This window comes from Dermacentor albipictus, chromosome 8 (genome assembly GCF_038994185.2).
Source record: "Dermacentor albipictus isolate Rhodes 1998 colony chromosome 8, USDA_Dalb.pri_finalv2, whole genome shotgun sequence".
Taxonomy (NCBI): domain Eukaryota; kingdom Metazoa; phylum Arthropoda; class Arachnida; order Ixodida; family Ixodidae; genus Dermacentor; species Dermacentor albipictus.
Window position 1 is genome coordinate 117,391,915 of NC_091828.1, and position 138,086 is coordinate 117,530,000.

At 44.7% G+C, this 138,086-nt stretch overlaps 1 protein-coding gene and 1 long non-coding RNA gene across 2 annotated transcripts; both read right to left on the reverse strand.

Annotated features, from left to right (window-relative positions):
* Positions 1–17,755: 17,755 nt before the first annotated feature.
* LOC135910295 (uncharacterized) lies at positions 17,756–25,941 on the reverse strand. Its single transcript, XR_010567002.2, has 3 exons — positions 25,680–25,941; positions 24,046–24,182; positions 17,756–19,075 (listed from the first exon to the last, which is right to left on the reverse strand). It is a non-coding gene; the product is annotated as an uncharacterized lncRNA (long non-coding RNA).
* An 8,998-nt stretch (positions 25,942–34,939) lies between these two features.
* On the reverse strand, positions 34,940–120,547 carry LOC139049307 (oxygen-dependent choline dehydrogenase-like). The gene is made up of 9 exons (XM_070524685.1): positions 120,424–120,547; positions 113,048–113,250; positions 97,290–97,517; positions 92,256–92,451; positions 86,774–86,919; positions 71,994–72,161; positions 65,457–65,559; positions 43,110–43,281; positions 34,940–35,096 (listed from the first exon to the last, which is right to left on the reverse strand). The coding sequence occupies exons 1-9, from the start codon at positions 120,545–120,547 to the stop codon at positions 34,940–34,942; spliced, it is 1,497 nt and encodes a 498-aa protein (XP_070380786.1).
* Positions 120,548–138,086: the final 17,539 nt, after the last annotated feature.

Below are 138,086 nucleotides of genomic sequence, written 5' to 3' on the forward strand. Positions count from 1 at the left end.
GTGAGTGCGCACAACACTGGTGTCGCATTCTTCACATTGGCAAACGCAGGTTGGCCCTGCTTTAGCGTCAGCGGTAGCGCTACGAGTTTGGCTTCGACCCGTTCACCAAATGCTGCACGGAGGTTTACGCTACCGTGCGACTGTGCCACTTCCTGTGGTACAGCACTTTCGCGAACTACCGTTATCTCTGCGCCCGTGTCCACTATTGCCTTGATTGTTCGGTCCCTACAATTGAGAGCTACAGACAACAAGCGGTCACCCGCGGATCGGTTCTCTAGCGAGACCCGAGCGGCGAGCCTCTCTGGCTGTTCTTGCTGGGCGGCCGTCTGGGCTAGCCTTTCACGGATGCGCGGACAATTTGGCCTAATGTGCCCGGCCGACCCGCACTCAAAGCAAATTGTTGGCCTCTGCTGACCTGCGGGCGGACACGGGGATTTTGGTTTTGTCCTCTGTCCTTGGTGCGAAACCAAACCACTGCTGCTGTGATTCTCAGTTGTAAATCCTGGGCCCTTACTGCTGGCGCCGCGGGGTTGCCCCTTAGGTATGTCTACGCGGCCGTGAGCGTCCTCAAACGTTTGCAAAAGTCTAGCAATTTCGGAGGCCTTGTACCACCCTGCACCTTCTCGCAGCCTGACGTACCTGAGCGCCTCTTCCGACAACACTGCTTTCAGCTGGTCAGCGACCAAGAGTTCTAGCAGCTCCGCGAAATTGGACACGTCCCTTGATGCCACATAAAAATTTAGGTAGCTGGCAAGACGAGTCGTGAAACTCTTCCACGTCTCGGTCTTCCGCTTCCGTACACCGAAAAACCTTTTTTGATATTCAAGGGGAGACAACTGCAGCTCATCAAGGACGACCTCCTTTAAAGCTTCATAATCCCGGTGCTGTGCGGGAGTCAGACGTGTTGACAGGTACTCAATGCGCTCCGCTAGGAGCGGAAAAACTATCTGACCCCAACAGCTTCGCGGCACCTCGTAGGCATCTAAGGTGTGCTCTACAGATTCGAACCAAATGGGGACCTCGGCGTCTGTGGGAAATTTGGGGAAAGCACCAACTAATAATTTTGAATATTTACGCCATTCCAGGTTTCTATCATTCTCAAGTGCTCTGCCACTGCCGTCGCGACCACTCGATGGCGACGCTGTTCGTGCCCTGACGATCTCCAGTTCAAGGGCTAGGCTCTGGCGACGTTCCTGAGCCATCTTTAGTCTAAACTCCATCTCCCGCTCAGACAGAAAGGGCTCGCTTTCACCATCGCTGCTACCCCTCTCCCTCTGACCATCCTCATCGTCCCTGTGATTCTGCATCATGATTAGCTTCGAAGCCCCGCAGTGACTGAACAGTAAGAGGAAAGGAAACTCACGTTTCAGACGCGGATCTCAGGTGGACGAAGGTCGAGGTTTTTCTGCGTGGCTCTCGCTCGGGCTGCTTCCCTGCTGGGGTTGAGTCGGCGCCTCGACGTCTTACTCGCTGAGGTACGTCGCCTAGCGATGATTTGCTGTTGGGCTTCCTCCTCCAAGGCTTGAGCCAATTGCCGACACCGGAGATGCTGCTGGCTCTTGGGATGCCACTCTGGCAGATGTACCGCTGTCTTCTTGACGTTTAGCTTGCCTTCCGAACCTATCCTGCCGACTGCGCCAGTAAGAATTCGATGCCAAAACGATGGATCGATTGGTTCGTTAAAATTCACCCCCACCGTCGGCGTCCGAGACGCACCGTCAGAGACGGTCTGCACAGGTGGCTCAATGGGTGACTTAGGTTCGAAAAGACAAAGCTGCTGCAGTAACGAACGAACAACAACTTGTATTTACAGATAAAATTACAAAGTTCGGTTACGAGATTGCATAGTTTCAACAGTACAAAGGTTACAAATAGCTACACTGGTTTGGACCACATAGGGCGACCCTATTTCGGCAGAGCCGATGGTGCTTAGCACCGAAGCCAGAACTCCCCTTCGGAGCTCTGCGGCCGCATTTTGTAGACGCAACGCTCCGCCCACCATCTTTACTGGCGAATTGCCGCCGGGTTGCGTCTCAACTGGACAATCCATTCACCAATCACTGCGTTCAGCAGAACTTGCGTGCGGGATTGGCCAGTCGAACGACCAAAAGTCAAACAACATCTTTTTTTAGTACAGTTCACGGTGTAGAATCCTCACCCGAAATACACAATATACAACAACAAAGGGGTGAGGGTCATGCCAGCTGTACACATCGCAAGTTCCGAGCAACGGCTCTCGAGCACAGCCGGCGCAACAAGCACTGACTAACAAAATACATTCACAAATCCCTAAAGCCTGGGAACGTCGGGACCATGTTTTCCAGTGCTCGAACATGTGCGCGACGCGATCGGATTCCAAGAACCCGCAGGCCATGCGGCGCCTTAAACAAGCAATTGTTTGCAAGCCAAACTGTCACAGAGGAGCCCGGGATAATTGCCCACCCGCCGAGGTCGGCCTCGTGTCCGGGCCGTAAGCCGAAGCAGACGTTCCGACGGCGCCTCGGAACCGAGACAAAACCGCAGGGTCCTTTGCGGCTCAAAGAATCCCTACGCCGGTCAGCGCGCGGTGCAAAGCCGTCAAAGTCAATGAGGCTGGCGCGCCTGCTTGGGGCCGCGCTATCTCCATTGCCCGCGGCTAGACCCGAACCAAGCACTCTTCAAGGGCGCCGATGAGAGCACCGCGGAAGTCAGACGGGCCCACCTGTTACGGCGTTTGACGCCCAGTCGGGGAGATCCCAGCTGGGAAGGAGTTTACCCCCGCCAGCCGGCCGCGCGCAAGGGAAACGCCTGTGGGGATCCTCAGGAAGCACAATGCGACGGGGGTCCGAAGCACCCTTTTTTACTGTGAGGCGCGACCGCAAACGTGGCGCTGATGGCCTTCTGCGCTCCCCGAGCTGTGCGGCAGCCCTGGGTGCCGACGGCGTGGTTACTCTGCTTGCTTGCACGGCCCCGCTCTGGGTCAACCGTTAACAGCCATTACTCAAGTGTGGAAACAATCTCGTCGAGACGCATGTCCCCTGCCCAGATGGCCCGCGCCGTCCGTATGGGTTTGTTTTGCAGCCGCCCGTAGCGGGGCTTACAGCACGTTTCTGCTATTTCTCAAAGATATACACCATGCAAATTTATAAAGCCGCCCCCCGGACGCAGGGCCTGCAGGCGCAAAGCCACATTGAATCACCGGAAGGTGTAGGCGACCCCACGGAAACGGTCGCATGTCAAATCAGAACTTCGGTGCCCGCCGCAACAGGTGCGTGGCTATAGCAATGCTCCACGTGGCGGGTTCGGTCCCGACCTCGTCAGCCAAATTTAAACTGGAGCGAAATAGAAGAACGCTCGGACACTTAGATTTAGTAGCGTGTTGAAGAAGAGCAGGGTGGCAAAAATAATTTGGAGCCTGCGACTGCGACAGGCTTCATGATTCCATTGTGGCTTTACACTTGAAACCTCATAACTAATTAGAGAGAATTCTGGCCCTTTATATTAATTCTACTGGTCACACATTCACTATTGACTTGTAGGTGCAGAGACAGTCCAAAGGCGTCAACAAATATGACCATTTCCTTTTAGGATGGTATAGAAAGAAAAAAAGAAATTTTAAACCGTCTGCCACGATGCGATGTGCCATGTGAGGCAATGACAATGCTCAACCCTCTTAGAGATTATCAACAACACCCCAGAACAACGTATCACGCGAACGCGTGCCCCTGTGTGTTCTCTGCATTAGGCTGACAAACAGCAGTGGTGCAGGCAATGTAACGTTTATGAACAACTGACCCACACCTTTCGATATGAAATAAAAAATTTAACTCAAAGAAAAAGACAGACATTTAACATTCACCGTCGACATTCACGGTGATTATCAATAAAAAAAAACGCACAGAAAGTTTGCTTAAATCTATTCTTACAGTTTGTGGGATCCGCATAGTTTTTTCAACATAAGCATTACGTAAGAAACCTTCTAGAGAAAGACTCCTGTGTTCAACAGAAATCGGCCCTGATGTCGGCAGAGTTCTTCTTTTATGCAAGAAAGCTCGCTGTACTCGGCGTAGCAGATGTGAAAAAAATGTTTTTTCTTTGTTCACTGAAATTTGATTCAGAAATGAGGCTTCTTCCTACCACATAACTAATATGGACACACTTAGGTATCTTGCGTGATTTGATTTGAAAGCATAATGACTTCCCTAATTAATTGGTTCCCTCCATGATACGTGGTCATACACTGTCATGTTTCCTTCCCAACTCTACCTTAACTCACCTTAATTAACCTTGCTCTAATCTCTACCAACTATAAACCGCATTTAATACACTGAACCAATGTTTAGAGGAAGCATTAGCTAGGGCCCAACTCTGACGCGGCCTATTCATGTACATGTAAAACCCAAAAGCGTTTTTCTGAGATGACCCCTGGACCGCTTTTAATGAAATTTGTTGGATTTGAGAGAGAACGGTACATTGTAGTGACTGGTGGAAGCGGAGTTTCGATTAAGGAACTGAACTTTGTTAAAGAAATTTTTAGAAATTCCATATTCGAAAAAGTAGAACCACTAAGTTTATAAATGAATAGTTATGCATCAAGAAGAGATATCACGGCGTGTAAACTTAACCTGCTGGATCACTGAAAGCGGGCAAATTAGATTTTTCAATTTATATCTTACGTGAACTTGTTAGGCTGTGTACAATGGTTCGGCAAAAGTTGTATTTCCATATAAATAATTTTTTTCAGATTCACATGTCACATAATAATCTACTATTATTTAATTATTTACATGTAACATAATAATGTACTATTATTAGATACCATTCACATATTTGTGCCACCATTTATCATTGCTGAGTTACGGTGTTCTAAACGTGATAGTATCGTTTTCCGAAAATGTTTCCATTTTTGCCACTTAAAAAAAAAGGAACTCACGACCACAATCAAAAATTTGAAACCAACTGTCACTAGATGTTCTGTTTTTTGTTTTATATGCGACAAACCTTGCCTAATTTGGTGCAGTGGTTGGCGAGTAAAACGCATTCTCATTTTACGTGCATTTAGATAGGAGCACCCGAGCCAAAGCATCCTCTTAAATACCCGTTATTCCACCGTGCTCCAATTTGCACCAAACATAATCGACCGTAATAATTGTTTACACATTAATCAATTTTAATACACCGTAGTCCACTTTTAACCGCTTTAATCCACCTTCATTCAATTTACTTCAATTTAACTCACCTTAATGCCCGTAATTACAACTAATTATATGTTATTATAAGATTTACTATTTTCTGTGTCACTACTGACGTCATACAAGACACTTATGATGTCACATGGATATTTAGTACAACTCGTTGCGGACAATGGCGACTTTTCTGCACCATGGGACACATATCGCTTTTGTATTGAAATTCCATATCTTTCACCCTTTCGAAACTTATACAGCAATATGTATTCGGCTGGATCATTGCGATCTTCTGACGCAGAACGATGATCTCATTGTTAAAAAAACATACATGCTCTCGAAATTTGCAACGTGTCCAAAGGCTACCGTTTCGTAAATGTAGGACGCAGCTCGAGCCTGCGTTCTCATATGATATTGTAGACTCATTGTTTGAGTTCAACAGCGTTACTGCATAGAAGTATTGCGTCACGAGCTTGAATGAGGCTCAATACAACACAGGCTCTCTCTCTCTCACACACACACACACACACACACACACACACACACACACACACACACACACACACACACACACACACACACACACACACACACACACACACACACACACACACACACACACACACACACACACACACACACACACACACACACACACACACACACACACACACACACACACACACACACACACACACACACACACACACACACTACTGCCGCGAAACAGTGCCATCTTGTGCTGCTTCAAGGAACCTAGTGGCGTGCGTGTTCTTGGATGGATGAATAGAATAACTTTAATGAAAGGTCCTACGAGCTACGGGGCGCAAGGCTGGACGGCGCAGAGCTGCTCCGCCAGGTCCGTGCTGCGTAATGCTTCTTGTAGCCTGACGGAGTCTTGATTATTGTTTGCGCAGGTCCGACCACACGGCCAGAGCATGTGGTATACGTCTAGTGTGTTAGACGTATACTTATTACTATATATACTATACTATACTATACTATATATGTATATATAGTATATATATATATATACATATATATATATACTATATATGTATATATATATACATATATGTATATGTATGTATATATACTATATATGTATACTATATTGCAAAATTATACTACGTATAATTTTTGCAATATGATGCTTTGTATAGGTCAGGCATGTAGTCATGTAGTCTGTTCTCCGTGGGGTACGTGTTTGTTTGAAGCATTCTGAACGTGAGGGCTTGAGGCCCGGCAAGCTTATCGTGACGTGTGCTGTATATTCTGCGGTCTAGATAAAAGTGCTATGTGATCTCGTTATATGTGGAGGGAGGGTCCCGATTCTCGCTGGGATGGTCACGACGAGAATAGGTGACGTCGTGGAGGATTAGGCCTCGCACGCTCCTGTGAGCGATCTCATTGAGATTGGGAGGGGCGTCCTCAATCTTTCCGAGGTGTGCCGGGAACCAGCAGATGGCGTGATGCTGCAGCGGTGCGGATCTATTGATTATTTGTAGTGCTTGGCTTGCAACGGCTCTTTTCTGAAATGCTTTGACGGCCGAGCGTGAATCGCTGTTGATGTGAGTGGTGGTCGGGTCTGTGAACGCGAGTGCGATGGCGACCTGTTGTGCCAACTTGGACTTGTGGGTCTTGACTGTGAGAGCGTTTGTGACTTGACCTTGCTTATTGACCGTTGTGGTAAGGAAGGCCTTCCTGGACGGGTACTGTGCCGCGTCTAAGAAACAGGCTAGGATCTTGTTCTCATGTATTTCGCGCAGGACGAACGATCCGCGTGCCAGTCTTCTGGTTTGATGGTGCGCGGGGTTCATGTTCCGCGGGAGTGGGCGAACCGTGTAGGAGTTGCGTGTGTCCATCGGAACGCTTTGATATAGATTCTCGATTACTCTGGTGTCATGACCAAGTTTGGTTAGGATTTCGCTACCCCGTTTGGCTCTAGAGAGTCTTGTCCGTTGAGCCCGTTCTTGAGCTGTTAACACTTACAGAATCACACCTAATGAGCAAAGGTGACCATAAACAGCTAGCAACATAAAACCTCATAGCAGAAGTCTGGGCAGCAGAAACCTATCGCTTTGTAATATTCCGTAACAGTCATTTCCTATTCTGTCGATGTTGACCTGATCAGCATTGAAGCAATGTCACTAACGGACACAACATATTCATGCAGATTCCTTCATTACCAACCTGTTGTGGTCATTTGGAGAATGTCATTGCTTCAGGTGAGGGTCAACCACCATGCCGTACCAACAGCACACGTGAGGGTTCCGTTTTTTCACCTCGGCAGCTCATAAGACATTCTCAGCTATCTTGTTCCAACTGCAAAGTGCTCTCTGGGAGACTTTCTTGTGAAGTCATGATAGACATAATAGAAGTGGCAACACCGATCTATTGTATGTGGTGTTGGTTAGCCACGCACCTTTAGACGCCAAAAGAAAAGCTTCACGAAACTGCGCCTCCCACCCACAAGCAGTGTCGTCCAGCAGGCTCAGTAGAATTGGAGCCCTGCATCGTTAACTTCGAATAAACTACGGCACGATTGCACAGCGTACTTTTCCAGCCGGAAAAGAGTAATTGTTTGCGAGAATAAAACGCGCGTATTCTCGCGTTTAGAAGTAAATTGCTTCAATGTGACGCGACTCACGTTTCATCAGTCTCAGATAGGTAGCTTGCATGACTGAAGCAGCTAATGTGGTTATGCCGGATATCTAGCCGTGGGTCTATGATCTGATGCGTGATAAGGGAGAAAGTCATACAGCCTATCGGGAATAAAACAGGACTGCTGTCGTGAGGGACGCTCGTTCGGAACGGAAATAATCGTCAGGTAGATATTGTTAAGAATGATGCTAAAGTCCCTAGGTAGCGGTTACCATACTATAGCAGTGTTGTATACGGTAGGATAAGACTAATTGCGGAGTTACGGTAGGATAAAGCTAGTCGTATGCAAAACCAAATCTATTTCTCAGCAAACGGATTATTTGCTTACATGCGTGACAGCCGTACTTTCTTTTACAAGACTGGTGGGTACTTATTTCCAATACAATAATATGTGCCCACTGCTCAAAGAGTGTTCAATATGCGTGTTATCTTATCGTTGTATAGAAAATACATCGTGTCGTTATTGCCTCCCGTTACTCCTATGTGTGATATTTTTTCACCTATATTAGGAGCTGGCGAAACATGAGTAACAATATAGTAGAGCTCTACAACATCCCCAGCGTAATTTCTGTCACAAATGTTCTGCACATCATTTAATAAATCAGTGTAAAGAGAGGCCTATGAGCTTTGGAAATCTGTGGCGACGAAAGTCTGCAAGTGGGGTAAGGTAAATATTCAGAGTAGGAAACAATCGTAGCAACTCTATGATAAACTAACAGGCATTTATACTCTGAGGTATCGCTGTGACCTTTAAGTTGTGATGCATAATTGCATTTTAGAACAACTTTTTTTCCGTTTTGTATGGTCATTAATGATAGGTGTACATAGTGTACGAATTATATGCGCAGGAGGAAAGCATGAGCTACAAGTTTTCCACTGTGGTTCTTTCTTTGGGCAACCTCTGTACCGACATTTGTGGTTAGTTTAACTGAACAGTAATAAGGTGACCAAGCTCCTTGCAAGGAATCTTGCAGTATTTTCTAACTTTAAGTTAGAAAGTAAATTGGGAGCATGCTAACTTCGTCAACGCGGGTGACACGCAAACGTATAGGTGCTATAGCTCACACGGTGATATTGGCACTCGGCGCGCTCAGACGCATACACTGTCCGCATTGCAGATCGTATTCAACACGGCTCGCGCGGCCACGCCATACACAGCAGCCGTCGGAGTAGAGCGCCCCCTTGAAGATATTCGCTCACTACCTAATTAGCCTAGCATTGTGTCAGTGCACACAGGCAAACATGAACATATCAAACTGGATGACCGCGGAGTGTGGCTGTCAAAACGCTGGCGTGGGGAATCGCGCCAGCAGCAGCGGGTGAAGTGACCTTCGTGCTGTCTTTCACTTCAACGCAACGTGAGCGGTGAAAACACAGTGTACGCGAAGCTATGAGCTATAGGCCCATGATTTTGACTTTTAGCGCGAAGTGAAACACGGACAAAGAAAGGAGCACACAGGACGAGCGCTCGTCCTGTCTGCTCCTTTCTGTGTCCGTGTTTCACTTCGCGCTAGAAGCCAAAATCATGTTACCGTACCAACTCGCCCAACTGTCTATCCTTTAGCTATAGGCCCCCCTAGATTATGCCCCCAAAGCGATCGCTTTGGGGGCATAGACAAAGCAGACGCATACGCACCGTGGGATAGTAGGGTGGTACTGCTGGCAAGGCACTACCTTTCAGTACTGTATGGTGGCATGGTGGTATAGGGAGCATTCTCGCATTCTTCCATCGAGACAGCTAGCGCTTGGAGAGTCTGTCCGATAGACGCTGGTCTTCGGATCGCAGCGTCTGCGATCCGAAGCCGTGGAAGACACGGCAAGGGCTACCGAAAGCGTTTATTGAGGATGTGGCGCCGAAAGTACCGGTTGGCTTCCGCGTATAGGAAAGGCATGGTGGTCCCATAACAGACTGCAATATGCTGCTGGAAAAAACCACTTCCCTATGCATTTTAATCCTATTCTTGAAGAGTAAGTACGTTTTGATTTTTCATTATTTCTTTCGTGATCCATTAATAGTACCATTTCAGCAGCGCGATTTCACGCTATGTGTTTCAGACTTTGTGTTAAAAGTGTTAGCTTAAAGAGTACAAAGGCAGCTTAACAATCGTTTTCCTCAAATTTGGCTTTGCCATTTCCCTTAGTGCTAATTATATCTGGAGACGAAATATGCAAACAAATTGGAGTCAGCCATAAGGCCCAGGCACCTTCCACGTTCGCGTGCTTTTACGGCTTCAAACACCATGGATTTAACGATTTAGGAAGTTAGGCTTCTGCGCAAAATTAATGAAGTTTAGAACTTCTTCCACGATGCGATGCGCCATGCGGTGCAATGACAATGGTCAACCTTCTTAGAGATTATAAACAACGCCTCACGCAAACACGTTGCACTGTGTGTTCTGTGCAGTACGAAGACAAACAGCAGTGGTCCAAGCAAGGTAGCTTTCACCATCAACTTACTGTCTTCGTAAAGTAGTAAACATTGAAGAAATTAAACATACGCCGTCAACATCACCGGTAATTATTGTCAATCAAAGCCAACAGCACAAAACGCTTTACTTACATCTATTCCCACAGTGTTTCGGACGCGCCAAATTTTTTCCACAAACGCAGTAGAGTATAACTTTTGTCATGCAACAAAGATTGTTCAATTAGGTGCAGTGGATGCGAAGAAATCTTTTGGCCCATGACCATAGATATTTGCTTCAGAGTAAGGCTTCTTCTTAACGCATAAAATAACAAAGACTGACAGACACTTAGGCAACCTTACGTGATTTGAATGCAAAAACATAATGACTTCTCTAATTAACTGGTCACGCACGTGTCGTTCACAACTCTTACCTTAATCCACCTTGCTCTAATCTGCAGCAACTATAAACCACCTTAATTTACTTGAACCAATCTTAATCTACGTTAATCCTCCTAGCCTCAATTTGTACCAACCTTAGTGCACCGCAATAAAATTTAATACACTGTAACATTTTCATCCGCTAGTATCCGCTTTAATCCGCTTTAACCCACCTTCATTCCCTGTACATCACCTTAATTTACAATAATTACATCTAACAAATATTAATTAACATTATTATAGCATTTACTATCTTCTGTATTACTACTGACGTTGTAGAATGTGCTTATGACGCCACATTGAATTTTGGGACCACTCATTGCGGAGGACGCAGGCTTTTCTGTAACATGGGACATATAACGCTTTCATAATAAAATTCTGCTTCTTTCCCACTTGCGGAGCTTATGAAGACAAGAAACACCTGGACGGTTCACTGCCATATTGCGACGCAGAAACGATGATCACATTGTTAAAAGAACGTGAGCACTCTAAAGGTTTCCAATGTGTCCGAGAACAATCCGTTGCTAAGTGTATGGCACAGCTTAAGCCTGCGTTCCAGGTTAATATTGCAATATCGTCGAGTTCAAATAAAAGCCTTGCGTCACTGCATTCATTAGGGCGCTATACAATGAAGTCCACATGCGTCAAGACTAGGCTTCATAGCACTATGCTGCAGAGCCAATCCAGCTTTAACGAAAAATTCTATTTGCTTTGCGCCGAAAAGTAGTTTATTTCTTAACATTTGTACATGACGACAGGTATTTTGGGAACACATGTCCACACGCACATCTGAATAATTTCGGGAGCTCAAATCTATCGCTTTGCCAGGACCATACATATTCTAGAGATATTGAACCACTGACATACACGCGTTTTTTATGCCTTATGCATAAGAAAAGACGAAACTTGCATTGACACCGTCTTCGAAAGCAGCGGCAAAACATTCCCAGCACTTCCAATGAATTGGAAGCAACAACCATCGAAGCTTTGCGTGAGAGCATAAAAAGTCGAAACGGGAGTACAAATAAACGAAAACGAACACACACACAAACACACATTATCGCCCAAGCGCACACAAATTATACCCAGCCCTTTGTTAAGCGGAATCGCTGACTACTAGAGACTACGACGGAACGCCTTGAACATAACCCTCTTTCCGAGGCAGTATGCGCGTACATACGTAGTGCAATTCGAGTTCATTCTATCAGGAAGAAGGCTTTACTTCCTAATTACTCAGCACCCACGCATGCGCTAAGGCAATTTTTGTGGTTCGTTTTTTTTTCTCTGTCCCGCACAGCCAGCGCCCCACTGGTGCGAATGGATGGATGGATGTTATGAGTGTCCCCTTTGGAACGGGGCGGTGAGTAGCGCCACCAAGCTGGCATGCGTGGTTGCACAGATGCGAGCGCCATCTGGTGGTGCTGCCAAGGAACCCAGCACCTCGCTGGCGTGCGTGCTCTTACCACTTACGAAATAACGCCTAGGGAGCAAAGGCAGCCGTAAATGGCAAGAAACATGAAACAGGGTAGTGGAAGCTATGGGCAAAAAAACGTTATCAACAAAAAAACAGGCAAAGGCTTTTGCTAACATGTCGACATTGACCTGATTAGCATTGGAGCAATGTAGTGACACACCTCATTGATGCAGATCCCTTCATTAAGAACCTGTTGTGGCCATTCTGAGAATTACATTGCTTCAGGTGACGGCGAACGTTCATGCGTACCGATAGCACTTGTGAGGGTTCTGTCTTTCCGCCTCAGCAACACATAGGACCATCTCAGTTCTCTTGTCCTAACTCCAAAGGAATCTCTAGAGTCTCTTTCATATGAAGTTGTGATTGACTTTATGGCAGGGGCAACATGGAGCTACTGGAGCTCCACTAAACTTCGACTCCCACCCACGGGCTGTGTCCTGCCGAATGCTCAGTATAATTGGAACAGAGCATCGTGAACTTTGAATGAGCCATGGCGCGAAGGCAGAACACTCTATTTCAGCCGAAAATTTGTATTCTTTTTTTGCCAGATTAAAAGCGCGTATTGTCGCTTTTGTAAGTAAATTCTTTCAAGGTGAGGTCACTCACGTTTCATCTGTCCCACAGAGTTCGCTTGCACTAATAAAGCAGCTGATCGGGTTATGCGGAATGCCTAGGCGTGCGTCTAAGCCTGTCATGAATCGCCGGCAAGGCCTGTATGTTAATGTGAAAAATACGATGACGCTGGTCGACGAAAGAGAGAAGGGACCCGCAGGCGAGAAGCACGTGAAACGCGTGAAACCGAGAGAAAAGAAGAATGAAGAAAAAGGAGACACAGGTGGATATGAGTGGGCATTGCTTACGTGGTCTAGAAGCAAGTCAGTGACATCTCCAGCTGTGCTCTCAAGACGGGAGGCCGGAACTTCGAGGACCACGGACTCTCCGGTTGGCCAGCGACAACTCCAGCTCCTGAGCGCCGACTGCGTCGCCATGGCTGTGCTCCGAGGCCGGGGTCCAACCCCACGCTGCCGTAACCAGTTGCTGTCCCGTGACGCGAAGGCAATTGCCAGGCCACGTCAGCAGCACAATGGCCGACTGGTCGAGATCGCGTCCTGTGCCACGTGCCTCTCTGCGGAAGACCACAGCATCACCGCTCTCGTCGGAGGTGACGCCCACGCTGCGTCGGAACCACGCAGGCCGACGTCCTGTGCCACGCTCGGCAGACGTCCGACACGACTGGCAACGGTCACAACGTTTTGTTTTGCTCGTGACGTCGTGTCGGTTAGTCGAGCGGAGGAACAAAATGTAGTTGGGGGCTTGTGCTTTTTTTTATGTGTATGGCTAGTTTTTGCAGTGCATCGTGTTTGTATAGTGTTTATAGTGTGTCACGATAGTTTGCTGTTGTTGTTTTCTTTCGCTATTTTTTAAAATAAATGTTCTTAAGTATATAAAAGTCCCTCTCTGCCAATTTATGGGGCGCTGCAATTAGGGAAAATGATTTAATTGGTAACAAGAGAGAAATGAGTATAGTATACTTGGTAGAAAACGGGACTGCTGTCCTAAGATAAGCGGGCACGAAACTGATTTAATCATCAGGTATCGTATTTTTAAGATTCATGTGAAAGTCTCCAGGCAGCGATTACCACACAATCGTGGCGCTACGTAGCTTAATAAGGTTAACTGCATAAAAATCGATTCTGTATCTCAGGAAATCAATTCCTTCCTTACTTGAGTAAAAGCTGTAATTTGCTTTAGAAGACTGGCGCGCATTTATCAGTAATATTATCGTTGCAGAGATTATACTATACTTAGTTACAGCCTGCCATTACTCCTAGTTGTTAAACATTTTTTCAACTATATTTCGAGCTGTCAAACTCTAAATAAGAAAATAGTAGAGCACTGCAAAATCCCCAGAGTCATTTTTGTAGCAAATGTTCTACACATCGTTTCGTTAATCACTAAAAAGAAAGCCCTACGAGGTTTATAAATCTGCGCGAAATAATGCCTGCAACTGCAGCAGGTAAATCGCAGCAGGGCCTCTCCCGTACTTCTCCAACTACTCCGGTCATGTACTAACTGGGGCCATGTTGTCCCTGCAAACTTCTTAATCTCATCCGCCCAGCTAACTTTCTGCCGTCCCCTGCTACGCTTCCCTTCGCTTGGAATTCCGTCCGTAACCCTTAATGACCATCGGTTATCTTCCCTTCTCTCTACATGTCTTGCCCGTGCCCATTTCTTTTTATTGATTTCAAAAAGAAGTCATTAACTCCCGTTTGTTCCCCCAGCCAATTTGCTCTTTTCTTATCCCTTAACGTTACGCCCATCATTCTTCTTTCCATAGCTCGCTTCCTCGTCCTAAATTTAAGTAGAACCCTTTTCGTAAAAAAAGGGTTCTACTTAAATCGATATACCACATTAATATGCCTTAATCAATATTCGTTCACCATAATTCGCTTTAACCCACCTTCATTCATTTTACTTTACCTTAATACACAGTATTTACACGTGATCACTACTAATTATTGTTATTTATTTATTTATTCGTACTGTCGATCCCATCAGGGATCATAGCATTTACTAGATGATAGCATTTACTCTCTTCTGTATTACTACTGACGTCGTAATAGACGCATATGACGTCACATTGATTTTTGGGACCATTCGTTGCGGACAACGCCGGCTTTTCTGTACCATACGACACATAACGCTTTCGTATTAAAATTCTGCTTCTTTCACTCTTGAGAAGCTTATCATGAAATGAAGAAACAGTTGGCTGGTTCATTGCCATATTGCCACGCAGAAACGATGATCTCATTGTGAAAAACACCTACCCACTTTCCAAGTTTGCAATGTGTACGAAAACTAGCCGTTCGTAAGTGTATCGCGCAGCTTAAGCCTGCATTCCATGTTCATAGTGCGCGGACATTGAGTTCAACAGCTTTACTCAACAAGATCTTTGCATCACTGCATTCATTATGGCGCTATACAACGAAGTTCGCATGTGTCAAAGCTAGGCTTCGTAGCATCATTCTGCAGGGCTGATTCTGCTTTAACGAAAAATTTTCTTTGCTTTGGGTCGAGAAATAATTATTTCACAGCATTTGCACATGATGGCAAGTATTTTGGGCACACATGTCCACTCGCACATCCGAATAACTTGGGGAGCCCAAATCTGTCGCTTTACGAGGACCATACGTATTTCTGGAGACTTTGAACCACTGACATATATGCGTTTTTTAGGCCTCATGCAATAAAAAAAAAAACGAGACGTGCAGTGGCACCGCAACGCAAGACCTTGTGGCGACACACTCTGCGCATATTTCTGCGCACCTTTCATCTTATCATTTGGCCAAGCATAACACAGCTGCACGCTGGATTGCATGGTCGATAAAGCATAGCGCCACCGCCATGTCACCCGAGGTATGCGTCACCGATGGTGGCTATAAAAACAGGCTGCCTGGCTGAGAAAAGCCGCCTTCTACCTTCCGCTAGTAGGACGAACGTAGCGTTGGTATACCCGTCCACTGCCATCGTTAGTCGAATAAAGAAGCGTTACGTTTTGATGTTGGGATTGGTCCTTCGGCAGACACGACATCCCCACAACCTTCTCAGTTCTCTTGCCCTAACTGTAACGGAATCTGTTGGACACTTTCATACGAAGCCATGATTTACTTTATAGGAGGGGCAACATGGAGCTAGTGTTGGTGGAGCACGAACCCATAGACGCGAAAACGAAAGCTCCACTAAACTGCTGCTTACGCCCACTGGCTGCTATTTCCTGCAGGCTCAGTAGAATTGGAACTGAGCATCGTTAACTGTGAATGAACTACGGCGCGATTGCATAGCGCGCTTTTTGAGCCGTAAATGCGTACCTTTCTTGCCACCTTAAAGTCGCGTATTTTCGCTTTTATAAGTAAATTGTTTCAATTTGACGCGACTCACGTTTAATCTGTCTCATATCGGTGGCTTGCGCGAATAAAGCATGTAATGGTGTAAGGCGGGATGTCTACGGGTGCGCCCATGATTCAATGGGTAATAACGGAGAAAATCATACAGTCTATTGGCTAGAAAACTGGGCTGCTGTGATGAGGGAAGCGGGTTGGTAACTAACCGTATGGTATCTGTTTTTTAAGATCTTTGAGGTAGTAGCTAAGTAACGGGTACCATGCAATCGGGCAGTTAAAGTAGGATAAGAAGGTTGATCGTATCCGAAATGAAATTTATATCTCACAACATCGGCTTCCTTGCTTAAATGCGCGGTCACTAATTTGTTTTACAATTATGGTACGCATTTATTAATAATATACCTATATCAATGCGCCCACTGCACAAAGAGTACTGATTATTCTTGCTATATATATCGTTCCATAGCAAAGGCTATATATTGTGACGTGGTGGTGACGTTAAAGAACACAGTAGCAATACTGTGAAAGACAAAACTGGGCCCACAAAAACAGGCTACACTTATAGCACAACGATACACTCTAAAAATTTTAACACCCTTAAGGGTGTAAATGGCTTGTCCCATGGGTGACACCCTTTTTGGGTGTATTGCTACACCCCAAGCAAAGGGTGCACATTAACACCCCACAAAAGAAGGGGTGTTAATATGACGTCACCTCACCTATGGGTGTAAAGCAAACAACACCCTTTCTATATGGGGTGTAACACAGACAACCACCCTTTCAATATGGGTGTAGCATGTGACAACACCCTTCCAAAAGGGTGTTATCCCTGCAAGTATTTTAGCGTTCACTACAGCCATGTAGTTAATGGGCAGACTAGCTGTTGTGAATGCTGCCTAGCCTTAACTATGGTACTACCTTGTTCAGTATGAGCCAGAATCTGTGAGGCGTCGTCATATTGCGCTTCTGGTCCGTCATGTGGTAGCATAACGTGCGGCCCTTTCAGGAAAACAATTTAAGGTTTCGCCATTGCAGCAAGGCACACACGCCATGCATTCGTAATCGTCCTCTGCAGTGATAGTACACTGCCGGCAGGATGCAGAGCGCAATAACAATGCGCGCTACACTAAGGACACAGGATCTCCCGCACCTTGGTGCACCAGTACTTATAACTCCGTGGAAACAGCACACAGCCAAAAGCATAGTTACATGTATTTCAGAAATGATTAAAAACCTCCTTTTCTTGGTCAAAAATTTTCGCAACACCAGCTCGACCAGGAGGGAAAGACACCACAGCTCGCTGCTGTAGCTCATATTGAATGCAATAGAGCGCAAGCAATGCATGTATTGGCGACGGTAACAAGTGCAGTACTACAGAAGCATACGTTTGCCTGTCAAGCAGTTTTTTGCCGTTTTAAGCACATATTTTATACCTCTATTCATCAAAGTTGTCATTTATCTCCACGGGATGCTTCTACTAGTACCTTCACATATATGACTTAAAGGTAGCACTGAAAGCCCAAGAACAAAGTGCTTCCACGTCGAATAATCTTTCAGCATTTACGAACAAAACAGCATGTGTAGTTGTGCATGCTGTTCAATATGTATGCATGCACTATTTTCTGAAATATACGTATGCTCCATTTACTGACAGTGACCTGCTTATACCCAATAACTTAGTGTATTTTTCACCATGTGCTTGCATTGAATATTCTACAGGCATTGTAAGTTAAGCTACCAGAATAACAATCAGCTAGTCTAAGGTTACCTAATTGAACAAAATCATTGTAAAATTTGTGACGAAATGTCAGAAATATTTATTTCATTCAAGAGAAATGGTTACATAATAATGTTTGCACATTTTAAAAGTAAAAAGGAAGATGAGTAAAACCATACCAATACAAAGACATAAGCACCGTATAATGGCACAGGCTTGCTCAATTAAATTTTAAGCAGAACAGTTTTTTTAAATAACCTCACTACGAACTATCACATGTTTTCATTTGAAAAGCACTGCATCTTATTATAAAGCACAAAAACAACCGGTCACATAAGTAAGAACAAGTCTGAGTGTGTCTTTAACACAAGGATAAAAAGTTGGGCAAGTTGGTACAGCAACCTGATCTTGGATTGTAGTGCGAAGTGACACGGACACAGACTAGAAGCAGACATGATGAGCGCTAACTCTCAACTAAATTTTTATTGAAACGAAGAATATATATATGTGTGTGTGTGTGTGTGTGTGTGACTGCAAAAAACCGCAGCACATGTAAATGAATATTGAATACATAGTAGTAACATGAAGACGACAAACAAAAGCTATCAGCCATCAACTGCGTGGCAAATCTGAGTGCGAGCTATTGTCTTATCAAGTATACCTGTAGGCATTGCGACCAATGTGCTCCCAAGATGTATGAGGCATTAGTCATTGCAGAGTTGTAAGGACATGACAATCCTAGGATGATTATGTTCTTGAGGCTTTTTTCCCCACTTTCCATCTTTTGAAACATGTAACTTTAGTCTTGAAAACAAAAATGCTACAACTGGCGTGTGATAAGTTTTGCATCTTATTTCCTAGCAGCTCACTGAAAAGAGCCACGATGACAAGTTTAAATGCTGTTACATCATCAGACATTCAAATTTCTTAAACACAAACAAAACCAGATAGGCATTAGAGTGAGCATCACTTAAATACATTCCACTGGTTTAAAGTTATTGCACCACTTTGGGCCAGGTAAAAACGTAAGAAACATCAAAAATGTTAAGATTCTACGGCCAACCATGAAAACTAAATAAAAAAAATCATTAAGCTGTCTTAAACGGTTACAGGAGCTTTACAAGTGACCATCTTGGTGATGGACACACAGATAGATGAGCAGCCATTCCACTGAGACGAGAATGTTGAGGGCTTCGCATGGAAGTCTTTGAGACACTGCAGAGTACTTCTTGGTCCACATGAAGGAGGTTGCTTGCATACACGTCTGGGCCACCATACTGAATGCAGTGTTACCGGAACCTTTCCCCCCTGCATTGTGGTAAAAAAGCATGGTTAAGTTTATACGATATTTAATATGCAAAAAAAGAGGTGAGGCATGCAGACAGGACACGAGAGTAGAGAAGTGAACACGAACGCGAAAAACATGAAAATTTTCATTAAATTGTTTTATTAGATAAAATTTTTATACTGTAAGTCATTCATTATGAGGGTTCATAACCGCAACACATTTATTATATAAGCAGGTAGAATTATCAGCTTGGTCAGTTTGTACAAGCTCGTTTGAGGCAAGAAATCGAGTTTCACAAACACAACCTCAACATTCTTGATTGAAAAAGGAACACCTTAGATGACATGCAGTCCTGTGAGTGCGAATTGCACAGTTCAAGAAAAACAAATTAGAACTCACAGACCGATCCTGAAAAAGGAATAAGCACGTGCTACTGCAAAAAGCGAATTAATTGGTAGGTTTTAGTAGCACAAGGGCATCTTTGGCCAATGAGCGCCAAGTCTATAGACTTGGCGCTCATTGGAACTCTGGAACTCTGGAAGTCAAGTCAACTCTGGAAGGCAAGTTAAGTAATTTTCTTATTAGCAGCCTTTAAATAGCATTCGAGCATATGACACATGCACCTCAGATATGCAGATAATGTTTCCTTGACTCTTCCTGCCCGACGTTATGCTGCTCTAGTTGTCAAAGATGAGTTACAGTCGGCATTGAGGGAAAGCTGCCCTCAAGAGCAGCTCTTATTTTTGTGTTATTTCTAACCAGAGACCAATGAAGTAATATATTTTTAGAAAGAGAATGACACCGAAAATTGAGTACGTAAAACATTTGGTACATTTTCCGGAATTAACTTGGGGGTTAACAGCTAAAGCGGCAATCCAGACACTAGAACATGTTTTGACATGTTTGCTACCAGTGAATGCTGGAAAATATGTTGGCATTCTGTAGTTTTGTCCAACAATGCAAAAGGGATTCTTAATAACTGAGGAAATAAATGGAAAAGTATCATGAAGTATATTTCGTGAATGTAATGCAGAATCACTCAACTTCTGTTGCTATATAATCTCCACTTGATTAACCTGCACTTTCTGAACTAGTTCAGGAGGTACTGCATTTCACTACTCATTCCACCAGTTCAACGTGGTAGCAACTGCACATTGTGATTTGTTTTACTTAGTGCAGGCTATGTACATGGCGAGTTCACAGCATTCCCTGCACTCGGCCGAAAGGTAGTGCATGTTTATGCAGCAGATGTGGTGCCGCTTCTGCACGAGCGAGGCGCAGAAATCAGAGTTTCATACAATAATTACTAGAGGGAACTCTGACGTTAGTGTCCACAGGAGATCAAACAAGAACGGCTGTACCAGCATGGAAATTATATGAAGTACATGGATTTGCCTAAACTTCGTCTGTTTGGCTTCAAACGGCTTTGTGACTTTGTATTCTAGTCATTTTCAACAATATACTGTGTAATAAATAAACATTAAAATCGTCCGACGACAGGATTCAAACACAGGAACTCTAGAACAGAAGTTTGATATTGAAACCATTAAGCGACGGAGGCATGTAACGACAAGCGAGTGCAACGCCCTGATGAATTTATCGCGGGCATACTAGTGCCTTGAGACGCTTGGTGCCCTTCGATTTGGCTACCTGGACAAGCTCAATCGTTGCAATTAATAGCAATTGTGCGTGTTGGCGGCGTCTTCTGCACTTCGAAGAGTATAGACTGCGCTTAAATTTACGACAATAAGATTTATATAGCGTATAATATACGAAGCCACAAGAACGTCTGAATTCACAAGCACGAATATCAGACAAATCCATGTGCTTTCCATCATTGTGGTACGACTCCAGCACCAGAGTTCCCTCTAGTAATTACTGTAAGAAACTATGGCAGAAACAGGAGTCATAAACTAAGTTTTGCTGTCCCATAAATCTTACTGGTCATTAATTCCAAGTTTTAGTGCAGTCACAAGTCTAGTAGGCAATTGTGGTATTTTGCATAAACATTGCAAAGCCAACTGCGATGAATATTCACTATGGTAAATTGTTTATGATCGAGTAGCATAGACTACTGAAGCAATCTCTGGAAGGCAAGTTAAGTAATTTTCTTATTAGCAGCCTTTAAATAGCATTCGAGCATATGACACATGCACCTCAGATATGCAGATAATGTTTCCTTGACTCAGCAAGAAGCGATGCTTCATGTTCCACGAGGCTACTTCTATCAAAGCAGTATTGGTGCTCTCTAAAAACAATGTCAATGCAGATGATCCAAATATTTTTCAGGAGCAACAGTTATGCCTGAAATCATGCTAGATTAGTTTTTTTAAACACATGCTCAGACCATGTTAGAAGTGCTTCTTAAAGTCCTCCTATTTATTAGACTAGTCATATATCTGTACACAAAGGCTACTAATTAGGTCCCATGCTATATCATCAACTTCAATTAGTAATACACATGCTGTGATAAGATTTGAGACCACATTGAGGTGCTGAACAAGGTGAATTCATTATTTTTTAAATGAAGCTCCTGTTCTTCCAAACGAGAAGAAAGGATACTGAGGGTCAAAATTTTTCTGAATCACAGCTGGAAGATGCTAGGGTAGGCACGTGGAAACTTATTTGCAATTTTCTATTTAAATGTGCGAATGATAAAGGTAAAGGAAAATGGTAAAAAAAAACAACCAGGCATGGGAGGAGAACGAACCTACAGCCTTTGCATTAGGCATGCGATGCACTAAGCACTGTACCACCGAGGCAGCATTCAACCGTCCACAATGGCCCCTCAGATTGTCGACGCTCGAACACGGCCGTAGTACCACAGTGGTTAGTATATCACATGCGTAATGTGAAGGTTATGGGTCCGTTCCCCACCCACAGGTGGATATCTTTTAATCCACTTTCACTTACCTAGAATTTATCATTTCTATACTTCATATAAAAAACTTAAAACATGTTCCTGTATGCTTTCCTTGGCCTCATTATCTGCTGGCTTCTTCCAGTTCTGTTACTTCCAACACTTATACATATTCTAATCTGGTAAGTAAACAGTTTTGCATGATGCTGGAATGCAATATAAAACATTATTGCAGGGCCGTGTTATGTAGGATGCCTTACATTGCCCAGGCAAGGTGTATTAATGTCCATATGAAAAAAAAACAATTCCCACTCTAGGCAGAAATGCTGTGTACTGCTGTGTGCAACAGGGCTTAACGAAAACAACTTGTTCATAAATAAAGCCACCAAACAACGAGGAAATATGAAAACTAGATGAAAATTTGTGCAGTTGCATGTTACAAAATTAGCACAGCAACAGATGAAGACATAATGAAGGAAGCACGAAGATGGTTTATTTTGGAAAACACGAGGCAATATACTTGAAAGATGCATATTAGCTTACACGTGGAGAAATATTGTTTATGTAGCAGCTAAACTACGCACAGGCCTAGAGCACACTGATACAAAGTGTCGAGCATGTAAATCTTATCATGCCCTTAAGTCAAAGAAACATGGCTGTTTCTCATGATTCGCTAGACATGGCTGGCTCACACAACTTAGCCACTTCTATATATGCCTTGTAATTACCAGGTGGTCTGTATGACATGCGCAAGCTTTAAATATGTATAAGTGCCACGTAGCTAGACAGCACCAAGGTAATGTTGTTTGCCATCGTTTTGAGGAAGTGAAACCAATTCTTGCATTTTTCGTAATTAGGTAATTAGTTATTAACAATTATTTAACTGATCAAATATTTTATTCAAAGCAAAAGTGTCAGTGCGAAAATTGTAGAGCATCCTGAAAAATTCCCAATCCAGCTTTCTACTGCTCAGTAGGTGCAACAAATTTTTTTTTCAAGCTTGAAAGAAGCCAGTGAACACATGCATGAAGTACCGTGCAACTAACCGCTTGTGCACCTGAACACCATTTGGCTCTTCCTTTCATGCTTGAAAAAAACTTTTTGAAAAGAATATTTTAGGAATTGATTATTTATTATTGACTATGTATTAGGCAAAATGCATCAAATAGTGTGACTGCCACTTCCATTTTCGGCGACATGAATTGACTCCATTTGCATGTCCAAATCCAGCTATACATGGTGTGTGTTTTGAGCTGGTTCTGTAATTTAAACTGGTTTTGACTAATTGAAGCTTCGCACCCTAATAATGGAATCAGCCTAAAAAGAAATTGGTACATAAACAGTCGCTGTCAGTACTGCATACTCCTTTAACTTAGTGCAAAGTGCTTGTGAGCCAAGAAGTCTGTAGTTCTAAGCAGTATTTTTCATTTTGACCTGGTGTTATAGCCCACTTACTATGATGCCATGCTGCTCAGTCATGCTGGTCCCAGCTCCAATCTAGGCCATGGCAGCTGCCCTTCAATTAGGGTAAAATGCAATAACGCTTATGCACTTAGATTCAGGTGTACATAAAAGAAGCCAGGTTCTCAAAACTTTAGGTTTCGGAATGTAAAAGCCCATAATTTTATTTTAAAATCTAAAGGTGCTTTATTAGGAGCAGGGGCATCATTTTGAGCTTTTACTGCACTGCCATGGCACCAAGAAGCTCCAAGTAAATAAAAACAATTTCTTAGACAATGTACATATCTTGCAAACATTTACAAACACTTCTCTGCATGCACCTCTGTTGCTGTTATATTTAGATCCGTATGCCAAGGCGGGTTATGATGTTGGAACATGTTTCAAACTTTTTTTTTACCGCTTTAAAGTTGTTGGTTATTTTGCATCTCACTGTGTATCGAACGCACATTTCAGTGCATCAATTTCTTCAGAAAGTGCACTCCTCTTTATCTATTTGTGCATGCAAAAATGGTTCAGAAGAACTGCTTTCTGAAGGTCTGTATAACAAGCAAAAAACAATTCTATGTAGGCTGCACAAAGAGAAAGGATTGGTTTGTAAATATGTTATTTAGTTCTTAAAAAAAGGAGGCAGCTGTCAGTGTTCTGTTCCAAAGTAAAAATTGCCCCTACCTGGCTCTGCTTCATTTTCCGATGTTGATGGTCCATTCGGGAGCACTCAACTGATAGGCTGCACTTTGGCGATGTCGGGTGTGCTGTCACCAGGCCCAAGGTCGATCGACATCCTCACCAAAAGTCGAGTCCAAACGCTATAAAAGAAATATCTAATCATTTTGCTGTCAGTTTTGTCATCTTGCGTGTTTCACACACTGCCGTCAGTGAAATATTTCGTCACTTGGATACTGAAAGAAATTCAAGCATTTTCTGGCAGCCAAGCTGATGATGATGATGTGTGGTAGTTTATGGCGCAAGGGCCAGGTTTGGCCAAAGAGCACCATGACAAGTGGTAATGTTGATGTATTATGGAAGATGTGACTTGGCTGTAAACTGGCCTAAAATTGGCGCTGTAAAGTGCGTAAAATCTACGTGCTATAAAATTATGGCGATGACTAATGACGAATAATATGAACATTAAAATCCATCGTGGAAGAATGATGCAAAATAGAAAATATATAGGATGGTAAAATTACTTGGAGCACTGCTGCCTCGCCAGAGCCCTTGAAACACAAGGGCCTAGAGGCATGTGCTATACGAAAGAGCTATCACAGCGGCATCCTCTGAAGAGAGGGCGGCAGCCAAGCTCAATACACAGTCAATGGAGAACATTAAAAAACAAATGCAGTTGTCACATTAGATTGATCAAGTACAGCAGAAATGGAAAATAAATCAGTGATACTGTGCCTGTTGGCTTTGAATGCAAGAAACGTAAAAACAGGAACTTGCAGCCACGCCACTTTGAATTTCCCGCGTTTGCTACACCTCACAAGTTTGGCATCGTCCGGTACTCGGGGATAGTACCCGCTTAAAAGCAAGATGAACGAGCATCGGCATAAATTAACAGGATACTTAACCGGGCAATATTGGCGCATAAAACAACTCACGTAGCGAAGCTACTGTCAATTACCCGATGACGCATCTGCGGGTGGTGCGGTGTGGGCGAACAATTCAATAAGGAATGAGAGTTTCACTTGTTTCACGCCTACTTAGCTAAGACAGAATGTGAGTTTCTTACTAAACTATACTGGATATTTACGCTCCAAATAAAACGCTGGAAATTTTGTTACGTCACATTGCATACATATAAGTGAGGAAATTGCTTTTAGTGTGTTCTGGCCAGAGGGCATGTAGCAGCAACCACTCTCATGCAACAAAAAGCATTAAACTGGTACTCGCGGTACGGAAAACAAACACATCCAGCGCCAACGTTACGCCTCTTCGAGTCAGAACTAAGCACGATCAAGCCAGTTTTCTAGCCTTCACAACGCCATGAACACGACCAACATCGAGCGAAACAACTCTCTGCGCTCGAAAATTATTACCGCCTCCATTTACATACCTATCGCAGCCACAAGCAAAAGTCGATGGGCTAGCTGTCCACAAGCCGCAGGTTAGACTGAAAGCAACACATTGCGGTAACGAAAAACAATTTCCACGCTGACTTAGCAGCCGCGGTGTGCTCTAAGTGCCAAAGTTCTCGTTTGCCGCTCGAAATTCACACCATGATGACGGGCACTGCATCTTTCACATGAAATATTTCACGCTTTGCTCCGGAGCTCAATAGGAGGGCGAAACGCATTTGCACGTACCTGAAATCCGCATGCCGGAAACCCGTCGACGCTTCCGAGAACGGGGCGCACAGCCATGCACCCGTACGGCGGCTTGACTTGGACGTGAGGCACTTCTATCAAACATTTCACATGCGACATGTTTCACACCGATTGCGCGAGCACCAGAAAATGACGCAGGCCGCATTGCGACGCCGAGCAGACGTGCAGCCACCGATGCGCTGTGTGCGCGGATTGCAGAGAACAAAACCATACGAAACGTTAGGCGCGAGAAGATGGCGGCTCTTGTTGCGGAGACAAAGCGAAGCAATGACGCGCGAATGAATGTTGCCAACTGTTGGTTCCTCGTTACGCCGGCGGTGGCGGCTTTAGTGGCGTGTGTTGCGGCTGTCTAATTTTGTATTTCCTTTCCCCAAACAGTATAGCTAAGATCAGTTCTTTGTTTGAATTTTAGCTGTGTCGTTTGGCATTGTCTTTGTCTTTTTATGCTATTAGGCGGCCAATTATGGCCTCTCAAGTTCGCGCGCGCCAGCTTCGCGCGCAAATCTCAGAGGCCATAAGACAACTCGTTAGGAGATGCCGTTATTGTCGTTGTTAACGTTTCGTCATCCTTTCTTCAACTGAGATAGAAAGGTAGTGTCCCTTTTCCCGGGGTTGGGAGGGGGTGATCAAGACGGCATCGCTCAGCGGGGGAGTAGGTTGGTGTTGGTTCTTATCGCGAAATTCTCGAACCCTGCAATTTTTTTATAACGTAAGCATTTCTGTATTTCCCCAACAAGAAAAACCATCCGTCCGTCAGTCCGTACAGCACGATATCTTTCAACATAGAATTCGCAGCAGCGAGTGAATTCACCTTCGTGCTAGCTCTCGCTTCAACGCGACCGAAGCGGCGAGAACACTGCGCTCACGAAGCTTTCAGCTTATGCCGCACTATGCGCTTTTCGCAGATCACTTTCAAGATAGGTGTCCGCGCGTCTGTTTTCAAAGCGAAGTAGACGGTGAGAACACAGCGCGTGAAGTTTTCAGCAGTGGGAACACTCTGTCCACAATGCAGTTCGCTTTCAAGATACCGTTCGCGCGGCCTTGCCACAAGCAGCCGCCGCCGGAGAACGGTTGATAATGGTTCGTCGCGGATGCGGAGGGCTAAAGAGCGATAACGGCTCAAAACGAACGGAACGTCACCAGCGCGCCTGGCCCCGCCACCTGCAGTACTTCGCTTGCGCCGCCGGCCAGAGCAGCTCGTGTCGCCGCAGCGCTGTCGCTTATACTTGTCGGATCAAGTCTCAAAACATTGATAACGACATGGATTGCGTGTAGATGAGGAAGAGTCACAATGCTTACGCACACGTAGACAAATCCGAGAGGAGTTGCTGTGTGATTTTTTTACTGGAAATCTACAGTCAGCGGTGGAACCCAGAGTTGACAATGCCTGTAAGAGGGGTGCCAAGCTTTTTCTTGTGTGTGTGTGAGAGTCTTGCCCAGCTCCCAAAGATCTGCTCAAGATAAGACTTGCTGATGGCTGTATGTGTTTTTTTTTATTGTCGCATGCCCTCGAACCGCCACGAATCCTACAGTGTAATGGCATTAGAGCAGTATTCACGTCCAAAGGGAAATGCAGCCGGTAATAAGCATCATTCTGCAGCTCCAGTAGACCAGCAGTTCTCTCCCTTGCGCATTGCAATGTCTGCCCAGCACGGCTTCTTCCTCTTAATGTCAACCAGAATATCAGCTATCCCCGTTCGCTTTCTAATCCACATCGCTGTCTTCCAGTCTATTATCATCATGCCTAATAATTTTCATTCCATCGCTCGTTGCACGGTCCTCAACGTCTTCCCAAGCTTCTTTGGTAACTTCCAAGTTTCGGCCCCATACGTTAGTAACGGTAGAAAGCAATGGTTAGCACTAAGCTCCCTGGTCATGATTTAGTAATGCCTGCCGTAAGCTCTCCAGCTAATGCTTTATTTTTGTTAATTTCCTTGATCAGAGGCCCCTGCGAGTAATTAACCTCAATAAACGTATTTCTGCGCAGGTTCTAGAGGCTGACTGCCGACCATGACATTCGTTCTCTCGCCAGGCTGCGGAACACTACTTTTCTCTTCTGCATACTAACTCTCAATCCGACTTACACTTTCTTCGACAAGTTCTTCAAACGTTTGTTGCAAATAGTCTGCAGCGTTGCTGAGTATGCCAATGTCATCTACAAACCGTAAGTTAGGGAGCTATTTACCGTTAGCCCTCACTCCTAACCATTCCCAGTCTAACTGGTTGCACACCTTTAAGTATTCAGTGATAGCATTGTAAATATTTTGCCATTGATCATGTGAAGCCTTTTGCAATATCTGGCTATGCAAAGTCTGCGCGTTAGTGTCATCCGTTCGATATCAACATTCATGGGAAACTTCATTTTTGACCACTGTTCGGAGCCAGTGCGCTGCTGCCTAGGTGCCCCGATCTAATCATTCCAGCTATCTGATTCAAGCGCAGGTAGCGCGCGTTTCATGTATAGCCAATATAACGCCTTAACTGGCAATGTTTATTTATCACATACTGTAAGCTTGTTCACTTACTCCCTTATAATTAGGGTGTAAATTAGAAAGACTGGGGTGTTTCAAGGGTGGTTTCTTGTTGAACACCCTTTTTGTTAAAGAAGGGTGTTTCAAGGGTGTTTACAAGGGTGAAAAGGATGAATACACCCGCATTACACCCATAAGGGTGTGAAAATTTTAAGAGTGTAGCGGCGAACACGGTCGGCGATCGTTGAAAATCTGATCAGCGGGTCAAGCGCGTCGGCTTTTATACAGCAGTCGTCGAATGTTCCAGACTAATCGTTGGGACCTGCGTGCCTTCCACATAGTTCTACACCATTCGCGTCATGCGATGAAATCAGATAACACAAGGTTCGGCGACAACAGACAGCCGGGTAGAAGCATCGATAACTTTCCAGAAACTTCGGATACATGCAGGCGCGTCCCGCGCTGTGTGATTACATTTGTTAGGCGACGAAACGTGGTCGCCCGATAAAGTACACGTGTCTATATAAAGGCTGTTCAAGCTAACTTTAGCCACATTTAAAAAAATATCCAAATGCCACATAGTTGAACAGAACAAAGGTGATGTTGTTGGCCATTGCTTGGAGATATTCAATGTAATTTTTCATTGCGCATGGTTTGATAATTAGTCTCGAAAAATTAATCGAGTTCTTGAATATTAAAATTTGATGATAAGCTTCAATGAGAAAATTGTAAAGCGACATAAAATATTCGCGATACAGCTTTCTGTTGCTCAATACGTGCTACATAAAAGTTTTTCCGAGCGTGAAGCAAGCCCGAAAAATGCACGCAAAAGTTTCGCGCGACTGGCCGCTAGAGGCACTTTGCGCGTACTTGCATGCTTTTACGTTGCGATGCAGAACTGCATTGTAGAATTTGCTTTCTTTTGTTGGGGGGAAGGCGATGCATAATCTGTAATGATATGGCATTTGTGTGCATTATATGTGCGCAGGCGAAAAGCATACGCTACAAGCTTTCAGAAATGGTTCTTTCTTTGTGCAAATCTGTGCCGACAGTTGTAGTTCGTTTAGCGGACGTTACCGGCAATAAGGTTACCAAGCACTTCGCGAGAAATCTTACAGTATTTTCTAGTTTAGCTTAGAAAGTAAAGTGCCGGCATGTTATCGCAATATTTGTGTTTCGGAAATTGACAGCGCAAAATATTAAATCAAATTATTGGGTTTTAGGTGCCGAAATCACCATCTGATTATGAGGCACACCGTAGTGGGGGACCCCGGAAATTTAGCCCACCTGGCGTTCTTTACCGTGCACCTAATCAGAGTACACGGGTGTTTTCGCATTTCGCCCCCATCGAAATGCGGCCGCCGTAGGTGGGATTCGATCCCGTGACCTGGTGCTGAGCAGCCCAACACCATAGCCTCTGAGCAACCACGGCCGGTTAACAGCGCAAAATCGACAAAGACGACGGAAAAGATGAACACGAGACTGGCGCTGGGCCTGGTGTTCTTCTTTTCCTTCGTCTTTGAGCGTTTTCCGCTGTTGATTTCCGAAACATGAATCACCACCAACTCGCCCACCTTTCTCTCCTATTACCGCAATATGGTAGTGAGGTTTCACTTTGTGAACTTGTGATCGTAATAGAAGATGCCGCCAAATTGGGCATACTCGTACCATTTCTATATATTTGAATGCAGCAATGATGCAGCATATATATCTGGCACAACATCATTTCCAGCGAGCCTGAACAAGTCCCGTTATTATTAATGCTTCGACTGACAGTACGACATTTCGCGCCACAAGTATTGACGGAAAAAATGCGAAATCTCGGTATGCAGTGCTACCGCGTATGCGCTGGCATTATGTGAAACGGCCCTAAAGGAAAAAAAAGAAACTGATTGCACTTTCCCATTACCTTGACAGAATTCCGAAATGAAACACCAATAAATGATAGGTCGTTTGAATAGCAAGACAGACGAAAAGCAGAAGGGGTGTGTGGACGCTGCCTTTGTGTTTGCGCGTCAGGCAGCCATGACATCCTAAATTTAGGCAGCCTGTATTTGCGTCTAGTTATCTTTTCTATATATTGTAATATAGAATATGTTGTATTGTAGGGAGCCAAAATCAGAAATCAGCGTGTTTTGAGAACTTACATGGAACGGTCAGCGACCTATGTAGACAAAATATACAAGATTTCCTCGACTTCCCACTGATGTACTGAAGCAGGGCTTGCCGTATAATTTCAAAGCATACAGGTTTGTTTTTGCGATATCTTGAACCATTTTTAGCAAAGCAACAAAAATGCAATTTCGAAAGGATATATGATTTCTTCTATTTAGTTCAGCTTTCTTTACTTTTATTACTAAAATATAGTTGTATACCCTGTGAGATGTAATTTTACTTCATCACAACAAATTAAACACAACGGAATGGGTTTAGCGTTATGCAGCATGGCAAAACACATTCCTGCAAAATTTAATTTTTTGAACGTAATTGTTTGAACAAGGTTTCTCAATTTTTCTTCTTGCTCGGAACTACAATTTTTAGAGCCGCAAGTAAAGAATCGGAAAGTGGGTCCCAGCTGAACATTATCAAAATTTTAGGGCTATCATTTAATCCGCAAATATAACCTACATTCTAACGACGAAGCGATGACGCCAACCGACGCGAATACTTTCCCCGCAAATATCCTCATTCTCAGAACACACTCATTTATAAAACACTGACGTCGTTGTTTTGCGTCCCTGATCCGGCGTGGACGCTGTGCCACCATGGTTTAAACGGATGAGTCCTCCGACAAACGTATGAACATAAAAAAACGTTTAAGTGACGTTAGTGCCCGCTACAATCTTGAAACTGAAAATAGAATGTTTTAACAGTGTATGTAGCATTCGAAGAATAGAAAGAAACCTCTTTCGGCATATAGTAAACCATGAAGATAAAACGTTATCTTAGCCACCTGGACGTGGCAATTTGACCCGGTGTTTTCACTCATATGCTTGCGTATCTTCTTTCGCCATAGCGCCCCGAAGTTTCTTCTCCATCCCGTCTTATTCATTTATTTCACCTTTAGATGTGCCAGCTTGAGCAGTACATAAAAGGGGAGCATAAAGAAACAAATATACAAGCGAGGACTTCCTTTCGTACATGAATAAGCAGTTAGAAAGGTAGAGCCATAAGGATACTTCGTACTACTATCTACTAATTTGCTATTGCAATCGGTGCTTCGAATTTCGGGCGAAATTGCGAATCCTTTTCCTCACTGCGGCTATATTGGTTATAGGAATGCAGACGTAGGCTTCATGTCTGCAAAACGCCATAAACATAGGCTTTGTGAAATTCTTAAAACCACTTTCATTATACACTGTGCTGGGAACGTAGAAGCCACATGACGGAAACTTTGGTAAGTATCGTTTCAGCAAAAATGTGGATTTAAATGGTGGATCTGATTGCGGTTCTCCCTCCACGCTCGTTCATTGCAAAGGCGTATTGTCTTGCCCAATTGAAAACATGCGGTGTAAATGCAGCTTCCTCCATGAGCCTGTCTAAATAGGCACAATAATCGACATTTCGATAAGGTGACATTCCCGCAGAACATTCCCTCCCCCAATCAATTTCATCCAAGTAAAAAGAAACATATGCAGCAAGTACGTGTGATTGTATTAGCCGTATGCATCTAGCTTCCGTTGTTAGTCTGAGACACAAACTTTGATATGTCAATTGCAGTGACTCAGTTTGTTTGACGCATGATGCTCGAAAGAGAACCGGCCACGTAACTATCAAACGAATCCTTCATATTCCTGCACAGCAACTGTTGAGGAAAAGCTATAAATGTTGCCAGAAGCAGTTATCATAACAGCTAATTATACACACATGTGACACCGTTGCATAAAGGTGCAATTGGGCGAACCTGTGCACGCTATTAAGGGATAAGCGAGCTGGGCAGATAAAGGAATGCAATTCAACATGACCCGGTAACTCACACCAATTGTTATTCGAAAGTTCCTAATAAAGCACGAGTTGCGTAGGCACTACGCAGCTGTTTTGTTATGAGTATAAGAGAAAGAAATATAATGGCAATATCGCGTGACCAGCAAAATGATTCGAACCACAAGTTTGTCACACAAGCGAAGCAGCTATAAATACCCATTTTGAAACAATGTCACGTAGTGTAAGCTGTCGCACTTCTGGCATCTTTTCCTATCTGGGCACTTCTAGCGACTTATGGGTCACTTTCAGCGAGAAAACATAGAAGCCTGATTTGTTGAAGCACATAGAAGGCCGTTTAATTACCCCATTTCTCGACATGACTATGGTTGTGAATGCCAGTTCACTCGACAGTTCTGTACGCCAGCAATTATCCGACAAAGAGCCTCTCAGTATTTTATATGTGTAAGTTGAAGCGTGCTGCGGAATCACGTAAACTGTTTATGACAGCACGAAATGTTTTAAAGTGTTGCATCGCAGCTCAACATAATGGGCGCGTGAAAATGTTTTAATGAAAATACAAAGCTCATTTAGGGCGATTGAGCATCATTTGAGGAGTATTCTTACAGAGAATAATTTGAAACGTGCTTCCTATCAGCGCAATTAGCGAAAAGAAAAAGAAGCTCGTCGTACTTGGAAATGACCCAGTTGAGCACTTTCGATAACCCATATGTCGGACAAGTGGGCTGCTATGTGGAGCAAAATGGCAGATAAGCAGACCATGAAGTTTCTGCGGATATACTACATCACTAAATTTGAAAACAGGTCGTCGTCCGCCTGTCGCGTGGCAGTCAAAAATGACTGTACGTCAAAGCTTCATAGAAGTGAACGATCATCAAGCTATGGATTCTAACGCAACAAGACGGAACGTTTCTTAACTATGCATACTATATTATCCTCAATGCCGACAAAAAAACCTTTAGAGCGTTACCTTTACGCACACAACATAGGATACCAGCTGCAAGTGGCTCATGGTTGATGCCATGCTATATATAATTTTTACGGCAAAACTGCTATTTGTCTCAAATATGTGTTAAGTAAGAGTCAGCACATAAGTTATCCTGGAATATGTGACGACATACCCCAAGATGTTTCAGAACTCAAGCACATGGCAGTGTCATAGACCAGTGTACAAATTAGTGCTTGATACCATTGACAAAGCAGCGATATGGACATGGGGCATTGCACTGTGGCAACACTAACGCAGGCAAGAGTCATTTATGGAAGACAATAACAATATAAGAAGTTCACATTGTCTGGATGTGACAATACAGATAATGTGGTCCAGTACCAGAATTATCAACGCTAATTTATCCAAGTCCACTACAAAATGAAAGCTTTCAGGATACCTCTAATAATATTTGTTGTTTCGCCACTGCCACCAACCTCATAATTTCAGTAGTTTATTTAATGCGCTTGCGCCGTTCTACTTGCCAGCGGTTCTGTTACCATTGTAGACAATCAGTCACATTTTATGTGCATCAAGTGACCTGCTAAGTTGATGTTTCTCTCTACTTCTCATTTTTGTCACAGAGCTGTTATATAAAGTGTTAACAAATAAACAAAGTGCGCAATGTGCAAGTCACAGAGAGCCAGTGCAGCTTACTGACAAACGGTTGTTGAAATATAATTACACCTTATCTTTTGTTCCTGGAAAGCAGATGGTGGTGGCAGGCATGCTTTCCCGGGCACCTGCTCTTCAAGATGGCACACCCTCGCCCACAAGTGACGTCGAAGTTCACGGAGTCACCGTAGTATCGGCACTCGTAAGTGAAAGAACCGCTTCAAGGCTTGCAAGTGAGACCGAGCGTGACACATATCTCCACCAGGTACTACAAAAGCTTGGGCAGGGGTGTGCTGTGGAAGGTCCGCTAAGGCCTATTGCTTCTGAGCTCTCTGTAGTAAAAGGGATCCTTTTGAAAGGATCGAAGGTGGTAGTGTCAAGATAGCTTGTGCTCCTTGAACTGATACGATACAGCATTGTTCTCGCAATGCAAAGATTAATCAATGGACTCAAGACATGAAGACACCGGCCCACCGCCAATCTCTCTGAGATATAGAGCAATAAAGCTTTTTGCATTCGATTCCATTCCATGTACTCCACTGCTGCGATAACCTTCTTTGCATTTCAATAAGTATAAATAACTAAATATTTGTTAAGTATACGAAATTGTGTTTTTTTCACCAACCAGAGGGGTGGTCCAGGGCCCCCTTGAGAAAGTAGCGGTACAACATGAAGTTGAAGTGTTCTTTTTTGCGCTCCTGGTAAACTAATTGCGAATTGCTGGGCAGTTGAAATGTGACGGTGTGAAAGGCCTGGGAACTTCGGCATATTTTGGGAGGTAAAACATCTTGGTACGTTTACTCCCTAAAATTAAAAATTAAATTATGGGGTTTTAGGTGCCAAAACCGCATTCTGATTATGAGGCACGCCGTAGTTGAGGACTCTGGAAATTTCGACCACCTGGGGTTCTTTAACGTGCACCTAAATCTAAGTACACGGGTGTTTTCGCATTTCGCTCTCATCGAAATGCGGTCGCCGTGGCCAGGATTCCATCCCGCGACCTTGTGCTCAGCAGCCTAACACCATAGCCGCTGAGCAACCACGGCGGGTGACGTTTGCTTCTTACAGAACGATTGTCATATAAGATCATTGGTATTAGCAGCACCATTCTCCATTCTCACGATCATGAAAAATATTTTATTTGTAGCAGCAACATTTGCAGAAATACGTGTATTTTCCTGAAAAGATATGCGCTTGCGATATGTATTCATTGAGCAGGCGCTTTAACGTTTTGTTTGCTTGGTTTGTGTCTTTACGTCCTGCAGTATCATATCCGAACCTTTTGCTGCGATCATCATGACGGCGGCATGTGTATTTCCAGCGACGATGGCGGGCATCACGGATGCGTCTACGACGCGTACTCCACTCACATTTCTCACTCTGAAAAACACGCAAACGCAACTGCTATGAATATGTTATGCACAAATCACCTGCAACGCGATTCACATTGTTCAATATATGACAATCAGAACTAGCTGCTCTGTTAGATTACTGAATGGAATGAGATGCATGCCATTACTTTCGTTAGGTACAAAATTTGTGCTCTAATAAAAGGACACTAGTCAAACATTTGCTGTTGTTGCTTTCTATTATAATCCCCTTTGCATTCTTTGCCCTAAGTGTTTCAAACGTCAAGGGTGAATAAATTTTATTTCGTTTTCTTCCCTTTACTTGTACATGCGAGAGGTGAAAATAAATAATAAAGAAAACGCAGGGAGACAAAGCCGTCACAAATCTGGGTTCCTGTTCTGCAATGGCGTAAGGCAAAAAAAAGTGAATTAAAGCAAATGAGCGGGTAATCGAGGAAGAATTCGAGCGAGTCATGGCGTCGTTCTGCTGTGGCACGACAAGACATACTCATGTGTCATATCCGAGAGGGGATTAGCCACATTTTAAATGTTTGTAGTGCTTTCTTTCGGCTCACTTTTATGAATAAAGAGGTGCTAAACACGTCATGGATAAATAGTCAGCTAAATTTGCCTAAAACGGCACAACTTGGTCATCATCATCGTCATAATCATCATTATCAGCCTGTTTTATGTACACTACAGGACGAAGGCCTCTCTTTGCTATCTACAGTCGCCCCTGTCCTGGGCCATTCGATTTCAACTTGCGCCCCAAATTTCCTAATTTCATCGCTCCACCTACACTACTGCCCTCCTCGACTGCGTTTCCTTTGTCTTGGTACTCATTGCATAACCCTAGTGGTCCAACGGTTATCCAACCGGCACTTTACATGTTCTGCCCAGCTCCATTCTTTTTCACTTAATGTCAATTAAAATATCGGCTACACGCGTTTGCTTTCTGATCCAAACCGCTCTCTTTCTTTCTCTTAACGACGTTATGCCTAGAAATCTTCGTTCCATCGCTCTTTGCGTGGTGCATAACTTGTTCTCAAGCTTCTTTGTCAGTTTCCATCTCTCTGCCCCATATGCCAGCACTGGTAAAATGCAGGGATTGTACACCTTCCTTTTCAATGATAAAGGTAAGCTTGCAGTCGGGAGCTGACAATGTCGGCCGTAAAAATCCAACCCATTTTTATTCTTGGTCCGCCTTGGTCATTGAAAACGCCAAAATAAAAAAAAACGCGCAAAAGCAGTCTAGTTATGTGGAAGACCATGGTTATTAACAAAAATACTGCAGTGTACCAAGTTAGGGGTTTTAGCTTGAATGGCTGAGCGCGAGAACTGCTAAATGCTACTTTTTTCTCGTGTTTTCTTCATTGATATAATAGTGCTTTTCAGCTGGTGAGTTATAGCTTGTCGGGTGCGACAAAAACCTTGTTCAATAATTTTGTCTGGCAAGATTAGAGCAAGCAGTACGTTCTCACTGCTGCCAAAGAGCCACATCCTTACAACCTTCAGGTTATGTGTTTAAGTACATTTATTCTTCTGCTTGCTGTTTTTACACTTGCTATCTGGTTGATGGGATGCTGTGTGTGTATAATGAACAATTCTGAAAAATGATCGCTTGTTTGGTGATCTCAACAATTAGCAGTGTTTTGTTACGGTAAAAATGGTTGTGCCCCCTTTGTGTAACTTTTAATTCTGCGACACGATCATCGTTAGAGCTTGGTGTTGCTTATCGCACTAAGAACGACGGGTCTTAGCTGTATTATTAAGATTTTAGTGGCCGCACAAGTGAGCTTACTCAAGGATGTGGCGCATCATTCTGGGGGGAATATAATTATTTCATTGCTTAAGTAACGCCCTACTTTTTGTGATGCTGCAGGGCTGAAATCTTTATCCTCATTGATTTATTGTATCTCTACTAAGATCCACTGCAAAAATGCGTCGGACATACTCCGAAGAAAATATATAAAAGGAGCCCGTCGACGTACACTTCATAAATGTTGGCGATATTGTCTGGCGTACTTTCAGGCACTTCGTTGAAAATAAAGCTTAGCACATGAGTAAAACTGCGCTACAGCAGAGTCACCGTATGTATTTTGTGTGTAATACCATGCAAACATACTGTTATTGAGTCAGTATCGCCTTTCCCTTTCGGATAAGCATTACCGCTTTCGACTTGTGCGATTATTTCGTCCTCTCTTCATCACTTATAAAGGCCACAAGAGGAGCGTATGCGCAGCGGTTCTCGAAACCGGCTTTGCCGGTAAATTTTACTGATTTCATGCGCCTTGCTTAGTCTAGCTGCAAGAATATTCCTGTAAAACTGTAGCACGTCGTCAAACGTAAGTAAGCACTAGCTCTAGCAATGCATAATTACTTTTAGGACTACACCGTAGTTCGGCACAGTGAGCTTCGTCTGTGGAACACACTTCCCAATAATAGTGCTGATGTTTGCTTTCTGCTGCTCACGAAGATCGTAGGTACTCTTAGCCTCATATATATATATATGCCTTTTAGTTCCCAGGCCAGCAGTTCTCAAGAACGTCTTGCAGTTCACGAGGCCATAGAACCCACAGCAGAAGAGCACGTGGAAAGCCATGACGATCGCGTCGTCTGCTACAAGTCACGACAAGTTTCACAACTTCACCGCAGTGGCGCTGTTTGCAAGCGCGACGGTGGCGCCGTACAACGGCCGCCCGGTGCCGATACATTTGCTCATTTCTTTACTGCGTCCTCCAAGTAAAGGAAACTGGTGCTCGTGCATGTGCTCTGGACGCAACTTTGCTACGCATTATGAAATATATTGTATTGCCGTGTGTTCAGTTTTTCCTGTTTATTTTGTATTTTCTTCCGCTTCTTGACCGATGAACCGCTGCAGGTATGCAGCATACCATAAAGATCATCATCATCAAAACGCTTTGTTTATCTGAAAGAGTTAATTAGCGTTGGCACGATATGCACCGCTCACTTTTTGGTTAAGCTCCCCATTCTAATCACCATCATAATTATAGCGCGGCAACGATCTGAAAACGCTAGATGACGGTGGCACGATAGAGTTACCCCTGCAATTGTGGCCTGATGCCATACAAGTAAATATTTCTTTCATGAGAGCTCTAAAATGTTTCAAGTGGACGAGGTCATCCACCAACTTTACCCACGTGCCCTCTGCGGCTTCGGGCTGTGCCCTGTATATATTCCAGCAAAACTTTTTGTTGGGCTAGTTGGTGCACGTCACATTCACAATCGTTCTATCGCCTTTTGCCCATTTACCATGTGATGTTTTGACAATGCGCGAGTTGCGCCGCCAAATTTGTGTATATATATTGTGTGTTTCCGTCATTAAAGCATCAGTTGTTAGTAAGCGCTCGTCCGTGTCTCTTCTTCCTGTGTCTTCTGTTTGGCGCTATAGTACCTCAGCCCTGTATATATCACGCAAGGACGGCAGACTGTCAATGAACTTTTCTCGAACACTACGTATGCTAAAGCTATGAGGTCTAACAACCATAAAAAAATCCCATGGCATGTGTCTTTGTTCAAAAGTAAAAGGAGAATTTCATATGAAGTTATGAAATTCGTTGTTTTCCTTTGTTCCCGCCCCTAGTAGAACACTGCATCCAAACAATATATAGTAACGTGTTCTAATATTTCCGGCTTCTTTTGCAGATAATGCAGTAGGTTTTACATCAAACGAAGAAACCCTTTTTGTTTAAGAACATTATGCATGGTCATTTGCTGCCATGCAACAAAAAAGGACCGACTTGAAAACTCATTTTACTGGGATAATTTTAACGCTCTTAAAAACGTATTTTTCCTCGACCTTAAGAGTATATAGTCCTGCACATTGGGATTCACATAATAATATCTATTAGGTATTTCTAACATCTCTTTCAAGTAGTCCAGACGAAAACGAAGTTCAAATATGCGGAAAACAGGTACTTGACAGGTCTGCACTTCCATGACTTGAAGACACGACAAATTGTTGCAAGATACGTCCTATACGCACCTGTAATATAGTGCACAAAAAACGAATCTTTGCATTCCTGAGAAATAGAAGCGCAGATAGCAGCTGTCGTAATACCAGATTTGCTAATCGCAACTGTGCACATTTTACTGGTATAAGGACATTTCCACGACCGCTACTTTCCTATTCGAAATCCCAAATAATTATTAGAAGATGCGATGAATTTCTAATAGATTTATTTGCAACTTACACAAGGGCTTGAAGAGTGTACTATAACGTTTACATATCTATCACAATCAGCATCTCTATATTTTTTTCATAGATTACGAAAAGGCATTCGATTACGTAGAGATATCAGCAGTCATAGAGGCACTGCGAAATCCAGGAGCACAGACCGCTCGCGTGAATACCTTTGAAAATATCTACAAAGATTCCACAGCCACCTTAATTCTACACACGAAAAATAGGAAGATAACTATAAAGAAAGGGGTCAGACAAGGAGAGACAATCTCTCCAATGCTATGCACTGCTTGCTTGGAAGAATTATTCAAGCTATTAAACTTGGAAGGCTTAGGAGCAAGGATTGACGACGACTACCTCAGCAAGCTTTGGTTTGTCGATTACATTGTTCTATTCAACAAAACTGCAGACGAGTTACAACAAATGCTTGGGGATCTTAACAGGGAGAGTTTAAGAGTGGGGTTGACGATTATGATTGAGAAGACAAAGATAATGATGACTAACCGGGCAAGAGAACAAGAGTTCAGGATCGCCAGTCAGCCTTTCGAGTATGTGAAGGAGTACGTCTACCTAGATCAATTATTCACAGGGAACCTTGATCATGAGAAGGACATTAACAGAAGAATAAAAATGGGTTAGATCGGATAGGGCACACATCGTGAGCTCCTGACTGGAAGCTTGCCGTTATCATTGAAAAGGAAGGTATACAATCAGTGCATTTTACCGGTGCTGACATATGGGGCTGAGACTTGGAGACTGACAAAGACGCTTGAGAAAAATTTAGGACCGTGCAAAGGACCGTGCAAAGATCGATGGAACGAAGAATGGAGGCTACCTTTATAATACAGAGGGATAGCATGTGTGGATATTGCATGTGTGCGTACTTCCAGTGAATGCAAAAAAATATATCACACCCACGCATCAGCACTCTCATTGCGACTCGAAATTCAAGAAAGGGTAATTTGTCCTAAAACTTCTTTTCTAATATTCAACCTATTGCTGCGAATTGACACAAGAAGAAGAAGAAGAAACTTTAATAAAGAATAGTCCGGCAGTGCTTGCTGTGGTGGCCTCAGGTGACGGCTCGAAGTCCTTGGACTCGAGCGGCATCTTCGGCTTGCCGGACGGCCCAGAGCTGGTCTGCCAGCTCTGAACTTCTGATAGCCGCCTCCCAGCGGCGGCGACGCCTACGGAGAAGGTCCCCGGCGGCTCCCGCATCCGGGGCGGCGTCGGGAAGAAGCGAGCTCGAGCCTTCTCCCACCCTGGCAACGGCCGCGATTATGGACGCGTCGCTAACGGAGCTGGTCTGATTACCGTTGTTGCCGGCACACTCCCAGACCATGTGTCGCAGCGTTGCTCTCTGTCCGCATGTTTTACACGCGTCTGTTGAATATAAACGCGGATAGCAGTGGTGTAAGATAGCGGGGCTAGGGTAGGTGTGTGTTTGGAGCAAGCGTAACGTTACGGCCTCGTTCCTGTTCAATTTGTCGTGCGGTGGCGGGAATGTGCGTCTTTCGAGTCTGTAGTGTTGGGTGAGGTCTCTGAACGTGGTTAGGCGATCGCCCCAGTGTGCTTCTTGTTGTGTTTCTGTTGTAGTGTCCCGATCCGGCAGATCCGATGCCCCGCTCTCGGGGGCGGAGGCGGCCACATAATCAGCGGCGGCTCGGCGTGTGAGACCTCGAGCCGTGGCGTGGGCCGCCTCGTTGCCTGCGAGCGGAACATCGGTATGTGCCGGGGTCCAGAGGAGGAAGACCGTAGAATTTTGGCGTTGCGAGGGCGATGACGAGTCGCCGTCGTCAGAAATTTGGAGTATGCGGGCCGCTTCCCGCGAGACACGACCGCGCGCGAAGCCGCGGATTGCCGCCTGCGAGTCGCTGATCACGATCGCAGCGTTCGGCACCGCGACGAGTGCTAGGGCTATCGCGGCTTCTTCGACCGCCTCCGTGTGTCCCGTGGTCACCGTGGCGCTCGCGAGGCACCTACCCGAGCGGTCTACAACCGCTATCGCGTGTGCGCTTCTCCCTTCTCCATATGGAGCCGCGTCTACGTATACCGCCTCGTTGCTGTTACCAAACTTCTTCTGTAGGTCGCTTGCTCGTTTGTTGCGTCTCCCGGTGTGGTGCGTAGGGTGCATGTTCTTGGGAAGCGGCGGGATGATCAGGCGTTCGCGAACAGAGGCAGAGAATTGACACAAAGTAAATTTTGTAAGAACAACAACACGTGTCGGAGATAGGATTATTATTAACACGACTTTAGCTTTAAATCTAACAAGCCTTATTTCACTCTACTCAATCACACAACTAGCCGTTGTCATTTCTCTTTGTCTCCACACCTAAGAGCAGTGTGGACTGCATCGTTATAAACATTGTAGCGCTCTCATCGAGCTTGCCTTCTTTGTCATCTGGGTCAAGATCCGAAACAGACTTAAGATGGCGAGAATACAGCGAATAGCGAAGGTTGCTGTCTATTCGCAACTTCAAGTAAATGGTCGCCACCTATCGGACGCACCGAGAAGCAGCCTATCCAGGTTCCGGCTTGAAGCGAAGAGGGCGCCCTACCGCGGCATGCGCTGAATGCCAAGTGGTTCTCAAATCGCCCTGATGCACCGTACACAAGACCGAAAATCAAAAATTACGATGTCGAAGCACTTGTTCTGTGTACTATCATGCGTGTTATTACCGTTGGAAAACAGCCGTGTAAGATTTCATCGTTCATGGAAGAAGCAGACGTCACGCATCTGAGAGCGACTTGCTTAAGAAACTTCAGGATTGGGAAAAACCAAGTGACTGTTTATTCAAAACTCTTCCCTCAGGGTGGATTTTTCCCAGCGAGTAGACCCTAGTTGCTTTTTATTTCATTTAAATATATTAATGCAGTTTCAAATCATGCAGTGTATTTTGAGTAGTCAGGCATTTTGATAAATAGGAGTGATGTACGCTTAGGCTTCTTTCTGTTTTTTTTTTCGCGTGAAGTTTTCTGCCCTAGCATTAGTAACACTAATGCTAGGGCAGAAAACTTCACGCGAAAAAAAAAATGCGGTTCAATGCGGTTTTACGTCTGCACGCCCTGCAGTTGTCTGCGCAGACAAACTTGACTTCCCCGTGACTTCTACTTTTCATAAATAGTACAAACGTACTGTACGGTGCCATGAAATAACATTTATACAGCTTAACCGCAACTGTTATTACTTCTACAAGTAGACTTTCCCGTATTGAATACCTGAAACAGATGGATAGTTTCTAGCTACGCCTTTCCCTTTTTTCCGCACTTCTCTCATCTATGCGTGCTGCCCCGTGCAAAGAGGGGCTCGAAGCCGCTGGTTCTGTGACTGCATTTGCTTTAGCTTCTCTCCCTGTTTTCTCTACCGTTGCAGGTACCTCCTATCTAGACTGATGCAAGTGAATACAAAGGTAAGCCCTGCGACTTCTGAAATATTTTTGGGATAAAGAGGCAAGTGCCTCCGTAATTACGGACGCCTAGATGCCATTACAGCGATGTTAGGGGTTTCCAGAGGAGGATTCCCATAAAACCCTCGTAAGAGGAGTGCTTTCTGATGGCACCTCAACCCTATATGCGCTCCTGCCATCTACATATACCCGTTCTCAATCACTTACCATGTCGGCGTGCAAGACAGCAACAGCAGTAGCGAACAAGTCGAAGGACGAAGCAAAGAAAGCTTCAGTTCAAAACTTTTCTTGGGATATACCGGCATGCCACTGGCTACTAATAAATAGCTAGTACATTCCGACAAGATTACCCCCTACTTCACGGTTGCTATTAGGTGTGACGACTGGATTTGAAAGATGGCTAGTAAAACAAGAAAATAAAACGTCCACTCACCTCAGCCTCTCATCAACGACTGAGCGTTCATGTTTGCCCATAGGGCACGTACAGCAGACGTGCTGGCCAGGAAACGCAGCCTCTTGGATGAAACACTTCGCATAATCTGCGGTCCAAGGTGTGAACTGCTCACACTTTGGGAACCTTTCCGGCCACAATTCCGCGCCGATCTCTTTCATGGCATCAGTCTCGAAAAGTTCCTTAACCTTCATGGTACCTGGGAACATGAATTTAGCATATATATATATATATATATATATATATATATATATATATATATATATATATATATATATATATATATATATATATATATATGGTAGAGCAGCGCTAACAGTGTTCGCTGCGGCTGCCCACTACTGACGTGGCAATTGTGTGCCACATGGCATACAGCATCATGCAAGTAACTCCAGAAGGAGAAGCACGCAGTTATTGTATCCTCAGACTTTTTCTTGTACAACTCTGTTAAAAAAGACACAGAAAATCCTCTCCCCCATCAGTGACACATAAATCGATCCCATATGAGAAACGTGCGTTTTCACACAAAAATCCGTTTTTCCGATATATCATATGATGTTATTGTATGTGGAAATTATGAGGAATACCAAAATTTTTCAGTCGGCAATTTAATTGTAAAATCACTTTTCGTATTGTTAAGGATGACAGAGCAGGCACAACGCAAAAATATGTAAACATAGCTGCCCCGAACGTACGTTTGCACAGCCCAAGCAAATGAACGGGCAAAAGTTTCTCGAAAAATACTTGGAGCCATCAGTACCATTTGTCATTTCCTATTCATCATTATGTTTAGTCTATATCAGTACCATTAATAATTACCTATTCATCATTATGTTTAGTCTATTGGTAGTGTGTATCGATTGAAATCATGAGGTTCCGCTTCTGTCAATAGGTGGAAGTGATCAGTGAGCATAACCCTCATTGTCCAGACGTATGGTGATAATGAGGCAGCAAGGCGATTTTTGTGAAATTTTAGATTATTTCTCAACATAATAGGTGCCTCTTTTGTATCTAATTATTAATTATGATATCTTTGTGTTTTATAGATACCTATATGTCGCCATTAAAGCTTTATGGTTTATGTCGCGATATGCGATTATTAATTATCTGAACACATCCGATCTCCATCCGAATTAGAATAATAGCCTTGCATTCATGTCATTGCGATAGAAACTATATGGAGACTGCAGGCGCATTTTTGCTGTCGCGTCGGCGTAACCGTGATGCTCCGCTTAAATTGTAAAGCTTCGCTTCGTGTGGTGACTGTGGGAGTGAACGCATGGGAGGGTGAGCAGACCATTGTGGCCCAATCTCAAGCGCGCTAGGCAGCAAAGCGGTGATTAAGCTCGCTGCCTTCCGTCCGACTCAAGGCACCGGAGGTAGGCAGGCAGGTTCAACTCCGGCAGCAGCTGCGTATTGCGCGGCCGCCCGTGGTAGCGCGGTTTCTATCTCGAAAGCGATCTGCACTGGGGCTGAGTTTAGGTAAGCCGACGACTCAACCCTTCATGTATGCTGTGTTCTCGCCACTGAGTTTCCGTAAAACCGAGAGACCGCACGAAGGTCACTTCACTCGCTGCTGCTGCCACGCTTCAACAGGCCTGCGTTATGACTTCGAGTGTCCGCGGTCATCGAATGTGATGCTTTCATGCTTGCTTCTGCGTGCTGACATCATGGTTGTAAACTTATATAGTAAGCGAATCTTTACAAGTTTATGCGACCGACAAAACTGCTATCCCTACTTCGTATAGCTGTCTACTGCCACTAAAACTCGCAGCATCGCCTTTCTGGCGATGCTACGAGTTTTACTTAGTACTTGTGTCTGTAATCCCAATTTTCTATTATATCAGAGCATTACCTATATCTGATGCCAACCTACATATACTCAAAGAAGCTTCTATTTCCTGTTTTTTTTTGTTTGGGGGGGGGGAGGAGATGCATAACGTAACTCTTTTTTAAAACAATGATATATTAGTTTTAGGACTTGAAATTACTGGCGTGTTATGAATAAATCAGTTATAACTAGTTTGGAACAAATTTATCTTCTTTACACCAAGTCGTGCATTTAAAAAAATGAAAGGTTGGACGCGTACGTCCCATTAACCCTCTAGATTCTTCTTGCAAATTATTTCTGACCACTTATCTCAGGAAACGTAACTAAGCAAACTTTTGAATTCATATAAGTGATGAGGTGATTATATGTAGTTTGTCATTGATTACCCTTCGGTGCAACGAGTTCTGTAGCTTTAAAAAGTGGGATGTATTTGTCCCGTTGCCATCTAATGGAATTTGCGATAAAAGGAACTAATTTGTTCCACTGACCTTCGAGGGTCTGAATGAAAATTTATATGTCACCAGTTTCCCCCTAAAACAGACCGAAGCACGTTGGACAAAGTGGGACCCCGGAGGCCTTAAACAAAATGCTGGCGCACACATTTCCCGATGTATTGAGCATTTTTACCTATTTTTAAGGAGCCAAAAAATAACATACAGCAAACAAGAGAGGACAAGAAGCCAGAGCACCACTCACAACTAGTTTATTCTCACCGAAGACACCTACGTGTTCAGCAACAATGGTATAAGCACCTTGTTGCGCGTACATTCACATGAACGAAATTTGCAAGAAAATATAATCTCAAAATACAAATATAGGTGCTGATTGTGAGCTAAAAGTGTAAATTTCAATGGGGGAAAGAGGTACTTATTGGGCACACTTGAGAACATTTCTCCCGCGAGCGAACGTGGGCCAAATTCTGGAATAATTGTAAAAATGAAAAGGAAATTCTAGATTTGGCACGCTTATTGCCGGATAAAACCCACTGCTAACGCTATGCTCGCTTCAAGGTTTGAAAGCTTTAGATAGGTTACGATTAACCAAATTAGACAAATTCACGCTTTTGATTCTGAGTAGCGTTTCAAATCACTTTATTTCTAAGAAAGAAAATATTCTGGAGAGGTTCATTGGCTAAAAGCTGTTATGGACATCTTGAATAAACCAATTAACATTTTCGCTCACAGATCAAAGTGTAACTTTCATTTCCCATTATCCTATAAAGGACAAATAATCCTGTTTGTTACACAATAATTTATGCCACCTACTGTTATATTCTTGCGTGTATAGTGGTAAAGCGTCCTGAAGGCCTCCTGCACAGCTTTTATCATGTTTTTTTGTTTCCACTTTATTGTAAAAATATGGAAGGTTTCTGAACTGAAATGATATATTCTTTCATGAGGCAGAACATAAGGGGTGTGCTGAGAACCAGTACTTATTCTGTTTAACCAGGTTCTCTAGCCGAGTGCCATCCGTGCGGTATAGCCCACCTCAGATTGGTCCACCTCGACTGATCAAATAAGGCACCACTGTAGGTTAAATGAGGTGTACAACTCCTGCGGGACCCGCCGTGGTTGCTCAGTGGCTATGGTGCTAGACTGCTGAGCACGAGGTCGCGGGATCGAATCCCAGCCACGGCGGCCGCATTTTGATGGGGGCGAAATGCGAAAACACCCGTGTACTTAGATTTAGGTGCACGTTAAAGAACCACAGGTGGTCTAAATTTCCGGAGCCCTTTACTACGGTGTGCCTTATAATCAGAAAGTGGTTTCGGCACGTAAAACCCCATAATTTAATTTTTAATTTAACTGCTGCGGAGCGGTAGAGTATCCGCCTGGCGTGCAAGAGGACCGTGGTTCAAATCCCGGTGCCGCGCAATTATCCACCGGAAAATACCAAAAAGAATACATGTGTTGAAAAAATTGCACAAACAGGCGTGGAGTGCGGCCTGATCCCGGTGACCAGAACCGGTAACGCACTCTCTCACCAGAACAGCATTGGCCACCCTGGTGCAGTACTTGGCCACAACCTCCTATATGAATACAACAATCAAAACTCGGCCCTCAGTCTCCAGCAGCCGCGAAGCAACTGACCATGGTGGCGGTCAGATCTGTGACGTAGCAGAGGGTGCTAAGAATCCCTTGCTCCGGACAGACCGCCATTGGAATCTGAAGCTGGCAACGTTTGACGTTAGAACGTTATCTAGTGAGGCGAGTCTAGCAGTGTTATTGGAGCAATTAGAGGGCAGTAAATGGGATATTATAGAGCTCAGTGAGGTTAGGAGGACAAAAGAAGCATATACAGTGCTAAAAAGCGGGCACGTACTGTGCTACCGGGGCTTAGCGGAGAGACCAGAACTACGAGTCAGATTCCTGATTAATAAGGAAATAGCTGGTAACATACAGCAATTCTATAGCATTAACGAGAGGGTGGTAGGTCTTGTGAAACTTAATAAGAGGTAAAAATTGAAGGTAGTACAAGTCTACGCCCCCACATCCAGTCATGATGACCAGGAAGTCGAAAGCTTTTATGAAGACGTGGAATCGGCGATGGCTAAAGTCAAAGCAAAATACACTATACTGACGGGCGACTTCAAATCCAGGGTAGGCAAGAAGCAGGCTGGAGACAAGTCAGTGGGTGAATATGGCATAGGCTCTAGGAATAGCAGAGGAGATTTATTAGAAGAGTTTGCACAACAGAATACTATGCGGATAATGAATACCTTTTTCAGCAAGCGGGTTAGCCGAAAGTGGACGTGGAGGAGCCTGAATGGTGAGACTAGAAATGAAATCGACTTCATACTCTGCGCGAACCCTGACATCATACAAGATGTAGACGTGCTCGGCAAGGTGCGCTGCAGTGACCATAGGATGGTAAGAACTCGAATTAGCCTTGACTTGAGGAGGGAAGGGAAGAAAGTGGTCCATAAGAAGCCAATCAATGAGTTAGCGGTAAGAGGGAAACTAGAGGAATTCCGCATCAAGCTACAGAACAGGTATTCGGCTTTAACTCAAGAACAGGACCTTAGTGTTAAAGCAATGAAAGACAATTTTATGGGCATCATCAAGGCGTGCGCAATACAAGTCGGTGGTAACGCCGTTAGACAGGAAACCAGTAAGCTATTGCAGGAGACGAAAGATCTAATCAAGAAACGCCAGTGCATGAAAGCCTCTAACCCTACAGCTAGAATAGAACTGGCAGAACTTTCTAAGTTAATCAACAAGCATAAGACAGCTGACATAAGGAACTATAATATGGATAGAACTGAACAGGCTCTCAGGAACGGAGGAAGCCTAAAAGCAGTGAAGAAGAAACTAGGAATAGGCAAGAATCAAATGTATGCGTTAAGAGATAAAGCCGGCAATATCGTTACTAATTTGGATGAGATAGTTCAAGTGGCTGAGGAGTTCTATAGAGATTTATACAGTACCAGTAACACCCACGACGATAAGGTGAGAGAGAATAGTCAAGGGAAACGTGAAATCCCACAAGTAATACCGCAAGAGGTGAAGAACGCCTTGGGAGCTATGCAAAGGGGGAAGGCAGCTGGGGAGGTTCAGGTAACAGCAGATCTGTTGAAGGATGGTGGGAACACTGTCCTAAAAAGACTGGCCACCCTATATACACAATGCCTCATGACCTCGAACGTACCGGAATCTTGGAAGAACGCTAACATAATCCTAATCCATAAAAAAGGAGACGCCAAAGACTTGAAAAATTATAGACCGATCAGCTTACTGTCCGTTGCCTACAATGGATTTCTAAGGTAATCGCAAATAGAATCAGGAATACCTTAGACTTCTGTCAACCAAATGACCAGGCAGGATTCCGTAAAGGCTACTCAGCAATAGACCATATTCACACTATCAATCAGGTGATAAAGAAATGTGCGGAATATAAGCAACCCTTATATAGCGTTCATTGATTACGAAAAAGCGTTTGATTCAGTCGAAACCTCAGCAGTGATGAAGGCATTACGGAATCAGGGTGTAGATGAGCCACATGTAAAAATACTGGAAGATATCTATAGCGGCTCCACAACCACCATAGTCCTCCACAAAGAAAGCAACAAAATCCCAATAAAGAAAGGCGTCAGACAGGGAGATACGATCTCTCCAATGCTATTCACAGCATGTTTACAGGAGGTATTCAGAGACCTGGAGTGGGAAGAATTGGGGATAAAAGTTGAGGGAGAACACCTTAGCAACTTGCGATTCGCTGATGATATTGCCTTGCTTAGTAACTCAAGAGACCAATTGGAATGCATGCTCACTGACCTGGAGAGGCAAAGCAGAAGGGTGGGTTTGCAAATTAATCTGCAGAGAACTAAATGTTTGACAGTCTCGGAAGAGAACAGCAGTTTACGATAGGTAACGAGGCACTAGAAGTGGCAAGGGAATACATCTACTTAGGGCAGGTAGTGACCATGGATCCGGATCGTGAGACTGAAATAACCAGAAGAATAAGAATGGGCTGGTGTGCGTTTGGCAGGCATTCTCAAATCATGAACAGCAGGTTGCCACTATCCCTCAAGAGGAAAGTGTATAACAGCTGTCTGTTACCAGTACTCACCTACGGTGTAGAAACCTGGAGGCTTACGAAAAGGGTTCTACTTAAATTGAGGACGACGCGACGAGCTATGGAAAGAAGAATGAGGGGTGTAACGTTAAGGGATAAGAAAAGAGCAGATTGGGTGAGGGAAAAAACGCGAGCTAATTACTACTTAGTTGAAATCAAGGAAACGAAACGGGCATGGGCAGGACATGTAATGAGGAGGGAAGATAACCGATGGTCATTAAGGGTTAGGGACTGGATTCCAAGGGAAGGGAAACGTAGCAGGAGGCGGCAGAAAGTTAGGTGGGTGGATGAGATTAAGAAGTTTGCAGGGACGGCATGGCCACAATTAGTACATGACCGGGGTTGTTGGAGAAATATGGGAGAGGCCTTTGCCCCGCAGTGGGCCTAACCAGGCTGATGACGATGATGATGATGATGATAATATATATATATATATGTATACATACATACATATATATATATATATATATATATATATATATATATATATATATATATATATATATATAGAAAACGCTGCGTCTTTTCCCCATCAAAGCATTGCCGACGAACGAAATAACAAGATCGTCGAATGCCTTGTCAATACCAGAATTTAGGGTTAAACCATGTCTTATGTGGTTATGAACCTAGAGTACAATTCGTTTTACATTTTCAGTGATTCGTTTTAACAAAAAATAATTTGTTACAGGAAGAAAGGAGGCCCACGACTGTAAAATAATGTATGATTACAACTGAGGTTAATGGCGTTCAGGCAACTGCCAGACTACGTCTTCCTCTAGTTTAATCCAACTTCTTCCTTCCCTTCACCGTAACGTCACCCTCCCGGTGGAGTAGCTCCGTCCCGGTGCAAGTTATAGACCCTCACTTAATGGGGGGACATAGGGCTTCAGCCTGGCGACGTGAACAACATCGCTGGTGACGTTGGGAGGCACTGCAGGATGACCGACTGGGGCAATCTCGTATGTCACGTCGGACAGTTGGCGTAACATCTAGTGCGGATGAGAATGCCGGAAAGTAGTTTTTTCGACAAGCCGACGCGACGTGAAGGCATCCAGAGTAGGACAAGGGAACCGGGTGAAAAATGAGAGTCTTGGTGCCGAAGGTCATAGCGTCGCTTTTGAGAAGCTTGCGAGACTGTGAGGCGATGACGGGCGACTTCTCGGGCCTGGGCGGCTTAGTCAATAGCATCGCGAGTGTAACCAGTGCTGGGTGATTGTACTGCGGAAGGTAGCAACGTGTCAAAGGGCAAGGTGGGGTCGCGGCCATACAACAGGTAAAATTGTGAAAATCCGGCATAGTCATGACGGGACGAGTTGTATGCGAAAGTGATGTATGGTGAAGCGACGTCTCAGTCACGGTGATCGTCGGAAACATACATGGCCAGCATTTCTGTTAGCGTGCGGTTGAGCCGCTCGGTGAGGCTGTTCGTTTGAGGGTGGTACGCGGTAGCAATCTGGTGTTCTGTAGAACACGAGCGGAGCAGATCATCGACGACCTTCGATAGAAAGTAGCGGCCGCGATGCGTCAGCAAGTGGTGAGGGGCGCCGTGGTGCAGGATGATGTCGTATAGTAAGAAGTCGGTGACATCTGTAGCGCAGCTGGTTGGCAGCGCTCGTGCGATGGCATACTTCGTGGCATAATCGGTTGCTACAGCAATCCATTTGTTTCCTTTGATGGAAATTGGAAAAGGGCCAAGGAGGTAGAGGCCCACACGGAAGAAGGGCTCTGTAGGGATTTCAACTGGTTGCAGCAAACTAGCGGGAGGCATAGCAGGCGTCGTGTGGCGCTGACACAGGTCGCAAGAAGCGACATAACGGCGCACTGAGTGATAAATGCCGGGCCAGACGAAGCGTCACCACAGGCGGTCGTATGTATGAGTGATGCCCAGATGTCCAGCAGTAGGAGCATCGTGAAGTTGCTGGAGCATGGCTAGTCGAAGGTGCTTGTGAACGACTAGGAGGAGCTCCGAGCCGTCAGGACGAACGCTACGGCGGTATAAAGTTCTATCGCGCAAGGTGAACATCCGGAGGGACGGGTCATTGGGCGAGGAGCTTAGGCGCTCCATAAGTGTGCGAAGAATAGGATCTTTGCGCTGCTCGTCGCCAATATGGAGGAAGCCAGAGATGGATAGAACACTGATGTCTGAGTCTGCATCGGTATCGTCCGGTTGATCGACGGGATTGCAGGACAGGCAGTCAGCGTCTTTGTGTAGGCGCCCTGACTTATAAATAATAGAAAATGCATATTCTTGTAGACGCAAGGCCCAACGTGCAAGTCGTCCAGTTGGGTTCTTCAAAGAGGAGAGCCAGCAGAGGGCGTGATGATCGGTTACGACGCAGAAGCTCCGACTGAAAAGGTACGGCGAAATTTCGCTACTGCCCATATGAGTGCGAGGCATTCTCTCTCAGTAATGGAGTAATTTCGCTCGGGCGTGGAAAGAAGGCGGCTAGCGTAAGCGATGACACTGTCTTCGCCCTGTTGACGCTGAGCGAGGACAGCGCCGATGCCATGACCACTCGCGTCAGTTCGTACTTCAGTGGGCGCAGAAGGGTCAAAGTGTGACAGAATTGGGGAGGTTGTGAGCCGCTCAACCAGGGTAGAGAACGCTTTCTCATGCAGTGGTCCCCAAGAGAAAGAGACGTCTTTCTTAAGAAGCTCAGTGAGAGGGTGAGCGATGTCGGCAAATTTTTCACAAATCGTCGGAAATAAGAGCATAAGCGCAGAAAACTATGGACATCGTTGGTTGAACAAGTTACAGGAAAATTTTGCATGGCGTGAACTTTCTGTGTATCAGGTTGCTTTCCGGCGGCGTTTACAAGATGGCCGAGCATGTTAATTTCACGGCGACCGAGATGGCACTTGGATGAGTTTAGCTGAAGGCCAGCCCTGCGAAACACAGAGAGTACGGTTGTGAGGCACCACAGATGACTCTCAAAGTTCGCCGAAAACACAATCATATCGTCGAGGTAACATAGGCATGTACACCAGGTCAAGCCGCGCAAGAGAGAGTAAATCATGCGCTCGAATGTAGCTGGCGCATTGCATAATCCAAAGGGCATGGCTTTATATTGGTACAGACCACCCACTGTGACGAAGGCGGGTTTCTCGCGGTCCATCTCATCGACGCCAATCTGCCAATAATCGGAGCGGAGGTCAATTGATCAAAAGTATCGGGATCCGTGAAGGCAGTCAAGAGCGTCATATATGCCAGGCAGGGGATGAAAATCCTTCTTTGTTATCCTGTTCAGGTGTCAACGCAGAAGCGCCACGAGTTGTCCTTTTTCTTTACTAAGACAACCGGTGATGCCCACGGGCTACTGGAAGGTTCAATGATGTCCTTGTCCATCATCCTGTCTACCTCTTTCTGTATGATGGCCCTTTCCGTTGCGGGGACACTATATGGCCGCCTATGAATGGAGCTGGCGTCCCCGGTGTTGATGCGATGCTTGACAACAGATGTCTGGCCAAGTGGACGGTTGTCCAAATTAAAGATGTCCAGATAAGATGACAGGAGGTGACGAAGAGCTGCTGTTTGCTCGAAAGGAAGGTCAGGAGCGATCATTTTAGAAATATCGTCCGCAGGCATCGAGTACAAAGGAGTGGGTGGGAAAGGTCCGTTGGTACTGAGGAAGGATTCAGAGATCAAAGAAGAAACCTCAAATTCTTCCAAAGGAGTGATATGCGCTATGGCGATACCGTGTGGTAGCACATGCGATGAAAATCCAAAATTGAGGATTGCACGCGAGTGCAGTTTTCGCGGATCCGGATTAAAGTGCTCGGCAGGGCAGTAGTGCGCTACAAAACCACGTCAGTAAGAGGCGACACGACGTACTCGCTATCAAGTACGGCAGGACAGGGCGTCAGGAGGACATCTGTAGCCGCCTGTGGAGACAGCCTTGCAAACTCAGCAGAGCATAAGTGGTGTGAAGCACAAGTTGTTGCGCTGGCAGGAAGCGGCAGATCCATCTGTACAACACCTGCGGAGCAGTCAATTTGGGCAGAGTGTATCGAAAGGAAGTCGAGGCCGAGAATTTGGTCGTGCGGACAGTGTTGAAGGACGATAAAAAGAACAACGGTTTAATGGCCCCCAATGTTCTCACGTGCTGTGCGCATTCCAAGGACAGGTGAAGTACTCCCATCGGCGACACGCACAGAGCCCGGTATGGCGGGTGTCAGAACCTTTTTTGAGCCTTCGGCGGAGAGCAGCGCTCATAACTGAAAGCTGCGCTCCTGTATCGACGAGAGATCTAAGAGCAACGGCATGAACTTCAATGTCCAGTAGGTTTCCACATGTAGGCAGGGTCAACAGAGGATTTGTGGGCCGGGTCGGAGTTGCAGCTTCACCTCCGGGAGCTGCACCGCCTAGTTTCCCGAAGCGAAGCGACCGGTTGCAGAAGGAGACGAAGAGCGGTTACCGAGAGGCGAACGGGACCTGGATCTTGGTGGAGCGGCTGGATCTTGGTGGAGCACTGTAGGCGTTGGTGCTCCTAGTCGGCATCTAGGGCGAGAAAGTACGATTGTCTGGTACTTGGCGGTAGTGACTCAGAGACGACCACCGAGGAGGGGACGATCAGTGGTTGCGACAATGACGGGCCATGTCTCCAGTACCGGAACAATTAAAGCAGATGGGTTTATCATCCGCTGTGCGCCAGTCAGCTGGGTTGCGACGGGGTGGCGGAAAGCTTTGCGTCTGGGAGCGAGCGGCCGGAGAAATCTGGTAGGTGTTTGTATGGCGGACCGAGCAGAAAGATGAAATGCCCAAACTTGCTATTTCCTCCCGAACCACAGCTTCTATAAGGGAGATAGCGGGTACGCTTTCCCGACAGTCGGGACGAACTAGAGCCGGAGCCATGGCCTCAAGCTCACGGCGAACGATGCGCGTGAATCAGCCGCTCCTGCGAGCTGAACGAACCACGGCGGGTCTTCACAAGAAAATGTCGCGGTGGTATTGCGCAATCGGTCGAAAGTTTGAGCGACGCGGCGACCCTTCGCTTGTTCGAAGCGCCACTACTCCTTTACAATTGCATCCACAGTGGCACAATTCTTACACATCAGCAGATTGAAGGCATCGTCTGCAATACCTTTCAGTATGTGACCAATCTTGTCTGCTTCGGTCATGTTGTCATCAGCTTTGCGACAGAGGGCCGGCACATCCTGTATGTACATGACATAGGATTCTGTAGACGTCTGAGCGCGACACGCAAGTTTTTTTTGCTGCCAGCTGGCGACCGACAGGTCTGCCAAACAGGTCTCGCATTTTATGCGAAGCATATTACGAGAGCACAACCCAGCTCCTCAGGCGCGGCGGTGTTGCCTTCAATGACCTTTGACCCCATGCCATACCAGGTGACACCGTGACGTCACGACAGAGGAGAAACGGGGCTCCAACTCGCGCCGTCGCTCGCGGCGGTATATAAGCAGCTGCGCTTGCTTCTGCTAGACATTTTCTAGGTGGCTTTGATCGGACGCGGTGAGCGTCGAGCAACGCAGCGTTCGGCGCGACAACGAAATTTCTAGGTGGCTTTGGCTCAACTCTTGCAAGATGGGCTGGGTGGGATCGAGCCAGGGTCTCCGGAGTGTGAGACGGAGACGCTACCACTGAGCCACGAGTACGATGCTTCAAAGCGGTACAAAAGCGCCTCTAGTGAATGCGGTGTTGCCTTAGAAACGAGCTGTTCTCGTGCGTCGCTAGCTCAGGCGCACATTTCGTTGCCGCGCCGAACGCTGCGTTGCTCGTCCCTAACCGCGTCCAATGCGGGGCGCATAGTCGCTGCGCCGTAGCCCATTGTCTTACACCCCTTGGCGGGTCGACGGGAACGCTGTCGCGTTCCACTCTTGAAGGCGAAGCAGAGTAACGCATGAGTTGTTTCTTCGTCTAGCTGAACCAAATATAGCCAAGCAACAGCCGTTCACCAGGCTAAATTGTGGTTGAACAACTAAAATAAAGGCTAGTATGCTTCGCATCCTGGGCTTAACCTTAGCTAAGCCACAGCCATTTTTTTGCTTTGCAGACATCCGAGCTCGTTAGGTCAGCTTTGTGTGTGTCGTACCATTGCTTCGCAGTTCCTCTTAGATAAAATATTACGTTTGCTAGCATCATTGTTCGATCCCACCTGTTGTTGTCGCACACTCGCTCGTACATCATAAGCCAGTCCTCGACGTCGGCATTGTCCGTGCCACAAAATGTCCCTGGGTCCAGCGGATGAGTGAGGATGACCGTTGGCACAGGCTGCTGAGGCGTCGTCGCTCGTGTCGGTTGATTTGCCATGTGGCAGCAAGTAGATGACGTGCGCTGCGAAGCTCCGTGATTGTACGCTGCACCTTCCACCAAAATGTTGCAGGAAGAAAGCAGGCCCAGAGTGTAAAATAATGTATAATCACAACTGAGGTTAATGGCGCTCAGGCAACTGCAAGACTTCGTCTTCCTCTAGTCCAATCCAACTTCTTCCTTCCCTTCACCGTAACAATATCATCAGCCTTTGCGCTCTGTTAAGGAGGAGGAGCAGTCGCCTAGGTGACTGTGATGTGGAACTGATGGATGGCTGCTATGAGCGTCCCCTTTGGAACGGGGCGATGGGTTGCGCCGCGAAGCTCTTGCTATTATACTGCCTAATATCCTACCTAGGTTAAACAATGAAAAAATAAAAAAAACACTATGAACTACCACGGCCAAATTTTGTTATCCCCAATTGCGGACTGTGTTTGTGTACGTCTCCGTATTTTGTCGTTTCCCTACTTTTCTTCCAGCAATCCTCCAATCGCCTCTTACTAATGCCTAATGCGGACATGTTTGCTTTACCACTGCTCCCGCTGAATCCAAGGGCTTCAAGGAAGCCAGTGGTGCCTAAATTGACCACTGGGTAGACGTCTTCACATTCTAAAACAAAAAACATGCTCCATCGTTTCGCTAGCTTTACCGGTACAAGCACATGCTTCTTCTTCCTTCGATATCTCCCTTTATAGGTGCGTGTTCTAAGGCATCCCGATCTCGCTTCAAAAAGTAATGAGATTCCCTGTGAGTTAGCACAAATGGTTTCTTTCCTGATTTCATTTTTTCCTCTTTAATAGTTACACGTGGCAGGTTTCTTTTCCATTGCCGCCACCCATGAGATTATTTCAGCTTCTCTGACTTTGCGCTTGACCTTCTGTGTTGCTGTGTTGCCCACCCTACAGGCCGCATACTTGCTGGTGAGCTTCCTAGTTCTTTTCCTCCACTGTCAATCAATGTTTTTCCTGTACAGATACCTGAACACTCTCCCAGGCCATTTACTTTCTTCCATATTCCTCAGCCATTCTTCATACTCAATTTTACTGCGAGTTTCCCTCACTTCAAAACTATTCCAGCCCATATCATCCCGCACAGCTTCATTTGTAGTCTTCCCGTGAGCACCCAATGCGAGGCGACCCACTGACCTTTGGTTCCCATCGAGTCCTGATTGTACCCCTGATTTAAAGCCAACGACCGCATTTCCAAAAGTAAGTCCTGAAACCATTACACCTTTCCACATACCTCGGAGGACCTCGTACCTATTGTATCCCCATAGCGCTCTGTGCTTCATTATGGCTGCATTTCTCTTCCCGTTTACTGTTATGGTTTTACCTGTGTTTCCATATATCTATTGGTGGTGGTGGTAACAACTTTATTAAGATTCTGCTCAGTTATGTTCTGGCAGGCCCGAGTCCTAGGATGGCCCCTCACGAGGAGCGACCCTTTCGGCCCAGGAAACTATTGCCTTCGTTTATCCATATACCAAGGTATTTATATTCTGTTACCCGAGGTATTTTTTGACCCTGTATCTCCAGTGTCTGTTCACGGTTTTCATTGAATACCATAACACCTGATTTACTAACACTAAATTCAAAACCTAAATTGTTGCCTGCCTGTGTGCAGATATTAGCCAGACGTTGCGAATCACTTTGCTTGTTAGCTATCCACACAATGTGGTCCGCATAAGATAAACCTAGGATTTGCTGCTTTACTACTGTACCCGCCTGTTTGCGTGAGAGATTAAACCCGATATTACTTCCTTCTGGCGCTCTCTCCATCCTCACCATGTGCATCATAAAAAGCAGCGGGGATAAAGGACACCCCTGCCTCAGTGCATTGTTGATATGAACTTTCTCCTTGCTCCTCATTCCTTCCCATTCAATACAGACGGTATTTTCTAGGTAAATCGCTCTCTAAAGCTGCAGACAATCGTCACCTAAGCCTTACTCTTCCAGAATTGCCCACAAAATGTTGCTGTCTACGTTGTCATAGGCTCCTTAAATGTCTAAAAAGGACACATACAACTGTCTGCTTTCTGCTTTTGATATTTCAATACCCTGAGTCAGAACAAACAAGTTATCATCCACACGCCTACCTATTCTGAAGCCCATCTGAAGCTCTCCCAAAATGCATTATTCTGTCATCATCATCATCATCGTCGTAATCATCATCATCATCATCATCAGTCTGATTACGCCCACCGCAGGGCAAAGGCCTCTCCCATATTTCTCCAACAACCCCGGTCATGACTAATAGTGGCCATGCCGTCCCTGGAAACTTCCTAATCTCATCCGTCCACCTAACTTTCTGCCGCCCCCTCCTACGCTTTCCTTCCCTTGGAATCCTTAACCCTTAATGACCATCGGTTATCTTCCCTCTCTATTACATGTCTTGCCCCTGCCCATTTCTTTTTCTTGATTTCAACTAAGATGTCATTAACTCGCATTTGTTCCCTCACCCAATCTGCTGTTTTCTTATCCCTTAACGTTACACCGATCATTCTTCTTTCCATAGCTCGTTGCATCGTCCTCAATTTGAGTAGAACCCTTTCGTAAGCCTCCAGGTTTCTGACCCGTAGGTGAGTACTGGTAAGACACAGCTATTATACACTTTTCTCTTGAGGGATAATGGCAACCTGCTGTTCATGATCTGAGAATGCCTGCCAAACGCACCCCAGCCCATTCTTATCCTTCTGATTATTTTCGTCTCATGATCCGTATCCGCCGTCACTACCTGTCCTAAGTAGATGTATTCCCTTACCATTTCCAGTGCCTCGCTACCTATTGTAAATTGCTGTTCTCTTCGAGACTGTTAAACATTAGTTTTCTGCAGATTAATTTTTAGACCCACTGTTCTGCTTTCCCTCTCCAGGTCAGTGAGCATGCATTGCAATTGGTCTCCTGAGTTACTAAGCAAGGCAATATCATCAGCGAATCGCAAGTTACTAAGGTATTCTCCATTACCTTTTATCTCCAGTTCTCCCAATCCAGGTCTCTGAATACCTCCTATAAACAGGCTGTGAATAGCATTGGAGAGATAGTATCTCCCTGCCTGACGCCTTTCTTTATTGGGATTTTGTTGCTTCCTTTATGGAGGACTACGGTGGCTGTGTAGCCGCTATAGATATCTTTCAGTATTTTTACATACGGCTCGTCTACACCCTGATTCCGCAATGCCTCCATGACTGCTGATGTTTCGACAGAATCAAACGCTTTCTCGTAATCAATGAAAGCTATATATAAGGGTTGGTTATATTCCGCACATTTCTCTATCACTTGAATGATAGTGTGAATATGGTCTATGGTTGAGTAGCCTTTACGGAATCCTGCCTGGTCCTTTGCTTGACAGAAGTCTAAGGTGTTCCTGATTCTATTTGCGATTACCTTAATAAATAGTTTGTAGGCAACGGACAGTAAGCTGATCGGTCTATAATTTTTCAAGTCTTTGGCGTCCCATTTTTTATGGATTAAGATTATGTTAGCGTTCTTCCAAGATTCCGGTACGCTCGAGGTCATGAGGCATTGCGTATACAGGGTGGCCAGTTTCTCTAGAACAATCTGCCCACCATCCTTCAACAAATCTGCTGTTACCTGATCCTCCCCAACTGCCTTCCCCTTTGCATTATTCTCTGCCCATGCTTGAAGCTTTAATTTGATTGCCTGCATTGCCAGCCTGTATATCACCGATGTAAGGGGCAACGGTCTATACGAGTGCATTCTGTCTTTCTCCCCCTTACCTTTATAAATTAAATTAATTCTACTGTGCCGCCAACTGTCTGGTATTCGCCTATCTTTTAAAGTTTTTCCACTGCTTTCACCAGAGCTTTCTTACTTTTTGGTCCTAGTTCATTTATCAGCCTAACGGGAACCTGGTCTAGCCCTGTGGCTGCGCGCTTAAGAATTTTCTCTTCCGCTTTCTTCCAGTTTAACTTTGTCAGCACCAGCTCCTTTTCCACTTGGGTCTGTTTCATGCTCTTTTTTTCTTCCAATACAACCTCGTCATTGCCTTGCAGCGATTCGGCTGTTACTTTTCGGATGTAATTTATTGCCGCTTCTCCTTCGAGTCTGTTTTCATCTTCGTCTAAGATGTGTTGTTGTATTGTTGTTGACTTCCTGGCTAATAAATTTATGTGGTTCCAAAATATTATAGGTGCGGCCTTCTTTTTTTCACGTATTTCTGACAACCAACGTTCACTTTCACATTTTAATTTTGCTTGCACCAGTATTTGAACCATACACTTTTTCTCCCGGTATATTTCCCATTTACTGGTTACTTCATCTTGCGGCAACTGCGCCTTCTTTTCCTACCTTTCCTCTCGAGATGCCTTCTGTCGTTCGGCGATCGCTTTTCGTATCTGCTTGTTCCACCAGCTTTTCGGTTTCTTTTTTCCTTTCCAACGAACATGTTGGTTCTCTTTCTGTATTTCTGTCATTATCACACTTAGAAGCTCGTCGTATTACCACTCTTGGCCGTTTGCTAAGCTCTTCCTCAACTCTAGTGACTATATCCGATATTTCTTCAGGGTTCAAATTTGGACTGACAATGTTGCTCTATTTCCCAACTACATATCCCATTTTCAAAATGATGTGTTTGTGGTCACTCCCTATGCTGCTATACCCTTCCTCATCAATGACCATTTCTCTCAAGTTATCATGAATTCCTTCGGTCGTCAGACAGTAATCAATGGTCGATTGCCGGTTTGCCACTTCTGACGTGATCTGCCCTTCACACTTAGGCCCTGGATTCACGATAACGAGGTTATGTTGCTCACAAAGGTCTGTCTAGCATTGACTTCCCGTTGTTGTCGGTATAGCCATCTAAATCCTGTGTGTGGGCATTCATGTCACCTAATAGGACAATTTCAGCACCATTCCCGAAACCCTGAATATCAGTGCTTATGTATTCCACTAACTCTTTATTCTTCTCTGTGCAATTATTTCCAGTCAACAAATACGTAACGTCCAGTCAAGTTTCTTTCCCACTCCTTGTACCTGATAACCAAAGATGTTCTTGACATTGTGAATTTACTCGTTTCCATTTGGCTCCCTCATGGATGAGCATTCCGACTCCCCTTCCTTTTCTTTCCGACTTAGTTTTGTTGCCCCTTTCCCAAAGATAATTCTCAATAACTGGCGGCTCTTCTGAGTCTCTAAGGTGTGTTTCTGTAACCGCATACACCACTACTTGTTCTCTATGTAACTGCTCATCAATCTCTGCTCACTTTTCCTTTCTTCTGCCACCCTGCATGTTTATTTAGCCTATTGCATGGCGAGGTCTTTGTATTGCTTTCCCACTTTTTCTGTTATCGATCGCGATGCTCATCTGATGTTCCCCTAGGGGACCTTCTTCATTACTATCTACTCTCACCTCCTGAGCGTCCGTGAGCCCCCTAAAAAAGCGACAGCACGACCATCAAGTCGCCAGCCCACTTCTCATGCCAGCCTGTAATTGAAGTTGATCCCGTCTCGTTTAAAACCAGCACAACTTCTCACTTCCCTGTTTACTTCGACAACCTCGAAGCATTTTTCTCGGCTCATTTTGCATATTGCCTCATTAGCAGCCACTACGGCTCTTTGTACGTGACTGTCACATACAGGCACCTCCAGTACCATGCACACCACTATCGGCACCTGAGGGGATAGCTCGCGTAAGTCGTCCACCCCCTTCGCGAAGCGCTGGGCTAGTCCTGGCCCTTTCGTGTTTAACACGTCATTTAGCCCACCTGTTACTATGACAAGGTTGCGCACGTGGGCATTTTCTGCGAGCTTTTCTTTTGTTCGTTCCATGACAGAACCCAGTGTCCGCCTTGGAAATGTCCCTACCGCCACTCTTTTGTCGCCTTTCACCCTCTCCACAATCGCTTTTCAGCACCCAACCATTTTTCAGTCACCAGCGATAATCACGCTTTCACTCTCTCCTACCTCGCCCAGCTTCCCTTCGTCGTTTTCCGCGTGATTCAGACTCGACAAGGGGCATTGTCCCCTGGGCTCCTCCTTTTTCCGGGTGGCGGCCTCAAGGTAGGTGCCGCTCTTTCCAGCTAACGCTTCACCACGCTGCGTGGCTTCCACGTATTTCGCTGACCCTCCCTCGCCCGTTGCGTCTGGGGTCTTTGTTCCATTGTCACCCACATTCTCGTTCACAATGGCGGCGCTGTTCAGCTTTTCATCGGCTGCTTCAAATCTCTTTTAAACTACCTTCCGTGCATCACGCTCCCTGTTTAGCTCATTTTTGAGCTCTTGCAGCTGTTTGAGAAGCCCTTTCTGGAAAGCCTCCATTTTCTGCAGCCTAGTATCGACATCACATTGTGTGTCGGTTGATTCGATGCCCTCTCCATTCTCATCTGTTTCCTCATCTGCATTGAGTGACCCCCGCGCACTGCTTGCTTTCTCGCCATGTATTGAATGGCTTTTTGCAAATATTACAATACTATAATAATGCTACTGCTGATGCAAATACCATCATACTACAATACTATATCAATGCAGAGCGCGTGCCTTTTAGCAAAGGCCGATACGCACAAAAACAATCAATGCCGCGGAGACCGAAGGTATGACAAGCTCTCGCACGCGCTCAACCACGCTGCCACGCTCTCACTTTCCTACCAAAACGCGCACAGCAAAACAACTAATACCGATTTGTCTTGGCACTTCCAAGATACCACTTAAAGACTTCAAACACTCAACGTCCCACCCGGCTGCACGTGTTATAGCACGTGGCACGAAAGGACGCTCGAACCATCCTGCAAAACAAATGTACACAAAGCATGCCAACGCACCCGAAATACGAACGACAAAAAACGGAAAGAAAAAGAAAACCATCCAATTACTATTTAAAGGCAAAAAATCTGCAAATCAAAAGCGGAAGCAAGCTCAAAGCATGCACAAGAACTTATGATTTCGTTGCCGTCACGGAGCGCCGAGAAGCACATGCATTTGCCACATAATCCAAACAAAACCTAACACGCAACGCCTACTGGTAGTGACAGTGTGTACTGGACACCGGTGGCCGTTAAACCGAGCCTCGACGCGAGCGAAGATATGCGTTGACCGGTATGCGTGAACTCCAAAGCAGTGTACAAAACAAAGCGCGTGTGTCTATAATTTGTGATTGAGCATACTTTCTAGTTAATTAGCTGAATGAAACTAGGAAGGACTAGAGTTTTATTCTAGCGGACAGACGTGCATGGGGCTGTCCGTTTCCCTCCCATAGAAGCCGATGCATTGACAGCAGACGCGAATTCCAAAATATTTACAGCTTCACTGTGAACTAGCTAATTAAGACAAGTAGACATCGCTTAGACCCTATGCTGCTCGGTCATCCCCTTTGCTACGGAAGATATTCGCCTTATCAGTGGAAAGAGTGGTGTTGCCTATACTGACTGGTTGTGAGCTAAAGTTATACTTATCCATAAAAGTGGTAACAAACAGCTGATACACACTTGCAGACCCATATATTTAACACGCACATGTTGTAAGTTATTGCAACATATCGTAAATGAAGTGCTCATGAATCACTTGAAGGACAACAGCTTGCTTTACCCAACCAACACGGTTTTCGAAGGGCGCTTTCGACCACTTCGCAGCTCCTAGAAATTACTCATGGCTTTGCTACAGCTAATAATTTTCGACAGCAAACGGATGCAATGTTTATTAATTTTCGCAGGGCATTGGACAGCGTTCTACACTTATTATACAAAAACTAGAATCATGTGGTGTTAATTCAAAAATTGTCTTTTGAATTGCCACTTAACTCGCCAACCGCATGCAGTTTGTCAGCTTTAATAATGCTGAATCTGACAGTGGTAAATTTTTTTCTGGTGTACCACAGGGATCTGTGCTAGGACCGACACTATTCCTCATTTACGTTGGCGACACTTATACTTGTATGGAACCTGGTGTTATAATAAGGCTCTTGGCAGACGACCGTGTAATATACACTCCGGCTAATAAAGCGAAAGATCAAGTAAAACTTAACAAATCCGTACAGAATATTGGCAACTGGTGTAAATGGCATGCAAACTAACACAGATAAAACAATGTGCATCATGATTACTCATACAAAGGCACCTCTCCATTTTGAATACACGCTTTCGGCACAGACATCAAGCGGGCGAATACTTTTAAGTACTTGGGGGTCACATTAACACAGTTCTTAAAGTGGGATGTACACATCGATTATCTCTAGACGAGCATTGAAACAGCTAGGTTTTTTAAGGCGCAAACTATTTAATACGTCCCCCACAGGTGAAACTATGGAGTGGACGTCCTTCCGCGGTGACACAAGCAAGAACGGACGCCAGATAGACCGACGCAGCCAAATACCCACAAAGGAACGCTTACGCCCTGAATGTCGTAGATACTCAGGGTAGAGCTAACATCTGCCACAGTCCGCGCTCTATATTTTGAGACTGCATAACAGACGGCGATCGCCCTAGCAACTACCACGCGAATGGACGCAGCTGTCTTTTCCGATTCTCAAGCACATGTCACGAACTACGCTAAGGTTCGCGCGTCGGCAGAAGCACTAAAGATATTGAAGCACCGCCGCACTGTGATCTCCTACACCTGCGTAGCATGGCTTCCTGGGCACGAGGGGCTGGAGGGAAGCGAAGCGGCACACGCCTCTGTCCTAGGTCACACCTGCTGGTCTAAGCCTTCCTACTCTCGAGATGCCCGGTCTGCGTCAGTGGGGGCAGAGACCATACCCATCACCTACTCAGCAATATTTCGCCGTCACAAGGAACGCAGGGTGTACCAACCACCCCACCCGAAGCTCAACAAAGAAGTACCACACTCAGAATGCTACAGTGTAACACTTACACCAACGGCATACTCATGCACAGACTCTACCCAACGCTACAAAGTTACCACGGCCAAATGTGCGGCGTACCAGACAACTTGGCGCACCTGATCCTCGAATGTCCATGGCATCCAGACACAGATGCATCACTTTCACCGAAAGAGTGTAACGCCAGACAAGAAAGCAAACACCTCATCGAAAGATGGGAGGCCAAGCTCCTCTCCGAGGACCTGGAACAACAACGACGCCTCGTCGCCAGGGCCAAGGAAACAGTGAAGGCCAAAGGGTTCGTACATTGAGGAATCCTTCCACCTAGAGTAAACCGGGGCTTACCCCGGGTTCTGGTTCGAAAATAAACTTTGTTAGTCCTCCACCTCCTCCTATTATACTGCATGCTATAGCTGTTTTGCTTCCTGGGTGGCACGGCCAGGTAAGGCATTTCCTCAGCCTTCAGCCATGTCTCCCAAGGCCATGTTGTACGAATTTGTCTTGAATAAACCGAAGAAATAAAAAAAGAAAGGTTTATATGATTTTAAGATGGATACATCTCATGTGTTAATACTGTGCGTCATCGCGAGACAAGCTAGAAACAAACCGCGAAGTTAAACTATTACTCCTTTCCACCTTGTACGTTTGTTTTAAGACGTTATTTGGCAAAGTGGCTCTTTAAATAGCTTCGTACGATGAAAGAAACGTTTCACGAGAATTCCCTCAAAAGAACTCATCCTTATTCCTTTGCCTGTATCTGTAGCCCGTGAAATACAGACATCAAGTTGGACGTTTAACATCGCGGACTGCGTGCTAGTCACTTTCTTATATGGTGTGGCAAAATTTGAGTAAGGACCAGCTATCTCACCTTCAACTAAGCGATTCAGGTCAGGGTTTTCCCTGAACATGTTTGTGTTAATAGATGGCGGACCATTCGGGTCTGTTTCGTTGAGATAGACGGCCCCTCGAGACTGTGGTTGTAGCATGGCCAATGCGCACATAAAGCCAGATTATCCAATCATCGGAGCGTAATATCTTGTGTAGATCTAGAAAAGAAACATATAAAATAAACTGGCACAGTCAACTAGTCACGCACTGGGTCGCACTACCTGAACGGTTCCTGTATAGTGCATAATATATTTCAATTGAAGAAGAGAATTTAATAAAAATTTTTGAGTGTAAATTGATTATCAGGCACACCATAGTGGAGGACGGCAGAATAATTTTACCCACGTGCAATTCTTTCACTTGCAGCCACTGCACAGCGCAAGAGCTTTTAAGCCTTCCATTCCCATCTCGATGTGGCCCCTGTGGCCAGTGCTGGTTCTGAGACATTGTGCTCAGAAGCGCGACTCCATGTTTACTGATCTACCGCTACAGGTATTAAACTTCTCGGCTCAAATATATCGCATTCTTCTTGGGGAAAGAACCAAAGATTTGATGAAATTTGGGGTCCCGAGTGCACAGATGATAATATAAAAATGAATAACTTGCCTGTAGAGCAAGCGAGTACTTCTGTTAGTGCAAACAAATAGCTAATATTACAATCTCTGTTCTGTAGAACAACTACCAAAGTCGCAAATTTGTAGTTATCACATGAAACGCTGTGGGCAGAAGTCCGTAGAAACATAAATTTATATGCGATAAAAATGTGTTTTTTATTAGAAATCATTCAAAATGTACATAGTATTGCTAATCTCGTAAATTCTGAAGGAATTTTACGATGCCAAGAAAGAGGTACGTCTGAAGAAATTGTACTTACGTCTGGAGACACGTACCGAGACTTCGCAATTTCCTCGCTAGGAAACACTGCCGCAAGCTCGAGTTCTAAGTCAGGGTAGTCTGGTTTTGTCTCTCCGACACCACTATGAGTGAAAAGTAGAGCTTCAAAGGCTCCAGGTATGGTAAAAAGCCCTGCGGTGGAAGGAAATCTTTAGCCTCGCATAATTCCTGTGTTAGCTTAAAAATATGGTGTTACTGACCGGTGTGGTTTGTTAAGTACTCAATGTAGCTTTGATTAATGTTCTTTAGGCCAATCAGATCATCCTTTGTTTATACGACGAGGCCCACAAATACCACGTGGTCTTGGAGGCTTTGTCCCACGTATAGATTAGCCAGAACTTTAATCTGCAAGCCAAAGGTACGCATATCATGTAGAGCTTATACGGGTTACAAATGAGTATACTACTCTATTTCACGCCAAACGCAAGATAGTATTGTAGCAAGCGAATTATTTCAACTTTTACATCCGTAAATTTGCCATAAGGCACAAATTAGCTCGAAGCTTTCTCGTGTGTAGGACACTGCGCTGTGATTGCTTCCTTTACACTGGTTACCGATGTTCCCACATATTACTTTTATCCACTCGCCCCTATTTACTGGTCCTGCAGAATTATACTACGATACCACTTAAACTAAAGTGGGTTTGGCGTATGTCCACCCATCTTTTCCGTTCAGCCGTCGTGATCATAAGTCGTTAATGGTATCTGAGTTATCCTTGGTTTCACCTTCGTTATAGGGCGATAAAAAATATGAGGATATATATATATAAATTTCATGTATCTGGTGGCCCAGCATCCATTTGAAGGTTCTTCGAAAACTTTTCAGACAAATCAATGTCTCCGTGTAAAGCAAGAAATTGTTTCTATTCCCTGATCTCTTATACAAGGTAAATATACCTGGTTGCCAAGCTTCCTAGAAGCTCATACGTTCAAAACATGTTGTTCATTAGTGGTTCTTTCGGCTCAGCTCATGGGGCTTAGAAAACAAAATGTGAGGCTACATCCGTTAAGCACAAAATTGACGTCATTTTCTCCTTAAAGGCCCGTTTTCTTTGTCTGCACTCGTGTTGGTGTCGGCAAACGCCGATCCGATGCTCGGTGCAGGAACGGGTGCCTAAAAAAGGTGTGCTTTAAAAGAAATTTTCCAGCTTGTTCTAAAAAAACCTGGACCTATGAAGAAGGTATTCTTGTTAAATAACGTGCGACAAGGAAAAGATTGCGCGACGCGGGCTAATACTGAAGGGAGCAGAGTCTAACACAGCGTCTCAAAAGCTTAGTAGACCGTTTCGGATTAACATACGCAAGCGTCTTCCGTACCCGAGATGTAGGAGCTGTCGCACGGCCACGTGCAGTGAGGACTGGGCAAAAATAGGTTGCAATTGTATCATGATACGGTACAAAATACTCGGGCAAGAAGTATTTGAGACATAGATTCCAGATGCTACCCCACTTATTGTTTCCAGTACGACACTTTCCACTTGTATCTGAAAATACTTCGATACTGTCCCAAGCTTTTTGATATATATATATATATATATATATATATATATATATATATATATATATATATATATATATATATATATATATATATATATATATATATATATATATATATATATATATATATATATATATATAATGCAGCAACAAACTCGTACGCACACACATGTAACATGTTTGCTTCGAAATTTATTATCTACAACCAACCTCATTTCGTTTGAATGAAATGTCCGTTAGTGTATCTAAAATGTTTGTCGTTTTTGTTCAAAGTATATAACCTGCTCAAGATAAGCTGTCCTGTCCCTATGCGCTATACGCTACGCTGTCAGCGTTTTTCGCCTCTCGCTTTTGTAATTGATAGGAGTCGGTGTTCTTCTTGCGGATCCTGCTAGCGCGTCGTGATCTAATGTCAAGAACGTCAATACAAAGCCTCTGCATGTTGGCTAAACTACCGCTGAGGAGTTTTAACCTTCTTTTTTTACTCCCGAGCAACAGCAGGTGTCGAAAGGAAAAGTGCTGTCTATAAACCGGAATGCATTGCGCATGTTTCTATGGAGATGATTGTGACTGTGCAAATAAAATATTCTTTGTAGGAAACTTTCACATTTTGTGACTTTGCAAGCAACATCGTAGTAATTGCTATTTCTCACGTGGAAGAAGCTACTCTAGCCTCTGACAATAAGTGAAACTCCAGTCCCACAATGTGCCTGATATGTTGGGGAGACATGCGGACATGCTTAGAAGAATGATAAATTTGATGATAGAAAAACTGTATGAGCTGCTACTTTATTTGTCACACTCTTTCGAAGCTCGAAATTATTTCTCTAGAGACTGGCTATCCAGCACTGGCCGCTGTGCTTGCCTTGCGGAAAGGTGTGCACCCCATAACGGTCGCAAACACGGGCACTGTGCAGCTGATCGGGATGAAGCTCGAACACGTTCTCCTCCCACACTCTGAAGTCTCAGTCGCAGCTCTTGCAACTTCTGACAGAGCACGCCTTCCCTCTGCTCTTCCACATTTTGCACGAGTCGTACTAAGCGATGCCTGGCATCTAGGCAGAACGATGCTGTAGTGGTCGACAGCGGCTGATACCTGGTTACTCCCGATTTAGGAGGCGTTCAACTGTGGCACTCTTGTAGTGGACCCTGGTGCGCTGTGCCCCCACTGCTAGCTGTAGAATTTCTATATGGCATCTCTGTGTGAATTTATTAAATGCAATATAGATATAAAAACATCGTGGTCTGGTGGTTACAGCATTGGACGGCTGTGCTCGAATGCAGTCTCCATTTTCATTCTAACACACGTCCGAAGTGTAGCGAGACGGGTACCCACCTACTGCAAAGTTCTTGGAATAAGATTAGGAATGCTTCGCATCAAAAAGTTACCGTGGGTCGACAGAGGACAGCGCTGCTGCACTGTGGTCGAATCGGTGGGACAGAATAACATTGAGGCGTGTGGCGACGAACAGCATATCAAGAAAGAAGCCCTACGAGTGAGGAAATTGTCGGCCTCGTCAGCCGGGGTAAAACAGCCTGTATGACCACCGCCACCGCCGCCACCACTGCTGTTGGTGGTTCGGTCCCTTCATCGAACACCTAATTTGTTATTATTGAGGCATTGAACAAGGTAAGACAGGGATCTAGCTACCACACAGTGGTCTGAATTAGCCAACGAATTATCGTTAGAATTAAGCCATTGCCAATCGCCGACGTTCGAATTCGTACTCAGTGCAGTGCAACAATGCGCAACCACAGTGCTCTTGTGCACTTCTGCGCTCCGTGATTTCTGCTGGATTCTGCCCCTACATAGACTCAGACCTGTCCGCGCCTTCTCCGGGCTCAGAGCGGCCATTACTTTGGCCGACGAGGACTATATTATGTCGAATGGAAAATAATGCAGAATAAAACTTCATGTTGTAATTTTAAAAGCGAAACTTTCGTGAAGCATTTAAAGAACTGTTGTACAACTATTGTATTCTGCATCGCGCTTTACTTCATAGCAATTACCTGCCTATCGACGAAAAGGGCCAGATGCAGAGACCCCCCACCGCGTGACCCACAAGACCGCGCATTATAACGTCGCCAGGATTCACTTTTTGTTTTATGACGCTGTAACTAGAGCAGTCACGCCGGCTATAGATGCTGGGATGGAAGCACTGGGAGTGCTGCAGATGGTGCCATAGTAAATTACACTTTTACGACGAAAAAACTACGCAGAAGATGTGCCAAATCACAAAGCCCTCGAAAGAAGACATGGAAAGGAATGCCTAATAAAGGAAATTTGCTCTCGGTGACGTATACTTGTTGCGATGAGGATATGGAGGTTTAATTTTTTACGACTGCGTAATCGCGTAGAAAACAACATCAGAAGATAGGAAACCTGCAAATGTGGTAAATTTGTTAATGGCGTCCTCCCTGTAAGCATATCCGCAACAGAGCACCACCCATCTACCACGGTAAGAAAAGTCTGGGAGGGTTCGCGAAGAAAGCTTCGCTTTAAAATTGATTGTTCTAGAATATAAGGTTAGTGTCGTTTGCTGTGAGAACCATCCGCTGCAGCAGAAACAAGCTCAGAGCAGGAGCAAGCCCTGAACTCTGCTGATTGTTATTACGGTTCTCGTGCAGTGCCTTCTCAAAACCGTGGTATAAGAAAGAAGCCAATTAAAAGGAATGAGCCTTCCTTTCTAATCTCGCCGCAAAACAAGCTTCCTCATTTTCGCTCAACGTGATTGATCTTCTACAGTTCCTTCTGCAATAAAGTTGTGCACTTACGCTACTACTGACGGCTTTTACGAATACAATATGCGACTTTAGCCCTCCGTATTACAGAGGTACTAACTCTTACGAGCTATTTTCCTTTTATGTACGAAGGATGTAAAATTAGGTGCTGGGGGCGAAGTTAAAAAAACGCCCTCAGAAATTTAAAAAGTTCATAATGCTGACGGTGCCATTTGCCCCTTACAATTATACAATCTTGGGTGCCAGAAAGTAAATCTATTCCAAACTTTATTCTATGTCTGCAATCGGCCCTTCGAGATTGGTCAAAAACTTTTTTGGACCACCCCCACTTCACCTGTATATCACGAGACGTCACGAGAACCGCGATAGCTCCCCATCTGATATACTGTGTGCACATTGATTATGCATGATTTGACTAGACAAAAGAAAAATAGTTATTTTTGTTTTGACGCCTTTTCGCCATTAGCCCTCGGCTCTTCGCCAAAAGTTTTCGGGCTGCAGCCACTTCACTTGCCTCTCACGTGACGTCACAAAACCGCGAAAACTTACCGCGTCAAAGTGACGCGTACGCGTTAAAGATGCATTAATATGCCGAACAAAACTGAATTTTCTGCTGTATTGCTGCAGGCTGCACCGTTCCAACAGGAATAAGAGATGGCTGCTGCCGATCGCTCCGGCACTGCCTACTCGCCCCTGCCGGAGAGCAAGGGTTTATTTGCGTCTAATAAAACATTTTGCATGGCCGTGTAACGTTTTCGAGAACTTTCGGCACGGTTACTACATCGTTCTGCCAACTCTTCGTTGCTGAAGATCCCTTTTAGCGTCATTTTTTAGCTTCCGTTGCATGCCGCCGCGATAGTCTACGAGCCACCACAAGCTAAGTAAGAGAAAGCGGATCAATGGCAGACGCCAGCACCGCCCTCTTTATCCGGATATCGATATTCAGTGCAGTGGTTCGGCCCAATCGAATCCCTCTCCACTTGAGCATGCTCCTCGCCTCTTTTGAGCCAATTAGATAAGACAAACGGCTACGTGCAGGCAATGTTATTCGTTTTTTAAGCAAACAAAAGCGACCTCCTATGAACGAGGGGAGCATTTGATTGGTTTGTTCAGACAACCCTGCTGGTGACCGCCCGATGCTTGTGTCGGCGGTTACGCAAAGTTGACGTCAGGAGATTGGAATAAAAACGTATCGGAATAGTTTTACGTTATAGGGAGCCTTATCTTTGAAAAGTAGTTCTTATTTCGCCTATGTTTGATGGGTTCAGATTTCACTATACCCGATCAGGCGCATGCTGTATATGGAAGATAGTCTCGCACAGTAAACTCATAATCTACAAATGTGGAAAACATTACTGTAGCACATAGAACAATAAACTTACGCCATGTTTTTTCAAATCCCTCTCAAGACCTATTCCCGACAGCATGAGCAGCTTCGGTGAACCGATGGCACCAGCACATACAATCACTTCATGCTTGACCTTCACTTCATATTCGGTGCCATTCCTTGTAAAGTTGACACCAGTTGCTTTCTTGTTCTCGAACAAGATCTAAATACAATGAAAACTACAAATGAAGAACGTGACACTTTTTCCCATGACAATTCATCAATTTTTAACTAAGTTTTACTTCACGCAGGTTGCTTTCTGCTTTTAAACATCTCAAAACAATAACTACGAAAGAGGAAGGCGTGCAAATCATGACTACGAAAGCATGTTCATGAAAATATTATTTGGCTTAAAATAATATTTTTGGTGTACTTGACGTGAGTCGAAAAGAGGCTGTTAGATGAATCATTGAGAGGTAATTTAACCGCTTCGCAAATATTTGACTAAGCACAATTTAAACGTTTTGGTTACCTTATTTCCAATATATATTTGTGAGAATTATGCGCAAATTGTGAGACGCTGCGAACTGACAGAACCGTACAAACATCATGATGTAAACGTCGAACCGTACAAGAAAAAACATTACTTTGCTTTGGTATACGCTAACTATTCAACTGTATTTCGAAGCAGAAAGCCGGATAAGGACTCCTTATTGCCAGGGAGGGGGATGTTGGTCGGAGAAATGAATTGTACTGTGCTACTCTAAGGAAAGTTAGAAGAAAACGTGGCGTAATCAAATGCCACAATGAGACTTAGATATATGCCACAACTTAGACATATGTCACAACTTAGATATATGTGTGCCGCCTCGTTGGCCGCTGCGGTGGCTTTGTGGCTATGGGGTTGCGGTGCAAGCCCGAGGTCATGGGATCTAATCCCGGCTGCAGCGGCCGCATTTTGACGGTGGCTAAATGCAAAAATGCCCGCGTCCCGCGCATTGGAGGCAAGTTAAAGAGCCTCTGGTGGTCAACATTAATCCGGAGTCCCACACTACACAGCCTCATAATCAAATCGCGCTTTTCCACGCAAAACCACGGAATTCAATTCAATTGAAACTGAATATATACCGTTGCATTGTTTCTCAAGGCAATCAACATAACTTGTTCGTGGGCTAGGTGGTTAACAATTGACAAAACTATTGTAGCGCAGTCAGGACAAGGACAGCGAATAGAGATACAGATATCGCGGAGAAGGAGCAGAGCGAAGAAGGAGCAGAAGAAAAGTATGTAAAAGGGCCCACTGTTCGAGAAAGGTAGCTGAGTATAACTTGTTCCTCGGTCAGTTAGTTAACATATCAAGCAGCACTTGTAGTGCGATTAGGACCAGGACAAAGAAAAAGGAACAAGGCACCATGGGCGCTACACTAATAGATACCGACAGATAAAGTAGGGAAGAAAGTGGGTTAATCGAGTGGTCCGATTTTTATTTATCATATCGTGAGAAGCCAACAAACGAAGACACCAAGGAAAACATACGGGAAATTTAGTTATTTATTTATTTCGAAGTACCCTACTGGCCCCGAGGGGAGCATTGAGTAAGTAGGGCATCGTTGAACAAATGACATTAGAAAACTGATACATGAGAGCTAAAAATGGGAGGGCTAAAAATGTTTGCAATGATAACGTGCTTGCAAAACCGTGTTACAAATAAAAACGCTAAAGCAATACAAAAGGTTGTCAGGAAAGGAATGAAAAGTACAGTTAACGGTAACATAAAAAGCGGCGTATCACTCGCGTTAAATAACGCACATAGCGCGAGCACATAAAAGCAACAAAACTGAAACAACAAATTTAATAAAGAAGGAAAAGATACATGACGCATACGTGACACGTAATATATGACATGATATATGTACAGTTGAATATCTTTGTTATGAAAACTGCGGGTTCAGTAGTTGTCTGAATTTATCATTGCTCAATTGCGCGACAGTGCTGTTTGGAAGCGAATTCCATAACCGAATTTCTCGTAGTAGAGGCTAGAATTTAAATGCGTTAGTGTTGCCATATATGCGAGTGAGGCTTAAATCTTCATAACGTCGTCGTGATGTGCAAGACGCGAGTTCCAGTGGCAAGTTTGGTGGCTTCATTTGGTGAACATATCTATGAATCAAGAACTGGAGTGTTATGTCACGTCGGCTACTCAGTTATTGAAGGGAAATGTCGAGTTTTATTTGAGTAATGCTTGACTGGTAGTTATAATTGCAGTAAGTGAATTTACCAGCTCGGTTTTGGATGGTTTCTGACATGCGGATTAAGTATTCATGGTAGGAAGACCATATAGGGGACGTGAACTCAACCTGGGGGCGTACAAGTGATACGAATGCTAATTTGCGGATGTTAGACGGGCAGTTACGCAAGTTGCGGTGAATATACCCAAGAGATTTGGAAGCGTTTGGAGAAACTCGGTGTAAGATTAACGCCTACATATTATTTATATACGGATGCCTGAGATACACGATTTCTATATATAATAGGAAAAGCTATGATTAGAAGTTTTTCGCATGAATGTCAATACTTTCCATATATATGAGTTAAGTTTCATTTGCCAGTCTTCAGACCATTTGGTAACGATACGAAGGACCTCTTGAAGAATGTGATTTTCATCAAGGCTGCGAATTGGCCGATATAATGTACAATCATCAGCAAAAACACGCATGTAGGGTGAGGCGTTATTGGACATATTATTGATATAAATAAGAAAAAAGCAAGGGTACGAGTACGCTGCCCTGCGGTGCACTGGAACTGACATATGCATGGGTTGACGTTAAATTAATAACGACTGTAAATTGCTGACGATTTCTTAATAAGGTACAAACCCAGGAGAGCGTTAAGTAGCCTAATTTGAGCCGGCCTCCAAACAAAGACACAAAGTGTTTCTTTGTTGGCTTCTCATGATACGACAGATAAAATACACACCCACAGATATAATAAGACATACAAATATAACACTCAACGATCCCTGTGGACGAAAGAGGCTATAAGTAATCAAAATAGCACAACATTTGGCACCCAATGCGTAGAATATGATTCGCCAAGAGTAACCTATCTACTTAAAGGTAAGGGTGCAGCGGCGTGACTATTGCCTCCAGAGCCAATGATTAAGACGGCTCACGTGCAGGTAACAAAACTAGAACCCGCTTGTGTTCGACCTGAGTGGCCGCGGTATCGGTCGTTCCATATATCCGGTGCACCATGGCTTATCTACCTAAATAAAGTGTGGCTATGGCGGCTACGTCTTCGCGTCCCCTCCCACAAATTCGTGACACCGGATGACCGAGCCCAGCCACGCTAGCGTCAAGGCAGTGACTCTACCAAGGAGAGAGTGACGTGGCCTCACGATGTCCGGCAGACGTTCAGTGGTTGTAGGGTGTCAGGGCATTCTACATCGACATGCCGAACATCTGGGGCCGAATTCATAAAGATTTTCGTTCGTAATTGCTGTTTTTCATTAGCTGATCACTTTCGCTCATAATGTTTCCTACATCACTATTGGCTTGCATGAACGCTTTTAGCGAAATAACGTTTTGTGTTACGGACTATGGTTCTTCCAAGCTGACAGTTACTTCCGTATCTACAGGTTTCAAGGCTGCGACTGCGTTCCAGGCTACGAGTGGCACCACCCGCCCTATTTCTAAGAGTACCAGCGGGCAGCCGTCCTGGCTCCCTATGCAACCTCTAGCGCTCATTTACAACAGCTCTCGCAATTTGAACCATCACGTCCATCCATGTCTTCTCGTTCCACAGTGCCTGCGACCACCCGCGCCGATCGTCAGCACGCACCGGCCCCAGCATCAACGCTCTACTCCATCCGTGAGTCTCCTCCCCATCTAAAAGGCAGCTGCGCGACGATTCTTTCGAAGGAATTCAATGGGCTAAACTCAAGCGCTTTCGGCTGCTCTACGACTCGCCGCGCTCCTTCCTTGGACATCCCCACAAGCTATCCGCTCTGCTTTGGGGGTACCCCACCCATCCCCGATTGAGAGGCTCTTCTACCAGCTCCACTAAGCGCAAATTTCTCTCACGCAGGCACGGACACGATCATACCCACTTTTTCAAGTTCATCAAGTACCAACTGGCCCAAGAGCTTGTGCTTATAAGGCAAACACAGCCTTCGCGATGCCTTCGGCGATCACCGCAACCCTGAAACTATCACTAGGGTTGAGGATTGGGCGAGTTGGCATTGCGTCTTAAAGCTGGTACAGCGAAACTCATACAAAGGAAGAAACGAGCCGAGCCGGCCAGATAAAGGAACAGAGCGCTTATTTGCAGCTGGTTTATTGGCAAGTTGCACGAAATATATACCTACAAGAAAGCATGAGGACATGTAGTCACAACACTTCACAAAACGTCACACCGATAGACGGCTACACCTTCATGAGTCACAGAAAACGCAATTCTGTCATGCAAGGTTAAATTGATCAAGAATTCTTGCTTCCTGGGAAGATAGGCACAAAGATGGCGCGCTAACGCACGTGCTGCCAGCCCTTGCTATGAGATCAACTTCCAATAAAGCACTTGGAAATCACCGCTCGGTTCTTTATCTGGCCGGCTAGGCTCGTTTCTTTCTTTGTATGTTGCGCTGTGCCAGTTTTAGACTGAAACTATCGGCATTTGAGATTTCGCTGCAAGCATCAGCAGGCGAGCCTTCCAATGTTTTGTGCTCACAACTTCCGCGTACGCATGGCCTACCGAAGTTTTGCAGGAGACCCCCCCCCCCCCCCCCGCTCTTTCATCTGGTTTCTTCAGCTCGAGAATCACGTCTAACGACGTGAGTGACCAACACTTGCGCTATCTCCAGGCAAGTAGGGAGCTGTCCGACGGTCTTCTTTCGGAGCTTTCAACGGCATCGTAGTCTTCGCTGCTCCACTCCAACGGCCTGAACTCTCGACACGCGTCAAGAACCGGCCAATGCGCTTCCACTCTGCTTGCCGAGTTGCACCGCACTGTGCGTGCAGATGTCGCCGCCAACACACGACGACGTCCTCAACGCACAAGAGAATGCGACCTGTTTCCAGACACTGTCAGCCACGATCGAGAGAGCTATATGGGTCATTCGCCGCAACACAGACTTCATAATCATTATCGTCAGCTTATTTTTATCTCTCCTGGAAGACGAAGGCCTCTTCTGGCGATCACAAATTACCCCTGTCGTGCTCTAATTGATTCCAACTTGCGCCTGCAAATCTGCGCAGACTTTACCAGGGCTTATGAATGGACGATACGAATTTCCACACATGTATACATAGGATTACAGTCTCCCTTCTATACGCGCCTTTCGCATATATTTCAATCGTGCTTCCCACTTGGAGAAGGGCCCTGCAGCGGCGCGACCATGCTTCTAGAGCCGGTGAAGAAGACCGCTCACACTCAGGTAGCTCGAGAAGAGAACATGCTGACGCTCGACCTGAGCGCCCGTGGTATAGGCCGCTTCCGAAATCCCATGGCACCATGGCTGATCCGCCTAAATAAACCGTCATTGCGGCGGCTACTTCTTCGCGCCGCCTCCCACAATAGCATATTGTCGAATAATGCTTTGCACGGATACTTGCTTACTTAACTCTACAATAACTTTTGTCTGTTTATCGTATGAATGAAACTTATATTAGTGGAGGCCCCCAAAAGGCAGTGCGACTGGCAGAACGAACAGTTCATCATGCTATTCAGGTAGTCAGGACCTGCAGTGATGATGGGTGGTGGTGGTGGTGGTGATGTTGAAGCAGGCGGGGTTAGCCTGGCATAAATAGCCGGCAATTGTTCCGCCTGATCCTCCTTCGAGTTGAGATCAGTGGTGTGTCACCAGGTGTCGATGAGCCCCGTGTCTCGCAGGAAGGCTATCAGCAGTCATTGCGCCCTCTTCCTGAATGCCGCGGGCCCTCAGGGGAAAAGAACGTCTTCAAAGGTCCTGTGCGTGAGACCGCTTTTTTGTAGGTTGTTGACCATCGCTTTTCTTTCTGTGTCAAACTGCGGGCATAGCCAAATGAAATGTTCGATGTCGCCAATGTCACCACAGAAAACACAGAGTGGGGAAGCGCGAAGACCAGTCTTGAATAACCAAGCTGGGGTGTACGCGGAGTCGGTCCTGGTGCGGTATAAAAGCGTCGCTTGTTCGCGTGTAAATCCATGAGTCACACAGGATTCGTGTGGATTCTTGTACATCTCTCTAAAGTGAAGGCGGATTGCACCCTTAGGGTTTCGAAAAGCTTTTGGAGCTTTCACTTTTGGGACACATGTCAGCTCTAGGCGTTCAAGGTCGTCAGCTTCCTCGTTTCCATCAATTCCTACTTGTGATGGAATCCACTGAAACCTTATGTTAAATCCTTTGCTCGTTAGGTCGTCGATCCGTGCCAGAGACTGCCTTGTAAATTTTTCTAGAGGTAGGCCCCGTTGTAATCTCTGGAAAGCTGACTTGGAATCCGTCAGCACCATGACATCTCGTGCAGAAAAGGCCTGTAGTTTCCGCAAAGCCGCGGTGATCGCGGCGCTTTCTACTGTTGTAGAGGAAACTACACGATCCAGTCGGCCAGACCATGACACATCAAGGGATGGTATGCAGAATGCCGCTGCACAGCTATCTCTTTCTGCGTACACCGAACCGTCTGTGTACACTTGTAGATGGCTTTGAAACACAGTGCTCAAGTGGTCCAGCACAATGAACTTGGCTTCGGCAGTTGAAATGGTGCGTTTCGTCAGTAGGTGGGGTATATTGAGGCTACAGGTAACGTCCGGAAAAGACCACGGCGGGTCAAGGCGACTTCGTTTAGGCCATTCCCATCCTCAAGATCGGAAGGTGTTCAGCGCCGCACGGAAATGTGAGCGAGTTCTTGCTCTTAGCCGCCGGAGAAGCGCCGTGTCTGCGCGTGACTCACCCAGCCTTAATAGCTGCGTCAGCAAGGCCTGAGATGCCAAGAGGCGGAGTGGAAGAGACTGCCTCATTAGTGACTTTCTTGTTTGAAGCCGCCGTTGGAACTCCCATCGCCAAGCGAAGTCCCTTTCTGTGCACTGCCTCCAAGCGCTCGAATTGACTCGATGACGGTGATATCAGAGGGAGCTGATAGAGATTGCGGCTTGTTATCAGTGCAGCGTTCAGTTTAAGCATGGATATAGGATTGTTTCCCCAATGTATACCTGCCAATCGACGAAGTGCGTTGATTCTTTGCACTGATGCAGCCACAACACTTTCCACCACACCACGCCATGGTAGCTTGTTGTCGATGGTGGCGCCCAGGAATCGAACATGAGTTGCACGAAGAATTGAATACCCTCTGATATTCAGCGTGAGACGTGTTGACTTGCGTCTCACTCCCGGGAAAAGCACGAAGGCCGATTTTTCTGCTGATAAAGATAGGCCAAGCGTCGATAAGTGGCGATCGATAGTGGAGATTGCGGCCTGGGCTATTCGGGCCAAACGTTTGTGTTGGTACCCCGAGATCCAAATGCAGATGTCATCTGCGTAGATGGCCATTTTAACTGCCGTCCGACCTTCTTTCAGGGCATCTGGAAGGCTGGCCATGGCAACGTTAATAAGCAAGGAGGATAGGACACTTCCTTGTGGGACGCCGAGGGAAATTCGTCGCTTGTCACTCATTATACTTCGGAGCTTAACTTGGACACATCGATCACTGAGAAATTCATGGACGAATCGAAGAGCATTTCCCGAGACGCCCGTGGCTCGGAGTCCGTTGATGATGCCTGTATGAAGCACACAGTCGAATGCCTTGGCAACGTCCATAAAGATGGTGGGTGTGGAAAGGCCGTCTACGCGATGGTGCTCGATATGACTTAGTAGATCCAAGACACTGTCCTGGGCACTCAACCGTGGACGAAATGCGGTCATACATGATGGCATTCTGTTTCCTTGCTCGAGATACCATATTAACCTCGTACATATTAGTCTTTCCATCAACTTTGATGCGCATGATGTTAGCGATACTGGCCGGTATGAGGTGAGGTTTGCAGGATCCTTCCCCGACTTGAGCACTGGTACCACCCATGCTGTCTTCCACGCTTCTGGGATCTCTCCTGTGCTCCAGACGTGATGAAATATGTCCAGAAGTGCTCGTTTTCGTTCATATGGCAGATTTGTCAGCATCTGATTGCTGATCGAATCGGGACCCACAGCACAGCGTCTTCTTAATTTGCTAAGCGCCAAATCCAACTCACGAAAGGTGAACGGCGTATCCATGGTATGTGATGCTTCAGACAACAGAGGGTTCGATACTCCTGCTGATCTGGCAGATGTGTATACATCTGCAAAGTCTTCTGCAAGGGTTTGCAAATATTTTCCTTGCTTTAAAGCAAGTGCTTCGAATGGCCTGTGCAGGCAAATCTTTCCGGATAGGCTATTCATTACTCCCCATATCCTTGTCATGGGAGTAAACGCCGATAAACTCTCACAGAAAGCAGCCCATTGAACTCGTCTTAACCTTTTTGTGTGACGACGGATGACAGCGTTTATCCTGTTGTATTCAGTTTTCGCAGATGGATTTCCCGTTTTTCTCATTAGCTTGCGCTCTGCTCTCCGACGGGCTGCGCAGAGGTTCTTTAGTTTCAAATCAGGAGTAGGGAAATGATCTGGCAGTTTCAACATTGAGGTAGCCACTCTTTTGCTCCGCAGCATATCTGCGAACAGCTCACCAGGGGATTCGTCCAACGCTTCTCTGTATGTGTCCCAGCGAGTCACAGCACAGAATTGTCGGCCAGCAGTGTGAAATCTGGTGATGTTCGTGAAGATCGGAAAGTGGTCACTGCCCATCCTGTCTGGGGCCGTTTATACGTTATGAGTTTATACGTGTTTTAGGCAGTTTCCACAGGTACGCATTGATGTGCGAGAGTTTGCATTTCAACTAAAGGTGTTGTGCTCGAAAACCACAGATGATGTCATAAACCTGTCGTTTGTACCCGTTAAGTCTCGTATACTATCTCTCCAAGCCATTGTCGCAATTATTTCTGTGCCTTTCAACACTGTATTGACAGTCATTGCCACAGTATCAACTATGCCACTCAAAGTGTGTAATGCTTACCTTTGTGGCTGTACTGTGGGTAAAAATGTGCAGATTTTCATGACTTTTACGGAATTCATCAGAAAGAAAGCAAGTGCTAGCACTCATTCGGCTTCCGCCCGCTGTATTCGATTGTACCCTTGAGCAACCTGCAACAAAAAGAGTACTCAGCTTGGATGGGGTCTTCAACAAAAGGGACTTATAAATTATCGTAACCCTTTCAATGCTCCTCTGCGTACAAACATGGCCGATGCTATTGATTTTGAAGTTGTAGAAGGCCCTATAGGCGAATATATAATTTAACGTTAATGTTCTCATTCCTGGCGGCCCACGCTGAAATAAGATTGCGCAATTTTCCTTTGCAGTACACTCGGGCTGCTGAATAAAATGCCGCGAGTTCGATGTTCCACAGAGGCAGCCGCGCTCTTGCATCAAATTCAAACATACTAACGCGTTGAACATGGGATGAAATATAAAAGGAGCACATGCGTTTAAATAGCGTAAATACGGCAGCTCTTGTGTTGGTGCTTTGGAACGTGAAACCTCATATGAGGCCGACAAGGCTTGATAAGTCTTAACGTACGTGCTTGCTGAAAAGTCCCTTTCTAAAGTACGCGGCCTTTTGTAGCGTTAGTAGCAGAGGCGTTGTTGGGAAATAATTCCTCTATGAAATATCTTTGTGAGAAATACTTCTGCTTCTGGGCCAGTAGAAATAGCAGACCAAAATAAAATAAATAAAGCAGATCTAACGCACAACTTGTAATCTGCAATACGAAGTGCGTATTTTAATTCCTACTTCTGTAATTGTTTTGGCCTGTGTTTGATTGCCAAGACAAGTTTGTTAAGTTCCAGGTTCAGGAGCTTCGGGTGCCTGAAGAAATTAAATGGATCGATGGTCATAGTTAAGCTTGATGATAACCATTACAAATACTAATTTCATGGTAATAACCTGCCAAGCTTTTCCAAGTTGTGCAAAACTATACTTATCTTAACCACGTAGTCACACGCGACGCAGGTCACGAGAAGAAAATGCCGAGACGGAGAAAATGCGATTCTAGCACATATAGAAGACGCGGTTATCAAACAAAATGTATAATAATTGCAATCTAGGAATGGAAGTGTATTGGAAGAGAACTTCCAATATTGAGAAAAAAGCTAAGGACCAGGCAATGAACAAAACTTCCAGGAGAGTCAGCCCTCGATGACCGGTTATGTAATAAAAGTTCATTTGCATAGAGATGCCTGAAAACTTCATTGCAATTTGTGTAGGTATATACGGATTTATTTTATATTAGTTGATTTCGTTTGTTTCCGTGATACCATCGATTTATTGCCCATGAGAGATAGCAAAAGACTGGATATCGCGAATTATTTACCTGAAAAATTAAAGCCTTTGTATGCCGCTCCGAAAGGCACGCTCACTTAAGTCCCTACTTTCAGTGGATATTATGTCTTAGCTAACCGAATACCTTAGATGTGAATATTGCAGCAACTATGAAAACCAATTAATAACGAGGTAAGCTTCCCCAATATTAAGCATATTTTTGCTATAATGAAACTTAAATCTTACTGCGGCCAAAAAGGGCCCCTAAGTAGATTTCCAAGTACTCAATCAGCGTAGGAGGAGCCATGTGCGTCATACGTAGGACGTGGTACGTGGGATATTTTGGACTGGGGCAGGCTTAGGTGACGATTGTCTACAGCTTTTGAGAGAGATTTGCCTAGAAAATACAGTTTGCGTTGAATGGGAAAGGATGAGAGCGAGGATAAAGCTCATATCAACAAGGGACTGAGGCAGCTGTGATGCCCTCTATCTCCACTGCTGTTTATGACGTATATGATGAGGATGGAGAGGGCGCTAGAAGGAAGTAATATCAGCTTCATTCTCTCATACAAACAGGTGCGTACAGTACCCGCCCTGGTTGCTCAGTGGCTATCGTGTTGGGCTGCTGAGCACGAGGTCGCGGGATCGAATCCCGGCCACGGCGGCCGCATTTCGATGGGGGCGAAATGCGAAAACACCCGTGTACTTAGATTTAGGTGCACGTTAAAGAACCCCAGATGGTCAAAATTTTCGGAGTCCTCCACTATGGCGTGCCTCATAATCAGAAAGTGGTTTTGGCACGTAAAACCCCATAATCTAATTTTTTTAGGTGCGTGCAGTAGTAGAGCAGCTGCTTCCGGGTTTATTTTATGCGGACGACATCGTGTTGCTAGCTGACAAGCAAAGTGATTTTAAGCGTCTGGCTAATATATTTGGACAGGAAGGCAACAATTTAGGTTTGAGATTTTGTGTTAGAAAATCAGGCGTTATGGCATTCAATGAAAATAGTGAACAGACAGTGGCGATACAGAGCCAGGAAATACCTCGGGTAACAGAATATAAGTACCTTGGCATACGGATAAACGAAGACAATTGATATATGGAAACACAGGAAAAAACAATAACAGTGAAGGGGAAGAGAAGTGCAGCAATAATGAAGCACAGAGCGCTATGGGGATACAATAGGTATGAGGTCCTCCGAGGTATGTGGAAAGGTGTATTGCTCCACGACTTACTTTTTGAAATGCGGTTGTTTGCTTTAAGTCAGGGGTACAATCAGGACTCGATGGGAACCAAAGGTAAGTGGGTCGCCTCGCATTGGGCGCTCACGGGAAGACTACAAATGAAACTGTGCAGGGTGATATGGGCTGGGCTAGTTTTGAAGTGAGGGAAGCTCGCAGTAAAATTGAGTATAAAGAATGACTGAGGAGTAAGGAAGAATGTAAATGGGCTGCGAGAGTGTTTAGATATCTGCACAGGAAAAACATTGATTCACAGGGGATGAAAAGAACTAGGAAGCTTACAAGCAAGTATGCGGCCTGTAGGGTGGGCAACACCGCAACAAAGAACATCAAGGGGAAAGTCAGAGAGGCTGAAATAATCTCATGGGTGGCGGCAATGGAAAAGAAACCTGCAATGATAACTACTTAAGAGGAAAAATGAAATCAGGAAAGAAACAATTTATGTTACCTCAGTGGAAAGCTCATTACTTTTCGAAGCCAGATCGGGATGCCTTAGAACACGCACCAATAAACCGAGATATAAGAAGGATGAAGCATGTATTTGCTGCGGTAAAGCTAGGGAAACTATGGAGCATGTTTTATTAGAATCTGAAGACGTCTACCCAGCCGACGATTCAGGCACCTCTGGCCTCCTTGAAGCCCTTGGGTTCAGCGGGAACAATGAAAAAGTAAACACGTCTGCAATAGGGATTAGTACCAGACGATTGGAGGATTGGAGACATACAAAAGCACAGTTCCCAATAGGGAATCAGAAAATTTGGTTGTGAGAGTCCATAGTGTTTATTTTTCTTTTTTGTTCTTTAACCTAAGTAGGACATTAGGCAGTATAATAGCAAGAGCTTGGTGGCGCTACCCACCGTCTCATTCCAAAGGGGACGCTCATTACATGCATCCATCCACCGATCCATCGTACGGAGTATGTAAAAATATAAAGAAACATAATTTTTGGCTTCTTGGCATGTGTGGCTAAGATACATGTTCTGGCTTACAGAGCGGTAATTGTTGTTGAAAGTACTACGAGATTTCAGTCAAAATGACGGAAAATCAGAGACGAAGAGTATGGCCAGTGATAAATCACTGAGTGTCGATAAATACATGTGGCTCTCGAATCCCATAGGTTCCAGGTGTCCTCTGTTAAACTCTTACCTGTGTGTTTTGCACCGTTGTAGTCTACGGAGGTATAATTAGACTGCCGGCAGGCTTCAAGGAAGACATAGCTTAGATTTGTGTAATACTTGGGATAGTTGATTGGTGTTTCTCCACTTTTGCCGTGATACTTCTCCACTGCATGGTGCACCAAAAAACCAAGTTAACATTGTTGTTGCTGTACCAAAAGCGACAAAATTAGAAGCTGGCCGACTATGAATCCACTATCCGAAAATCGTAATAACACAGAAGAGTTTAAGCATTTGTATTAGCATACACACAAAACATGTGCGAACGCGTTAGCGCTAGATAAAATTCTGGCTCTCTGTCCGGCATAATGAAGTGCTCCAGCTCTATTCTTTTGGATACAGAAATCATGCATATATTTGTGGTGTCAACCACTAGCTTGGATCCTATGGTGCACAATACTTATTTTCTTCTTTCTCTTCGGGCACATTTTTGTAAACAAGGTCAACAGAACTTATTTGAATCAGGTCACCATACAACAAATATGTGCCCAGGCAGACATCATTTTCAAGAAAAAAAACCAGGAACCATTCAGTAATTCAACTAATTTCATCGAATAAATGAGCTGCCGTGGTGGCGTAGGGGCTATGGTGTTGTGGTGCTAAGCCTGTGGTTGCGGGCTAGAATAACGGCTGTGGCGGCCACATATTGAATGGGGGCGAAATGCAAAACCACACGTGTACTTTCATTGGGGTGCACGTTAAAGAACCCCAGGTGGTCAAAATTATGTCGCGCCTCACAATCTAACCGTTGTTTTAAGAGGTAAAACAGATGAATTTATATGAAACTCCATCAATTTATCTGAAAACGCATGCAACCCTGTAAAGTGCAGGTTGCTGTGACGTAGCAGGGTGACGTAGCAGGTGACGTGGGACGTAGCAGAGTGGCGTAAAATGAAGATACTATTACGCATCGCTGTACCCGCGATCTTATTCCGATTGGCGCTGTGCGATTCTCCCGATAAGATGCATAGTCACCACAGCAACTGAGGCGAGATGGGCCGGCTTACAGCATCGTTAGCGCACCTTAACCTTTCGCCACCCTTCTACGTCACGGGAAAGTTTCGCCACGAGCCGCGCTTCACACTGCAGAGTGCGTGGTCTGGTACATTCAGCAAATGATTCGAGGCCAATTATTTCGGTTAACATGAACGTTTGAAATGTTGAGACACGAAACTAAACTTTTATAACCATTTCCTTCGACATTCCAATGCAAATATGTGGCGTAAAATTTCAAGGAAGTTATTTGTCGTAGTTAGTTTATTTAAATAATTGATTTATGTGGGTGTTCTAGCAAATAACGTACCCTTAGTCTTATAAATATAGTGTAGGGACGTGATTCTACTAATCTTTTTGTGTTTATTTAAAATCATCTTTGAAAGTAAAAAAAGCACTCTATTAGCATCTGATGTGTGGTGTTGGTGGTGTTGGTCAAGAACAAGAATTGGTCAAGAACAAACAGTCACCTAGACGCAGTAAGGGCAAAAGCAGACCAGTTCAGCTTGGCACTTGCAACTAAAAGCTCAGGCTTAGAACAGAGAGATGAAGGTCACATAGAGGCAATGAATGAAACCGTAACTAGGCTGGCTTGAGAAGCAGAAACTGAAGTTGGAGGTAAGGCACCAAGGCAACCAGTACGTAAGCTCTCCCATGTAGCGAAGGACCTAATAAAGAAACGACAAAGAATGAAATCAACAAGGACGAAATAAGGAATATTCAGAATTATAAATTGAGAAAGACTCAGGAAGCAGTAAAAATTGGACGCAGCCTGAAATCAGTCAGAAGAAAGCCTGGCAACGGACAAACCCAGATGTATGCACTGAAAGATAAGCCTGGTGCCGAGAAATGTGCTCGATCCGATGGCAGTGAAAACAAATGGGCTTGTCGTCAGCAGTGCGCCATTCAGACGGGTCGCGGAAACGTGGTGGGTAAGAAGGTGCGGGAAGGAGCGGAATCGAAGAAGCCGGGTGGGTATCAGGGCGATGGGCCGAGCGGATGGTGTGAAGACCCATGTTTTCGAACTCCTGGCGGACAACTACCTTGATCATGGAAACCGTGACTGCAGGTGCGTTGGTGGGGCTGGAGTCGAAGGCAGCGGGATAGGCGGCCTCGATCTCATGCTGGACGATCCTCGTAACATCGCTAGTGTTGTTGGCATGAGGAGTGTCGGCACAGGAAGATGTCGCTGGGGTGTTGGGCAGACGGGCAAACTGCTGGTGAATGCGTCGGCTTTTAGCGATTTCCAGTCGGCGGCACTCTTTTATAACTGCATCCACCGTCGCCGCGTTGTTGAAAACGAGCAAGTTGAAGGCGTCATCGGCAATGCCTTTGAGGATGTGGAAACCTTGTCTGACTCAGTAATGTGTGCGTCAACTTTGCGCCATAGAGCCAAGACATCCTGAATGTACGTGATATAGAGCTCTGTTGACGTCTGCACATGGCCGGAAAGCCCCTTCTGCGCGGCAAGTTTGTGACCGTAGGGGCTGCCGAACAACTCTCGGAACTTTTGTTTATGCGAATCCCAACTGGTGAGCTCATCTTCATGCGTCCGAAACTAAACTCGAGGTGTGCCACCGATGTAAAAGACTACGTTTGCGAGCATGATTGTAGGGTCCCACCGGTTATTGCGGCTGACGTGTTCGTACAGGCTGATCCACTCCTCGACGCCTTCCCCATCTTTCCCCGAGAATACGCAAGATTCACGGGGAGCGGGGAGATTGATGCAGGTCGTCGAAGTGGCAGCAGGTGTCGGAGCCGATGGAGTCGAGTTGTCGTCGCCGGGAGCCATGAAGGAAAGGTTGACGTACCGTCCACTGCGAATCTCCGTGACGAGGTACAGAGAAGGTTCACCTCACAAGATATGTTACGTAAGAAGACGCAGACAAAAAGCTATATACAAGTATATTTACAGGCAAATACGCCGCACTTGGCCAAGAGGCAACAGCCCGCGCTAGCTTTTCATTGCCGTCGTCGTCTTCACACTGCTCGCGTCTTCTTGATCGCAAATACTGTTACGTAGCAATATGATCAGCATTCTCGAAGGCACAGTAAAAGCAGCGGAAGAATTCTATACTGACCAGTACAGTAGTCAAAGCAGCCACGATACCTCAATTCCAATTAGCAATGAACCGGTTCCAGAGACTCCTTCGATAATTAGCGATGAAGTTAGAAGGGCCTCGCAATACATGAAACGGGGAAAAGCGACTGCAGAACGTGGACTATCAGTTGATTTAATCAAAAGTGGAGGAGACGTAATGCTTGAAGAAGTAACGGCTCTTTGCACGAAAAGGCTATCGACTTTATTAGTCTGAGAGAACTGGAAGAATGCCAACATTATACTAATCCACAAAAAGGCACACGTTAAAGAATTAAAAAAATTATAGGCCCATTAGCTTACTTCCAGTATTATACAAAATATTCACCAAGATAATCTCCAATAGAATAAGGGAAACATGGGACTTTATTGAACCAAGGGAATAAGCAGGCTTCAGGAAGGGATAGTCTACACGAGATCCCATCCAAGTCATCAGTGAGGTAATCGAGAAATCCGCAGAGTACAACCAGCCCCTCTATATGACTTTCATAAAGAAAAGGCATTTGACCAACTAGACATACCTGCAGTCATGGAGGAATTACGGAATCAAGGAGTACAGGATGCTTACGTAAGTATCTTAGAAAGTATCTACAGAGATTCTGCAGCTACCTCAATTCTGCACAGGAAAAGTTGAAAGATGCGTATACAGAAACGGATCAGAGAAGGAGACCGGATCGGATCGGAAAACATTTATTGGGCTGTAGAGAAGAGATCTTCGCGGCTTCAGACGGGTCTTCCATCTTCTGATGGATTCTTCTGTCTGCAATCACAGGGTTGGTGCCCTAGTCCAAGGCTCCACTGAGTATGGCCAACCCGCGAGCTCGCTCTACTAGGCGCTTTTGGCCGTTCAAGCTTACGCTGGAAAGCATACTCTCCCACTGTTCCGCACTCGGGTTTTTAATTTTATAGATTGTTCGGGACTCAATATTTTGACAGGCCCATGATATGTGGTACAGATCTGGTTTCTCTCCGCACCATGGGCACTTAGCCTCATATTGTGTAGGGAAAATTTTATTCAGAAGGTTTAGATTCGGGAAAGTACCCGTCTGCAGTTGTCGCCATGCAAAAGCATCCTCCAGAGAAGGAGACAAAATTTTTCCAATGCTGTTCACTGCGTGCTTGGAAGAAGTGATCAAGGTATTAAAGTGGGCAGACTTAAGAGTATGGATCAACGGCGAATATCTCAGAAACCTTCGATTTGCAGACGACATTGTCCTGTTCAACAACACTAGAGACGAATTACAGCAAATGATTGACCACCTTAACGCCGAGAGTAGAGTGGAAGAGTGGGGTTAAAGATTAATATGCAGAAAACGAATATAATGATAAATAACCTGTCAAGGGAACAAGGGTTCAAGACCACCAGTCAGCCTCTAGATCATGTGAAGGAGTACGTTTACCTAGGTCAGTTACAGTAATCTCGGACCATGAGGAGGAAATTCATAGAAACATAAAAATTGGTTGGAGGGCTTACGACAGAGACTGTGAGCTCCTCACTTGAAGCTTAGCATTATTATTGAAAAGTAAGAAGTACAATTACTGCACTTTACCGGCGCTGACATATGGGGTAGAAACTTGGAGACAGACAAAGACGCTTGAAACCTAGTTAAGGACAGCGCAAACAGCGACGGAAAGAAGAATGATAGGCGGAACGTTAAAGGGACAGGAAGAGAGCGGTGTGGATCAGAGAGCAAACAGGCATAGCCGATATTCTAATTGACATTAACAGAAAGAAATGGAGCTGGGCAGGTCATGTAATGCATAGGTTAGGTAACCGGTGGACCATTAGGGTTACACAATGGGTGCCAAGAGAAGGGTAGCACCGCGGAAGACGACAGAAGAGTAGGTTGGGCGATTAAATTAAGAAATTTGCAGGCGCTAGCCGGAATCGCTCGGCGCAGGACCGGGGTATTTAGAGATCGCAGGGAGAAACCTTCGTCCTGCAGTGGACATAAAATAGGGGGATAATGGTGGTGTGTTATTTGACAACACCATTTTATACCTTAATTATCTGCACGTTGTAACATCTGTAGCAGCTTAAGCTGGCAAAATAACACAACAGATTATTCATGTAGAGGAGGTGTTCATATTTCCTTGGTATTCTACTTGATTGGAATTTGAAATATCGCAATCATATTGCTCACATAAAAAGGAAAATAATTAATGGTGTACGCATCTTAATTTAAACACGCCCTTACTTCACAGGCACCACATTACTCTCACTTTACCACTGTTTTGTGCACTTTCACATTACTTATGGCATAATGTGTTGGACAAACACCTATACTACTCACACTGCGTCACTTCAGTAAGTTCAGACCCGAGTCATAAAAATAATTGCTTGGAGTGCACGCTTTTCAAATGCGAATTCCCTACTACACGAGAATAACATCCTTGCCATTTCTGGACTCACTAAATACATCCTGGGTAGTTTTTTGTAGAGATTTGCGAATAATGAGCTACCATCGATCACATTTTCACCACGTCACCTGGTGATTCAGAGTACCTCCAGATTTCCATTGAATATTAATTTTCTTTTACCAAGAATCCGCACTAACTAGGGTAAACAGGTTGTAGAATTGACTTCCATATCAATATGGAACACCCTTCCTTTCATATTGAGAAACGCAAGATCTTTATCACAATTTAAAGGACAACTAAAAATGCATTTATTATTGACAAATTAACGATAAGGATTACTGTATTCCGTCTTTGTTCGCTTTTTTTTCTCTTTTTTCTTTTGCTGTAAATAAACTGTTGGTATTTCCTTCCCGCACAATTTTTCTGCTTCCATGAAATATGCTAAACCTTGTAATTATTTGTAATCAACTCTGTATTTTGTTATGTAACCGTTCTTTTCTTGTTGCTTGTATACTTCCTTATTTTTGCTATTGTTGCTTTGAGATAACTATAATAACTGTTCTTCTACAGGAAGTCCAGATACAATCTTTGACGATGGGATCTCCTTCTGTATACTAAGTACTTGTAATGTGACCCAACTTCTAATAATAAATACTGATTCTGATTTTGATACGCAACGATATGGTATTCGTGTTACCATGTATTCACGGTGATGACATAACATGGTATCGATGGCTTTTTTATGGAAGGTTACCCTGATGGCAACTCCACGCGTGCTCAAAGTGCTTACTGCCAAAGCAGTGGTGCTTATGGAACTCAGTGTCGATCACCAATTACCGCTTCACATTCGGGCAAATATCTATGCATAGCCGCGCAAATACTATTATTGTGTGTGTGTGCGTGCGTGCGTGTGTGTGTGTATGTGAGCGTGTGTGTGCGTGTGCGTGCGTGTGTCTGCGCGCGCGCGCGCGCGCGCGCGCGTGTGTGTGTGTGTGTGTGTGTGTGTGTGTGTGTGTGTGGGTGTGTGTGTGTGTGTGTGTGTGTGTGTGTGTGTGTGTGTGTACGTGTCGAAACGTGGCGCGATCACAGTAAACAGCTGCTCTCTGTATCGCGCGCTTGGGCCGCCTCGCGTCGGCGCGCCCGGCTACGCAGCTACGGCGTGGTACATTCAACCCTCAGCGAAGATGACTTATATCATGCGAGAAAGTGCTTGACCTTTCTTTTTGTGCTGATCTGAGAGCTATAAAAATATAAAAATAACGTTTATGAATATCGAAGCATTTTGAAACAGTGTCGATAACAAAGTAGGAAGCCCTTCTTCCCTCGCAAAGCGCGGCAGGCGCAGGGCGCGTAGACGCGACTTGCGTACCTGTAGTCAGAGGTCTGCAGTTTGTTATCGACACACGAGTTAAAAATGCTTGTCCTACTTGAGCCATAGCGACATGGCTGCTGCGCATATATTAGAGTGCTGCAGCTCTCACCTTCTTCGTTGTTTCTCCTTCATTTCTTATTACTTTCCATGAGCAGGCAATGAGTGAACGCTTGTGATGGTTTTTTTTCTTCTCTTTCTCATCCTCTCAGAGAGAGACTCACTGCATGTTTTTAAAGCTCTTGAGACCGCAGGTTGTTGGCATTTGAAATTCAGTTATTCATACGGTTCCGGACCCCCCCCCCCCCCGATGAAAAAAAAATACACAGCGTATAGGGCTATGCGACACGAAGACTCGGTCTCCAACTAAATCTGAACCTTGCTCCTGTGCATTATTTTAGACCACGTTCAAATGTGAAATTGCGTATGCCTAGCGCCCGTCCGGTCTGTATTGTTTTCTTCTCTGCATCCCTGCCGTTTCCAGTTTGGTACTCCAAACCAAATCGCAGGCTCTTGCAACCAATTAGCTCGCCTTAACGCTTTGATAGTCCTGTTACGTTCGCTGTCGAGTTGGTGCACTTCCCCAGGAAAGGTTCTTACGTTCCTAATTCATTAAGCACACTCCCCTTTGTATCAAGTGTATTTCTAGCAATACTTGAAACGGACAGTTTTTATTATTAGAACAATATCAACTTACCTTCCTCTTCCGGAAAGCCAGTAACTTGAAAGTTCTCGATCTGTTTAAAGTAATCAAGGACATCTTCAAATTTCCAACCAGTGGCACCGTACTCGGTTTCCCACTTATTAAAGTCATGTGGGTTTCCCCGTACATAGTTCATGGAGTTGAGAGAACTTGTACCTCCCATAATTTTTCCTTGAGTCATAGGACCAATCTGAGGGGAAGAGGGTGAGCTAGGATAAGTTGTACTTCAATTACAAGTGTATGTGTACAAGTGAATTATAATTTTCAATGAGTTCTTAATACTGTTTCTTTTTGTGTTTTCCATAATGTACAAGAGGAGATAAAAGTAGTGGAAGCATTTACACGAAAAATAAAGGAAATGCACGACATTATTCTTGCATTTCGTGCCTACAACGATAGCATCAGTGAATGTTGTTTAGACTTTATTTTTATACAGAAGGGTTAGCACTATAAGTGCGCAGCCAATCTTACCTTGATAACTTGGACCCATATTCATGAAAACATTGTGACGCTAGCTTTGCTTGTAAGGGCACGTGTCAGCCATTTGTGATAGGTTCATATTACTTGTATATATGGCCGACTAATTAATTATGGTACGTAATCTGAAATTTTTTCCAGTCTGTTTTTTAAGTGTGTTTTTTCTGACCAATCAATGCCAACGGACGCTTGTCTTCTAAAGATATCGTCATGTTGTAGAGACATGAAGAAACGGTCAAAACGATTAGTTAGAAACATATATATTGCTTGGAGAAGTTTCGCCCAAAAAATATGCAACACTTAAAGGACAACGACAAGGGCGTGTTCACTCATCGGTCATCGAAACTTGAAATAATGGTTGAAATCCATCTGCTATATATGCAGGTACCAGCACACATTCTTGACTGATCGCTCGCTAACGTATTCTCCTAGGAATGTAAAAAAAGATACGATTTGGTAAAGTGCCTGTATAAGTGTACGTCTTTGTCAAAACATGTGGATACTGGTAGTAAGTGCAGAAATTGTTTAAGCTCTTGGATTGCTTCCAACTTCCGCGTTTCCTTCTTGAAGTCGACATTTCACTTGTTTAAATACATCCGTAGTTTGGCAATACGACAGAAGGTTCTTACGAAGCGCCTGTATCATGCGCGCAAGCCGAAATGAATAACATATTACTTGCTTATCCGTGGGACGTGGCAATTTAGGGACAGCGGTGGGCTTCAGTGAGTGAAGGTGGTATGCAGACGTGCTGATGACGTGGTCGAAGAATAGAAGTCCTTTTCAGGAGAAATGGCGCTTTTCTTCTACAGGGAGAAGCCTTGTAACTTGACGGTCTCGAGTACGGTCAGAAACTACCTACCTGATCGTAGAAGTTTATGGTGAAGCCGGTAATGTGCTCTCTGTAGATAGGACAGGAATGATTCCCGCTGTCAAAGCCACGTGGCGAGCAAAAGTCAGAATTTCAATCAATATTTGGAAGGGCTCTGTAATGCCTTTTTATTGATACCTATCAGAAAGGATGTAAACTACCTGCACTAGAGTACAGAAAAACCAGAGCGTCACTTCGAGAAAGGGTGCGTGGTCAAAAGAAGCAGCTTTATTGGCTTTTACATTACTGGCTATGCGGCAATGACAGGGCAATAACTGCTGCTAAAGAGCTAATCTACTAGCTGCTGGGTTGTTTACATACATACGTTATGTGAATAACAAATTCTTTCGGCTGATGATTTTCCCGAGAACTAAAGCACATTAAACAAGGAGAAAAACGCATTAAGCAGAGCAACACCATGATGTACCAACGCTGGCCTGAATATCTACTGTTTTCGTCTTCTCGACATAGTTAACTTGAGGGTCCGGTCACTAGTTTGTCTTGCGTACGCTGGGATTAGATATGTGGTATATCTTCCTACTACTAGTTAGTAAAATCGTCCACGTTGCTGTCATGTTTCCCAAGATGTTGGTGAAAGCCTTCGCAGTGAAGTCAATTCAAAATCATTTGCACAAGCATTGTGACAAAGCCTCTCTTCGGTTATGGTATTACTTGATGGAATGACAGAGAACTCAGATTTTCCGAATTCATTGGTTGAGACGTCACAGCAGACTGAACTTCCACATGTAGTCATAAGTACAACAACAGAAAGTTTGTACAGGAGTTCTAGCTTATCTCTTTACTAGAGTTCGTCATTGTGACCTACAGCGTAACACATTTTCAAGAAGACAACAAATAGTCGAAACTTACTTAGTAGTCAGGAGGAAGCAGTTCAATTGCTTGAAACGCACACTATTATGGAGTGGATGATTGCCTTGTCCGAACAGGCCACCATTGGAATCTGAACCTGGCAACGTTCAATGCTAGAACGTTATGTAGTGAGGCGAGTCTAGCAATGCTATTGGAGGAACTAGAGGGCCGTAAATAGGATGTCATATGGCTCAGTGAAGTTAGTAGGATAAAAGTAGCATATACAGCGCTAAAAAGTGGGTACGTCCTGTACTACCGGGGCTTAGAGGAGAGACGAGAACTAGGAGTCGGATTTATGATTAATTAGGATATTGGTGATAGCATACAGGATTTCTATATCATTAACGAGAGGGTGGCAGGTATTGCTGGGGAACTTATGTAACAGATACAAATTGAAGGTCGTACAGGCCTACGCCCCTACATCCCGTCACGATGACCAGGAAATCGAAACCTTCTATGAAGACGTGAAATCGGCGATGCGTAAAGTCAAAAGAAAATACACTATACTGATGGGCGACATGAATGCATGGGTAGGCAAGAAGCAGGCTGGAGACAAGTCAGTGGTGGAATATGGCATAGGCTCTAGGAATAGCAGGCGATAGTTATTAGTAGATTTTGCAGAACAGAATAATATGCGGATAATGAATACCTATTTTCGGCAAGCGGCATAACCGAAATAAACGTGAAGGAACCCGAATGACGAGACTAGAAATGAAATAGACTTTATACTCTGCGCTAACCTTGGCATCATACAAGACGTGAACGTGCTAGGCAAAGTGCGCTGCAGTGACTATAGGATGGTAAGAAATCGAATTAGCCTTAGCTTGAGGAGGGAACGGCAGACACTGGTGCATAAGAAGCCGATCAATGAGTTAGCGGTAAGAGGAAAAATAGAAATTTCGGCTCAACCTACAGAACAGGTATTTGGCTTTAACTCAGGAAGAGGGCCTCAGTGTTGAACCAATGGACGATAATGTAAGGGAAATCATGGAGGAGTGTGCAACAGAAGTCGGTGGTAACTCCGTAAGACAGGACACCAGTAAGCTATCGCCGGAGACGAAAGATTTGATCAAGAAACACCAATGTATGAAAGCCTCTAACCCTACAGCTAGAATATAACTGGCAGAACTTTCGGAGTTAATCAGCAAGCGTAAGACAGCTGACACAAGGAAGTAGGATATGGATAGAATTGAACATGCTCTCAGGAAAGGAGGAAGCCCAAAAGTAGTGAAAAGGAAACTAGGAAAGGCAAGAATCAGATGTATGCGTTAAGAGACAAAGCCGGCGACATCATTACTAATATGGGTGAGATTGTTCAAGTGGCTGAAGAGTTCTATAGAGATTTATACAGTACCAGTGGCACCCACGGCGATAATGGAAGAAAGAATAGTTTAGAGGAAATTGAAATCCCACAAGTAACGCTGGAAGAAGTAAAGAAAGCCTTGGGAGCTATCCAAAGGGGGAAGGCAGCTGGGGAGCATCAGCTAACAGCAGATTTGTTGAAGGATAGTGGGCAGATTGTTCTAGAAAAACTGGCCACCCTGCATACGCAATACCTCATGATTTCAAGCGTATCGGAATCATAGAAGAACGCTAGCATAATCCTAATATATAAGGAATGGGACGCAAAAGACTTGCCAAATTATAGACCGATCAGCTTACTGTCCGTACCCTACAAAGTATTTACTAAGGTAATAGCAAATAGAGTCAGGAACACCTTAGACTTCTGTCAACCAAACGACCAGGCAGGATTCTGTAAACGCTACTCAACAAAGGACCATATTCACACTACAAATGAAGTGATAGACATGTGTGGAATATATCCAAGCCTTGTATATAGCTTTCATTGATTACGAGAAAACGTTTCATTCAGTCAAAACCTCAGCTGTCATGGAGGCATTGCAGGATCAGGGTGTAGACTTGCCGTATGTAAAAATACTCAAAGATTTCTATAGCGGCTACACAGCCACCGTAGTTTTCTAAAAGAAAGCAAAAAAATTTTCTATAGACAAAGGCGTCAGGCAGGGAAATACGATCTGTCCAATGCTATTCACAGCGCGTTTACAGGAGGTATTCGGAGACCTGGATTGGGAAGAATTGGGGATAAGATTTAACGGAGGGTACCTTAGTAACTTGCTATTTGCTGGTGATATTGCGTTGCTTAGTAACTCAGGGGACCAATTGCAGTGCATGCTCACTGACCTGGAGAGGCAAAGCAGAAGGATGGGTTTAAAAAGAAATCTGCCAAAAACTAAAGTAATGTCTAACAGTCTCGGTAGAGAACTGCAGTTTACGATAGGTATCGCGGCACTGGAAGTTGTAAGAGAATACATATACTAAGGCAAGCTAGTGACCGCGGATCCGGATCATGAGACTGAAATAATCAGAAGAATAAAAATGTGCAGGGGTGAGTTTGGCAGGAATTCTCAAATCATGAACAGCAGGTTGCCATTATCCGTCAAGAGAAGATTGTACAACAGCTGTGTCTTACCAGTACTCACCTACGGGGCAGAAATCTGGAGGCTTACGAAAAGGGTTCGATTAAAATTGAGGACGACGCAACGAGCTATGGAAAGAAGAATGATAGGTGTAACGTTAAAGGAAAAGAAAAAAAGCAGATTGGGTTAGGGAACAAACACGTGTTGAAGACATCTTAGTTGAAAGCAAGAAAAAGAAATGGGCATGGGCAGTACATGTAATGAGGAAGGAAGATAACCGATGGCCATTAAGGGTTACGGAATGGATTCCAAGGTAAGGGAAGCGTAGCAGGGGGCGGCAGAAAGTTAGGAGGGCGGATGAGGTTAAGAAGTTACCAGGGACAACATGGCCACAATTAGTACATGACTTGGGTTGTAGACAAGTATGGCAGGGCCCATTGCCCTGTAGTGGGCGTAACCGGGCTGCTGCTGCTGCTGCTGCTGCTGCTGCTGATGATGATGATGATTGCATTCTCTCGCGACGTATTGCATCTTAGAGGGAAGGGAGTCCTGCTTATGTAGCACTCTAAGTTGTATCCACTCGCTACCTGGCACGGTTCCAACCTGTGACCGGATTTTTGTAGAGGTCACGCGACATTCTAAGTTCTCGTGTTTTTATTCTTTCCAGAGAACATTTGCGGCAGATGCCTTGGAGTGCAGAACACGAGTATTGTCGTAGATCATCACAAAGAGCAGCAAAGTGCGAGAAAAGGGTCCCTGAGACCCCAGCAACATTGTTTAAAATGTGCGCAAAACGTGGGCAGACGGGGTAATATTCTACTTGATATTTCAGACTTGTGGCGACCATGCCATTAATTCGTCATATAGAACGGCCAAGAATACCTATCTTGCTAGTAGTAAGCTAAAACGCTTGCAGACATATATATATAATTCGAGATGTCACCCTTTGTAAAGAAAATTGCGTGTACGCTATTAAGTTGGCAATTCAAGGTATCGTACACACGGAAATATCTTAAGTAAGATTGAAAGGTATCTGCAGGCTAGTTAAACGAAATGTCTTTTCTGCCCTGTGTACGTCAGTCAATGTCACCCATGCAAGGAAGACGTCCCACAAATGTTGAGCGTACAAGTCAACACCAGTCCAATAGAAACTATTCAGTTTACAACTTCACCTACAGCAGCCCCTCAAAGTCATGTGCGCGAAATATTAGCTTCATTTGTTGCGATTTCAGCAGATTCACCCATGAAGCGCTAGTACAATGTCTAGTGCTTATGCAGACTCTAATCCATGTAAATCTTTAGACCATCTAAATAGTTGTGCTTGAGACAATGTAAAAGGCTCCTGTCATGTTTGGAAACCTAATGATAGTGGTAGCGTGTACAACCGTGTATCACCTAATACTAATACAGTCTAGAAAAAAACAATGCAGGATAAGCGCAGTGTGGAAATAATCGTTATATAGCATTTAATAGAGACCGGCTATCAGCCTCTGTTAGGGTTTCATAAAGAAGTCCCGTTTCACCTGGAAGGGGAAGCATCGGTTGCACTAGCAGATCAGTAGACAGCCATACGAATGAAGGATAGTATAAGGATAGTTACTGGCTCTGTATAATTGTAAACACTCGCTGATTAACAAAATTACCATGCATGGTTTCAGCGTGCACAGGCAAGCACATTACACTCTATGACCGCGGTCACTCGCTCTCGAAACTCGGGCCTGAGGAAGCGATGCAGCCGCATTGAGCAAAGTGACCTTTGCGCTGTCTACCGCTTCAACGCAAATTGAACGGCGATACCAAGGCACACGCAAAACTACGAGCTGTCGGCCCACCTAGACTGCCCCCAAAGGACATGCCTTTTCAAGATAAAGCCTACCGGGTGCGCCATACGAAGTTGCTGCGGAAGTGCAGCGTCCCCTCCCTCCCCTACGACCAGAGTCATGCACGCGACGGAAGACGGCGCGCTTCCTCCACCCTTTCCTTGCACGCGCGAGATTGAGCTGCAATCTTCAATCACCTTCAGTCGCTTTCACTCGCACACACAGCATACGACGCATGGAGGCACTGTTATTGCCCTTAGACGTTATACGAAATATCACGGGCACGGCGACGGCGAAGGCAACGGCAAAAATGCGCCTGGAGGGTCCATGTAATTGCTATCTTACTAATACTGCAGCACGACGCAACAAGGTCATTTAAAGCTAGTGTGTAATGTGAAGGTGTTTAACTGTGGTGTCAATGTATAGCTTCAGACATCAAACCAATCGTGGCAATGTGTTGTATGTGATCATTACAACTTGTGGTGTCAAAAGCCGCGTCCATGAATTATGTATGTCACCGTCAAAACTAGGCATGCGACAACACAGCGCGCATGAAGCCACTAGCAACCTCGCTTTGCCAATTATCGTTGGTACTCGCCTCCGGTGTCATTCAACATACGGCGATAGAAGTGCATACGCGCTTACCCGGCCTCTAGTCCTGGCTCACGAAGAGCATTGATAAACCTGCACTTGTGTACACTACAATCCTGTCTCGTTACATCTACGATTACAATAATCTCAAGAACGATTGTACTGATCATCATAACATCTAAACCTTATCAACAAATATACACCGCCCTAAGAAATATAGCTTGTGAAATTATTAATCTCCAATCAATCATCTCCAAAAAAGATGCGCTGCCAAGTGTTATTTCAGCATAACGCTAAATTCAATAAAAGCTACACAAATACAGTTTGTAACTGCCCTAGCGAGAAACAAACCTTCGTCACAGACTTGTGCTAATGGAGTCACAGACGGCGGATTTTTTTATGCAATTTTAGTAACATTTATGTTTTCTGCGGCCACTTGTTGTATGCCAAATGTATCTGCTGATGGCCCTCGAGATGCGAATTTTATTCACTACCACGTGTGTTTTGCATGTTTGTTACCGGAAATACCTAAATTCGTCTGGGCACGAAATCATACCCGGTGCTTTCCTTCAACAATGTGCTATGCTTCTTTCAGAACAACCAATTAGCACATATCGTGCTTCGTTCTGGCGTGGAAAAGGACTGAGTGAGTGGAGAAAAATCCGTCTGGTGCGCATGTTTAAGAAGGCTCAAAGTCTGCCATTAGGAAACTGCTGTAATCTTTCATTAACACAAGCCATAACCGTAAAGTTGGCATCAATTAGCTGAACATAGTATTCCAAATTGCAATATTGAATTTGTTGATAAAAAAGCTGGGTTTTAACTCGCTTTCAACACGGTTTAAATAAACGAGTTTTCAATCATGAGCATTGATACTAATTCTCGCAATCTATTTACAGTGCAGTGAAAGCAATGGCACGAGCGAATTAAGGTACCGCACAGTTCACAGCAGGATGTAGATCCGCCCTTCGTCATTGCTTCTAAAGCACATATGTCATATTGTAGGTGAAATGGTTGGAAGCATGTATTCAGGCATGAACATACTTGTCTAGGTGGCGAGTGTTGTACTTTTGTATCATCCCTTAACCTCTTTTCCTACTATGAGGAAAGTAAGTTACGCCACATATTTTTTTCTGAAGGAACTAGCACTCAATATTTTATATAATAGTTAAACAAAAGGCAGAATTAATGCATTTTTCACACTTAAAATGTTTAATAATGAGCTGTATGTCGTAAAAAACATAAATGGACAAAATCAAGATTGTGAATTGAACAAAGTTTGTGAAAACACGCTTGTATCTACTAAAAATGTAACAAATATTATAAGATATGCAAAATGTACTACCGTATAATTTGCACTATCACCCAAAAAATAAAAAAGAATTCACTGAACAAGTATTCCACTACAAAAAACTAAGTGCAAGGGCTACAGTTTGGCATGCCGGGATACGACCATCGATGTTCCGGGCTGGCTTACGTCGTCGTGGGTCTCAGAATCAAACTCCGACAAAAAGGTAGCATCGCCAGACTCACTGGTGCTTGATACGTGGTACAGTCAGCCAGAAATGCAGTGGAATTGCGAGATCTGCGATCTTTCGAAGCGCGCGCGTCGCTCCCAGAGGCGGCCATTTTTGCATTCTGCTTTGACGATCGCCCAACTACGGAGTGCGTAAAAAAATTAACGCCTGGTGGGGGAAAAGCAATCTGCTTAGAAAACAAAAATATAGTTCTCCTTCTTCACGTCCTATGGCACAGAATGTCCGTGAACGGCGCAGAAAGTCTCGATAGCAGCGTTTCAAATCATGGATAGCGGGCCACCATTTTTTCTTTCTACCCTGACGAGCGCTAAAACTTTGGAGCGCGTTCAAAATCACCGCCTTGGGGAGAAAAGAAGACTTCTTAGGAAACAAAAAAACAGTTCCCCTCCTACATGTCCGATAGCGCAGTGTGCCCATGAGCGGCGCGGAAAGTCTCGAAACCGGCGTTTCAAACCATAGTTAGCGGGCTAACGATGCCCAATAGGCGTGGTTTGGAAAGAGTTAATACAAAAGCCAAGAGGGCGAGAACAAACAGTACTTGGACGAGACGAAGTGAGGACGACAAAGAAGGCGCTCAACTAGCAACCACTGGTCCGCGCAGTAAAAATTGCTTAAAAGAAGCGTTGCTGTATCCAGCCTCCGAGCAGCTCTAACCTGTTGGTGCCACGGCCGGGTGGCTAGATAGCTTCATGCACGAAGTGCACTGGCTCACTCAGGTTAGGTATCCTATAGCCCTGCTCGCGGCTGTTTCAGAAAGTCTTTTCGTGATCCTCACCAGGGGAAGGGCAGGACGCGACGCACTGGACAAAGGATCTCATGCGAACACAGCCGTGATACCCTGTGCCCATGAGGTCTTGCACAGATTGAAAAAGGTCGCAGGCAAAATAAGCGTACGCGTTTCCTTCAGCGCAATGGACCGAGAGAGAGAAAGCAAGAAACTTTATGAAATGTCCTTGCTGGGGAAAGGGGGGCGGGGGCCGGAAGACTTGCCCCACCAATGCTCCCCTACCTCAGGAAGCAGCAAGAGCTTGTGTCTTGTCGGTGGCATCAGCCAGCTGGACTGTCCATAGTTGGTTTACCGGGCACGCCCTGAGCAGCACAGACTCTCAGTGCTCGGGCGGGGTGATATTAAATGTAGGGTTGGTGCTGTGTTTAATAGTGTGTGCCGCTGAGGGACATGCCCAGAATACGTGGTCGAGGTCGGTCCGAGTCACACCGCACGCTTTGCATTGTGGTGCCTAATCTGCGTAAATTTAACTGTACAGCGAGGGTGTGGGGAATTTGCGTGTCTTTAATAATCGCCATACTGTCGACTGGTACTTATTGAGTTACTCGTCAGGGGGCAGATACTTATGCTTGCATTACGGAAATGCGTGAGTATTTCACCACAGGTAACCATTCTGTCTTTCGCATGGCCGCGCCAGGAGACAACTGCCTCGTCTTCAGCGTGCTGGGCAACGGGTCGCGAGGGCGAGGGTTAGTCACTGCTCCGATGACGAGTGACGCGCCAGGCGGGCTGTGGGGTCAACGAAGGGGGGGGGGGATGTTGCGGCTCCGATGACGGGTGACGTGCTAGCAGTCGACTGCCTCCTCTTCATGGTGTTGGGCTGCGGGGTCACCGGGGGGGGGGGGGGAGTCGCGGTTTCGATGATGGGTGGCGCGCCTGGTTGACAATTTCTTGGGCAGCGTCATGAGCGGCTTCGTTCTTGGCAAGGCCCGAATAGCCAGAGGCCTAGATTAAGTGAACGCGGCGGCGACGGGATGGGGATATGCTTGAGAGTATGCGCTTTGCTTGCGGTGAGATGACGCCTCTGCTTAAGTTGCGGGTAGCCGTCTTGGAGACGCTAATAATGTAAGAGGCCGTAGCCGTTGCCTATGCTAAAGCGATGGAAGCTCGTTCGCGTTCTTCGGATTGTGTGCTGCTTATGGAACTGGTGGTGTTAGCGCTATGGTTCGGCCCTGTGACCACAGCTAGGGCCATGACCGGTAGTTGCGGGTACTCCGCTGCATCGACGTAAGCCACATGTGTCGCACCCTGGTAATGCTTGTTGAGTTGTCTCGTGTGGTTGGCGCGCTGTTCTGCATTGTAGGCAGGGTGCATATTGTGTAGAATGGGAGAGATGAGAAACGTGTCTCGTATGTCCGCGAAATGGGCACATTGGCTCCTGTCTGCGTGAGGTTTTGTGTGTTCACAGTGTGGAGGATATGCCGCCCTGTCTCTATTTGTGAAAGCAACTGGTAGTCTGCAATGAGCTGGGCTTCAATTAACTCATCCGTGGTGTAATGTAGATCGAATTCGGTCAACTTCTGATTCGCAGTCGATTGTGGGACGTGCAGGGCCTTCTTGTACGCCTTCTTTGTAATGATGGTAACCTTGTGCTTTTCAGCTTTGGAGAGCCATAGGAAGGGTGTGACGTACACTAAGCGGCTGCTAATCAAAGCTTGCACCAATCGTATCAGTGTGTGTACTTTCATTCCCGTGTTTTGTCGGCAGTGCCAGAGATGAGCTTTCCTTTTTGACCAAGCTACTGAAATAGGAAGGCTCAGCTCTCGCAATGGACAAGCTATCGGTGTTATGCAGCAAGGGAAACAAGGAAGGCCCCGAAAAAGTAATCTGTGAGAAGGAACACACAGCAGCTTTCATTCACTGCGCACACGCAATTGCTAATAAGATTCCGTTCAAGTGCAAATGCTGCTACATCGGCCGAACAGGCCGATGTTTGAATGACTGCCTCAGATAGCATGCGTGCTCACTGAAAGAGTCTCTACCTAGTCATTTAGCGAAATGCTGCAATGAATGCTGCTGCAAGCCTATCTTCGAAAAATGAACAATATTTTGTAGGTATACAGAGGAAAGAGCTAGACAGATTTGCGAAGCGGTTTTTTAGCCAGTCGCATGGAAACTCTTGTGTCAGTGTAGCCTCTGTGTCTCTGCATAGCTGGGACATTAACTGTTCGTTCAAAATTCAGTGCCATTTCACTCCGTCAAGGTGGGTGACCAGCGAAGCCGTACATATGGGCCCCTAATGGCGAAGGGTTCGTTTCCATGCGTCAAACTACGTACGCACATAAATTGAAGGCAAGGCGTCACTAGCCGCTCCTCTGCGATGTTGCACCTTGGAAGATGATAAGACACGGGGGGTATACGTATTCGCGTATTTTTGCAATGCGCGGTACGACACCTTTTACTAAAGAATACCGGCGCGTAGAACAGTTCAGAGACAAAATTTTCGGCTGTACATAGGCAGTTACATATATTAAACTGTGCCCCTGAGGTATGGTAATCGACTAACATTCCGTTCCTTGAATGGCTAGAAGGAAGAAAACTATGGTTCAATTTTTTCTCAACTATTTACTAAATGATAGAACTCGACCCTCTGCCAAATAAAGCATCACTAATGACTATGCACATCCAACACAGCCTGCAGATGCTCTACTTGTGAACTTTCATCATAGGTATTTGAATTCTCTTTCTTTTGCACAGGATTGCGAACTGCCATTATTTGAGTCAGCCACTGTATTGCATCTCTCACAAATTGTACTACTTGTACTTCTAGATTTCATGGGTTGAGATATAATGTACGTTGCTACTTCAAATTTCTGGCCTCCCTGTGCAAGAAGCTACATTCGGCGTATTGCCCGTTCCTGGAACCTTCGTGATTCCAGCAGCGGGCAACACGAGGCAGCCCTCCCTGAAACGCTGGTTTCTACTGCTGCCGTTGCAGCAGCAGCTCACATTTCCATTAGTGCGGCCAAATTCTCACTTAAAAAAACACAAGCAATTAACTGTGCCTAGTGTTGTACTAAACGAAGTCGACGCCAAGATGCGATCATCCTGCAAAATTTGAGCAAGAACAGTGCAGTGGTGAGCGCAAAACTTTTTTTTCGAACACGCGCAGAAAAACATTCAGGGCGTTGTACTAGGTAAATTATGTACAAGGATTTATAACTTGTAGTTCCTGCGAAGACGCGGTTTAAACCATATGTCCTTGTTTTGCGTGCATGTGTTTCTTAGTGCAGGTTTATTTGTGCTGTGCGTGTAAGAAAATCGTGATAGGAGGTGGCCAAAACATAAAACGAGCGGATAATACGAAAGTTGAACATGTAATGAGAGTACAGAATCTTATAGGTCTGAAATGCCACGCCAGCGCATGATAAGTACGGAATTTTTTAGTTGTATCGAACTGTCTTCCTTTTTAGCGCGTGAGTTATCATACTGTTTGTCTTAGTGGTTGTTAACTATATTAGGCTGCAGTAGCTGATATGTGCCTGGAAGAGCACGTGATATATTTGAATGTTGACACATGTGAGAAAAATTGCGCGACAACGTACTATCAGTCTAGATGCATGAGATAGTTCTCTGCAAATTACGTTTACATGCGTATTCCAATAAAAACAGGCGTCGAAAGGGACGCCCAGTACTGTGTGTTGGTCGACGAATTTTATTTCCCGCCTTTTATAAAAAAGGGCCCGATTGGACCTCTACGGTGTGTTTCCTGCACGGAACACAGTGATTTCAGTTTAGTTGGATTCACTTCTACTCTACTTAGTTAGGACCAATAAAACAACATCTCAATTAGAAAATCAAGGAGGGGGCTGACAGATGGAATACCACACTGTGGTATAAATTTTGTAAACAGGGATAAGGTGCCCCAGAAGGGCTGGCGAACGTTTCGATTGGAGGATTTATATTTGTCAAAGGCGGTCTCGTCATCCTCGGCATGTTAGTTTTAAAGGTTTAGTGGTGTGACGTCACATGCAGTTTTTGTCGGTGGTGGTTGGTTATAAAGGGAGAGACTTCAGAGGTTGTGAGTGCTGTCGCCTGACCTCTGTGAGCGTCGTTCCCAAGAGGAGGGGACAAGCGCAGGAGAGTAGGAATGCAGGGAGAAATGAAAGAAAAGGTGAGAAAAAAACTGGGGGAGGAGGACACGAAGAGGAAAAAAAAGGAAGAAGAAAACAAAAAGGGGGGGGGGGGCATGCGAGGGCGTCGGGGAAGCGAGAGGTTGAGGAGCATTCAGGGTCAGGCGGTCATTGCGCGAGTAACACAAAAGACTGCCCCCCCCCCCCACTCCTAGAACAGCATGAGTTGAAAGAGTAACTTGAGCAGCATAGCAGCAATACGACAAGTAATTTTGAGGTAGTTTAAATGGCCAGAAGGAGTCTGGATGCAATGTAACTGGAAGGCAGCGGCATGGCCTATCAAGGGACATTAGCCCCAGAAGCTCAAAGTAGGTGTCGTTACTGCGGGAAACAGAAATGGTGATACCTTGTGTGGCTGACACACCAAAAGATGTATACTGACGTCTGGGACTTTGGAATGCGATGGTGAGGGTGTTTGAAAGGCATAACAGAAAACTGACAAAAAAGGAGAAAACAAAGGGGGGAACAGAAACCGGAATAACAAATAGGAAGGTGCCGTGCGCAAAAGCGGTCTGGGCAGGTGTATATGAAAAAAGGGGGACCTACAGTCGATATAAACGTAAAAACATGAACGAGTATAATAAATTGAGCAGTAGGCAGGAATAAATTTTTCGAAATGGAGGAATAGGTGAGGTTAAGAGTTGAGGTAAGCCGATGGCGTAATGTGTTTTCTGTCTTGGTTGATGATATGAGAATTTCACATTGAAGTTGCCAGTTTTAAAGATTCTAAGTTGCCACGTCCCAAATTAGTTCCCGTCGGGTGTAGGCATTCAAACATGTCTATGAGCTATGATTCCGTGCATTTCTTTTTGCGAGGTGAACGGAAATATTTTTGTGGTATTTAGAGGCTTGCTTTGTCAATTATATGACCATGTTCAATAATGTGGCTGGCTACTGCTTTAGGTAAATTGTGTTTCGTGTCCGAGCGGTGACTGTTAAATCTTATATGAATTTGTGGTTCAGTCTCACCTATGTATTGTTTGCTACAAGCGGCACATTCTACACAGTAGACTACGTTGCTTTATGTGCAGGTCAAAACCGAAGTTAGCTTGTGTGCGTAATTCGACGCGGTACTTTATACTGTAGCAGTAGATTAAATATGTTTGCATGTAGAGCACCTGGTTCGAGCATGGGACCGGTTCCCAACTTCGTCTTTGTCCTTAGTTTGGCACGAACAAGAATACCTTAAAAGTTAGTGTTGCGTCTGTAGGCTACTCTGGGCGGGTCGGCAAAAATCTCATTAAGTTTCTGGTTGCTGGTGAGAATTGGATAGTATTTAGTGTGAATGTTTTTCACGTTTGGGAGTGCGTTTGAGAATTTAGTAGTAAGAAGAGGCGTTGTTCTTCTTGTGATACTCGGGCGGGGCTTGAGGACCTCGGCTCGATCAAGTTTGGTTGCAGCTGTGTAGGCTTTTTGAAGGTGACTGTTTGGGTGGTTCCTGTTTGATAGAGTTTCTTTAAGGTGATCGAGTCTATCTACGTAGTCTTGGTTTTCAACGTAAATGCGACGTAGTCGTGTGACCTGGCGTATAAAGATGCCTTGTTTTCAATTTCTGGGATGGTGGTACGTATATTCTAGGTACTTTTGTTTGTCGAAAGGTTTCTTATACAGCGTTGTGTTTAGCGCCCCATTGTCAAAGTATATTGTTGTGCCCAGAAAGTTTATGTGCTCAGTTGAGGATTCTGATGTGAATTTTATTGTTGGATGAAGTGTTTAAAAATGCTACATATTTATCTAGACTGTCTTGACCATATCCCAATATTATGAATATGTCGTCTATACATCGTAGCTATGTGTGGGGCTTGTCAATGCAGTGCGATAGGAAATCTGTTTCTAGAATCCCCCACAAATATGTTCGGATAGGTTGGTGCAAAAGACGTACACATGCTTGTACCATGTATCTGTAGGAAGTAACTCTCCTCAAATTCGAAGTAGTTGTCTTAGAACTTATTCAAGAAGAGACAAGTAGACGTCAGTAGAGTGTTGTGCATTGTGTTTAGACCGCGTTTCTTTTACCGAAGATAAGCCATCAGGGATTGGAATGTTGGCTCACAGGGCCGCGACGTCTAGTGTTGCGAGAATTACGTTGTGGGGCAATGTGCCTTTAATATTATTGTCCTCCATAACTCTCAGCAGGTGGGGCGTATCTTGTACAAATGAAGGAAGTGCCTTTGGCAAGTCACCAAGGAAGTTGTTAAGGAATGTGGAGCTGCTCTCTGTCGAGGCGGTGTTGTTTGATAACACCTAGTAACCTGGAATAATAGCTGCGTATTGTTCAGTGGATGGAATTTTATAAATTTTTGGAAGGGCGTAAAAACGTCCGGCAGTTTTATTGCTTGGTTTAGGGAATTTGTATTCTGAGGCTGTTATCAATTCTTCAGCCAAAAGGGATTTTAGCCTGTTGGTAATTGTCGCTGTGTAGGATAATGTCGGATCTCTATCTTGCTTACGGTAATGTTCTGGGTGGTTTAGTTCTCCGTAAGCCTCGTGCTTGTTTTTTTCTACTGGCCAAATAACTATACTTTCACCCTTATCTGTTTCATTAACAACAATGTAACAACACTAAAATTTGAAATGATATGACTCTCCGACGCAGTTATGCTTTTAGGTCACTTCGATGTCTTGGATTGGCTTATAATTTCTTTACTGACAGTTTTTAGGTATATTTCAATTTCTATGGCCTGTTCTGGTCCGGGAGTCTAAGTGAATTGCGCTCTCAGTGGTGTCGTCCCGTTGTCTGGTGTGTCTGCGAAAAAGCGTCTGATACGCATTCGTCGGGAAAATTCTGAGAGCTCATTGTGAAGCTCAAATTCATTTATCGTGTTGTTCGTGGGAAAAAAGTTTAGGCCCTTGCAGAGTACGCCTATTTCTTTTTTACTTAACGTTTTTAAAATGTCTACAACATTGTACTGGTTTAATTTTGTGGAAGTTTCCGTCATGTCTGGTGCTTCTGAACTCGAGGTCCCTCTTGTCGGCGTGTAGTGGATTTTTGGCTGGAAGGTTGTTTTTTAATTAAGCTTTGCTTTTTTCCTTTGTTTTTGAACCAATTTTCTAGAATGTTTTTCGTCGTAATGTGCTATATATTTTTTCTCATCTGGTGTCAGAGCTATGTTCCGAAATCTGTGGCTAAAACTCTCGATTTATTCTTCGCAGTGTTCCTTGAGGATATTCAAAAGGGAACGTGAAGCATTTTGCAATGTTCTTTGTCAGTTTGCACGATGGTGTGTGGGAGTTTTTCTTGAGCTGGTACAGCCTTCAGTGTTAGACCTTTAGGGATTATACTTTTCTCTGTGCAGATTGTGTAGGGTTTCTGATGGAAGTGTAGCTCGCATGTTTTTTGATACGATTTCTATCCTGTAGGAATTCAGTGCTTCATGGCAGAGAAGAGTTATTGATTAGCGATGTCCGTCATTTATTAGTCTTTTTGCAGGTAGATTTGCATGTGGTGTTTCTCTGTTCGGCAGGTTTATTACTGCATGCCTGCCTTAATTACAGCTTGGTTTCTGTTTTGCTTTGTGCGAGTGCAGGCCGGTGTGTGGAGGTCTGTGTGAAGACTTCGGTAGTGGATTTTCTATTGTCTATTACAGTTGTGTCTGTTTGCACTGTGGTTGATGTCATTTTTGTTGTAGTGTGTGTCTTGTGGCTATCTGTGTTCCGAGTGTACTTGAGGTGACTGTTGCACTTCTGCAGTGGCTTGTTTCACATTCCACTTTCTGTGTTCCGAATGTACTTCAGGTGACTGTCGCAGTTGTGTGTGTGCGGTGGTACACTCGGCAGAGTCGCTGAGGGTGGTACTTCAGGGGGACGAATGATTTTGTTTACTTGTCCTTAATAAAGGATTTGATGTGTTGGAAAACTAGCATTGTTCCTTGTGGTTCAAATGAAAACCGTCCCACAGCTAGGTGTTCATGCGGTGCTTGACATATACCTTAAAACTATCAGTAAACAAATGAAAAGCCAATCGAAGACATCTATGTGACCTAAAAACATAACTGCGACAGAGAGTCATATCATTGCAAATCTTAGGTGCCGGAAGGACATTGTTATTAGGGAGCAGAAAAGGATAGAAGTATAGTTTTTTGGCCAGTAGAAAAATACAAGCCCGAGGCTTACAGACAACTAAACCAGCCAGAACACTGCCGTAAGCTAGCTAGCGATCCGGCATTATCCTACACAGTGACAATTACCAACAGGCTGAAATCACTTTTGGCTGATTTATTGATAACACCGTCAGAATACAAATTTATTAAACCTAGCAATAAAACTACCGGGCTTTTTTACCTCCTTCCAACAATACATAAAATTGCATCCACTGAACAATACGCAGCTACTATTCCAGGTTACTAGATGTTATCAAACAACACCACGCTGACAGAGAGAATCTCCACATTCCTTAACCACTTCCTTGGTGACTTGCCAAAAGCACTTCCTTCATTTGTACAAGACACGTCCCACCTGCTGAGAATTATGGAGGACATTATTACTAAAGACACATTGCCTCACAACATAATTCTCGGAACACTAGACGTCGTGGTCCTGTACGCAACATTCCAATCCCTGATGGCTTATCTTCGATAAAACAAACGCGGTGTAAACACAATGTAGAACACTCTACTGAAGTCTACTTGTCTCTCCTTGAATTAGTTCTAAGACAACTACTTCGAATTTGAGGAGAGTTGCTACCAACAGTTGTATGAGACAAGCATGTGTACATCTTTTGCACCAACCTACGCGAACATAGTTGTGGGGGATTCTAAAAACATATTTCCTATCGCGCTGCACTGACAAGCCCCACACATACCTACGATGTATAGACGACATATTCATAATATGGGGACATGGTCAAGACAGTCAAGATCAATATGTATCATTACTAAACTCTTTTCATCCAACAATAAAATTCGCATCAGAATCCTCAACTGAGTGCATAAACTTTCTGGACACAATATACGTTGACAATGGGGAGCTAAAGACAACGCTGTATAGAAAACCTTTCGACAAACAAAAGTACCTAGAATATACGAGCCACCATCCCTGAAATTGCCAACAAGGCATCTTTAAAGGCCAGGTCACACGACTACGTCGCATTTACGTTGAAGGCCAAGACTATATAGATACACGCGATCACCCTATAGAAACCCTCTCAAACAGGAACCACTCAAACAGTGACCTTCAAGAAGCCTTCCAGCTGCAAGCAAACTTGATCGAGCCGAGGTCCTGAAGCCCCGACCGAAGATCACAAGAACTACAAGGCCTCTTTGTACTACTAAATTCTCAAACGCACTCCCAAACGTGACTAACATTCTCAGTAAATACTACTCAATTCTCACCAGCAACCGGAAAATAAGATTTTCCCAACCCGCCCAGAGTAGCCTACAGGCGCAACAATAATATTAAGATATTCTTGTTCGTGCTAAACTAAGGTCAAAGACGAAGTTGGGAACCGGTCCCATGCCCGAACCAGGTGCTCTACATGGAAATATATCCAATATACTGCTACAGTAAAAAGTACAGCGTCGATATTACACAATGTAATATCGGCTTTCACCTGCACATCAAGCAACGTAGTCTACTGTCTAGAATGTGCCGCTTGTAGCAAACAATACATAGGTGAGACTGGACAACAAATTCATATAAGATTTAATGGTCACCGCTCGGACACGAAACACAATTTACCTAAAGCAGTAGCCAGCCACTTTATTGAACGTGGTCATATATTTGACAAAGCAAGGGTCTAAATACCACAAAAAAATTTCCGTTCACCTCGCAAAAAGAAATATATGGAATCATAGCACATAGACATGTTTGATTGCCTACACCTGACGGGAATCAATTTGGCACGTGTTAACTCAGAATCTTTAAAACCGGCAACTTAAATTTGAAATTCTCATATCATCAACCAAGACAAAAAGCACATTACGCGATCGGCTTACCTTAACTCTTAACCTCACCTATTCCTCCATTTCGAAAATTTTTCCTGCCTACTGCTCAACTTATTATACTCTTTCATTTTTTTACGTTTATATCGACTGTAGGTCCCCCTTTTCTCGAATACACCTGACCCCGCTCGCTCCTGCGCACGTCACTTTCCTATTTGTTATTCCGGTTTCATTTCCCTCTCTCTTTTCTCCTTTTTTGTCGGTTTTTGATTATATGTTCTTGGAAACACCCTCACCAACGCATTCCAAAGTCCCAGACATCAGTATACATTTTTTGGCGTGTCAGCCACACAGGGTATCACCATTTCTGTATCGCGCCGTAACGACACCTGCGTTGAGCTACTGGGGCTAACGTCCCTTGATAGACCATGCCGCTGCCTTCCAGTTACATTCCACCAAGACTCCTTGTCACCATTTTAACTTCTTCAAAATTACTCGACGCATTGCCGCTATGCTGCTCAGGTCACTCTTTCAACTCATGTTTCTCATTCTTTTTTTTTTGGGGGGGGGGAGGTGTTTCTATTACTCGCGCACTGACCACCTGGCCGGCTCTTCTAGTGCCACAAAAAAAAAAACATGCCGCCAACGACAACCCGGAATGCTCCCTAACCTCTCGCTTCCCCAACGCCCTCCCATGCCCCCTGCTTTTCTTTTCTTTTTTTTTGTTCTTCCATTTTTTCCTCTTGGTGTCCCCCCTCGGTTTATTATTCCCCTTTTCTTTCTTTTCTTTTCTCGCCGCCTTCCCACGCTCCCGCTCTTGTCCCCCCGTCTTTTGAATGACGGTTACAGACGTCAGGGGCAACAGCGCTTATTGCTCCTGAAGTCTCTCCCGTAATAACCAACCGCCACTGACAAAAACTTCACGTGACGTCACTGCACCAAACATTTAAAACTAACACGCTAAAGATGACGAGGCCGCCTTTGACGAACATAGGTCCTCCTATCGAAACGTTGGCCAGCCTTTCTGAGGCACCTTATCCCTGTTTAAAAACTTTATATCACTTCTCATGTTGAAGATATTCATGTGACTGCTGTCGAATGATGCAGTGTGTTCGACTTTCAAGTAAGCAACACGATACAGAGGGTCTCTAAACACACATGTCGTCATTGAAAGCCAGTGTTCATGTGCTTTTTCGTGGCGTCGGCGCAGTAAATATGAAGAGTTTGTGACGGGGCACTTTCCTCAATAGCGTGTGGCCAAAACCTTTAGGTTTGCTATAGCATAGCGACGCCTTGATTGAGGAATGTGCAAGGCTAAAGATTTCATGCACAAATAGTATTCACAAGGAACCATAGTAGAAAGCATTCCTCTGTGCTTGACTTACATTTCCTGGGAAGGAGAGAAGTGCGTGTACTTGTGGCGTCGTTTGATATCCCCAGCTGTTATTTTCGTTGGCCGAAAAGGGGGCATTAAAGGGAATAAACAGGTCTGATGTCATTTCACCTCCCGCTTCAAGGAGCAGGACTTTGTAGCTGCTTTCATTGGAAAGGCGATTGGCTACAACGCTGCCCGCAGAGCCGGCGCCAACTGCACATAAACGTGAATTAGAAGTACCGCTGATTACAAAAAATTCTTTACCTAGAATGTACACATAATGAAGTGCACTAAACATAGCGTGCATTGAAAATAATTATACGGAAGGCTTTCAGCTTACCCTGAATGTATTTCTTTACGACGCACTGAATTTTCACATAGTATTGCACCCAATTGTGCTTTATTAGCATGTGAGCCATCTAATACAGTGACTCAGATGCTATCACAGTAATGGCCTGAGCGTCGAGTGACGGGTTCATTCAGGCAACTTGGTTCCATGGAAGTGTGCAAGGTTTAAATCCAGAAGGGGTTGTATTTTCCAGCAAATATGAAAGAGGGGGAGGTGGTCCGCTCGTCTTCATGCATTATCGGTTCACATCCGCTAATCAGCGGTCTCAGCGAGCGCACTGATCATACTCTCGTGAACCAGCTTTGAATATATGTCTCAATGGATCATAAGAACTGCGCTTCCGTATTAACATTTATCACATATGCCTTAAGCCCAACCAAGCACGAAGGTACAGGATAAGCACCTTTCTTTCGCCTCTACGCTCGCAATCCTTATTTTTGACGCCATACTTCATTTTTCGCCTAACGATGCTTCTGTCGACCATATATTGTGTCGTTCCAGAGAAGCACGATGATTTACCGGGCTCAAAACCCTATCGTCGCCTGCTGACTCTACTGCTCGCTACCACGCACAACATTCGCCACCGTTGACTTCGAGTGGCTGTGGACGCCAGTTCCGAGAAGGGGACTTTGTTAAAAACTGCTTTCCAGGTATTCGGATCCGTTGGTCGTTCTGAAATGGTTGAGTGAAGTGACGTACGTAATGGCTAAAGCGGCGCCTGAGAACCTCCATTCACGCAAAACACAAGTTGTGAACGTCGCATGATTGAAATCCTAACATCAACGTGCACTCTGACTCGCTCGGAGAGCTGCATCTGCCCCGGTGGAAAATGTAATGCCGCATTGAATGAACATAGAAAAGGCAGAAGAAGGGGCGGGACGTTTTGGTGATCGGCTATTGCGGACCGTCCCTTGTGTTATCTACTATTTTCACTGCAAATAAATTCATTCTACATCGGTAACAAGATATGTCTTTGCAGACTTCGGTTGTGTTGAGCCTTCTATCCGTCTATCTGTCCATCTATCCGTCTATCCGTCTATCTGTCCGTCTATCCATCTATCCGTCTATCCGTCTATCTATCCGTCTGTCCGTCTATCTATCCGTCTATCTATCCGTCTATCCGTCTATCCATCTATCCATCTGTTCATCTATCAATCTATCCATCTATGCGTCCGTCCGTCCGTGTGTCTGTCGTCTTACGCCTACTCAGTACCCAAGTTATCTACCTGCTTGGACCATTACGTATATGCTCCACGTAGGGATGCCGCCGGGGTTGTTCCACTATCGTCAGTCCACCTTCGTGATATTACTTTTGTCATATCGTCGTCGTCAAGCCATCGTCGTCATACTGTCGCCATGCATTCGTCACACCATCCTAGTGATGGCGTCGTTATCTTTCAATCGTCGTCATTCCAGCGTCGTGATCTGACTCTGGTCATGCTGCTGCCGACGCGCCTTCTACTCCGACCCAGTGGACCAAGGTGTCTAATAGCTTGGCCTTTTCAATATGTATTCAGGTGCGTGATGCCACCGCGATCCTCGCTTCGTTGACACTCCAGCTTTGCCATCTCACTCACGCTATGCCGTCTTTGACAAGCCATCATCGCCACAGAGTCATCGTCATGTTCTCGCCATCATATCACCTTCGTCTTTTCATTGACGCCAATTTTTCTTCGTCATTGTATTGTAATCTCACTATCGCCAATGAATTGTGATCATGCCGTCCTTGTCATGCCGTCATCGTCAGACGTTCGCTATCAAGCCTCCATTGTCAAACAGTCAGCTCAACGCCGTAGTGAAAACATATAGCAACATCCTGCCATCGTCGTGCCGCTGTCAATCTGTGCCACTGCGTATGAGTCATGCTGCGAGCTGTTGGACGCTGCTTTAAACAACTGGCATACCGTGGTCAATGTGAACAATGTGCACAAACATCCCAGAAAGCTTCGCTTAAACCGATTCATATATATGCGTGGAGTTCACGTATTTTGTTTTTTCAGAAGTATATTGTCACGTGGTAGTGAAGTATAAAAAACACAGTAGCAATACTGTGAAAGATGAAACTAACTTTTATTGGGCCGACCTGTACCACACAAAAATAGGCTACACTTCAAGAACGGTGACAGTGGCGAACACAGTCGGCGATCGTGAAATTGTGATCAGTTGGTCAAGAGGGTCGGCTTTTATACATCAGTCGTAAAATATACCAGAGTAATCGCCACCACCCGAGTGTCCGCCACAAAGTTCTACGCTGTTCGTGTCGCGCATACATGCAATCAGATTACACAAGCTTCAGTGACAGACAACCGATGGAACCATCTAATACATTCCAGAAACTTCTGAAACATGGAGGCGCGTCCTGCGCTGTGTAATAACATTCGTTAGGCGTCGAAACGTGTCGCCCGATAAAGATAAACAACCACAGTGTTAATATTACGAAATCCCCCAGAAATAGCCCTTGGCGCAATACTTTCAGAAACGGAAAACCTCGCTTTAATTACGGCAGTGTAAACATCTTAAGCTTTTAGATATCTGATATTCTGATACAAAATTTTGCAGCTGCCATAATGGAGGTGAATGGTTCAAGCAATATTTTTAAAACAAAAGCACGCTCGTAATGATATAATGAAAAACTTCCTGTCGTCATCTTGTTTCCTAAAACATCTTCTTTGTCTGTTATATTGAAGTAAGGAAAAGCAATCATTCGCTGTTATTTAATTGCTTTATGTATGCCATATTTAGGTTCAGGTGTATATTATTTTAACACTTCGATGTAAACTTTCTTGTTGAACATATATTTCCTGAACGAAAGCGTTACTGTGCTTAATTGCTGTGCTTGTAGCACCCTCCTTTATAATGCGTTAGCATTAGGAGTTTCAAAGTGGAAAAAAGTGCGAACGTATGAAGTTCGTGAAGCCAGTCATGTGGTAGAGGTCAGGCAATGTGAGAGGTTAGAAGACTCTAAGATTATGAAAATAGGACTCGTCGGTTAACCCCTTTATTCTCGTTCATTACATAACAAGCGCCTGGAATCTGGCAACATTGATGTCTTCTGGTGGCATTGGTGGCTTTGTTGACCAGTTGCCTTCATCCAAAAACATCGCGTAGTGGTTACTTTTGTGGCAGAAAGGATGTGCAACATCCGCCACCAAGGCTTGTGAGTGGTACCGCTGGCGAACAGTCCCTAGGTTAGTACTAGTAGTAAACCATAAATGCCTAAGAAAGTGGACGGGAAAACGCTGCCACCGTAGCTTTGTTGGTTAGAGCACCGCACGCATAATGCGAAGACGTGAGATCGTTCCCCGCCTGCAGCAAGTTTTTTTCATCAGCTCTCTTTGCCAATAACTCTTTATGTTTTTTTTAAATTCAATTAGTAAGAACAAGCACTTTCCCCTATGTTATCCTTCGTGTCTTTGTTGTCTTCTCATGATATGATATATGTATATAGAGAACTGAAAGTAGTTGGCTCCGGCACCCTGTGTGTTGCACTCCACTTCTCGTAGAGGTAGGACGTGTTTCAAGTGTGCTCTTCGACAACACTTTTCAATGTGATTAACATGATTTAAATCTTGGATCAGGGACCTAATGAAGGTGCGAAATCATGCTAATGCTTTTATGTCGCATTTGCCGCTATATGGGAGCAGATACTTCTTGTTCTTTAATTTAATAGCAAAACTTTATTGTAATCAACTGATGGAATTCAATCTAGAAGCATTGCGTCTTTTTTGGTATGAATTTGACCTCGGAGGGCAGGCACGTTTCTTTTTCTCGTTGCCTTAAATAAACCTAAATCTTGAAGATGTATGCCTATTACGTTCCGTTTGATGGAAGATCACGTCCATATTTTCTTTCGTTTGACTGAAGTTTGATATAGTAGATCGCGAGTGTGAGTGTATACATGTACATGCGGACTTCTGAAAATATAACTATTGCTGAAAGTCCGGGCTTGTAGTTGTCTCTTCTGTCCACTGGAGCCCTGTTTTTGATATGGTAACCGGAAAGGCAATACATTTACCGATGCATTTGAATTGGATTACTGGAAACTGGTTGTACGCACTATTGTTCTTGAGACGGTTTCCTAGGAGCACTGGCTAGCTTTAGTTCGACTATATCAGAGTAACCTATAAACTAAATAAAAAGTCATTTGTAGAAGTTTTTACTCATAGTAATACTCCCCTTGTATTCTCAAACTGAATTCATCGTGCAACTTTCTAAAAAATAATAACGGCCGCTTATAGATGTGGGTCACGGTGCTCTTCGTTTTTATTTACGAGCGCTGCATAGAATCCTATTTCCAAAAAATGTAGAGGCGTGGTAGAGCTTGCTATTTATTAATTGTAGATAAGTTCCTAGTTGATAGGTGCCACTATCTTTTGAATTCTTTTTATTCCGTGGTGGCCATTGCTTAAAATAAATAAGAGGTAAAACTCTCCGATTTAAACATAACCTACATTTGGCGTCATATCCTAGCTTTTAGTTACTCTGGGCGGGCACGTTCATTTTAGAGTGGGTGTTTCTTTTAATTTAAGAAATGCAATACTTCAGTTCACCATGTAGAAAAAATCATATACTGATACACGGCTTGCCGAATGTATCATCGTCATACAGTTAGAATATACCGAAAGAGTCTTGCAGATTGCTTCTGCGATACTTTTGTCATTATCACTGCCTTTCCCTGTTTAGTTTTAAAACATGTATATTCAATTGACCGAAAGGAAAAGAGGAGGAATCTTGGTAGAAATTGCCATTGAAAGGGTTTCGACTGTATTTCTAGGTATCAGAAAAGAGGGGTCAGAAAAATCTAGAAAAGGCAAAGCAAGATGAAAGGAAGAACAAGGTTATGCAAAACGAGCGATAAATTAAAATAGCGGATTTTATTGCCGTACAGAAGTAGGAACAGAAAAAAAATCATCGCGAGTAACACGAATTATAAGAAACAAATAGGCAGTTGACCGCGAAGGACGAATCCATGAAAGCGATAGTAAGGCTCAGCGCAGTGCTTCAACTTCACAAGGTGCGAGATGTTGGCACGTCGCAGCAGGCAAGACAACTGCTTCTGAGCAGAAGGAGCAGTGCCTACGTACTACCAGACGTATTACAACGCTGGTACCTAGAGGAAGGGCACCAGTGGCATTCAAAGCGTTTGAGCTTAATCATGCAGGAAATGGAGCTGATGGAAATACGACGTTGTTATGCAGGGCCAAGCAAGATATAGGGTAACGTTAAATGTACGTTTAGTGTAATGTTCGATCAGAGCAGCGCATGCCCACATCAGCTCAGCAGGGAAGCTAGTGTGCTGAGAGTGTTCGTGAGCACAGGACGCATGAGAGCACTGGAAGCTAGGACGTTGTCCTCGATTACAGGAATTCACAGGAGTCACTGAGCTGTTGAGTGGCACGTTTACAATGCGTCCACTTTGATTCGTCGCCTTGCAGTGAGAGTCATTCCGCATCTTGGGAGACCCACTAAACACAGGCGCGCATGCCCCGCATGCGCCGTCGTTAGCGGCACAGCACGACGGCGGCACCTTGAATAAAGCTAGAGTCTCTGTATAACTGCTAAATCTATCAAGCATTTTCGTCACTGCATAAAAAATGCTACAATCTGGAAGCTAAGTCACTTGTTTTTAAAAGTCAGGATGGCGCTATGAGGCTGATGGTGTAGAGGCGCAAAGAGAGAATACAGTCATTCATCTAAGATCGTTAAGCCACTGACTGAGAATGTGATAGTCCCTCAATGGCGACGTGCACTGCGCAAGCAAGCAGTACATGGTAATGTGAGATACCTATGTACCTCAGAGAATGCGCAAGAAGCACATAGCGGGCTGTCTACGCTTCGGTGTAGTAGTTGACATGCCAGGACATAGCCAACTCTTAGTTTGAGTGCTAAAACTTTTTCACATGGGGGCAAGCTAAAACCGAGAACTCAGAGAGGAAGGAATTCATCTGCGATATGCTTTGAAGGTTGTTGCTTCAGGTGGAAATGGTTATTAACAGAGAAAAATTAACAGAAACCTACGCCTAACTTCAAGGATCTGATAGTCGTTGAACGCAAGCATAAGCCAGTCCATCATTCGTGACTCCCGGTCATACCATTGGGAAACTAAGTGCGCCAGGTAAAGCGTACATTTCGCCAAAACATTAAACCAACAACATCTGTGGTATATAATTATGTTCCTCAGTGCATTGGATATCTTGTTCGAACAAGAGATCCTTCTAAGAAACGAGACGAGGTTATTCGGTAAAGTGTCCCACGTTGAACTTGAACGCCATAATGTGTTGTCAGTTGCGTTTTCTGGACTATGTTTTTTTTTTAATGTGTCTTACGCATAGTTCAAGTGCTGGCGTCCATTGCATCCTCTTTAGCAGGGTGAATAGCTTTTCTCCACAACTGACTGCAACATATAACGAAATAACACTTTTTCTATTTGGGTGACCCCTTTACAGCGTTAACTTTTAAACGGCCTGTGTTGCTACGAGTGATGTCTCTTGCTGAGACCCATATCATTATTGCGCTAAAAGCTATTAAAAGCTGTTACAGGGGCGAAAAAGCTTCAAAATTAAGTGCGATTGCATCCAGTTCCAACAAAAATGTAATGCTGCAGGCTGAGTAAATAATTGTCACGCACAACGTGACCATCACCATGAGTTATCTACACTATGACAACACAGGCAACAATATAATCCAAAAGGATAAATGTTTGAGGAGGAATAATATCTGCAGGAGAAGGCTAAGGACTTTTAACGTAGAAGCGTGTTTAGCATTCATGTAAAACAAGCGCTGGTGGCTACGTAGAACATACCTTCGTCGCCATGTGGGCGTTTAAAAAAATACTACAGGTTTGCTAAAATGGGTTTGCTGCTCCATAAGGATCGATTCACATACACGTATATCCGCATCGGCATTATATGTTATATCGTGTAATACCCACTGAAGAAACAAAATCCTGTAAACGTCCATTCACATAACTTTTTCAAAACGCGCTTTCTGTAGGTAAGGATGCTGAGAAAATTGACGTGAAGATAAAGATGGCTTACCTATGATGAAATCATATTCTTCTAACGGCTGCGGGTCGGAAATCGGCTGCTGTTGTAACCCAGCATCGGTATGAGAAGGAAAGTTGGTGAACGCTGCTAGCGCAGCAATTATGAGCCAGGTCATTCTACTGCTCATGTTTTACCTCCGTCTCGGGGAAGCTGCTACTGTCATGAGCTGGATTTTCCTTTTTAAAATGAGCCCTATAGTATGAGTAAAGTTACTTGAATACGCAGAGCTCGATACTCCTTCTGCATGTCGCTTGGTACAGCTTTTATACGCCCTTTGTTTCGACAGCTCTCGCTGCCGGCATTGTATTAGCGTGATTAATTGCCACCGCTTGATAGCACGAAGAAGTGTTTTATATTTTTTGTATTCACATACCATGACTTCTAGATATCAGCTGTCACAAGAGTTGTGGTTCACGTTGGCACCTATGCTCTTAATGTGAAGTTGTTTTCATCTCCCATAACGTGAATAAAATAAAAAGTCCGAGACATCGTATGTCGTCAGTGACACGGAACATGCTGCAGTAAGAGAACTACCTACATTGGGATTCGTCTTTAACTATAGGTAGCTATAGCTAGCTAGAGCTACAAATTATCTATAAATGAAAATAAAATTAGCTATAAGTTATCGAACTCAAAGAAAGGCTCGATTCCCACATAAAGATGTTGGAGCTTGTAGCGACAGTATCTGCGGGAGGCTTTAGACTGACGTTCGAGGTTGACATTTGCTCCACTTGAGTGCAACGTGACATTCCTATGAGGCCGTTCGCAAACCGCTCAGCACACCAGAACGACTTCGAACAACAAAAATGAGCAGCAAACTTTTCTTGTGGGGTATAACATACTTTCCTGGATACATAAGAGTGTAAAACAAGTACGACCCATGGAAAGAAAAGGACGAATACCATCCCTTTTGAAGTACTCTTGAGACTAGATGAAATCTCAACAGCAGTAAGACGTCCACAAATTTAGAACACCCCAGAATCGCAATGGCTGCACGAGATATATTTTTATTCCACTGCATATAAATACGTCAATATGATATTCCAAATATAGAATCATTACCATCAGATTTCATCTAACTAAAGTAATTAAAACTACTTAACTAGAGAAAGAAAGAGAACCGAGCGGTTCAACCTTTTCATCACGACAGCATAGAGATTAGGTATAACGAAACCAAGGAAAGCATAAGGGCACTATTTATTAGTTTTTTTAAGCTTAAGAATGATCAAGTAAAGTAAAATGAAAGTTGAGGAAAGATTACGGCTTAACTCATTTGATGATGACTTTCGACACTAATTCGAATAGCTATCGAACAAAGCAACAAGTGATGATGTTCTTGACGCACTTGTACATAACATGTGTAGTGGTTATTCGGGGAAATTATCTGTAACTGAAAACTTCCGGCATTTAACAAACAGAAACTACACAGTTGGTTATGAGGGACCCCGTAGTGGAGCGCTCCTGAATATTTTTTTAAATTCCTTGGTATTTTTAAGTTTATTCCCACACATAAAATCCTACCATTTTTGCCCTTTGAAGCTATGAGGCCAAGCTGCCGCTTCAAGACATCCAATGCGTAATGTTTTGCTCAGCCATGAAGTCTCCGCAGCTCACCGCCTGGACTACCACAACTTGGATCACGTGGGGCTCTTTAACGTGAACCTTAACCAAAGTGCACAGGAGCTTTCGCATTTCACCGCATTTGAAAGGCGGCCGCCGTGGCCGAGATTTGACCCGCGACCTCGTGCTTAGCAGCCTAATACCATACGCGCTAAGCAACCATGGCGAGTGACATCAAGCTTCTGTGCATATAATATATAACTAAATTTGCAAAACAAATCATCGTCAAAATGTCGCAGTCCAGAACAAGTGTATGTGGAAAGCTTCATATTATAGAACGACCATTAAACCATTGATTCTAACGGAACAAGACGGATCGTTTCTGTACTTTAGATACGTCATAACCTTCAATATCTGTAAACAAGCGCTAAAAGAGGTATTCTTACGGACGCAACAAATCAGCTGCATTCACACGTGGTTCGTGGATCAAGGAGAGATAAACATAATTTTGACGTCGAAAATTTTCTCTCAATTTATTCCTACGTAAAAGAATAGAAACTTAACTTGGATTGCATCCAACTTGGATTGTAAACATATTCTTGGATTGCACCGTGAAGTGACCCACACGCAGGTTAAAAAAAGATAGGACGAGCACTAACTTTCAACTAAATATTTACTGAAACTATCAACATATATGCAAGTGATTGCAAATACAGCAGCATACGAACATGACAAGGTCTAAAGACTATCAGATAAGCATAACAAGAGGTATGGAAGCCAAAAAAAAACTGAACAACAAAAGGCACTACTTGAGATTATTACACGTGCTGAGAAGGTACGGAAATTCGATTTCTAACAGAGTTATTGATGCGTGGCTAACACAACTCTCTCCTAATCTTTTAATGTGAAATGCCGTAGTTATTCAACGTGTGGTTAGGCACTTGTGTCTTGAAGGGACTTCTGTGTCTTCAAACAAAGTTTACAACCGCAATTGACACAATATTATACGCGACGTTACATGCGAAGCATTAGGGTTGTTATTGATTATATGTGCTCTTTTAGTCTTATACTGATACACCTGCAGCTCTGTCTAATATAAGCTTTTCCGCACTTGAGTGGAACCTGATAAACTATACCAGTATTACGAAGCACTAAAGGGGACACATGCTTAACGACGCAATTATTTTTTCTTCGTTTGCCTCCCCCCCCCCCACCTGTTCAGACAAAGATATATATAGACTAACATAAATTAAAAAAGATTAAAATAGGCTAAAATATCAAATCAGCAGAAGACAACGCTTTCGGTTCTAGATTACACGTCAGCAGAAGTAACAGACCGACTTGCGTGGGAAACTGTAAACTGCACTGATATGGCTGCGTGTCACCCAGAATTCTTCGCATACTTAACTAAAGTCATAAAAAGGTAATGCAGAATAAATCTATACTCTTAGGAACCTGTTCTTCTTCGTTGCCGGTGTCACAGTTCTCACTACTGTCCCCCCCCCCCAAAAAAAAAAACATAGGTAACGCTTGTTTCAAGTAAAAACCTTCAACATTCTTAACGTCGCTCATTACACACAGTACCTATATTCCATGTAAAAAATGCTTGCAGCGATGCCGATTCATCCATAGTGCATTTTACAACTTCGTTGACCAGCCGTGCGACAGCTTTCAGACTTTCGCCAGGTGTAAAGCATTCCCCCTAATTCTAATGGTTAAACAAAAACAAAACAAAGGCAGCCCCCCACCCCCTACCTAAATCGTAACTTTCACAAACACTTTTTGTCCCAGCATACTAACGAGTTGAAAGCTGAATTGCAAAGTAACCTCACATGACTACGAAAATAATAATGAGATGACAGTTCATTCACAAACCCTAATAAATCCAGTAGCAAATTTATCTCCTGCCAAAGATCCAACATGCAAATAGCAATAGTGCCGCATTATTTCTGGTTTAGGCACCGTTACTGAACAGAATCTATGAGTGTAGATTGTCTCAATGAATATATTCTGGCCACTCATTTACATGCATACATACATTATACTAAAACGTAAAGATTTCAAACATTTGGGCCCAGAGTTTGTAACAACAGCTGCTTAGCTGCTTATTTTCCTAATGCCCTTTTTTTTCAAAAAATAAATATTCTCGCCTAAAACTCAATTGGATATTTTCCTTTCAATCTTGCAATGTATTTCACATAAAAAAATGTCATAATTGGCCAGCAAACAAGGAGACCAAAGACAACATACGGGAATTTACTTTACTCACAAATTGACACAAACAAATTATAAATTAATGGAACTGAAAGTACATGAAGAAACAATTCGCCGCAGGTGGGGAATGATCCCACGTGTTCGCATTACGCACGCGATGCTCTACCAACTGAGCTACCGTGGTGCCATATTCCTGAGCATTTTCTGAGGTATTCATGTGTTACTGCTAGAACTAACTCTGGGAGTGTCAGCCAGTGGCACCATTCATAATCCTTGGCGGCAGATCCAGAACGTCGTTTCTGCCGCAGGCGTCACGAGTACGTTACCTTCTTGGGTGGAGGCAACTGGTCAGTGGACCCACACGCGCTACCTGAAGGCAACAATGTTGGCTAAATTCAGCCTAAATTTAAGTACATGGATGCTTTCGCCTTTCCCCCCATCGACATGCGACCACCGTGGTCGGCATTTGATCCCGCGACCTCGTGCTTACCAGCCCAGCACGACATCCACTAAGCAACAATGGCAGGTTCAGAAAATATGAGCGCTGCATTAGCGCTGATCCTAGTCTGTATTCATTTGTATCCAATATATACTTCGGCAATGACTCAGTTTTCTGTCGCGAAGACGTTGTTTTCTCTTGCGATACTTAGCGAAGAGAACGAAGAAAACCACGCCATACACAATTCGTTTCCCTTCATTTCGCTATTGAGTTTTGCCGTTTAGAAATCCTTAAAAAATTTAGGGTCGGATGTGTAGTTTACACGTCGAAAGCCCTACATCTACTCGATCATTGATCCTGGACTCTAAAATGACCCAAGTATGTATAGAGCACAAGCGTATTAGGAACAACTTTCATATTTGACGACATAGCTCAATCCATTTACGCTTGCTGGATTTTCTGAGATTCAGTACTAAAGGTAGGTTAGCTGTAACTGTGGTTTCTGCTGCTCCGATGCGTGTTTTCTCTACGTAGATAATACACATGTACACATAGAACCAGATGATAGCTCAGAGGTCTTATGTCTCCATGAGGTAGCTCAGCGACGTTCGCAATTTGTGCGCGTTGCTATTCTAAAACTGCTGTCGGAAAAATGTCGTATGCAGTGTGAAAAGCGCGTTAGCATAAACGAGACAGATGGAATGTCAATGATATTTCATTTGTCTCGTTTCTGCCAGCGCGCGTTTCACGCTGCGTACTCTTCTACATATGCGTCATAGAATTCTCCTCATACTTAACTAAGGCTAAAAGAAAGCGATGCATATTAAAACGATACTACCAGGAACCTTTTCTCCTACAGTGCTGGTGTCGCGGTTCTCACCATAGTGCAAAAAAAAGTTACGCCCGTTTCAAGTCAAGCCCTTCACTCTTCTTAACGCCGCAGGTCATGTAGAGTACTTGAACTGTTTGGGAGAGGCACCTGAAGTGATACCAATCCATACATAGTGCATTTTAGAACTTCGTCAGCATGCCTTGCGACCCCTTTCAGGCTTTCGGCAGGTGTAAAGCATTCCCTGTGATTCTAATGGTGAAACCGAATGAAACATTTCAGAAGCATTAATCACAAACGGGATCTTCTTGAGCTTCCTTCAAAGCATGTTCGGGTGGTATTGTGGCAGGCGCAATAACGTGATTGCCTACTAATATATCAGACGTCAAGCAGTCAAATTTAGGTTCCCTGCCTGCGCTAAGCATTGTCCTGCAGTATTTTGAAATAAATAAATAAATGAAATAAACATGATAGAATGGCATGACGGAGATCACTGAAGTATTATTCGCTGCTTGTAAGAACGTGGATGCCTACGTCATGGTTATTGACTCATGCCTGAAAATTCTGCGGATCGCGTTTAGCCACTCTGCAGCTTTAACATGTGCTATGGGAGACTTACCGCCAACAAAATGCAAGTGTTCATTTCTCTGAGTGCTTAAATTGGTAAATAAATAGATTGAAGAAGAATTGTGCAAGCACCCCAATTATTATGCCTGCAAAGTATGTTATCCCAGTTTTGAAGGGGCGGGAATGCTTGAGTCTCTGTGGCACAATAAAACGAGTGTCATAATTTTCTGGATTTACTTTTCTTAGTTTCATTGAATAAATTTTGGTTTTTACACGCAGCGGTTATATTTCGGACCTCGCGCTCACTACTTACTTAAACAGTTTGGATAATGTGATCAAGGCTGTCAGCGTCCACAGACTGTTACACTGTGAATTCAATGTACTTGAAAAAAAAGAAAATGAAAGTCTATAATTCACTACGGGGGATAAAATCTTACCAATACAATGGGTATAGCTTATTTGTTTTCCATCGAATTTGCATGTTGTTTAAGTGCTGGAGATGATAGCAAAAACTGATTACACATGACAAACTTAGTCACGACGAATCTCACTAAGAAAAATGTACATTCCTAATGTAACCGTATCCGCGTCAACAGAAAGCAGGGGGTTCACCACTGTAGGAAAGCATTGTGTAAATAAAAAGGAGCGATTATATTCGAGAGGGTAGCTGAAGGAATCAGAGGAAGATTGAAATCATTGCAGTGAGGGTGAGCGAATATACAAGCCTGAAATGAAAACAAGAAAACGAGAAATTTTGCAACAATGGTAGTTCAAACAGGTGCAAGTTTACACCACTTGTAAAAATAAGTTTAGGAAATTGTACATTCAAACGACGCTTCGGAATGTTCACCGTCCATATCCAAAGAAGGAAAGCTTCTTTATTAAACAGACGTTCTAGTAGAATTTGGTAACTTTTTTAGCTTTTTGTTACCACAACAAATCCTAACGTCATTTGGCATACTCGTCTCTTCAATCCCTTCAACTCTCCAAATATACACATCACTCCTGAAGATATAGCAGCAGTAATTTATCGCTTCTCTGCAGTTTCTGCACCAGGACCTGAAAATACATTCCCTAAGTTGTAAATAATAACAAGATAGTCCGCATGTCATTTTTTAATCTTTTGTCTTTCGACAAGATCTTGACACAGGCCCTGCAGTACACGATTGGAAAGTAGGTCGTAGTATCCCAGTACATAAATTGGGAAACCACTCTAAGCGAAATAGCTACAGGTCAATTTTATTGCCTAGTATCGGTAGCAAGCCACTCGAGGCCATAATTTCATCTTCAATCATAAAATACAAGGGGGTTTATACTTTCTTTGTAAATAATAATATATGGAGTCGAAACTTGTAGGTTAATAAAGAAGCTCGACAAGTTCAGGACCGCGGAAAGAGCTGTAGAACGAAAAATGTTAGGCGTAACATTAAGGGGTAGGGCGTGAGTGGTGTGGATCAGAAAGCAAACAGCGATAGCAGATATTCTAGATACTTTACCCTGAGGGTAGCTCACTCATGGTCTGATAGGCATTTTGGGAAGGTGGTGGGTGGGCTGTAGCCGAAAGACTGGAGCAGGAACCAGAAGATTGGAGCCAGGCTCAGGGGTGAATCGTGTGGCCGGTAATGCCGTCGTGACGAGCGGCGCCGGCGAATCTTAGTTACCGCATTCCATGACACAACTGTGGTTGCGAATGCGAGTCCACTTGACAGTTCTATACAACAGCAATTATCACACAAAGCGCCTCACAGTATATCATATATGTAAGTTGAAGCGTTATGCAGAGTGACGTAAACTGTTTATGACTTCTCGACATATCTTTGAAGTGTTGCTCCACTGTCCAATATGATGGGTGCGCAGAAATGTTTGCATAAAAATGCAAACATCATTTAGGGCGAAGGAGCATCATTTGAGAAATATCTTTAAAGACTAAATTTTGAAACACGCTTCCCATCAGCGCAATTACAAAAAAGAGAAAAAAGCTCATCATTCTTTCTAAGATGACCCAGTTGCGGACTCTCTATTACCCATATGTCATACAAGTCGGCTACCATATGTGGAGCAAAATGGCAGAAAAGCAGGACATGGAGTTTCTGTGGATATACTCCATCACCAAATCTGAGAACAGGTAGTCGTCAGCATGTCGCACGGCAGTAAAAAAAAGCGTGCGTGCAACCTTCCTATAAATTAACGATCATCAACCTATGGAGTCTAACAGAACAAGAAGGAACGTTTCTTAACCGGGCATACATTATTATCGTCATTACTTTTAAACATACCTTTAGAGCGGTACCGTTAGGAAAGCGACATTCGATACCCGCTGCATTCACAAGTGGTTCATGGTTCAAGGCGTGCTATTAAAATTTTGATGGCGAAACTGCTATTTTTCTCAAATTATTGTTAAGTAAGAGTCAGCACATAAGGGATTCTGGAAAATGTCATAACGTACCCCAAGATATCCCAGGACGCAAACATGTCTCACAGACCATTATACAAATTAGTGATTGATACCATTGGTAAAGCAGCCACAGGGACATGGAACCTACGAAAACAGGTGATTGAGCTCATTGAGTTCTGCGGTATCTAAAATCAACTTTTGTCTTTCTTGAGGGCGACTGGGCTTGTGAACGTCTTTGACTTGCCCAGGCCCTGCGCGGCGCGCGTGAGCTCACCGCGGCTTTCCTCCGCCTCCCCTCCCTCTATCTTCCCTTAACCAGACGCATTTATGGATAAGATTCCGGCCTTCTCTATGTCCTCCTCCGCCTCCTAAAATCCGATGGAAGAACAATAGTAAGAAATATCACAATCGCTATAAATTCCATTGAACCATTTTCTTTTGCTATCGCGGGTAGATGAGTGACATAACATGAAACGATGTTTAGATCTAGTTATAGGAAGTGCACTGGTCGTGATCTCCTGATGTACTTGTTGCATTCCTACATATGCTGCTCAGTCAACTGGTTTATTACAGTGTGCCGGCAGTAACAAGAATTACCGGTCGATGTTGCCTTATTTGCTCAAGACTGCTCTTTGCGGGTCTAATATATTATCAATTCGATTATTATGGACCTTGCATTTAAGCTGTTAAGAGCATTCAATCCTTGATTTGAATCACTGCAAATGTCTTGCTTTTCGCATCTAGAGCTACTATACTGCAGACAGGTTAGCAAACAACTATATTTGGAGACAGCTGTTAAGCCTCAACGGTTTATTTCGCAGGTCGCGCGCTGAAGACGATGAGGCTGGCCATGGTGATGAATCTATACAGATGAAGAAGGTGAAGGGGTAATATAATACACAATTACTGCCGCGCGTGTAAGCGGCCAACCTGGCCACTGGTTATGGCGGGAAACGCGGTATGAAAGGCTTTAAACGCGAAACATGCCCAATCTATGCGGCATGGTAGCGGCCGTCCAAAGGTGGAACAGCTGGAGTGGCACCATACCTTGCTGATGAAGCAGCGCACTGACACGGACACAGTGAACACAAACAGGAAAAGACGACACTCGCAGCGAGTGTCGTCTTTTCCTGTTTGTCTTCACTGTGTCCGTGTCAATGCGCTCCTTCACCAGCAAGGTATGATGATCACTCACCAACTAGCCCAACTTTCCACTTTACTGGAGTGGCATGATAGTTAACTGCCGAAGTCTCTTCCCGAACAACGTAGGCCCCGATAAAACTTGACCTAAATTTCTCGCACAATCCAGGAGCGCGAACAGGGGTCCACAGTAATACTTCGTCTCCAGGGTGGTAGGAAACGACACGGTGAGATGCATCATAGCGAATTTTGCGGTCTTGTCGACTAGCGTAGGTGTTGAGGCGGGCATGTTGGCGACAACGCGCAAAACGCACTGCTCACACCCTGATGTGGACGAAGGCACGGGGACACCGAAGGAAGAAACGTCGAGGATAGTGAGCGGTTGGCGACCACACACAAGGAAAAAAGACGAGCACACCGTTGTGCATTCGACGGCCGTGTTGTATGCGAAAGTGACAAATGGTAGAATGACATCCCAATTGGTGTGGTCAGGGTTTATGTACGTAGGTATCATCCCGGACAGCGTGTGATGAAAACGCTCTGTGAGACCATTAATTTGAGGGTAGTAGCTGGAAGTCGTTTTATGGATGGTATTGGACGCACGGAGAACATTGTCGAGACGATTAGAGAGAAAGGTCCTGCCGCGGTCACTCAAAAGGACACGTGGGGCTCCATGCCGTAAAAAGATTGCTTCAAAGAAAAAGGCTGCAACTTCATCTGCGGATCCCGCAGATAGTGCGGCTGTTTCAGCGTACCGTGTCAATTGGTCTACAGCTGTGACGATCCATCGTTTACCGCCAGTGGTTAAGGGTAGTGGTCCATAGAGGTCGATACCAACGACTGCGAAAGGAACTTCAGGACACGGGACAGGTTGGAGCAGCCCAGCCGGAGGTGAGGTCAGTCGTTTGCGGTGTTGGCAGAGCGAACAGGAAGCCACCTATCTCGCTACGCTGGTTGTAAGTCCAGGCCAAGAGAAGCGGCTGCGAATTCGTTCATACGTTTTATGGAAACCAAAGTGACCGGCAGTGGGATAATCATGGAAAGTCTCCAATATATGGGCCCTAAGTAAATCAGGGAATGAGAGGAACCCAACGGTGTCCTTCGGGATGCAATACATACCGGTATAATATCTAATTTTCGATCTTGAAGTTCAACTGCCGACGGAGCCGAGCGTAGGTGTGCGATATGATCCGCGAATACGTTCCATAACGCAGTGACAGTGGGAGACATTACTTTCGCTAGAGGCAAACGTATGGGAATGGCTGGATGGGAGCCAGCCGAGAGCTGCTGGGAATGGAATGCAGGTGACGCGGCCTGCGGTGTCCTCACGGAAGGTGGTAAGCAAGCAGCGCTTGAATACGATGGTAGGGGACAACGAGAGAGAGCATCGGCATCCTAGTGTTTCTTTCAAAATTTGTAGGTAACTTCGAAGTCGTATTCTTGTAAATGAGGTATCCAATGGTCGAAACCTCCCGCTAAATTATTTAGAGTCGCCAACCAGCACAAGGCGTGGTGATCTGTAGCGACCGTAAAGAGGCGGCGTTGCAGATAAGGCGGAAATTTTTTGATTGACCGAACAACGGCGAGACACTCCTGCTCGGTAACCGTATAATTTTGCTCGGCAGCTGTTAGCGTGCAGCTTGCGTATGCAACCACACGTTCTTCAGAATTTTGCTGACATTGCAGAAAAGCGCCGATACCATGTCCGCTGGCGTCAGTATGCAGAAGAGTGGGTGCCGTGTTGTCGAAATGACAAAGCACAGGTTCGGACATGAGGGCACGCTTCAGGCGTCAAAAGGAGTTTGGCATTCGTCCAACCATGCGTAGGGAGCTTTAGTAGGAAGGAGTTGATGGAGCGGCGCCGCAATGGTGGTGTAATTGCGTATGAAGCACCGGACATACGAAGCTAGGCCAAGAAAGCTACGCACGTTTTTGACGCGTTGAGGCCTGGGGAAGCACAGGACAGCGGTAATCTTGTCGGGGTCGGGTCGAATGCACTCCTTGCTCTTTTTTGGTATTCAGGTGAAGGCCAGCAGCTGAGAGGCATGTCTGGACTTCGTCGAGTCGCTGCAAGTGCTGATAGAAGGATGACGAAAATATGATGAGCTCGTCAAGGTGGCATAAGCAATTCTTCCACTTTAGATCCCGCAGTACGCTGTCAATATTCCGCTCAAATGTGGCGGGAGCATTATACAGGCCGAAAGGCATTACGTTAAATTGGTAAAGTCCATCGAGAACGGTAAAGGCGGTTTTCTCCTTGTATGCTTCGTGCATGGGTGTCTGCCAGTACCCGGAGCGTAGATCAATGCTGGAGAAATACTCCGCGCCTTATAGTGAATCTAACGCATCGTCGATTCGGGGCAGTAGATATACATCTTTGCGGGTTATTTTCTTCAAGGCATGGTAGTCTACGCAAAATAGCACTGGGCCGTCTTTCTTACGCACCACAACGACAGGTGATGACCGTGGGCTTGAGAATGGGCGGATTATGCTGCGTTTCAGCATGTCGGCTACGTGGGTATCGATGATCTGGCATTCAGCGGAAGAAACGCCATATAGCCGACGGCGCCCGATGGAAGTTCCATCTGTGTGTATGCGATGAGCCGTCGCAGAAGTCTGTCACAGAAGAGGAGAGTGGACGTCGAAGGAGTCTTTAAGCTTGGATAACAACGCCAGTAACTCCCCCGTCTGCAGTGGCGTTAGATCGGAGCTGACGGTACTAGCGAGAACAGAAGCAGGGACCGGATCTACAGCTCTGGTTGGATGTGAAACAGCAGTAGTCGAGATAAGCACAGAGGCAGGCTGAGTGCACAAGAGGCACATGAGAATGGCGCCTTTAGAAAGCAGGACTGGCTCATTGGTTGTGCTGAGTACAGTGAAAGTGGTCATGCCATCGGTGAAGCGAAGAAGGCTGGGTGCCACAGCAATCCCTTGGGATAAGCAATGGGCTGACGGTACAAATAAAACGTCACCGTCGGTGATGTCAGAGTTAACTACAAGGAGTCGTTCGCGACCAGGGGGAACCATACAATCGTCAGCTGTTCGTAAGCGAAGGCGCGGTTCGTGCACGTCGTCGGAATTGTCGGTCTCTGTCAAGTTACTGGGGCGTTGACCGTACGAGATGAAGCGGACGCCGAAGAGAGAAAGTGCCACCCATGTATTAGCATGTGAGCACAGGAAGTCAACACTGCAAACTGGATATGGGGGCGTATCCCGTCGATCGAAACTCTAACGGTGCATTGCGCCGATGGCCGAATCGCAACATTATTTGCACCACGAAGAAATGCTCCACTGTAAGGTATAGTAACTTTGCATAGATGAGTGTACAAGCCAGCGTGAATAATAGAAATAGCTGCTCCCGTATCAAGCTATGTACACTTTGTAGTGTACACTATGTACACTACATCAAGCTATGTACACTAGGTACACTTTCTACATACACGAATAAAGTATTGGCCGGGCATGTTGGAGGAATTGTAGTCTGTGCCAGTAATGCAGTTTTCCCTCCAAAAACTGCACCATCTAGTTTTCCGATCGGTAGTCAGGAGTGCGGATGGCCGGTTGCAGGGGTGATGTCGAGCGTCGGAGAGGGCAGGGCGAGCGGCGGCGCCCTGGACGGTAGTTGCGAGGTGCCTCGGGAGGTGGAGAAAGTGAGCGTGGGGCGAGCCGGCGCTGGTAAAGACTCGGAGGAAGCAACGGGTCTCTCTCATAAATGTCGCAGCCATGGCGTTCATACTGTTGTCGTCTTCGGGGAAAACGCGATATGTGCCCGCGAATACCACAGTAATAACAAATGGGGTGGGGCGTAGGCCAGGTAGTGTAAGATCCTGTGGCAGGCGGACGGGGTGGTAGAGTCGCCAGATGGTTGGGGGCAGTAGCAGGAGCAGGAGGCGCTGTCTGAACGAACGCTAGTTGCATAGCCGCAACCTGAGCATACGAGGTGGATGGCGAAGGAGGGCCACAGCTCGCAGCGCAGGTCATGGAGGACATCGCCTCTTTGATGATGTCATGCAGGCCAGGAACCGAAGGCTGAGGCTGCAGAATGGGTGGATTGAGCAGGCCTCACTCCTGGAGCTATTCGCGTATGAGAGTCTTAATCAGCATACGCACGTCGGTATCCGACAAAGGAGTCGCGTCCCCGGCGATAGGTTGTAAACGGATGGCCTGCAGTGCGTCCAGCAGTTGGCAAATCGCGATCACATCGTTAACGGTATTTGGATTCTTGATCGCCAGTGCGTTGAACGCGACGTGGGCAATGCCTTTTAGGATGTGACGAACACGATCAGACTCCGTCATTGGGGCGTCAACACGGTGACAAAGGGCGAGAACGTTCTCAATATAAGAGGTGTATGTTTCCCCGGGAAGTAGCGTGCGTCCATCAAGCTTTTTCTTAGCGACCTCAGAGCGACCATCGGGAGCGCCCAAAATCTGCCGAAGCTGGTGTTTCAATGCCACCCAGTCAGGCAAGGTGCTCTCGTTGTTGAGAAACCAAGTCCTGGCAACGTCAGTGTGGTAGAATGCGACGTTGCGAAGCGTGCGCAAGTCATCCCACCGGTTAGACTCACTCACGCGGTCATAATTGTTCAGCCAGTCATCAACGTTGTTACTACGAAGGCAAGCGAGCATGTTGGGTTCGCGCTGCCGCGTTATGGTCCATGAAAAAACGGCTGGTGGGGCAGAGACGGTGAGGCCGGAGGCTTCTGGAGGATCCTCTTGGGGCATCCTGGCGGAAAGGCGCAACAAGCGGCGGCCTGAACGAAGCTCCAGGGAAACTCGAAGGCGTAGAGAACCAAGGTATCGAAAGCAGCCTCCACCACTTGCGAGACAGCTTTTAAGCGTAAACGGTTTATTTCGCAGGTCGTGTGCTGAAGACGATGACGCTGGCCATGATGATGAATATATCCAGATGAAGAAGATGAAGGGGTAATATATTGTTCGCAATATGTTGTCATCGCTGATTCCCAGAATATTCTAGTAGCGTATTGCATCTACTTAAGTCAGTGATCACATAGAAGATGCAGCCGAATCGGAGAAACTCGTACCATCTCTATGTATTTGAATGCAGTCATGCTGTAGCGTATATATCTGGCACAGTATAATTATGCACCGAGCATGAACAAATCCAGTTTTACATTATGCTTCCACTGACAGTTCGACATCTCGCGCTACAAGTATCCGCGGTAAATACAAAATGGCGATCTGCAAAATTCCAGCGTATGCATTGGCATTATGTGATACGATACTAACGCAAAAAATACTTTCAATTAGCTCGTAAGAATGCGGAAAAAGAAACATCTATAAATGAAAAGGCGCTTGATGAGCTAGACAGACTAAAAGCAAAACGGGAGTTTCAGTGCTGCCCTTGGGCTTGAGCGCCAGGTAGCCATTACATAATAAATTTAGACAGGCTCTGTTTTTGTCTAATTGACATTTTACTGGTAAAGATACGGATTACATTGTATTGTATTGGAGCCAAGATCAGAAATCTTCATGCTTTGAGAACTTATGTTGACCTATGACGTATGGCCCAATGACCTATGAAAATTAAAACAAAAAAAACTAGATTTCGACGACATGGCACTGACGTACTGACGCCGGCCTATTCGTATAATTTCGAAGAACACACGCTTTGTTTTTATCATAGTAATGGAATGGTTTCAGTAAAAGAACTAAAATGTAGTTTCGGAAGGATATATGATATTTTCTATCTGATTCAGAATTGTCTTATCTTTAACAATAAAATATAGTTGTATACCCTGTTTGTTGTAAATTTACTGCTTCACAATAAATTAAACGGTATGGAATATCTTTAGAGTGGTGCAGTAAGGCAAACACGTGCCCGCACATTTTAATTCGTTTTTGACGTAATTGTTTTATTAAGTTTTTCTCCTTTTTTTAGCTCCCAACTACAAGTTTATTAGTGCCAATTGAAGAAGTGGACAGATGGTTACAGTCGAACATTATTATAAATTTTTTAGGCTTATCGTTGAACCTTTGCAAAAATAACCTACCGGCTTGTTATGAAGCGACCACATCAACCTACTAATCAGTGTTTCATGAATACTTGCCCTATAATTATCCTTAATGTCAGAACATTCATTTATAAAACACTGGCGTCATTGCTTACGTCACTGGTCCTGCGTTGACGCTGTGCCGTTATGATTTATATGGATGAGTCGTCCGATGAACGTATGAAAATAAAAATGAAATGTTTGATTTAGGTTAGCGCGCGCTACAATTTCGAAAGTAGAAATACAACCTTCTAACAGTGCATTTAGCGTCCGAAGAATAAAAAGTAACCTCTTTCGGCTGGTAGTTAACGATGAAGATAAAACATAATCTTAGCAACCTAGTCGTGGAGATTGGTCTCACCACCTCATCATCTACGCGCTCCATGCGGTTCATAACATTTTAACTAAAACCAAGGCGCGTATACGCTATATAGATGTATTAGGTGGGGAGTGTTTTGGTTATTGCAGCACTATTATTCATTCGTTGGCGCTTTATTCGGGGCCAAAATCTTTATTATATAATCCATATATACTAAAGCTTTGGTTGTCTGCGTCGCAAAAGCCATAAGCCGAGGGTTGGCACAGTTCTAGTGTTTGCTAAGTGGTCATCAGTTCCTTTCATTGTCACGAGGATGAATGAGAGCAGAAGCAGGCTGCAGTGACGATGACTGCAGCCGTCGATGGTATAATTGAAGGAATGGACGGCGCAGAAAATAAACGAACTTGTAAAGTTTTACAATTCTCTGGCACAGAAGGAAACGCTAGAAGTTTAGAACAACGTTTCCTTGTGTCATTAGTCTTGCTCGTTCAATCAGTCGAACGCAGTGAAGCTCTGCTGGTCAACTAGTGACGCACCGAACATGTAGCAAGGGGGAATCGCAGAATGTTGCATGCTCTTTTTGAGTGCCTTCTTAAAACAATATCAATTTGTGGAAGTCAGTGCTCTCATAGTATAATACAGGGAAAATTTCGAAAAAATGCCAGTACCAAAATTGTATGCCGCAACGGTGCAAGCGCTAAGCCTATATGTTCAAAGTATTGCTATACTTGCCAGACGACTGTCAGTGAAAAAAAAGCATCTGGAACAAATCGGAGCCTTTGAATCTAAGCAGCTTAAGGGCGCATTAACATTCTCACCAATAGCTTATATCAAAATCATGTCACAACATGAATCCAAGCCATGTAATGCATGTACAAGTTGTTTACATCGGCCAGTTGTGAATAAATCGAGTGATGGCGGTCTTTTATTGATATGCATGACAAAATCTGCCGAAGCAAAATATTCTTCCTTTGCCTTTTGGCATGAACTGAATTTAGCACTATGCACTGACAAGTGGGCTTTAATGAAAGTGCTCAAAAGGAATCGGCGCTTGAACTTCAGCTTTGCAGTACGAGATGTTTGTGGTACGATTCCCAACCTTGAAGTAGGAGAACGGTTAAATTGTTCGACGAACTTCAAACACGACTAAACGGGAACAGCAAGCGCGCCTTTAGACTTCTCTTAGAAACACTGAGCAATCCTTCTACTAGGCGCACACGCATTCGGTGATTTCATTACGAAATGGCTGACTTGTTAGTGAAGGTTTTGCCCAGTTCAACGGCTACTAATCGCAGTCAGAAGCTGAAAGATGTATTCCGTCACTTGCCGGGTAGTCCCAGAAAATTTCGTTTTCTTAACGATATTTGGGTCTGGAAATGGCATAAGTTGACTCCTTCCATCCCAAGCTGCCTCGCCACATTCCTCAGCTTGGCACGCCTAAGCCGCGATGGTGAGCTCCCCTTGCACCCATTCGCGAAATACGCTGTTGCTGCGGGAGCCCAACAAGATCGCCCCCTCCCTCCCGCCATTATCCCCACCCCTGTCTTTCGCACGACGGAAAACGGCACGCGTGCTCTCCGCCTTTCTCCATCACGCGCGCCAGAGTGAGCCTCGATCATCAGCTCCCCTCGTGTGCTTTCGCTGGCTTATACGGAATATGGCGCGTGGCGACGGTGTTATTGCCTCGGACGTTATAGGGAACATCACGACGACGCCCACGGCAGGTTTGTGCCTGGAATGTCTAACAATTGCTATCACATAAATCCCAGGCACAGAGCGAGACCAAGTCAATCACTACGATATATAGTTCCCTGACCGAAGCGTGGTGACGACGGCACAACAACCGGTGTGAGGATGAGCCATGCTGTTACAAGGCATGCGTGTTTCTCCACACCAGCACCTAGTTAACTAAATAGGGCGCTATCACTACACTGTTTTCGAGAATGCACATGGAATTCTACCGCCCGATATGCATCAAGAAAACGCAAATCTCTGCGGGAGTTTGCTTGAGACTCTGGCGAAACCAAGAGGGATTGGAAAGCGGCCCTGTGGTATCTCTTCGCCAAGCGTAACAGCACGTGGTTAGACGTGATAACAATCACGGTGAAGCCATTGTTTCATCGATTAAGTCTTCGGGTTTTAAGCGCGTTCCAGCTATGCGCTCTGGACATTGACTCCCT

What these genes read in the sequence shown, in the direction of transcription:
- LOC139049307 (XM_070524685.1), bottom strand. Translation starts at nt 120,547, where the DNA reads ATGACCTGGCTCATAATTGCTGCGCTAGCAGCGTTCACCAACTTTCCT. An exon ending in AGAATATGATTTCATCATAG is followed by an intron (nt 113,251 to 120,423) that starts GTAAGCCATCTT and finishes GTTTATGTGCAG; the next exon opens with TTGGCGCCGGCTCTGCGGGC. An exon ending in TGGCTTTCCGGAAGAGGAAG is followed by an intron (nt 86,920 to 92,255) that starts GTAAGTTGATAT and finishes CCAACACCCCAG; the next exon opens with CGACATCTTCCTGTGCCGAC.